This window comes from Myodes glareolus, chromosome 4, assembly GCF_982192425.1.
Source record: "Myodes glareolus chromosome 4, mMyoGla1.1, whole genome shotgun sequence".
Taxonomy (NCBI): domain Eukaryota; kingdom Metazoa; phylum Chordata; class Mammalia; order Rodentia; family Cricetidae; genus Myodes; species Myodes glareolus.
The window spans coordinates 22,468,940-22,610,947 of record NC_142029.1 but is presented as its reverse complement, the minus strand read 5'-3'; the positions used below and the strand labels follow the sequence as shown (position 1 = coordinate 22,610,947).

The 142,008-nt window shown below is 50.3% G+C and overlaps 1 protein-coding gene across 2 annotated transcripts; it reads left to right on the top strand.

Moving 5' to 3' along the window:
* Positions 1-28,997: 28,997 nt before the first annotated feature.
* Positions 28,998-141,094, top strand: Smad3 (SMAD family member 3). 2 transcript variants are annotated; one of them, XM_087905302.1, is made up of 10 exons: positions 28,998-29,240; positions 29,551-30,366; positions 118,973-119,166; positions 119,290-119,421; positions 120,684-120,758; positions 123,112-123,162; positions 132,174-132,386; positions 133,089-133,226; positions 135,128-135,272; positions 137,282-141,094. In XM_087905302.1, the coding sequence occupies exons 2-10, from the start codon at positions 30,191-30,193 to the stop codon at positions 137,403-137,405; spliced, it is 1,248 nt and encodes a 415-aa protein (XP_087761428.1). In that variant the 5' UTR covers positions 28,998-29,240; positions 29,551-30,190; the 3' UTR covers positions 137,406-141,094. The 2 variants fall into 2 exon arrangements, with proteins under 2 accessions (XP_087761428.1, XP_087761429.1); XM_087905303.1 differs by lacking the exons at positions 28,998-29,240; positions 29,551-30,366 and adding an exon at positions 31,602-32,305.
* Positions 141,095-142,008: the final 914 nt, after the last annotated feature.

Below are 142,008 nucleotides of genomic sequence, written 5' to 3'. Positions count from 1 at the left end.
TTGAAGGGTGGAGCGTCTCAGGTGAACCTGAAGGGCGAGAAAAGCCTTCCTAGTGAAGCAAGGTGAGAGAGCGTTGGGTGACTTTTCTCCGAGCTGTGATAGAATTACTGACCAAAACCGCTAAGAGAAGGGTTTGTTTGGGCTCCTAGTTCAAGTGGACAGTCCACTACAGACACGATGGCAGGCCATGAGGCAACTCATCACATCGCAGCCACAGTCGGGAAGCTGAGAGAGATGAACGCCACTGCTCACCTAGCCTTCTCTTTTGTATTAGGGACCATTGGGATGACACAGGCAACTTTTAGGATGTTCTTTCCCACCTCAGTGAGCCCAGTCTAGAAACTCCCTCACAGATGTGTCCAGAGGTGTGCCTCCTAGGTAATTCTAGACCCTGTCAAGTTGATAATCAATAAATTAATATCACAGGAAAGGAATTTAGCTGGGGGCCAGAGTCTGTGGACGGAGAGTGCCCAGATGTCTCCAAGACCTGTTAGTAATTTGTACACATGGCCCTTAGAATAGCCAGAGGTACCACAGAAGGAAGAGGTCAGCTCATCTCTATCTTTCTAAGGACCCTGATGCTGGTGATAGATGGCAAGGTGATAGACAGGGCAGCCCTGGGCTGAGGTCAGCCTCTGCTGAGTTGCTGTCTGGCTCAGCATAGGATCTCACCACCAAAGGCCGGCTGTGACCTCAAACAAGTCAGTCCTCTTGGGACTCAGTTTCCTCCTGTGCAGATGCTGAAGCAGGAGGCCAGATGGCCACCTGGACCCTTTCCAGCTCTCCTATCGGAAGAAAAAAAAAAAAGACCTCTCCAGAGGAAGCAATGAAAATTCCAGATCAGTTTCTGGCCTGGTTCCCCAGCAGACTCATCTACAGAGTTCATCTGTGGAAAAACCACACAAAAAAAAGAGTTTTAAAAATGCAAAAAATAAATCACGTTTTTAAGTATGTTTATAAGTGTGTGTGGATCACAAGCCCTGGATCAGATTTGCCTGCTAGAGGGTTCGATAGAATGAAAGATGCCCTTGGAGACGACAGGTTAGAGTTCAGGGCAAGGGTCAGAGGGAGAACAGGTCAATAGGCATCAAGGCCTCGGGTGTTTCATGCAGGATCAGCCTTAGGGCTCCTGCTCTCTCCGCTCAGATCTCTGCTCCAGATCCTCAGCCTCTCTTTCCAGATCCTGCTACACGTGCTAACCATGCCTCCTTGGGTGTCCAGAAGGCATTCAGCAGCCTGTATGAGGACACCTTGGCCTGACCTCCCGTCTTCCCACTCGGTGGCAATGTCATTCTTCAAGCCGTTCAGCTGAAGAGAGTGGCCTCACCCTTGACTCTTCTGTAATGCTCATGTCCTCTCCTCCCCAGGGAGGTGTGCTCTGCTTCTACCCTGTCAAGATCCTTGGGTCTTCACTATTAACTGCCTGCATGGGTGAGGTCATCCTTCATTGGCCTCCTGGACCTGCTCTGATCATCACCCTGTCGTTAGGGTTGAAGCCACATCATGTCACCCTCCTATTTGAAACTCTCCAGAAACTTCCCTTCCCACACTTACTCAGATTCAAAATCCTTCCTCTACACCACAGCCTTGTGTGATGGGTCCCGTTCATCTCCTATCTGCTGTCACCCACAGATGCCCCCTCCCTTCTGCCCTATCCAGGTCTTCAAACTCCCTCCTCAGGGCCTGGGGACTTCGTCTAGTATCTTTGCAATGTATCTTCGTGTTTCCCTTCCTCCCTCCCTTTGGGTCTTTGCCACAGTAGTGGGGTAGAGAGGCTGTCCCTGCACACACCGTTTCTTCAGTCAGCTACATCCTTCATCCTGCTGCTGCTTGGCGAGTGTGTTTATTATTTGTCTTTCCACCCATAGTGTCAGTTCATCCATCACCAAGGACTTGTCTTCTGTTGACTTCAGTAACTCCAAAATACCTAGAAGGTGCCTACATTTGAGAGAAAGTACCTGTCAAGGGTCCCTGGTCTAGAAGGCACAGTCAGAGATGTGTTTCCAGGCACTAGTCCCTCTTAGTGATGGGGCTGGCCCAGAAGCACACCGAGGTTCTCAAATCTTCAGTCCTATAGTAGGTGTCAAACGGGACTAGGAGATATAGGCAGGGAGACAAAAGTGAGGTTCTTCTTGCCCTCATAGTGGGGTGCTCTGTTTTAATGGAGTGGGGCACAGGGTAGGGAGGGAGTGGAAATAGGTGTAGATGAAGGGGTGTGGCCCCTCCCTCCAGGCTCTCTGTCTCTGGGTGGGAGTAGGGTAGGATGCCTCACGGCTATACAACCTCCCCGGATTTCTGTCCTGGGGAGAAACCAAGTAGGCCCTGGGACAGTGGATTTGGGGCTCTGGCCCAAGGAAGAGCAAAATAATCAGGAAAGAGGAACAAGATGAAGCCGGGCCAGCTTGGTTTCCCTGGAGAATTGGTGCTGCAGCAGAGGCTGTGTTCCCAGGGGAGCCTGCGGTGGTGACAGTGGCTGCATGCCTGCCCCCATTGCGTGTGTGCTGGCCACTTTCACTGCCCTATGTTCTTCCTGTCCCCGCCACCGCGGGAGGGGGTTCGCAACCTTTGGATACTTGTCTGGACAGCACATTCTCCATGTGCCTCTGGGATGCCTGGGACCCCTCACTCGTGGGTTCTGCGGTCATTGTGAGTCTGGGACCATGTCCCAGAAGAGCCTATGACTCTGAGGTTTCTTGGGCTGCAGTGACAGGTTCTGGTGGCCCAACTAGTCATTATTAAAGCCAACTGCTCCCTGTGGGCCTGGAATCCTCTGATCTTTTGGTGGGAGTGGCTTCCCTTCTGTGTCCCAGAGCCTCAGATGGGCAGGGGGATCTTTTTCCTTTGTCCTGTCATTTGGAGCTGGGAAAGCCTGGAGCTTAGAAGTTGGGCCACCAGGACTCTAGGCCTTTTGATTTCTCTCACATGCTGTGTGACCTTAAACAATTTGCTTACCATCTCTGATTTCTTACCTTTAGAAACAGAAGTCTGTGACTCCTACAAACAGGGCTTGTATGTTCTTGTATCCCAAGGTCCCTCAATGGAAAGGCTGAGTGTGCATTGTGGTTAAGTTGCTTATGTGTATTGTTACGTGTTCCTACTGGTGTGTGTGAGCATGTGTGTGTTATTTGAACCAGATGTTTTCCCTCCACTTTCAAAGTTATAAATGGCCCCCATTGTCCTGCAGCTGGAGACACAGCAGGGATTTCACACAAATGCCAAATTCACTTCAAGTTTCAGTTCAAGCGACCAGGACACAGTGCTGTCCTCTGACATCGTTAACTTGGTAGAAATTTCTCTGCACCTTTGAGGAGTTGTGGTTCCCCCACCCCTCTCATGGGAGCAGCGGAGCTTCAAGGTCCGAGGCTAAGGAGTATTGCCAGGCTGTGTGGGAGCCAGAGTAGATCTGAGAGAGGCCCCTCTCCTACAGCTAGGGTGTGCTGAACGCAGGTGTTCAGAGATTTTGACAAAAACACTTGGAAAAGAACATAATTTTAGCCCTATTTATGCTGCACTGTGAGAGCCTCTCTCTCGATAGGCATTGGACGTTGGAGGGAGGTGCCGGGGGGGGGGGGTCATGCTTGACTCAGCTACAACCCACAGGGAAGCATTTGATGGCCTCTCATGTTCATTGTGCTACTGAGTTCAAGGGCATTAAATAGCCTTCTCAGGGGCACGCAGCTGGGCCCATGGGGAAAAGAACTTTGAGTGGCAGAACTCTTGTTTGTCTCCCAGGACAAGAGAGCAGGGTGTAGCTCGGCTCTGGTGTGTTGAGGTGTTTTATCCTGGGGACCTGGGATAAAACATCACAAGACCAGGAAGTTAGATGGTAGTGTGGAGCATGGCAGGAGAAGGGCATGGCGGGATGTCTCCCTCTGAGTTTGGCGACTGGAGGAAATATGGGGCAATGTGCCCAGGTAGAGACTGGAAGGGCAGGTCGCCCAACTGACATTCCTCAGTCCCCAGTCTTGGGTCTTCTCCGGGTGGATCCTGGCCATTGGAAGCTGAGGGGGGGGCACCCCTCCAGGAAACTCGCTCTGGTTCTCAGCACCGCAGAGGAACAGAAGGGCCACACCATGATTGCCACGTTTCAGCTACATAACCTGCGGACTGTGGGCCACCCCTACCTGTAAAGACAGACAACAAGGCTCGGAGGGGTAATACCACCTGCTCAGTGGCACACAGGAGCGTCGGAGGACAAATGAACTCCTGCTGCTCACATTATGGAGTTTATACTAATAACACACAATTTGATTCAGGCTGCCCCAACCCCTGTGGCCTCCCTCTGGGAGCTGCCATTATAAGCAAGTTTTCTTCACCATGCCAAATGACACCTGCTTTTTCCTGGTGGAAGTTAGCTGAAGACACGACAAGGAAAGTGTGCCCTGAATCTGGCCAGCTTCCTTCACTTCTTGGTAAAGGCGGAGAGGGACCCACAGCTACACGCTCATCAAGGCCTGGACTTTGTCTTCTCCACCCTGGCCAGTGGTTATTGATGGCCAGGCTGTCCCTCTATAACCTGTAGAAAGCTACTTTGGCCGGGCTGTTCTATCACCATCAGCAGGAAGATAAAACAACTCAGACGCGTTTTAATAATCAGTTGCTACAAGAGGACAGAAACAAATGGAGCTTTAATTAATGGAGCCCTTCATCCCCCTGTCCACTTCATCACCTCATGTCCCTTGCTTCCAGAGCACTCTATTTCATGCCTTATCAACAGAAACATACATGTCCAATGCCTGGCCTCCACAGTAGGAGGGGAGCAGCCTGAAGAACCTGGAAAAACAAGGCAAGCACCCTATGACATTTTCTCCGCTCCAGTAGGTGTCCGGGGGGAGGGGTGAAGGGAAGCAGTCATTCAGGTGGTAGCAGTCTGAAGTTTGGCCCGAAAAAGAAGGTTGGTAGCTGGGTTATAAAAATGACAAGTGTTCCAGGTTTATTATGGAAAACCAGGGAGAATTTTACCAGTAACTCAAATGAGCGCCCCACTGGGTCCATGATTCATGCTGGTGCTGGCGTCGGCTGGGCCTCCTGGTTCCTCGCAGACAGAGCATAGCCTCACTTGCTCTTGTTGAGAATATACTTAACAGGAAGGGTAGGGCTACTGGGTAAGGTGCTTGCCGCACAAGCATGAAGATCTGAGTTCAGATCCCTGGCACCACATAAAAGTGGGCTGAGAGACATGCATCTATAATCGCAGCTCTGGCAAGGAGGAGACAGAAGGGACCCTGGGCCTCACTGGCCAGACAGTATAACTGAATTGGTGAGTCCAGGTTCAGTTAGTGAACCTGTCTAGGAAAAATTAGGGTAGACAGTGATTCGGGAAGACATCTGACATTGACCTCTAACTTTCACACAAGCACACTCACATAGGCACACATTCACACACGCACGCGCGCGCGCGCGCACACACACACACACACACACACACACACACACAGAATCTGGACTATCTTAACTCCTTCCTTCCTTTCCATCAACCCCAGACAAGGAGTCAGTTGCATACATGAACAGGACACGATAAATGGCTCTTCATATCAACACTCAGCAAGAACATTATTACTGTCCTTTGGGATAAATAGTCACCTGAGCTGAGTTTCCCCCAAGATGACCCTCAACATTCAATGACTCCCTCTAGGTACTTTTCTGTGAGAGCCCATAGTTTTGGATCCCTTCCATCTTGACTAAAGGTCAGAGAGTTCAAACCTATTCTTGCTCCTCAAGGACAAATAGCAGAATGTTTGACCAAAGGTGTGGCCACTGGATGCCTTACTCTTCAGAGGCCAGACAACAGGATATTTGACTTAGGGCGTGGTTACCAGGTGTTTGAGATATTAGGAAGTAATTACGCTTGCTTGTTCTTTGTATTGTGGGAGCCTTGGTCCTCCCCTTTTGACTGGTGTTTATGAGGGACTGTGAGTTAGGGGCTTTTGCTACAGTGGTCGCTGGAAGTCCTCCTGACTCTATCTTCTGTCTCTTTTCTTATTTCTTTTCTCAATCCACACTCCCCTTCTCAGGAACAGATGGACAAGTCGGGCTGGGACCCAAGTTGTCTTTCTGATTGAACCCCAACAACCCCATACTAGGCACCCAGGCAAATTGCTGAGCCCGTCCAACCCTGCTGTTTACTCACAGTCTCCCCCAAAGTGCTTGAATCAGGCAGATCTGTGAGCTCTTCCCATTCCTTTCACAGGCTACGGTGGTACCGCCCTGGCTTGCCTTGGTTGCTGGTACACTGGGTGAGCTCGCACCGCTGAGTGTGAACCGTTTACCACGTTCTATACATAGAGTGTTTCTAAAGCAAGGCAAGAAAACTGCTGAGCTTTCTGAATGAAATAAATGGATGAATAGATGAATGATCGAATCTGCAGTCAGCTCTTCACAAACACTCCAGAGGCAGGACAGGATCAGAATAATTAGTTGGTCAGTTCATGTCCCCGAGTGTCTTCATGAGGGGTGCATTGGCTACTGAACTTGGCAGAGAGCCAGGCTGTGCCTGGTCCCTCACATTTTTCCAGAGTCAGGTCACATAGCCTTTGAGAGAGAGAGAGAGAGAGAGAGAGAGAGAGAGAGAGAGAGAGAGAGAGAAGCTAGTTCTTTCTCTGAGCACACAATACCTTTGTTCTGTCCACTGACGAAGACGTCAAGCTGCCTTGGGTTATTTAAGGAGAGAGAACCAGCATTTTTGCCTCTGAGATCATACTCCCCACCTCCAAGGATAAGATTTACTTTGTTTTAAAAGGATGTGTTCCTTCCCTTCAAACATCACTTCTGGGTTGCTCTGTCTACATGGTACTCCTCTGGCCCCTTCAAGTCGCTTTAGTGGACCTGGCACTTCTGTGATGTTGACATGGAGTGACCCCTGAACTCCACGGCCCTTTCTCTGAGAGAAAAAAAAGACCCACTCTCCTCCTCTTTTAGAAGGGATAATAACTCCATTTGGCAAATATGTCATTTCAGCCCCAGCAACTGGACCCAAAGGCCACAGCTGTTTTGCTGACACCAGATAAATGGGCACTGCCCTGGTTACCATGGAGACAGGATAGTGAGAACTACACTGGGGCCCCAGCCTCTCTCTGCTCTCTGCTGGGGCCTCTTGTTTTCTGTTCAAACAGGGACGGGGACAATGATTTCTGCCCTGACAGACTTTGTGGCTGAGCTGAGACTCTGGGATGGGACTGGTCACCTGGGATCTCCGGGGACTTAGCCAGCTAGTTGGCGACTAAGAGCTGTCATCTTCTCTCTGGGCCTCCATCTCCCTAGCTGTATCATAAGGGAAGTCTATTCATTCTCTTAGCTTGGGTTTCCCAGAGGCGGACCCTGAGGCAAAGTGCAAGTTGAAGCAACTGCTTTAGGAGGAGATCCGTGGGAGCTGGGGTGGGAGGTGTGGGCAAGGGGCAGAAATGAAAAGGAAGTGTGAAGGTGTGGCCTTCACTGGGCCATCAGGGAGGAACCTGAGCCATCCTGATGGAGGGTCAGGGAGACAGAACCAAACACCCGCAATATCTCCCAGTACTCCGGATCCTCACTGCTTCTTGGTTAAGGGCGGATCTCTGGAACATTCGTGGGCACAGTGCGCTTGATCCTACATTGGTCAGTGTGCTGCAAAGTATGGGCTACGTGCTGAGCTGGGTAGGGTGTTGGCAGCATCTACCCCCATATGGTGAAATTTATTTACATCCTTGGTCATTGCCAGTAAACTTGGGGTCTTGGAATGATTGGAGGGCCATGGCCCCGCACCCTCTCAGATGGCCCTGAGCCATTCTCCCTCCAAGGACTCCAGACCTCTAGTCTTTCTAGCCAGCCTCCAACTTCTTAGAGTGGTGAACCCACCCCCTAGCCCCCAGAGAAGCTTCTGTGAGACCCTGTCCTCCTCTCCTGTGCCAATCTGGTTCTCAGCCCACCTGCCTCACCAGCCTCCAAAGCTCGTTTCTGAGATGTTGTGTGTTATTAGTGAACACTGTGGGAGATTTTGCTTCCCAACACAGATCCCTGCCCACTGCCAGGCTCTCTCCCTCCCCACTTCTGATACCCGCTTCAGAGCATCTTTTACCCAAATGACCTGCCGGAATTCTGAGTACCCTCAAGGCTTACCCAGTATTTCATCCCCTCCAGAACTCGCCTTGAGGATGTTCATGGTGGTTAGTGCTGGTCGCCAACTGGATGGGGTCCTAGAATCGCCTACGGAATCACCTGTGAGGGACTTTCCAGATGAGTTCATTGCTGTGGGAAGACCCACCCAAACTGTGGGTGCCACCCTCCCATGGGCTGGGGTCACAGACTGCATAGCAAGAAGAAAGGGAGCTGAGCACCAGCATCCATCTCTACTTCCTGACTGTGGATGCAATGTGACAAGGGGCCTCGAGCACCAGATGCCATGCCCTCCCAACCATGATAGACTGTAACCTCGGGCCATGAGCCACAATAAACTCTCCCTTCCTTGAGTTGCTTTACATGTATGTTGTCATAGCACTGGGAAAAGTAAGGAGATGCAGGGTCCCAGAGGCAGCAGGTGTTCTGTTCCTGAAGCAACTGTTGACAATGGAGGACACTGGCCTGACCACACAGGCTCAGTCCCTCTTCTGAAACTCACGCAGCCTCCTTCTACCACCCAGCTGTTCACCTCCCAGTGCCTGGCAACGTCCTGGGGATGAGAAACGCGTGACCAAGGCTGAGCCGGCTCACGTGGTAAAGAGTACTAAATGAATTCCTTTTAGCAAGTGCTTAATGACCACCTGTGTACACAGACCCTGGCTAAGGAACAATGGGGTTCCCCCCAAACACAAACAAGCCCCCCATGCTGGCTGGGAGGATCTCAGAGTCAAAGTTGTTCTGAGGAATGGAATCCCAGGAGGCTTTTGGCGATCACCAGGCCCAAAGCCCTTGATTCTCCTCTGAAAAGTGATCTTGCCTGAGGCAATGGAGTGGGAAGTTGGGCTTCTTTAGTGAGAGGCCTAGAGTTTCTTCCCCATGGCTTGTGCGAGTTCGGGGGGGGGGGGGCATCTTCTTTCTCTTCCTATTTCTCTCTCTTTCTGAAGGAAGATGGGACGGAGCAGCTTCTGATGATGAGAAATTACCAGTTACGTAACCTGCGTTTGTCTTAGTCATGCTGCCCAGCGTGCTGCTGGAACAGGAAGGAGATGAAGTTAAACAGTGCGGCTCTAGTCCCCTGCGGACACCCTAATTGCTGCTGCTGCTGCTGCTGCTGTAATTGATTCCACAGGTTATTTTTACTCTGAACCGGCCGGGTTCCTCCGTGTGCCTTGCGGATGTGATCGTTCTTGAAGTCCAGGCCAGCGGTTGTCCAGATGCCCAGTTGTGGGCTGGTCACCACAGGAGGATGGGGTTGGGGGAGGGTCCCCAGGCTCTCTTGGGGACCATGGGCCTCCAGTGTGAGTAAATACTACTGTGTAGTTAAGGGATGCTGCGGGGGGAGGGGGTGGGAGAGGCAAAAGGAAGGAAAAGCTCAACAGAGGCTTAAAGCGACCAAGAAAGGGGCTAGAACACTTCTCCTAGCATGGATGTGCACACAGGACTTTACTGAGGGCAGAGGGGGGACTCACCAGCTTAGAGCAGCGCAGCGAAGGCCACGTGGGAAGAACTTTTGCCTACGGAGCCTTCTGTACTTTTCTGTCTATTCCAAGCAGCCACCTCTTCCCACCCCTGCAAGCCGCTCCCAGAGCACAAAGCACATAGAATCAGCATTCCTGGCCGCCTGCCTGCAGCTCCAGCCACCTACACAGACAGCCTCGCCTTTGCACACAGCTCAGCCCGTGTGTGCACTGGGATGGGGGAGTGTGACAGGCACATGCTCAGACACTCAGTCCAGGGCTTCAGAAGTAGGCAGGGACTCTTTAGGGAGTTGGTATTCTACATAGCCACAGGCCAGGGGGCTGGAACAACCTTGGGGAACCTCGTGTGACTTTGGACATCATCTAACCTTGAATTTCAGGGTCCCTAATAACCTGTCCCCTGTGAGGTAACCATGGTTACCATCCTGTCCTCTCACTAGGTCATGATAAGTGTTATCAGAAATAAAGATTACTGAACACACATAACATGCTGACACCTGATCACACGTCATCTTCATGGCATAGTAGGGAAGGTGCCATTTTTCTTACAGGCGAGGAACCCAAGGGCAGAGAAGGAACTCCTTTAAGTGTACCTGGCTCCTGCGTGGTAGAAATGAGGCTGGTGGATCTGGCTCTCATCCCTCAGCAGTACCGTATGCTGCTAGTTAGCAGGGCTTGCTAGAGGACATGGTCTCTGAGGGGTGAGGGATGCACCTCAGCTTGTATAGAGTGCTTGCTTAGAACCCTGGGCTTGATCCCCAGCACCACACAAACAGGGCATGGCAGTGCACACTTGTAATTCCAGCACCTGAGAGAGAGACAGGAGGATCAGGACTCCCAAGTCAAGCTTGGCTACATAGAGAGTTCATGAACACCCTGGACTAGACTTCTTGGACATCTTTCTTCTCGCGTGTAAACTGGAAATGGCAATGTCTGCCCCACGTGATTGCTCTTGGAAATCTCGGTCAGTTCCCGCCAAGCCCTGGCCACAGGACCTGGGATATAGTAGATGCGCAATAATAGCAGCTCCTTTCTTCCTTCTTACTCATCCAAAGCTAAACCGAGGGAATAACCCCTTCCCCAAGCCTCTAACTTACAGCACTAGCCCTGCTGGCTCATCCCCAGCTGTTTGAAGCTGTTCCTAGCAATGTGTGCACTCTCGCCTCCGCCAAGCCCACACTGCGGCCTTTCTGTTTCTTAAGCATTCAGGATGGAGTAGAGGCCCACACTAGAGCAGGCAAGGCAGGGAAGTCATAGGCCCTGACGGCCCATCAGAAGCCAGGAGAGATCTGCCAGCCTCTGCCCAGCCCCGGGCTTCACAGAACAGCTGTTCCTGGAGGGCAGGCTGGAATGCCAAGCGGGAATGTTCAGCGGACTGAAGTGGGGCAGGTGCAGATTCTGGGAGCCGAAGCAACATTTTCAGAAACTCCGCGTTGGCCTCCAGCTTTGGTCAAAATCTTCCTGGGAGTGGAAGGTGCTTTGGTCCCAGAGCAGGCCCAGAACTGCCCAAGGATGTAGCGTATCCTGGGATATGGTGCACACTGGGAACATGGTACACACCTACTATGGAATGATCATTCCAGGCACAGGAAATGCAGAACAGTTCCAGCTGACTGAAGGCACACGGGAGTCCCCTGGGGTGCAGCTCCATCCTGAGTACCTGTCTCCTGTACCCCTGTAGCTGCCCTTTCCTTCCTGCCATAGCCTCCCTAGGCTTATGGCTATGCTACTTCCAGGGGTCACAAGCAATACAATTTAGCCTAGGATATCTCAGCAAGCCATCCCTCCATGGGATAGCAATAGGATCCTTTCTTCTGGGTAGTCCCAGATCTTTGCTCCAGCTGATCTAGACAGCTTCTTGCCTTTAGATTTTCTAGATATGAGCCAGACAGTCTTATGTCCCTCAGACTCTGAGATCACACACAACCTCTCTGAGGAGTCCACGAAGTGCCTTCTCCTGACTCTTGCATGTCCAGGAACCCTGCCACACATTTGGCAATTCTTTTCAAAGATTTTTCCATAGCGATCTTCTTTCTATTCCAGTCTTTGTTACCCTAAAGTACTGGTGGGATATGCTCACCCTGCTTGGATGGGTCAGCCCTTGCTTTACAACACGGAGGTTCCTAGTGCCCATTGTGTTGTTCTGGGCCCTTGTGGTGTCCGCTGGGAGGAAAGCAGTGACCACACATTGTGCCACTCTGACTAAGAGAGTTCCCTGTGCAGATCTTGTGTAAAGCACCACCAACCACACCAGGCAGCTGATGTGTGGCTCAGACCATTTCTCTATTCATAAAGAGAAGCTGAGACCAGAGAGGTTGAGTGACTATCCCCCAAGGCCTCCAGGCTAGCTAGTGGTAGAGTTAGAATGTGGATCTGGATTTCTAGACTGTCCAACCCTTTTCTACCAGGCTACCCGTATTCTTTTCCCTCTGTTCTGACCTGACTGGACCTTCCGCTCCAGTCCCACCCCTTCTCCATGTCCCATGAACACCTAGGTGTGCTCCCTCACTGTCTTTTGGGATGACCATTTGCTAGTCTGTATACATAAAAGTCAAGTTGAAAGTCTGCCTGCTGTACAGATCTCATTCTCTTTACCCACACAGCACACTCTCATGAAGGGGGTCTTTACATTATTTTCCTGTATGCATGTGCATGTGTATGCACACATGTGCATAGCATGAATGTGGAGGTCAGAGGGCAACTTGCAGGAGCTGGTTCTCTCCTTCCACCATGTTCCAGGGGTCAAACTCAGGTTTTCAGGTGTGGTAGCAAGCGCCTTTACCCTCTGAGACATATTGCCAGACTACTGGTGACATCCGAGAGCTTTGGTGAACCGCGTCCTTGGTGATACCAATGTTGTTACTGGCTTAAATTTCAGTCATGGTGATAGGTGTGTAGTAGTGTAGCTTTGGGCTTTGTTTTGTGCGTTCTGGCTGGTTAGTGATGTTGAACACTTTTTTTTTTTATGTGCTTGGCAAACCTTTCACAAGCATAGAAAAAGCTTCTTTTTTTTGTTTTGTTTTTTGTTTTTTGAGACAGGGTTTCTCTGTGTTGCTTTGCAGCCAGTCCTGGAACTAGCACTTGTAGTCCAAGCTGGCCTCGAACTCACAAAGATTCGCTTGCCTCTGCCTCCCAAGTGCTGGGATTAAAGGCGTGCACCACCACCGCCGGGCTGAAAAAGCTTCTTTTTAAAAGAATAATTCAGGGCTGGAGAGATGTCTCAGAGACTAAGAGTATTGACTGTTCTTCCAGAGGTCCTGAGTTCAGTTTCCAGAAACCACATGGTGGCTCACAACCACCTACGATGAGATCTGTTTCCCTCTTTTGTATAGTCAAACATGCATATAGAATACTGGACACATAAGTAAATAAATACATCTTAAAAAATAAAAATGCCATTCAAATTTGATTTTTAAAAAGTGAGTCTTTTTCTTATTAATTTGTAGGAATTTATTGTATAATCTGGGAAAAGTTCTTCTGTTTGTTTATTTGAGACAGGGTCTCACTGTGTAGCCTTGACTGGCCTAGAACTTGATATGTAGGCCAAGATTACCTTGAACGCACAGAGATCTGTCTGCCTTTGCCTCCCAACCCTCTGCTGGGATGACAACACACACCGCTATGTTAGCCTTGGATGAGATTTTTAGACACATACCTTGTAAATCTCTTTTCAATATTTCTTGCCAAGAGAACAGTTCTTAGTTCTAATGAAGACCACCTTACTGACTTTATTTTATAATTTGTGCTGTTTGTGCCTACTTAGGAAAATGTGGTCTACTCCAAAGATATAGAGATTCTCCTATGATTCCTTCTAGAGGCTTCCTTGTTGCCCATGCTCAACTTAATACTCACTATGTGTTACCCAGCAGGTGCAGTTACTTTGTGTATATGTAGACTTTACACAACCCCATCCTTCAGCTTGCTCTTTGTGCTCCATGGCACACTCACGTGGCCCCTATTTATGGCTCACAGTGGCTCTGACACATTTACTTTCACACTCACAACTGCACTGTGCACACACACCCTGTGACTCACACAGCATGCTCACGGATATTTGGGCAGTGACCAGTGTTCCGCAAAGCCACAGCTTCTCAGAAGATCCGTGTGTACTCTTCCTTGTAAGAACATGGTTGGGGGTTGGGAGCTAGAGAGATGGCTCAGTGATTAGGAGCACTGGCAAAGGTCCCGAGTTCGAGTCCCAGCAACCAGTTCACAACCATCTATAGGGCATCTATCTGATGTCTCTTTTGGAATAAAGGCATGCATGCAGATAGAGTACCATATACATAAAATAAATAAATAAATAATTACATCTTAAAAGCATAAAAAGAAAATGGTTGGAGTGTGTACCTCACAGATGGGGGTGCTTGGGAGCTGTGAATAGCTGTGTTTAGAGTAGGCACCATGGGGCTGCTGAAGGGTGGGATTAGGGAGCTAAGTGGGTGGGTGGGCAAACTGTGGGCCAGGTCGTCCTGGCTCTAGGCCAGAGCCGTTTCAGCCAGAGCAGACTTCATTTTGAGCTTTATAACCTCTCGGGTTGTGTTTTAACTCTTTGTTAGAAACATAGTTTCTGTTTAACAAAAAAGCAAAACTTTTCTTCTTCTGCATTTTCAGAGGTTTAGGTGTATGGCTCCTGTGTGTGCATAGTCTCACATGTGGACACATGTACTCGTGCTTGTGGAGACCTGGCATGTGTGTACATTCTCACATGTGGGCACATGTACCCACGCTCATGGAGACCAACATTTGGTCACCTTCTCATCCTAATGTACATTTTATGGTTCATGTCTGTGTTTTCCATCAACCCAGCTGGCTAAGAGCCTCTGGAGTTGGAGAAATGCCATTCCCCACCTCACAGAGCGGGGAAACTGAGGCTTGGAGACAAAGTGCAGTTTGAACATAGAGTTGGTAGGTGGGATGGGCACCCCGGCATGGCACCCACTCTGCTGCTATGCGGCTGAGAGCGCTGCCTTCCTCCAGATGGTGATTAATAACTAACTTGCGCCTTGCCCTCTGCGGTGGCCCTTCCCAGGAGGCTGGGGTTGCTTTCTTATCTAAATAAACTGCACAAACATGGCCCTATTCATTACTCATGGGTAAGTTATGTGAAAGGGCATTGCCCAGGGATGGGGAAGTGCTCACACTGTAACCCTGACTTAACCTGGGCAAGAGCAGCAAGCAACATAGTTTTATTTACTTTGTATTTATTTTATAGTGTTGACATCAAACCCAGGGGCTTCATACACGCATGTTGCATGCCAGCCCTGTGAAATGGAGTTTTAGATCCCGAGCAGCAAAACTCAAAGTCTCTTTTCCTTGGCACCCCAATCTACTTATTAAACCCCCCGGAGAAAAGGCAGATCCCAACCGAGCTTAGGGATATCTGGGGGCTCCAGAGAAGACAGATTGTCTTCCCATGATCCTCTTCGGGAGAGACAAAGACACACCTGTGGCACGAGAAGCCATACTTAGTTCTGTCTGTAACTAAATGCCTTCAACTCTGAAGCCCCATCTTGTACAGGAGGGCATTACAGGGCCACTGTGTAAATGAGGACATGGTTGGATGTTGTTACACTTGTGGAGGTGACGGAGTGTGTGGTGGGAAAGAGAAAGAGGGGTGGCGTTAAAGGAGGGTGTCAAGCGTGATGAGATGGCTCACTGGTTAAGAGTACCTGTTGCTCTTGCAGGGGCCCAGAGTTTGGTTCCCAGCACCCATGTCAGGTAGCTCACCACCACATATCACTCCATCTCCCCAGGAACCAAAGTCCTCTTCAGTGTCCTCTTATGGGCTCCATAGGCACTGCACTTATGTAAGCATACCTATGCACATACACAAAAACAAAAATAAATCTTAGAGGGAGAAGGGGTAGGGCGTCTCAGTCCCAAGGGTGCCTTCCCTTCATTACCTCAGACCGGAAGGTGAGGAGCCAATGGTGACGACTTCTGTGATGTGCTCAGGGACCAACAGGAAGCTGCCTGTCAGCCATGGAAACTGGAGTTTGTGTCTTCAAGGGCTCCAAAGGGGATTCCTTGCAAAGACAGCAAAGCAAGCATCGTCTCCTGACACCTACATCAGCAGATTCCGGGTCCCTAGAGAAGGCTGTTGCGACGGCTCGGTGACAAGGTGCTTGCCACATAAGCACAAGGATTTGAGTTCTCACTCCCAGCACCTATATAAAAGGGCAGATGTAGCCACATAGGCTTGTAACCCTGGTGCTGGGGATGGGCAGGACCAGGAATATCTCTAGGGATCACTGCCCAACCAGCCCAGCTGGATTGGGGAGCTCTAGGATCAATGAGAGACCCTGTCTCAAAAACTAAGGTGGACAGTGATTGGGGAAGACACCTGACATTGACTTTTAGCCTCCATGTGCACCCTATACACACAGGTGCACGCGCATATAGACACACACAAGCATGCGTGCATGAGTGTGCCTGTGTGTGCACACCTGTGTGTATGTATGTGTGTGGGGGCGCCTGTGTGTGCACACCTGTGTGTGTGTGTGTGTGTGTGAGCACCTGTGTGTGCGCTGATCCCCAGATGCCCTGATGTGAGTGCGGGTCCCAGGAACATGGCTTGACTCGCAGCATCTGTCCCAGGACTCTGGAACGGTGGCAGCCAAGCTGTGCAGAAACAAAGGCTGCTTTTCCTCTTCCTCAGCCCTGGGCTGAAAGCATGGAGCCTGGAGTGGCTGGGTTTGGGTGCCTGTGGTTGGGTCCTTGTCTGATTCATCTCTGTGCCCCTGTAGGCTCTGCCCAGAGGATGGGCTGGGTTAAGGAGACACCTCAGAAGATAAGGCCTCCCTTGAGGTTTAAACAGAACTGATTCTAGCTGAAAATGTGCCACCTGTCCACTGTGTACTGCGCTCAGCATGGCTTCCCTCTAGAAAGTCTGATTATAAAATCCAAGATTTATGCAAATTGAGTTCAACTTTTTTTTCTTGGGTTGGGGGTGGGGACGGGAGTGGGGACTTTAGCCCCTGGCCTAAATATCTCCTTGCTTTAGTTAGTCCTCTGTTAGCCAAGGATGGTTTTCTTGGAGTGGGTGCCCAGGTTAGACCACATCTTCTAAATGGAATAAGGTGTGTCTGCTCCCAGAAGGACACTTGATCCAAGCAGCACCATGCTGGAGTATGGGCAGAAAATCAATCTGCTCACAGACACAGACACATGGGAGGGGGGAGCACTCATGTGTGGGAGCGGCAAGTTTCCTTAGTCTTGTTTTGAAATAAAAACACGTTGTTCCTTGTCATAATTAATATATCTACTTAGAGTCTCCACACATGGTGAAACCCCTTCCTGGTGCTGACTTAAGAACAAAGTTCCCACTTTAGGATCGACCAACCCTGAGACACATAGCTGGAATACTGGGGTGCTAGGCTTGGAATCCCAACCTTCCCAGAAGATTTGAACCCAGGAGGAGATTTTTAGATTCCCTGATGCAGCCCCCAAAAGATAAATGCATTCCTGCCTCAACCTGGCTTAAATTTGCTTCCAAAACACACTCAATGGATGTGTCATGCACCACAAAACCACAGGGAATGGGGTCTGAGTTCGAGGCAGAGTTTAGAATTGTGTGTGTTCTGGGCATTAAGTTAGGGTAACAGGGCTTTGCTTGGAAAAATGTGGGGGTGTGGAGGGAGCCCCTGTGAAAACCTGAGCTGCTGACTGGCTGGGAGCTTAGGGGTAAGCAGCCGACTCGAAGGACGGAGTGTGTACCTCTGTTCATCCATTCAAACCCTTATGGACGGACTGCCTTGTGCCAGGTGCTACCCGCGGCTACAGTCTTTGCTTGCGTAGTCGAGTCCCTGCCCTGTCTGCTGGAGAGAGTGGGAACACGGCCCTCATTTTCTGGTTGTGGCATGAAGCTGCATGCCACCGCTCAAGGGCAGTAGGCCAGGCTCTTGTCATCTGGCATTTCCTCCATAAAATGCCCTGGATGTGCTCTCCCAAGATGGATGCTCAGGCCCAACATGAATGCGGATGCCCTCGTGGTACTAGGCTTCCTTCTATCGGATCCTCTCTTGCTCTTATCTCCAGGCCTCCTGGGTGGTCTTGGCAGGATCAGCCTGAAGAGTTCAACTGTTGATTAAAGCTGACAGGAACGTGAGGTGTGACTCTCCCACCATCATTTGGATCTGGAGGGGGATTCCCGCAGGCCGGAGGACTGTGTCTCCATTGGTGGAACATGGCCAGAGCCAGAGTCTCAAAGACAAACAGGTTTCAGCCAGCCACATGAGAGCTGGCAGAGTTTAAGAGGGATTCCAAGGAAGAGAAGAACTGGGTAATTGATCAGCAATGTCTGCTGTGGCTAACGCAGTGAAGGGCAATGGAGTCCCATGCTTACATGGCCCAAGATGGTTACAATCCTTGATCTTACAGACATGGACGCCAAGGGGAGGAGTGGAGGTGCAAGTTGAGAATGGGTTTGTTGAGAGAGCCCGGCCGGTCTCCTCCCCTGCCACTTCCCTGAAGGCCCTAAATTTCTTTTCTTTCCTTCTCTTTCTTTCTTCCTTCCTTCCTTCCTTCCTTCCTTCCTTCCTTCCTTCCTTCCTTCCTTCCTTTCTTTCTTTCTTTCTTTCTTTCTTTCTCAGACTGAGGTATTTCCTCGCTGGAGCTGTAGCCACCCTCGAGACCTGTGAGTGAATACCCCACTGATGGAGAGCTGTTGATCACCCTGCTATGTGCAGGGCTCTCTCATCCCCTACAAAGGGTCTAAGGGCAGTACGATATAGCACATAAAACTGAGATCATACCAGAATCAGGAGAATGGTGATTGCCTTGATCTCAGCAATGTGCATACACAAATGACCAGGCTTTCTGATACCACCCAACACAGACACTGCAGGTGCCCAGGGCTGAGAGAAGGCTTTCAGTGTAAGACAATATGCCTTATGTAAGCCATGGGACCTCAGTTTCCACACTCCAAACATTTACTTTTCCCATTTTAAAATACATACTAAGGCATAATTACACCCCTTTTCTTCTTCCCTTTCTTTCCAACCCTGCCCAAGTCCCCTTCCTCCAACTTCCATGTCCCAGCCTACCGCTCTCAATAGACAGCCGCTTCTCCTTTTCTCCTCCTCCTCTTCTTCCTCTTCTCTCTCTCTCTTTTGGTTTGTTTTATAAGTGTCAACTAAGCAGCTAAATTTTACACACTATTTACCTTTTAGATGATTTGGTTAAATGAAAATTCCACCATAATAAAAACCCAATAATTAGCATTTTAAAAATGTGTATGAATTTATAAAACTACAATTTTTCTTTGGGCTTTTTGTGATAGGGTCTCACTATGTAGCCCTAGCTGGCCTCAAACTCAGTATGTAGACCCAGCTGGCCTTGAACTTGTAGTAAACCTCTTGCCTATGCCTCCAAGTACTGAGATTGTAGGTGTAATTTTCTAGCATCTACCACACATTCTTATCTCCTTAAATAATGCATATACTTCATTCTGATGGCTTGGAATTATAATCACAAACAATTATAGCAAATGGTTTCGTTTTGAGACATGATTTCTCCATGTAGCCCTGGCTGTTTTGGAACTCACTCTGTAGACAAGGCTGGTCTAAACTCAAGAGATCTGTTGTCTTTGCCTCCCAAGTGTTGGGATTAAAGGTGTGCACCACCACACCCAACTCAACAACCTCTTTTTCTTTGATTACTATTGTTATATACGCAGATATAAATGTATATATATGTATATAAATATATACATGCAAAAATATGAATACTGGGTCCGTTTTGTTGTGTGTGTGTGTGTGTTTATGGTTTCAGAGCTGACTACTTCGTATTAGCTAACCAGTTAGGTGCTCAGTCCTAGTAGAGGCCAATTTGCCTGCTCTCAGCAGTCATTAGTTGCTTGTAGGTCTTTGTGTAGGGGTGGGACCCCATGAAACACCCCCCCTCCATCTTCTCCCTTAGCATGTCTATAGATGTTGCCATTGTTCAGGTCTTGTTTATACAGCCATTTGTAGGGGAGACTGTTTCACAGCAAATGTCTTGGCATTCTGACTTTTAAAATCTTTCTGCCTGCTCTTTAGTGATGTTCCCTGAGCCATAGATAAGGAGCTGTGATGCAGACTTTTCTATTGATCCTGGGCTCCCCATGATCCATTGATCTCTTCATTGTGTTCAGTTGTGGTTTCCTGTGATGGGTTATTCCGTGTTCTAAACTCATAGAAAGACTTGTAACAAGGAACCAGTGTGAGAGAGAATATACAGTATTTGTCTTTCTGGGCCTGAGTTACCTCACTTAATATAATCTATTCTAATTCTATCCATGTACCTGCAAATCCCATGATTTCATTTTTCTTTATTGGTGAATAGTATTCCATTGTGTATATGTATCACATTTTCATTACCTATTAATCTGCTGAAGGACATTAAGCTGTTTCCATTTCTTAAGTATTTAGAACAGGGCATCAACGAACCTTGCCTAGCTAATATCTGTGGAGTGGGATGTCTAAATTCTTGTTAAGCACATTTGATGAACTCAGGCACGGGCATGGTAGACAGAAAAGCAAGTCAAGTTCCTGGACACTAAGAGGATTAAATTTTATGTGTCAAGATCGGTGTAAGCAATAGGTATGCGCACCAATGAACTATGGATATTAATTGGCATGGAGCCCCAAATGGGGTAGAGTGGGGCTTAGTCCTACTCTGGAAATAAGAACAGCGGTGATTCTCAAACTTGGCCTCAGAAAAGGAGGTGTTGGTTGAGTTGAAGAGCTGGTTGGAGACTCAAAGGGTCTGAGAGTGGGGGTAGCTCAGTGGACAAGTACTTGCCTAGCATGTGAGGTCCAGGATTGAGGGGAGGGAGAGGGGCTCAGAAGGAAAGAAGGCACGAAGTGAGTCAAGGCACAGGGTGTGAAAGAGCCAGAAATGATGTGATTTGCCTGGAGAGAAGACGGGATGTGAGGCAGAGCATGACACACAAGGTGGGCCAGGTCTCGTCTCAAGTGCCTTCGCTTCTCTGCTCTCCCACAGGATGGCTGCTTGCATGTGTGGGTGCTGAGCAGTTGAAAAGTGTTCAGTCCTGATGAGAAGACATGTGACACATGAAGTAAATTAGGAAGACTGAACGTATACAAAGTCAGCAGTGTTGTATTGATGACGTGTTGAAATGACAATATACAGGGCATGCGCAGTTTAAAATAATACATTATTAAATTAATTAATGTATTAATACCACTCCAGGCTCGAGAGATGGCTCTGAAGTTAAGAGCACACAGTTATCTCAGGGACTTGAGTTTGGTTCCCAGAACTCACGTTAGGTAGTTTGCAACTCCAGCTCCAGGGGATCTGATGCCCTCTTCTGGCTTCCATGGGTACCTGCACTCACACACACACACAAAACTCCCCACAGATACACAAGCATGTGCATAATTAAAAATAATAACAACAGGGCCGGAGAGATGGCTCAGAGGTTAAGGGCACTGTTTGCCCTTACAAAGGTCCTGAGTTCAATTCCCAGCAACCACATGGTGGCTGACAACCATCTGTAATAAGATCTGGTGCCCTCTTCTGGCCTGCAGGGACCACTGTATACTTAATAAATAAATAAATCTTTAAAATAATAATAATAATGACAATAAATAATAAAATAAAACTAAAAAAAACAATACCACATTTCTTTTTTATTCTTAACGTAGTCTCCAACATTTCAAATCACACACTCATCATATGTCTATTGGACCATAGAGCCAGAAACAGTGACATCACTGACAAAGATTTTTTTTTTCAATGAGCAAAGGAGATGAAGATTAGGTCTGTGTCTGAGAACACTCACTCACTCTGACAGTGAGGAGCAGAGAGTGGAGACAATTAGGAAAACACTACAGCAATTGGTAGAGAGCATTACAGAGAGTTGAATGAGAAGGAAGCTGGGGTGGGAGAGGACCCTGGGTGTGGGAAGGGAGAAGCCTCAGGGCTGCTGGCTGGGTTGACTTTGGAACAAAGCTGTGGCCCTGGAGGACGGAGGACAAAAGAAAAGGCTCCTGGAGGAAGCTGATGGGTTCAGTAGCTAACAGTGATGCCGAGATGCCTGGGATCCCCCAGCGGGGAGGCTTGGGGGAAAGTCTAGAGCTCTGTTGAGATTAAAGGCCGCATATTCACATTTGAGTATTGGTTTCCAAGTGTTCCCCTGAGGGGCTGGTGAGATGGCTCAGTTGGTTAAGTGTTTGCCTGAGTTTGGATCCCAGCTCTTATGTAAAAGATCAGGTATGGTGGCAAACACCTGAAGGCCCAGCACCAAGGAGCAGAGCCAAGGGGATCCTCGGGTTTGTTAGATAGGCAGTCTCACTAAACCAGTGGACTCCAGGTGAGAGATCCTGTCTCAACAGCCAGTGTGGAAAGTGATAGAAGCCATCTCTGATCTCTACATGGACACATACATGGGTATACAAGTACAAACACACGTATATGCTTACACTAGGCACCCATACAAAACTTAAAAATATCCTGAGACTCAGGGTGAATGAAGTTACCCAGAGAGAGGATTTAGCTCTGGGGACACCAGTAGCTGTAGGAATGTAGGGAGGAGATCCCTACTAACAAACACTGACACCTTGTGATCCCTCACTGTGAGGCAGGTGGCTTTCGGCTCCATGTTGGCAAGTGTTTGGAAGAGACCCTTGTTCCCATTTGCAGGTTTTAGAGCAAACAAAAACAACCAAAGTGACAGCCAACACCAAAGCCTGCTGTCTTCATGAATAGACTTTGTCCCAGGCATCAGCTCTCTCATAAGGTGGTGTGGCAGGAATGGGCTGATTCCACAGCTTTTCTGAAGGCCATGTGGCCATGTCATGGAAAGTAGCAATTCTTCTAGGAGTTATCCAAAGTTCATCATCGGGAAAGTAAATAATATAAACTAATGTGCATGCTCAGACATGTTAGTAGGTCACTTTTGTGGCATCAAATAGAAGCGGAAGCCATTATGGGAAACGAGTTTAATAAATCATAGTAGACTCACATGACAGCCTGCCCTACAGATGTTCAGGATACTGTCAGACGCACATTTTTATGGACATAGCGAGACATTCACAGTGTGTTCAACGAGCAAGCAGGTGGCTGCAGTGAGGGTTTTGTTAGTGCTGACCACTGTCTGGTTAAGGACGAGGGCTACCCAGCAGAGTGTGGCCACTCACAGACACCATGCTGCTTGCCTCGCTGTCTTCTGCGAAGGGACTGATCATGCATGGGCCGTAGGTAGTTATAGAAACTCAACAGGTTCACCCAGCTGGTTGAAACAGGTCTTCCTGCTCCAAAAATCTCAGTGTGGGCCAGCTTGTGCTACTTCAAAAGAAATCAGGGAGATAAAGTCCTTTCGTACAAATCATCTAGTTTTCTTCAAAGATTCAATTAATTAGATTTCTGAAGACAAGATTTGTATAGATTTTTCCTGTAGATGTATTTACTTTATGCATGTGTGTGAGTGTTTTGCCTGCATGTGTATATTATATGTGTGCCATATCCACGCCTGGTGCCCTCTGAGGTCAGGAGAAGAAATCAGATCTAGAGCTAGAGTTATGGACGGTTGTGAGTCACCATGTAGGCTCTGGGGCTTGAACCTCAGTCCTCTGCAAGGGCAACAAGTGGCTCTTAACTAATTAGCCATTTTTTCAGGTCATACTTTATTTTAAATTATGCGTGTGTGCCTATGTATAAGTGTGTGAGGAGGTGAGAGGTGCTGGCGCTCCTGGAGCCAGAGTTACAAGCAGATATGAGCTGCCTGAGGCAGGTGCTGGGAACCAAACTTGGGTCCTCTGGAGGATCAGTCCTCACCCATTCTCTGCTATGGAGCCATCTTTCTAGCCCACATGTCACCCATTTCAAAAAGGGGCACTTCAGCTGTGCTTAGTATATTCTGAGTTAAGCGAGCACGCCAGCCGTTTTTTAAACTCTTACCTTTTATTTATTCTTTGACATTTTCACACATGTATACAATGTTTGTTTGCTTTTGAGATAAGGTTTCTCTGTGTAATAGCCCTGGCTTTCCTGGAACTTGCTTTGTAGACCAGGCTGGCCTGGAACTCACAGAGATTCTCCTGCCTCTGCCTCCCAAGCGCTGGCATTAAAGGCATGCGTCACCATGCCCCACTACAATATATTTTGATTGTCATCCCAAACTCTTCCCTTGTTCTCCTTAGGCACAATATGAATTTGTACCCTTTCTTTTCTTTTCTTTTCTTTTCTTTTCTTTTCTTTTCTTTTCTTTTCTTTTCTTTTCAACTCAGCATCCAATTAGTGCTGCCTCCTGGGACATTGACCGGCTTACCAATCTTGGTGGCTTCACTGTGTGCACTGCCATCTTATGTTCAGCAGACTGTACCTCATAGCACCTCTCTCCGTCCTGCAGCTCTTAAAGTTGCTGCAGCATCCATTCTGAGAGGTTTCCGAGCCACGAGGGCGTTACTAGGGATGCCCCGTCTAAGGTTGAGCTCTGAAAAGTTACTTATTCTCTTTCTCAATGGGTGGACCAAATCCGAGTCCATGTTAACTGCAGCTTGGTAGCCAGTTTCGGAACATTTTCATCATGGCACTTCCCCAGCCCTTGGCAGCTAGTCTTTCTGTCTCTAAGATGGGCTCCCCTGGACCTTTCTAGGGGCGGGATGGCTCAACCTGTGGTCTTCTACAACTCGTTTTTCTGATAAGAACAGCTTTCAAAGCCACAACCCAGCCAGTCATTTGGTTCCTTTTCATTTTTACAGCAGAAAAGTCTTCATGAGTGAACAAGTCGTTGTGAAACTTAAAAGCATCTCTCTGTGATGAAAATGGTCTGTTTTTACAATACCCAGCAGACTTTTATAACTTTAAGCTATCGTCCCTCTGCTTGTTAAGACTGAGCTGCTGGGGATGGGTAACTTTTCCATGTCTCTCTAACCTTACATCATCCTCCCAAATCAGAGGTAGGACTTCCCGCAGGCTGCTGGTGTTGGATGGTCAGTAAGGAGCAGAGCAGAAGATTGGAGAAGCACATGGGATCTTGAGAGGCCAGGATTACACCCATCCCCTGGTCACACCCCAGTACCTGACCAAACAGGAGGTCTGTGGCCCTCGGAGGCCTCGATGAAAGACAAACAGCCATCGCGTCCTCCTGGAGACACTAGGGTCTACTTCCTCAGTCAGGGGACACTCCCTCGGTTGTCACCTGCACACTGTTTGCCTTCTGTATTTAAAATGCATTTCTACTCAATGATTTTTTTTAAAAAAAAACAGCACTCTGTATTCAGTTTAGAATTTTCTCTTTCTTTTTCATCATGAAAAAGTTCAAGGTCAAGAAAGAACTTCCCACGGCCTGAAATACATTCACATTGCTTTGTTTTGCTTTCCTCCACCATCACTATCAATTCCTAATTACATCTATTTACTCTCTGTGTGTGCGTCACAGTGCATACACGGAGGTCAGAGGACAACTTTCGGGCGTTGATTCTCTCATCTCACCATGTGGGTCTTAAGGTGCTAACTCAGGTTGTCAAACTTGATGGCAAACACCTTGACTTACTGAGCCATCTTGTTGGTCCACTATCCATTTCTAAAACTTTCTTCATTCTGAAGAACTCTACACTCACTAAACACTGACCCCATTCCTGCCCCTCCCCCACCACGTCTACAAACCATGCTATTTTCCTTCTCTGTGACTTCATAACTCCACGTAGCCCATCTTAGCAGGATCAGGTATCTCCTCTCCTATGACTGACTGGCTTATTGGGCGTATGGAGTCCTCAGGATACACAGGGGCTATAGCATATTTTAGAATCTCCTTCCTTAAGGCTGAATAGTATTCTATTGGATGTCTGTGCACACTGCATTCTCCTTCTGTCCGTTGCTTGTGGCACTTGGTTGACTTATACCTTTTGGCTATTGTAGATGATGCGTCTGTGAACACGGGTGTGCAAGTATTTGTTCAAGACCCTGAATTCAGTTTCTTTGAGGGTATAGGTCTATTGATTTTAATGGAAGAATAACAAGACATTAGTAAGGTAATATAAAGACACACTGTCTTGTCACTTTTCTAGAAACTTTCATTGGCGTGCATCCCTCTGGGGGCTCTCCACATGTCTGTGTTTTTAAAAATAATGCAGTGATAACTAGACAGTGGTTTTCTAACTTTCACATTTTAGGTCTATGTGATAAGCCGGAACATGAGCCGAGGCCATGTTAGTCACTAACTGTCCCAGGAAAGAGGGAGGCAAAAACACAGTGACCATCGCAAAGGTATGTGCATTTGTACAAGATAAATACGAACATTAAGAACACATGAATACAGGGAGAAAACTCACACGCATGTATCCATGTCACTAGAACATGTGGGACTGGGTTCCAAAAACACATGAACAGGAAGATATCCCACGGACCTCAGAGTTGCAATTTCTTAAGCCAGAGGGAGCCCCTATTAAAAACAAACAAACAAACAAAAAACCAAACAAAAACAAACAAACAAAAAACAAAACTCAAAACAGTTCCACAAACCTGACCTGGACTCTAATCAGCTACCCACACACCTGTCTTGACTGTTGCAGCCTTGGCCTTCCTCCTGGGTCCCTCCGTACTTTCCCTGACAATGGAAACATTTTTTTTTTCTGTCAGAGCCTTGATCTTCCAGGAACACTCCATGATCAACATTAGAGAGCTCACTGAAGCCTCTGATGAGGAGGGGACCAGTTGGACTGGCAGTCATGAACCAGCAGCCCATATCCATTCTAGTTTGGACAACAGTGGCTCAGCTTCTAGGGTCTCTGGTCTGTCTTTCACAAAACAGTGGCAACAAGAGAGACTAGAGACGAGGAAGATCATTTGTTTGTTTGCTTGCTTGCTTGTTTATTTAGAGACAGGTTCTCGTGTAACCCAGGCTACCCTGGAACATTCCCTGTGGTAGCCAAGGATGATCTTGAACTTCTGCTCCTCCTTGTCCTCAACCATCTGAGTGCTGGAATTACAGGCAAGTGTGACTCTGTCCATTTATTAGGTGTTGGGTGTGGACCCAGGGTTTTGTGCATGCTAGATAAGCAAGCAATCTACCAACTGAGCCACAGCCTCAGCCCATGACTATGAGAACCTTAAATATGACCTCACCCTTGAAACCCGAAAGCCTCACATAGAGCAGACGCATAGAGGCCATAGTCCCTACCTCTGCTTCCTAAGATGTCGGATAGGAAAATACCTGGGCCTGTGCATCCCTAGGGAGGCATTTAGACAAGCCTTTAACATCATTTTTACTGAGTTCACTGTATGTGAGAGATCTTGATTCTAGAACTAGCAAGGACTGGAAGCCATAGCCACTGTCCTTTGAGTAAGCCATAAAAATGAGATTCTTACCAATGCTATATATTGAATATAGTGCTTAACCTTGCCAAGCTGAACCAAAGAATTTGGTTAACCATACTGTTCCTAACACAGGACACTGATCAGTACTGATCCCTGAATTTATTTTTCCTGTTTTGCCTTAATTTTCCTGACCATATATCCACCCTCAAACAGCTGTGTCCAATGTTTTTTTTTAAGATTTGATTTATGTTATTGGTGTTTTGCCTGTATATATGTCTATGTGAGGGCTCCAGGTCCTCTGGAACTGGAATTACAGACAGTGTGAGCTGCCATGTGGGAGCTGGGAATTGAGCCCAAGACCTCTGGAAGAGCAGCCAGCACGCTTAACCACTAAGCCATCTCCGAGCCCCGTCAATATGTTTTATTCTAAATATTAAGTCCTACCTATTTTTAGTTAGTAAAGAATACATTAAATATCTTATTCATTTAAATATTTTATTTTTATGTGTATGAGTGTTTTGCCTGCATCTAAATGTACCACATGCATGCAGTGCCCACAGAATCCAGAAGAGGGCACTAGATCTCCTGGCACTGGAGTTATAGACAGTTGTAAACTCATGTGGGTGCTGGGAATATAACTGTGTTCCCTGCAAGAGCAGCCAGTACTCTTAGCTGCTGAGCCATCTTGCCAGCCCTACTTTACCCAGTTCTGGGTGTTGTTCAGTTATACTGTTGAATGACCCTCACCACCAGTTCTGAGTGTTGTCCACAGTTATACTGGTGATAACCCTCACCACCAGTTCTGAGTGTTGTCCACAGTTATACTGGTGATGACCCTCACCACCAGTTCAGAATGTTGTCCACATTTATACTGTGACCCTCACCACCGGTTCTGAGTGTTGTCCACAGTTATACTGTTGATGACCCTCACCACCATCTACCTTCAGAAATCTTCCATCTTCCCCACTAGAAGTTCCCTGTCCATTAACTCAGAGTACCTCTGCTCCTTCCTCTTAGCTCCTGGCAAACACCACCTGCTTTCTATCTCTGCAAACGTGAATCACACCTTGTTAGTCATTTTGTGAGGAGCTTATTTCACTTGGCATAGAGTTTGCAAGGCTTATCTGCGTCACAACACAAGTCAGTGTTTCTTTTTAAAGCTGAATAATATCCCACTGTGTGTGTGTTCAGACTACACTTCGTCTGTCCACTCATAGACATTTATGGGCTTTCCAGCTTTGGGTATTGTGAAAAAACGTTGGTGTGAATATTGGTGTGCAGATGCTCTTTGGATCCCTGCTTTCAGTGTGTGTGTGTGTGTGTGTGTGTGTGTGTGCACGCGCGCGTGCATGCACCTATAAGTGAAATAGCCGGACATTATGGTAGTTATGTGTTGTTTTTTTTTTAATAATTATTGTGCTGTTCTCCACAAAGGTAACACCATTTCATATTCTTGGTGGCAATGCGCATATGGTCATTTTACAAAATAGCATCATACTATTAATTTATTGATTTCATTTGGAACAGTGTTTTTCTTTAAAATTAAAATTACATTTACTTATTTATGTATGTATATTCATTTATGGGGGTGGGGCATGTGCCATGGCCTGTGTACGGAGGTCAGCGTACAACTTTCAGGAGTTGGTTCTCAGCTGGACATCTTTGCTCCATGTTGAGCTGATTTTGAGGGGGGGTTTCTAAGAGGGTCACCTGTGGGAGGAGCTACAAAGAACTGCCACCTATAGACCGCTGATTGCCGGGTGAGGTCCTCTGATGACAATCCCAGCCCTGGTTTGTCCGCGTGCCTTCACCAGCTGTCACCTTTCTGTGTGAAATGGAGGCAGAACAGTCCTGCACTTTTTCTAGGTTCACCGCCTGTGGATTAATGGTCTGGCCCGCAATCGGGTGTTGTCTTCTTTGCACGATTCCCAGGAACCACACACTGCAGCATGTGGGTGTCCCTGGCTCTGACCTGAGTGTGCTGTCTATTTCTAGGGAGACATAGCTGCCTCCACCCCCTCTCCTGCCTCTGCTGAACTTTGCACTCACCATAATGAAAAATTAACTGGGCTAATGCTTCCCTCCCCAGGACAAGGACAAAGTCTGCGAGGCAGGCCTGGCTGGGTCCCAGGAGACTTAGGTGCCAGCTGAAGTTATAACCAGTCCTCAGCCATCACTTACTCAGTGCCCACAGCAGGAGAGTCTATTTCTTCCTCTTGTCCAGAGCTTTGTGGAACTGGCTTTGTGCTCCAAGCGTTCTCACAGGGAGATGTGAGGAAAAATATCCCAGTGCTCAGGAGGCAGAGGCAGGCAGATCTCTGAGTTCGAGACCACCTCATTTATTGAGTGAGTTCCAGGACACCTAGGAAAGAGAGAGAGAAAGGAAGGGCACTTTCAGATGTGCAGGTAGGTCCAGCAGTTTTCTTGCAACTCAGGGGGTCCTTGTCACAGGCAATTGTTCAGTCACACAGGTGTATCTGTCTACTTATTTTCTTCCCTCAGGGAAATGAATGGGTGGGTAATGGTCCCTTCTGGAGCCTCAGTGACATTAAGATTCTTCCACACAGCTGCCTCCTCTTCTCTCTTCAGCTTTTCTCTCTCCTCAGGCTCCCTCCTTTTCTCCAGGGTGCAAATAGCTTCGCTTAGACATGGCTTCCCCTGTGGGCGAGGGACTTGTCCTGGAGAACAATCCTAAGGCTTCTAACTTACTTTCTAGATTCACCATGTTGTACCAGTGAGAGATTGGAGGCTCAGCAAGATGAAGGGTCAAGAGCCAACATTCAAAACAGATCAGGGACGGAGCCTGAACACCTTGGACTTGACCTGGCTGCCTCACGAAGGCTAAACTGCCTCGGTTTGATGTCCAGGTTGAAATGAACTTGCCTGGAAGGTGATGATTGTGTTGGTCCCTTCTGTCCTACTAAGCACACCTTCATCCCTATCTCTTGGTGCTTCTCTGGTCTGTGAGTTGTCTTGTGCCCTGGGACCTTCCTCTTCCACTGTAATTTCCCAACAAGCAGCAGACTTACAACGTGGAAGTGAGACAGAAGCAGGATCCGACAGAACCCAGCTTCCCTGGCTGCCCTTCTTCATGCGTGGTATCAACACTGGCCTATGATGTGGGTCCACTCCTGTCTTGCACTGACTGTTCCACAGTCCCGACACCCAAGGAGGTGGAGAGGAATGGGCCTGGGAACATTTCTGGCAATCTCATAATTAGGCACCTGTGAGAAGAGCTTTTGTTTTGCAAATTGTGTCAAAGATGCCCTTTGCAACACCAGGCCCCAGAGCAAGACCTCAAAAACAAAACAAAACAAAAACCCGAGTTTAAATCTTGGCTCCAATTCCTCAGGGTCATGCCTTCCAGGCAAATATGGGCGTGGACTTTGAGGGCAGACATTGGACTGTCTGGGTACAAGACAGCAGTTAAGACAGCCTACCTTTCCAGTCTCTTGATAAGGACTGGGAAGTCGAGTGGAAGAGGAAGGCTACAGCCACAATCTAACAGGAAGGCAGGAACCGGCTTGTTAAGGTTCACTGGGTCTCAGGGATCCTCCGGGAGGTGGAAGGGGAGGCCTAGAAAACCACAGTCTCTGACGAGTGTGGTTGCTGGTGGGGCATCGTCGGTAACAGAGCTGGGGGCCCCTGCAGCTTCTAGGCTGACTTTGTGGGATTGGCCACACCTCACAGGGCTTTGTAACTCCCACCGGCTCTTGGTTTGCAAATAACTTCTTTCTCACCACGGGAGGTGGTGGCGGGGTTTCCCACTGTTTAAAACAAGCATATCCTTAGCTACTGGGCTAACCTAATGGGGAGGCGGCAACAGGGTAAATGACCTGAGGGCCTGCTGTAACGCCCCCAAACCGGTGGAGGAACCCATGGGCAGTCAGCCCTGAATTCCGCTAGTTGGGGGAAAAGCCCCAGGGCTACCCAAAGTCAGGTTCTACTGGCCTCTCACCTAGGCTGATTTTGAATAAACTTCTCGAATCTCCCCGGCTCGCTCCACTTTGTGCGAGTTTACTGCTTTGTTAACGAAGCTCTCTTGCATGTTTGGCGTCGAATTTCAGAAATACCCTGTAATGTTAATTCTCCCCCTCCCCCAAAGATAAATCCTAAAGCGCCCCCATTCATTCCTTCAGGAATGCAACAGATGTCTTTGAGGCCCGTTTTCTGCAAAGAGATTGGTTCACTAGGCCCAAGGGACCCCTGGCTTCAGCTATTGTTCAAGTTGTCACTGAAGTCTCTAACTCCACTTTTAAGTCTCCCTTTCCCCCTTCCCAACTCCCTCCTCCGCAGTCTCCGGGCAGTTCGCCGGTCTGATCTCACCCAGCAGGAAAACAAAAACAAAACAAAAAACACCAAACCAAAGCAAAACAACCCGGGCCACTGAGCGAGATCAGTGCGCCCCGGCTGGCTTCCTGGGCTAGGAACGGAACCCCTCATCGTGTCCGGGTCCTCTCCCGGGAGCAGCGAGCCCTAGGAGGCACACGCCTGTTCCCTGCCAGTCTAACCCTCTCTAGTCCCTGCAACTGCCTCTGAGCGTCTTGAGGGCGGCGAGTCCCCAGGAGTCCCGTCCCGCGGCACTTGGCAGAGGTGACGGCCGCCGTGCCCGGTGGCCCACGTGGGCGTGCTTGGCGGCGCGGGGCGGGGAAGGCCGTGGGTCCTCCCCGGAGCAGGGCGCGGGGGAGGAGCGGGGAGCCCCGGCGGCAAGGGGGCGGCGACAGCGCTGGGAAGGAGGCTGCACGCGGAGCTGCGTGAAACGTAGACTTGGGAGCGGGCGGGAGAGGAGCCGGGAGCGCGGCAGTACGGCCCTGGCCGGCCCTACGAGGAGTCGAACGCAGGAAAGGAGGAGGAACAGGAGGAGGAGGGCTGCAGAGGCGGAGGGATCTGCTCACCAGAACCATCCAGGCCAGCAAAGTTTGGCTGGGGGTTGGACTTTCCTTCCCGGAGGCGGCACCCAAACAGCTACCCCGTGCGGAAACCCAAACTTTCTACTGCCACTCCGAGTCTCGCGGCCGCCGCCTCCGCCCCGCGCCCGGGGCCTGCCCGTCAATCCGTCGGTCCTCGTGGAGCTGCTCGGGCGCCTTAGTGCTCCAGATCCCCGCAGCTGCAGCGCCGCGGCCCCGGCCCAGAAGCCGGGGCAAGTTCTCCAGAGTTAGACGCGAAGTTTCGGGCGCGGCGCGGGCCGAGCTGCCCCTGTGCGCCCCCGGCGTCCCCAGTGCGCCCAGTCCCGCCGGGGGCGCCGGTGACCCTCTCGTGCCAGCCATGTCGTCCATCCTGCCCTTCACCCCCCCGATCGTGAAGCGCCTGCTGGGCTGGAAGAAGGGCGAGCAGAATGGGCAGGAGGAGAAGTGGTGCGAGAAGGCGGTCAAGAGCTTGGTGAAGAAGCTCAAGAAGACCGGGCAGCTGGACGAGCTGGAGAAGGCCATCACCACGCAGAACGTGAACACCAAGTGCATTACCATCCCCAGGTGGGGGCCCGGAGCAGCGGGGGGCGCGCCGGCCCAGCCCCCTAGGGCGGCCTGGGTGGAGAGGGAGGGCGTGTGCGTGTGTGCGCGCGCGTTAGTGTAGGGGACAGGCAGCGGGTGGAGGGACCCCAAACAAAACCTTCTTCGGATTTGCCCAGGCTCAGAGCCCAGGCTTCCATGCGGCACTCTGGCTTCCAGACCTCAGAGATCGCTAGCCGCCTCCGGGCAGCAGGGGTGCTGCTGAGCTTGGCCCCCCACTCTCCGTGCTTTGGGCTCCAAGTAGAGGCCCCGCTTTGTTCGGCTCTGCCGGCCGAGCCCCTCCTCCGCCGCCGCCTCCCGCCCCGCGCTCGTGGAGGTGGTGGCGTGTGTCCCTTTCTTTTCTTCAGCTCTGTTCCCCCACTTCTCTCCTTCGTCTACAGGAATGCAGTCGGTACAGCTGTGGGTGAGGAGCGGGAGCCCGTTGATTGACAGATTCCTTCTTCGCTCTTTCTTTGCCTTGGGATTAGCATTTTTATCGAGTATTTTTAGATTTGGTTGTGCCAGCCTCCCACCCCCTGTGCACGCATGCACGCACGCACTTAGTTGCAGAGCAAAGCACCGACTTTGAAGCGGGGGAAACAAGTGGCAGAAAGTAGGGGCATTCCCTCTTTTCACCCCACCCCTGCCTTGTTTGCCATCGTTTTAATCGAGAGTTTGAGGGTGCCGAGAACCGAGCAGACAGCTCTAGACAGACAACAAAACACCCCAGAGCTGGCCTCCCATCGTCCCTGCATTCCTGTAGAGCCCTCTTTTCCCAAAACGCTTTGCCATCTGTCCTGACCTCCTTTATCCTTCCCATCGGGCTAGAGGAGTCCGGCGGGAGTTCACAGATGGCTGATGGAAGGGGTCAGTGACTTCACTCCCAGGGCCTCCCCAGAGCACAACCGCGCCTGGAAATTGGGGTGAGGGCACCTTAGCCTTCTGTCTCCACTTCTCAAGACACCTTTTAAGACTGATTCCAGAGGAGGGACAGGTGTGAATGTTTGGTGGTGGGGGTGGGGGTTGTCCTAGGCTGCAGAGAAATGGAGAGAGGGCTCCCGTGGCCTACTATAGCGAGGTCATCCTCCTTCTGGGCCAGGGTGGCCTCCATCCTTGGCCACCTGCTCAAGGCAGCTGTGTATGTGCTGCCAGCCCTGACAGTAAGGCACAAAGCAACATCTGTCCACAGGAACCCAGGGTCAGCCTTCCCTGAAAATAAACACCACATATGGTGGGAATGCCTGCTTAAAAAAATAGTTAAAAAAAAAAAACCAACCCCCAAACCTGGGTGGGTGGATCCTGTCAACAAAGGGGGAGGGAAGGCAGTATGTTGTCTGGGAAGAACACTTGGCCTGTGAGCCTCTGCCAGCTGGCTTTAGGGGAGGTGGTGGGGATGTGGTGGTCAGAGGCACCTGGGTTTTAGCTCAGCTCATTCTTCTTTAGCCTTTTGATGAAGTGGGATGGTTGCGTCTCAGGTCTCTGTCAGATCCTGAGAAATGGCCTTTTCCTAATATGCCTGGGTGCACACAGACCGATTGCTTTATGTTTTGAGCCCCCCCCCCCGTGATATCAATTATGAAACAGCTGTGCAGAGTGTTTCAGTTTACAAGGCACTGTCAAACGGCCCGGCGGAGGCCTGGGAGAAGGCAGAGCTGGGAAACAGGAATGGCAACAAGGTCTAAAATGATTTTGACTTTGAAGCAGATAGAACTTCACAGGAGAGAGGGAAAATGTAAGACTGGGTCTAGCATACTCTTTTCCCCAGACTGTTTTGTACCCTGGGAACCAAAAGCATCCTTATCCAGGGTGGGCGGTGGAGCTCCACCTGGAAGGTTCTCGGTTAATCTTTGGGCTGGGGGCATCTTAGAGGAGAGGCTGTGCCTCCTTCCTTGGCCTACATTTGCCTTCTGACCTTGCTTTCCCTTGCAGCCCTTCCCAGCCCGGGACAGTTGGAGGTTTGTATGCTTCTGAGAGTTCAGGCTAACCTCCCCCCACTGGGCCTTCTAGGACTAGGTAGGCACAGCGTGCACATAGAAGGTGGGGTGTGGAAGCAGGGTTTTGGTTGGTTGGTTCTTCGGTTGCACTGAGGATTGAACCCAAGGCTTCTGACATGTTAGGCAAGCCCTCTGCTCCTGAGCTACACACTCCCAGCTCTGGGATTGTTTTCTTTCCTCTCTTCTCAACTAGAGAGCCCCAGTTGCTTGGGTGGATCCAGACAAAGGTGGATTTCCATCCCTGGATTTTGTGCCCACGCCTCTGGGTCACGCTGTCTCCCTTGGCAACAACTGCTGCTGTTTTGGCCATGGGCAGAAAGCTAAAGGCCACGGCTTGGGGAGGCGACTTGCTGGCTTCATGCTAGCGCTATCCCGGTGGCTGCTAAGCCTCAGGGTTGTGTGTTGCTTGTCACATTGCTGTCTTTGAGAACTAGGGCTTTGGAAAGTAGACAAAGGAAAGTGTGTGACTTAGTCACCCACTTCGTGTGGGGCAGGAGGCGGGGACACTGGGTGCTTATGTCAAATCTGGAGCCCGGCTTTGAGGACTCTCCGTCTGAGATATGGAAAGGACATCTCGAGCAGCAGAGGCACCATTTGGCTGTGTCACTGTCTGCCACATGCCGGCTTGGTTCCCCCAGCTTTAGGCAATAGAGCTGGAGTGATACAAACTTGCCACCACAGAGATGAGATGTGGGAATTTGGTTTTACACCACAGAGTGGGGAGCAGGGCATCTTAGATCTGACAGGCGTGGGGCAGAGCTTGGGTGAGTTCCGTGCCAGCAGTCCACTGCTTGAAAGCCTGAGAGGAGCCACAGGTGTCCCCCCTTCTCCAGTTCCTAAAGGGGAAGGTGAAGCATCTGCTTCCGAGAGCACGCTCATCAGCGGGGCACCTTAGCCTCCTTTCCCCACAGGCAACCGCAGCTAACACTACCGTGTGTGGTCCATGGCTCAGCTGGTTGTTTCCAGCTGGACCATGCTAAAGGTATTGCTGGTTTAGAAAGTATCTTAGGCTCTCTTGCAACAGAGCACCAAGTCCAGAGAAAATTGGAGAAGTGCAGTAGGTCTCAGAGGGAGCATCTCCTACCTCTTTGTTCACCCCCTTTGTAGTGTGACCTCCTCCTGGGGCCTTCAGGAATGTTGCTCGGCTACCCTCAGCTGGTGGAGAGAGGAAAAATATCTCCACCTGTACCACAGCTTTCTCAGGCTTCTGGGGACAAACACCAAGGCTGTAGGTGATGCCTTGAGGCCTCCCACCTCTGTGTAAACCATAGGCAGGCAGCAAGCCTACTCCCGGCTGCCGTCCAGGCAGCCCATCCGATAGGGGCTGCAGGACACTGGGGAGCTAGCTGACTAGAGGGCTGACCCAAGTGTCACTTAGCACTCTCTGGTTGGGGGAACTTTGACCCTTGCAGCTTGGGGCTGGATGTTGGGACCCATACATGTTGCAGACAGCGTTTTACTCTGCATCTGTGATCAGGCCTTTGGGCTTGTTTTTGTGCGTGAGGTGATATTAACCAGACCCATGCCTCGTAGTCTCTGAGTCAGTGTTCTAAGTCCTCTCTGGGAAGGATGCAGAGATACATTTGAAAAGATAGAGGGACTTTTGGAGAATGGTGGGGTGGGGTGGGGAAGATGCTTATGATAAATATTTTAAATGTGAAGCCACAGCAGTAGAATATTAAACAGTGACAGCCACCTGTTTCTTCAGGGGAAAGATAAACCTCAGCTTCCCTGGAATTCAGGTTCTGGGTCTGCCATGTTAAAATCATTTTTCTTGTATTAATGTATTTGTGTGTGTGTGTGTGTGTGTGTGTGTGTGTGTGTGTGTGTGTGTTGTGCACCCTCGGGCACACACTGTGGTGCACACTTGGAATCCAGAGGATAGCTTGCAGGGGTTGGTTTTCTCCTTCCACTATGTGAGTTCTGGATATAGAACTCAGGTCGCCAGGCTTGGTGGCAGGCATCTTTACTGTCTGAGACATCTCGTCAGTCCGGAACCTGTCTTTTGCTACCTGGATAGGTTTGGGACCAGCAGGTTTCAGAGCCCTCCTGTCTGCACCTGTGAGATCGGGGTGAGAGGAGGGACCAGAGAGTTTGCAGACATGCTGGGAAGATGTGTGTGTTTTGTCTTCTGTCCTTAGCACCCATTGACGGGAACTTATTCAATCACTTTATCAAGGACCTTTCGAGATGGCAGTGACTGGCACCTGTACTCCTGGAGCTCAGCCTTCCTACCCCAAGATGCAGGGCTCCCAGGGCGGCTGAGGGCTCCACAGTGCTCTGTGTTGGGAGCAGGTGTGTGTGTGTGTGTGTGTGTGTGTGTGTGTGTGTGTGTGTGTGTGTGTTGGGACCCGAGGCCCTGTGTCTTGAATGACATCTTCATCTTCTGGTTTTTGCCAAGCAGACGGCTGTCGTGAATCTCTTACCTGTCACCTGCACAGCCGTGCTTGTGAGCTGAGTACTGCCTAGGACCCAAGTTTAAAGTGTTTTCTCTTTGAAGTAAAAGACAACTTAGTGTTGTAAACCTGAAATTCAGGTTTCCTTCCTGGGATCATGGACTCTAGCAGGTGACTGTGAGTGCTTAGCCTTTCCTTTTGGTGCAACTTAGCTTTTCGTGTCCCTAAAGGACACACTAGCCACAGGATGTGAACCCCAGTTTCTGAAAAGGCAATGGAACTTTTAGTAGGCTAGCTTTAAGAAGTCTTTGCAAGGATATAAACACTTTAAGCTCCTTTGTTTGTTTATGTGCATGTGTGTATATGCATGTCAGTGCAGTGTCCCCAGAGACCAGAAGGGAGCGTCACCCCTCGCCCCCAGATGGACTTGCAGGCAGTTGTGAGCCACCCAGCCTGCTGCTGGGAGCCTAACTCCCCTCTTCTGCCATAGCAGCCTGTTCTCGTAACCACCTAGCTATCTTTCCAGCCTCTGAAAATGTTTATTTTATCTTTGTGTGTGAGCGAGGATACCTGCATACCATAGTTCGTGTGTGAAGGTCAGAGGATAACTTCTGGGAGGTAGTTTTCTCCTCTTACCAGGGGTTCCACACCTTGAACTCAGGCCGTCAGGTGCAAGGCCAGAGAGTTTACCTGCGGAGCCATCTTGAAGGCCCTGGACATAAACATTTAAATGAACATTTTCATGATAGAAAAAAAAGATGAATGCAGCCATCATTTAGTTTTGATGAGAAATGCAAGAAGTTGATGAAAATGGAGAGAATTAGGTTTGAGCTTATCACATCAGGAATCTAATTAAAATGAGTTTTTGAAAAATAAATATTGGCTTAATAATGTAAATTTGTGATGGCTGCAGTATCACAATGGAAGTAAAATTAACACAATTTAATGGACTGAATGACATTAATTTCCACTCATTAATTTATTAGGAGATTTTTAATGCCATTTTGTGCTCTGTACAGCAATTATTCCTCTTGTGCCTCTTTGTAGAATAAATAGGACTGGGCAGGGCTTGCTCATTTGAAATGGGATTTTATTTTGTTATGGTATTCCCCCTAGATCTTCAGCTTCTACTAGCCCCCTCTTAGAGTCGGATTCCCAAGGTGGAAAGCAGCAGGGTCATGGGCAGCTAGCTAGTTAACTTCTGATCTTATCTCCTCGCTAGACTGACTGATGTATTAGCGGTCTTTCTTGTTACTTCACAAATACCCCCACAAAAGCAGCTTAAGGGAGGAGGGGCTTATTTTGGCTTTCAGTTTCAGGGGATAATTCATCATGGTGGGAAAGCCACCATGGAGTGGAAGCAGCAGCTTGGAGTGGCTGATCACATGGCATCCACAGTCAGGAAGCAGAGAGAGCTGAATGCAGGGGCCCTCTTCATTTCTCCTTTTTCTTTAGTCTAGGACACCTGATGCCTACAGTTAGAGTGTGTCCTCTCACCTCAGTGAACCCAACGGAGGAATTCCGTATAGACACATCCAGAGGTTTGTTTCCATAGTGATTCTAAATCTCATCAACTTGCCAATCAAGATTAACTATGACAGCTGGTTAAACACAAAAACAAGAAAATGGCCACACTTGTTATCCCTAGTCCGTGTCTAATAGTGTTGTTTTGCTGGCTAGAAGGTTGCTCCTGGAGTAGGACCTCGGGGGAGGGATCCTGCTGTGTATGTGGCCTAGGGAGGAACTTGAAGCTGGTGTGGGTTGGAGGGGACCAGCTTTTCCCCACAGTAGTTCCTAGAAACAGTAGTATGTTGCCATGGGGATCCTTTGTTTATGTATTTGTGCGTGAGGTGCCCATGTGCCATGGGCATGCATGGGTGTATCAGAGAACAGTTGGGAGAAAAAGTTGTTTTCCTTCTACCAAGTGGAGATCAAATTCGGGTTGTCAGGCTTGGTGACAAACGCCTTTGCTCCCTAAGATCTCTCCCCAGTCCAGGAATGTGGTTTCTAGAACAAAGAAGATTCTAGAAGACCTTGTCCAGTTTATTGTCCTGTTTTCTTTCAGTGCACCTGCCAGGTGCTCATTCCCCGCACTGGGTGACAGGTCCATGATAAGGAAGAAGGCCAGCTCCTTCCTTCCGCTCTGCAGCTTCCCATCTGCCAGGTGGTTAAATGTGGCTTCTTGGGAGTTGTAAGACTGTTGTGTGTGTTTATCTTTAGCTAATTTGTAAATAGCCTTTGCTTGGTGCTAAGAAACCAATCCCTTCAAGCCCAGAAATGTATTAACTCCTGAGAAAGCTGACTCTGTGTGTGTGTGTGTGTGTGTGTGTGTGTGTGTGTTTGTGGGGGGGGGGGAGGAGAGAGAGAAAGTGCACATTATTCTGTGTTGACTTAATTAACAGTGTGAGAAATAACGTATCTGCAGGACAAGCGCCTCTGTCCTCTGTGGTGGATCTGAGCCCCGCTGCCAACAGCTGCCCGCCACAGCAGTGCACCGCTACTCGATGTTTTGACAGAGAGACTCACTTTCAATAGAAAACACAGTAGAAGCCTATTAATTAACAAGTTTGTCTAATTCGGGACCAGGCTGAAAGTTTGTTTAGCAGGCTGCATAAATGCTATGGAAGAAAACTTAATGCACTTGGTCACAGGTTGTTTGGGAAGTGGGCGTGGCAGGCACAGGTGGTTCTGGACCTTTCCCTTGTTTCTGATTTGCTGTGTTACCTGGGGCAGGTCACATAATTTCTCGTTTCTTGTGTTCTCCGGCGGCAGCTTGTCTAGGCAGACAAGCTCTGGTGGAGGGATCTCAGGACTCTGATTTGATTTTTGTGTAAGCATCCTAGGAGTTTCTGAAGGCATTTTAGAATTGTGTTGTCTTTGTGTTGTGTGTGGAGGAGTCACACGTGCCGTAGGTGCCGAAGTGGAGGTCAGAGGACCACTTATCGGTTCTCTTCTCCCGTGTGGATTCCTGGAGGGTTGAACTAGGTCGTCGTGTTTGGTGGCCTGCACCAGTTACCCACCAAGCCATCTCACTATTACTAGCCCCATTTTGGAAGTTCTTTTTTTGGCACACAACTAGTTCATTAATTAAATCATGAATCTTCTTTAATTATTATTCCAAGATGCTATCGGTCTGGTTCCAATTAATTTATAAAAGTGAAAAAACAGCTCTATAATTCAATCTTTAATTTTGTTTGTCTTCTCTACTTGCCTTTCCTGGTTCCTTGCCACTTGGGTTTACATTGGTAAAATTGAACTACAAAGGCATGTAAAAATACCCAACCCTAGTGTGAAGCCGGGAGACTGTGCATCTTCAGATGCAGTGTGCAGTTTGCCTGCCTTTGTTGCTATTTTTGACTTTTCTTGGAGCAGGAAGTTGACTTAATCTAATGACCAGAGATGCCTAAAAATGGTTACCGACAAGAGGTGGGCATTCTAGAAGATACCTGTGGAAATGTTTGCTCATTCAGTGTTTACCCAGGAAGCATCCTTTATTTATTTTCCAATGTCTGTACAGAGACAGACACACCCCCCCCACTACCACCACCATTGTGTGAGCACGGAGAGAGCAGGGAGGGTACAAATTTGAACCCCATCTAGGAAATGGAAAACGAGTTTCTCTTAAGTTTGTTCCTTTTCTGTGTCCCAAGGCCTTCCCCACTCACATCTGGCAAGTTCTCCGGGCTCTGCTGGGCTCTGCTGGGCGTTTGTTTGGGGCGAGTACTGTTTAGAAAGCAGCACACAGGTTTGCCTTGGAAACGAGTTAGCCTCTGCTTGCTCTCTCTGCCACGCTTTGTGTTGCCCAGTGCGGAGCCGGAGCCGGTTTGTCGTGGCTCAGAGGGGCCTCTGTGTTGTTGTTGCTGTTGTTGTTGTTGTTGTTGTTGTGTGTGTGTGTTTTAAAGCTTTTGACAATAGTAATGCTTTTTGGGTGTGTGTTTTTTAAAGGTCTGTTTTGGTGCTGTCACAGCTCAAAAATGCCAAAAGGCATTTTTTCCTTAAAAAATCACCTCTGGGTTGAACCCAAATGTGGAGTAATGGATCCAGAAAGACTCCCTTTCCTTTCCTTTCCTTTCCTTTCCTTTCCTTTCCTTTCCTTTCCTTTCCTTTCCTTTCCTTTCCTTTCCTTTCCTTTCCTTTCCTTTCCTTTCCTGTTCTTTCCGTCTCCCCTGCCCCCACCCCCAGTTACAGAGTGCTGAGGATGAACCCTGGATCTCTCTCTGCTCCAAAGCCTCATTCTTAGGTTGCCTGGGCTCTGACTGTAGAGGCCCCGCATCTCTCAAAGTATGGTGGCCCTTTCTCTGTTTCCTAACGTTTGTCTTAAATCACCTGTGGAGCTGGAGAGGCAGCCAGAACGTTAAAACAAAGCAGAGAAAAGAAGAGCATAGAACCTAGTGGCTCTGGACATACCTGCTTTAACTTTCCCATTTGGCAAATGGGAAAAAAGGACCACCAACCTCACATGAAATAATGCTCTAAGATAAGGTGGGGCAAACACCCAGCCCATGTGTGTGGCTCACTGTGCCTCGTAGGTGCTCAGTAAACGCTCTCTTTCTTTTTCAAGAAGGAAATTTGGTGATGGCATCAGCAGGGGAGCCTGGAGATCCCTGGTCTCAGAGGTCACCCTCTGGAAGAAATGGCAGTTCATATACCCCTATGCCTGTACCCCTAGAGTGCCTAGCAGTGCCAGTTGTTGGCTTCGGCCTTGGTAGACTATTAGAAAAGTAGCTGATGTTCTTCGGCGACCCTCTCTTCCCCTCCCCTGTTCTCTACGGCGGTTTGAAGCATTGTTTGCCTGACTAAAAATAATAGCGTTGAAAACAAACTTCGATGAATCAGTGCTCCTGGGTGGGGGATGGGCGAGCTCCCCAAGCAGAGCCCTGTGACTCACAGGCTTGTCCCTGATAGCTGCCTGTAAGTGCGTGATGTTTATTGTTGCTAGTGTTTTCTTGGGGGCAGGGCTGGAAGGCCGGCCTCCTGAAGTTTCACCTCAGCAGCTGACTTGGCTGTTACCAGAAGTGGTGGCTCCAGAATGACCTGGACATGGACCATCAGGCCTATGACTGCATCTGGAGCAATGGAGAAGGAACTCAGGCTTTAGCGAACCAGGTTCAGCCCTCCTGTTCACTAGGCTTTTCCTCACGGGACAGGGGACAGAACAGCTACAGCCCCAAGGGCCAGGCCTGGCCTGTGTCGTGCCCGCAGCTGCCCTCCCAGGTCCATCGTCTAAGGGCAGGTCTACCACGGACAGCACGTGTTCTGAGAGGCACGGACATGGGAGACAAGGTGCCAGGGGACTAGGGAAAGAATTGTCTGGAATGTGAGATGTGGCGTGGAACATAGCCATGGTGGAACTGAGACTTCTCAAGTGTAGGATGTCTCTAGAGGGGACCCAGGGCTAGCTCTCCTGGGTCTCCACACTGTGAACTAAGGTGTCCGAGAATCTTAAATTCACACCTGGACCTCTGGGTTATGTTAAGGTGTTTCCCAAGGTTGGTTTGCCTGGACAGTCTGGTATAGTTTGTTCCTTGTGCTGTCTCTTGGAGGATGCTATACAGCACACAGGCCCACTGGTGTTAGTAGCAGGCCTATTAGCACCAGGTGCTCAGTAAAATGGCCTTGATTAGTTAGGCCCATCCCACTGTGACAGGGACTGTGGAGAAATCTCCAGGACTTGATTTTTCTCACCTGGAACCCAGGCTGAGGCGGTGAAATGCTGCCCATTGCTCTGGCTGGCTTGAAAGTGAACAGGGAGCCTGGCTCCTAAGTGTGCCTTTAATTTTAGAGAACTGACTTCGTGTTGGGCCTCACAGGTCACAGAAATGAAATCCTGTCTGGGAACTGTCCAGAGGCCAAAAGGGACATAAGGACCAGTAAAACTACCGAGGGCCCTTGAGGGAAACAGTCTGTTTAAGGCCACAGAGTGCCATTTAGGAGCCCAGAGGGAGAGAAGCCATCCTCTGAGTACCAGAAGGTTTCACAGAAGAGGTAAATGTTCTAGCTGGGCCTTCATGGATGTGTCCTGGGCATGGAGTTCAGGCCAGACAGCGTGGAGAGGACTAGTGTCTGGGAAAGGCAGGGCAGCTGAGGGTGGCTAGAGCAAGGAAGTGGGAGTGGCCAGAGGAGTTGGGAAGGCTGGTGCCAAGCGCTTGGTCAGCCAAGCTCGGCACACAACTGGGCCTTGCTCTGTAAAGTCCAGATTTCAGAGCGGAGGAATGGTGTGTTGTCTAAAGCCTCTGCCCGCCTGCTTTTCTTCCCAGGCCTCGAGGCCAGTAACAGCAGGTTTCCTGCTCTAGTTATCCAGGTCAGAGACATAATCCTTCTACCGCCATGTGGACAGCTCTAGGCTATGTCTGGAGCAGGTTGAAATAGTATTTTGCCCGTCAGTAGCAAAGACGCCTTGTTCAGCCAGGAGGCTCCAGAGTGAGCGCTCAGGTAATCAGCCATGACTCACGTCATGGGTTCCTTGGGAAATGAGGGGGAATGTTCCTGGGCTCTGGGGATGCCCAGGCTCCCTAAACAAAAGCTGTAAGACAGGAGCACGATCCCTCTGTGGCTCCCTAGGCCTGGTGCGTAGCCTTTATGCCGACTGCCTCTGGCCGGTGTACCACATTTTCATGGCTATCTAGTCCAGGTTTCCGATTCCAGAGCACACTGCCGCCAGCCAGCGTTGCTACACTCTCCAGTAGACTCAGAATGTTATCAGTGTATCAGAAACAGGCTCTGTCTCTTAATGAGTGTGTCTGATAGGCGAGGCGGGGTGGTGGTCATCTACAAGCCTGGTACCCAGGAGATCCAGGCCAACCTGGACTTCTTAGGAAGGCCCTGGTTAAAAAAAAAAAAAAAAAAAAAAAAAAAAAAAAAACATGAGCCGGGGCGGTGAGATAGTTCAGCTGGGGCGGGGGCGGGGGGGGATGTGCTTGCTGCTAAGACTCACACCTGAGTTCCACCTGAGTTCGATCCCTAGAACCTACTGCTGTCATCTGACCTCTACACCTGTGCCTGCACACACACCCAAACACAAAATAAATACATTAAGCAAACAAAAAACAAGAGACTAAAATACTTGTTTAAACAAGTGTTTCCCTTTATCACTAAGAAAAAACAGAAATCCCATCCGCTTATCTGGACAGTACCTACAATTCACCTTACCGGTTGCAAGTCCCTTGCTATTGTTGCTAATCTGAGTTGATTAGTTTTGTCTTTTTTAGATAAACTTTTGTGTCCACGGACTTTTTTTTTTATCCTTTTCTTTTTTTTGGTGAGTGTGTGACATTGCTAGAAATCCAGGTGAGGCGAGAGGCCACCCATGACTGTGAGGTGCCCTGTGTTCGAATCTCAGATTCTCCACATAAGGTATTGGTGACTGTGTGCCAGTGCCTCCCTGTCCTCTGAGCAGAGAGGGACAGGGCTTCTGCCGTTGGCTTATGGAAGATATTCATGTACTCTGTGTGGAGCTGTTTGCGAGAAGTAACATGTTAGGCCGCGTCGCCTCCCACGACTTTGTCATGCACAGTGCTTCAGGGTTCCAAGTTCACACCCAGATTCTCATGGGGACCGCAGGGAAGCATGAGCAGCGTGCAGCATGCACATTGAAGAGAGTCTAAATGCAGGGCCTGTGGGCACCCGTGCCTTGGTCTTAGAGAGCAGCTGAGCCGTTGCTCTTGTTCCTGTCAGAAGATGGTTGGCTTGTTAGTGCAGGCCTCTGGCGCATCCCGATCTCCCATGAGGTTATTCTGTTGTGTAGTGTACGGACAGAGTGCAGGCTACAGGCTGACTGATGGTGTGAGGACTGGGCCACCGGCTCTCTTTGTTTGACACAGCACTCTGGGTAAGTGAGTCCTGGTGTTCACATAGCGGTGACTGAGGCCTAGAAGGTCAGCGGCAGGGTTTGGAGTTTGGGTGGCTGAGACTCGCCCCCTTGCGACTGCCATTTTCTTGTTGCTGTGGTAGAAGCAGCATGAGGGAAGGCAGGTTCATTCTGGCCCCTAGTTTGTGTCGAGGGTGTGGTCCACTGTGACGGAGAAGATAGGTGGCGTGGGCAGCTTGGTCTGTGGTGGAGGAGCTTGCAGCTCAGCCTGTTGATGCCTTGGCGAACCAGGAAGCCTGGTGCACAGCAGAAGCTGGGCCAGGTTGTTGTCCGCAGAGGCCCACCCTGCAATGATCTCACCCACCAGCCAGGTCTACAACCTCCCCGCACTGCGCCCCAGCTGGGGAAAGGAGCGGGTGTCCAGACATAGGAGCCTGTGGGGACATGTCAGATCTAAGTAGTATCACTGCTGCTGTCTGCCCTCTGTCCCATGGTCACCAAGGAGGAACTTCATATGCATCCTGATGGGAAAAAAACCCACTAGATTAGCATTGTTCTCAAATGAGAAAATCAAGGCCAGAGTCCTTAAGTTTCTTAAGAAAGAAAAGGGATGGGCAGAAAATGGGTTTCTGCATCCTTCTAGAATTGAGGTGATAATACATTAAACCACTTTGGATATTTCTTCTTTTTTTTTTTTTGTAAAAAGTGGTTTAAAATTTTTTTATTGTATGTGTATGGGTGTTTTGCTTGCATGAATGTCTGTACATCAAATGCATTGCTGGTGCCTGCAGGTCAGAAGAGGGTATCAGATCCCCTGGAACTGGAGTTACGGATGGTGGCGGGCCCTCACTGTGAGCGCTGGGAACTGAACCTGTGTCCTCTGCAAGAGCAGCAAGTGCTCCCTAAGAGTTGAGTCATCTCTTTGGGCCCCTCTGGGTGTTTCTAAGAGCACACTGTGGTTATGCCATTAATAATTACAGCCAGATAGTAGTTATATCTGAGTGAGTGGCCGTCCTGAGTCACACACCTCTGCACCAGTGACTGTGGTCACTGGGAGAACCAGCCGGTTCCCATGCTATCGCTCAGAGTGACTCCTGAAGTAGTCGGGTGCTGCCTGGGGAAGGGACTGGTCTGAGGTCCTGAAGTGAGTAGGTGACTTTAGGCATTGTGAAGCCGGCCCAGACCCTAACCCGATGTGGTGAGGTCAGTGCTAGGGCAGGACTGGCTGAGTTAGGGTGATACTGACTGGATGGAGGCAAGAGGAGGAAGAAGTGGGATTTGGGGATTATAGAGAGGTCAGAAGTAGGGGTGTCTCTTACCAGGCCCTTTACAAACCCAGGGCTTCATGCCATGAGGCGTAGTGCCCCTGGATGGCGTTCAGTGGTCTGGAGCAGAGTTGTCTATGGGGACACAGGGCATCCCTGCTCCATTTTAGCTGAGCTTTAGAAGTACTGTTTATTGGCTGGGACTGGCGGAAGTTTAGTGGCTCATTCTTCTGCTACAGAATTTTGGAAGGTGCTGAGGAAGGAATTAAAATAACACCAAGCGTGCCTTTTCTTTCTCTTTGTGTTCAGCACATGCACTGTGCCAGGTTGTGGGTCAAGCACGTGCCCAGAGTCACGAAAGCCTGTGCGGGTGGAGCACTGTAGAGGAAAAGCAGTGGGAAAGCATGGCTTTCCCCCCACTCCTCTCCTCTCCTCTCCTCTCCTCTCCTCTCCTCTCCTCTCCTCTCCTCTCCTCTCCTCTCCTCCCCTCCCCTCCCCTCCCCTCCCCTCCCCTCCCCTCCCCTCCCCTCCCCTCCCCTCCCCTCCCCTCCCCTCCCCTCCCCTCCCCTCCCCTCCCCTCTTCCCCCCTCCCCTTCCACCTCAGCATTTGCCTTTGCCATCTTCCTGCTGGTGGACTATGGAGAGCCTAGGGAGTCTAGGCTAGAATCTAGGGAGAGTTCTCTCAACTCTTAAACCATTGCACAGGCAAGCCCCTGGCCCCCCACGTCTGAGCTCATAGGAATACAGCCCAGGGGACAGGGGGCAGTAATAGGATAGGAAAACCAATATGTCAGCACTTGATTGGAGAATGTCAGTGAGTTCAGAGGTGCCTATTGTCTCCCTCAGTGGCTCTGTGGCATCTCATAGATGTAACGATTTGGATTTTCCCCTTCAGTCACCTGCGGACACATGTATGGAGTGAGTGGAGGTACAGAATAGTGACTACTTATGCTTGTTGGAGAATTGGCACAGGGAAGAGCCCTTCTGATAAGGCTAAACTGATATGGGAATATTAAACTGAGGTCCCTGACGCTTGTTCTTAGAGCCTGCAGTTAGCCCAGGGCCCTACTCCCTCTGCTTGATCCCCCTCTCTGCCATGCAGCCAGGCCTGCTGTATAAGGATGCTTTTGGCTGAAGCTGTCCTGAACCCTGATGACAACTTCTGAGGTCTAGTGCCTCATCGAGGTTCGGTCCTCAGATGGAGACTTTGTCCTTCCACCCTGCCATCTTCTGCTCACTGGCCTTGAATCGCATCCTCTGTGGTTGGTTCACAGGTGGACACAGCTGTTGAGAACTTCATTTTCTTTAAACATGTACAGCCCCAGGAGCCTCTCCCCAGGGGCCTCTATCCTGGAAAGAATCCAGATGTGTCATTAAGCCTCTGTCGTGTTACATACAGTTAGTGGCAGCAGCAGTGGATTGTCAACAAGCTTCTTGGATACACTAGGGCACTAAGTGTGACATTAGGTACCTTTTTTTCTCTCTCTCTTTCTTTCTTTCTTTTTTTTTCTTTTCTTTTCTTTTTTTTTTGAGACAGGGTTTCTCTGTGTAATGGCCCTGGCTATCCTAGAACTCACTCTGTAGACCAGGCTGGACTTGAACTCATAGAGATCTACCTGCCTCTGCCTCGCGAGCATTGGGATCAAAGGCATGCACCACCACACCAGGCCCACTAAGTACTTCTTCTTCTCCTTTTTTTAAAATAATAATTTACTTATTTTTATTTTACATGCATTGGTGTTTTGCTTGCATGCATGTCTGTGTGAGGGTGTCAGATCTTTGAGTTGCATACATCTGAGAGCTGCCATGTGGGTGCTGGGAACCAAGCCTGGGCCCACTGGGAGAACAGGCAGTGCTCTCAAGTGCTGAGCCATCTCTCCAGCTCTCCACTAGGTACTTCTTAGTTAAAACTTGTTGACTCTTAGTCTCCTTGAGTGAACTCCCAGGCTCATCTGTGTGTGTCTGCTTCCTGTGGACAGCACCGGAGAGAACTTAGGTGCTTGGCCCCATCTCCTGTTGGGAGATGCAGTCAAGGGGGAGATGCACTCTGGTACCCAGAGCACCTAGCAGGCAGCTGACGGCATCCTGAACAGATCCACATCGACAGCTTTAGTTGGGTCTTAGGGAGACAGAAGGGAGGACCAGAGGGAGCTCTCAGAGCCTCTGAGAACTGTGCCCAAGAGCTATGCTTTTTTTTTTTTGTGACCTAAAGCCAGGTCCCCTAAGGCAGTTCAGATACCTGTCTTCACCTGTTGCTCAGTTTCTCATTTTCCTCTGAGGGAAGATAAAGCCTGCCTTTGCTTTTGCAGCAGGGGCAGGTACCGTGCCCAAAGCTCCTTTCCAGAGGAGGGAGTTGTCTAAATGTTCCTGAGGATTGGTTCCTGCTTCCGAGTCACTCCTGCTTGGGCTAGCCAGTCATGTTCTAAGCTAGCAATGTCCCACATGTCCCCAGGCTGCTCTGTGCCATCTCCTAAAAGCATACCCCTGACGACGGAAACCTGCAAGTGTTGCATTGGTCAAAGTAGAGTTCCTACCCATCACACATGGCAGAGCCCTCTATAGCAGAATGCCTCCAGTCTTTTCACAGTGGGGGTGTCTCGAGGTCAGCTGCAAGCAACCTGCCCCTGTCCCTAGCCTTCGCCTTTTATTTTCCTATTGATCTAGGAGTTGTGATAAGTTGGGACCCAAGGGAATATCTTAAAGCTATTTCAAGATGTTTCAAGGTTGCCTCTCTTTTTCTTGCTTGACTGAAATGCTGTTTGGGCGGTCTCTCTCTCCCCCCTTGTGTGTGTGTGTGTGTGTGTGTACACAACAGTGAGTGAGTACTGTACTCTTGCTATCATTTGTATGTGCCTGTGGAGGCTGGAGGTTGGTATCTTCCTCTATTGCTCTTTATTTTTTTGAAGACACGGCCTCTCCCTGGACCTGGACTCTGCCAGTTCCCTCGATTGACTGACCTACCCCACCCTCGAAGACCCACCCGTTTCTACCTCCCAGCACTAGAATTACAGGTGTGCCACTGGGCCTGCGTCTTCATGTGGATGGTGGGGATTTGAACTCAGGCCCTCCTGCTTGTGCAACATACATCCCATCCACGGAATCATTTACCCCAGTCCCTTTGATGGTTTAATAAGAGTTACCATTACTGACCCCACAAGTGGAGTTGCTAGGGTGGCGTGCAGAAGGTCAGTTGTCACGCTGCAGAGTCTGACATGGAGATGGTCCTTTGGTTGTGGGCCTGGGACCCAAAGAACGATTTCCCTTGAAAATTCTCAGGTTCCCAAGAGCAGTGACGTGGTGGTGAGTCCCAGTTAGGTGGTCCCAGTGCGAGCCCGCTTTTGTTTTGTAAGCTCTGGTACTGAAGTTACTGATGCAGGTTGACCACACACGGTGCAGTGGCATATGGGGAGCTGTGCCTGGAGCCCCCAACCTTTGATGTAACCACGCCGTGGACCATCAGCTTCAGATGCTTACCGTTGCCTGTTGATGAGCAGGAAGTGTAGTTGTAGTGGCACGTCCCTTGTGAGCTGCACGGTTGCCTGGCTGGGGTTTGTGTGGGAAGTGGCTGCAGCAGAGGGAAGATGGAATAGCGCTGTGCACAGAAGGGCTTTGCTCCAGAGATCTGTTTGAATGTCATCCTTTGCCCCTTCCCTCCTCCTCCTCCTCCTCCTCCTCCTCTTTCTCCTCTTCTTCCTCCTCCTCCTCCTTCTCTTCTGTAATTTCAGTGATGGGAAAAAAATGGAACCATCTGCCGGCATCATCCTGCCCAGCTAGGCTTAGTCAGAATCCTAAATCACACTTCTGTCTCTGGGGTTCACTCGCGACCACTGTGGGGATGGCTTCCAGGCCTGCAGTCCTTCAGAGCTCCAGGGCCTCAGCTCTGGCTCCTGCCTTGGCACCATCCTCCAAACAGCTGTGCCACACTTGAAGCTGAGTGGGTACTGTTCCTCTGTCCACCACCTGCTTGGGTGCATGGGAGCCCCCACGTTCAACCAAGTAAGCACGAAGAGAGTGGAACAGACAAGATGAAGCGCAAAGAACCTGTGATATCTGGAGGTAATGGCTCACACCTGTAATTCCAGCATTGGCGGTGGAGGCAGGAGGATCAGTCCCCCATAGTTCCATAGCAAGTGGGCGGTCCTGGAGACCGCAGGCCTCAGACAGAATGAAAACAGGACCTGCAATTCTCGTGTCACGCTTCTCTAGTGATGCTGATGGCCCTTGACCACTCCTACTGGTGGGCATGGGCTCTGTGACCCTGGAAAGGTCACCTTGGCATCCTGCATGCTGCCCTTCTCACTGCCGAATGACAAAGCTTGAGGGGAGACTCTCAGAAGGTCCACGGCAGTCCTGTTATTGTAAGCTCCTCTTTAAGTCCTCTCTGGCTTCTTGCCTTCCTCTGTAATGCATTTTCCTGGGAGATGAATGAATGTAGGTTTCATCAATTCCCTATTCCATAGTAGCCTTATTTGACTGACTGTACCACAGCCATTCTTTATTCTATTATTTACCAACCTGCTATCATCAGTGGTGTTGATGGGGGCTCTTGGGAGCTGCAGATGGATCTGTGAGTTGGAAAGCCATTGTCTTAGTTAGGATTTCTATTGCTGTGATAAAACACTGTAACCAAGAGCGAGGTGGGGAGGAAAGTGTTTATTCCGGCTTATCCTTGCATTTCACTTTCCGTCACGGAGGCACGCCAGAGCAGATCTCAAGGCAGGAACCTGGATGTAGGAGCTGATGCAGGGGCTTGTACAGTGCTGCCACTTACTGGCCTGCCGCTCTTGGCTTGCTCCACCTGCTTTCTTCTAGCACCAGAGACCACCAGCGGTCTGGGCCCTCCCACATCAATCATCAGTCAAGAAGATGCATCACAGGTTTGCCCACCAGCCTGGAGGGAGCGTTTTCTCAGTTGAGGTTCCCTCCTCCAAAATGAATCTAGCTCTTGTCAAATTGACATAGGAAGTAGCCCGCACATCCATAAACCTGGACACCTGTGCCAGGCTAGGAGAAACCGGGCCACAAGCTAAGAGGAATTCGCGTTGGGCTCCAGGCTCCGGTTTCCTGTGCTTCGAGGCACCAGCTGCACCGCAACTGCCCTGCTGTAGAAACACAGGAAGGGGACTGCGTTTGCAAGTTGGTTAGAGAATGTGAAACCGACAGTCAGCTTTCTCCCATCCCTGAGTCCACTGCTGGCTTTGGTCTCTTGGTGTGGCCGCGGCTTCAAAGAGCACTCTTTCAAAACTGGCTGAGACCCATTCTGCTAATGACTTTTCTCGGTCAGCCACAGGGCCACGTCTGAGGACTCCAGGTGGTGACAGCAGTTTCAAGAGTTTCACTACCTTTGCCTTCAGGCTTCTTAAGTGAGTGAGGTGAGGCCTTTTGAGTGGGCACCCGGAGGGTGACCTTGAAAGGCCTGCAGGAAGTACACAACCTACCTGTCCCTTCTTGTTCTGTCCCTTTGTGCTCTCCGGACAGGGACTTACAGACTTGGCTCTTGTGTAGCAGCTTTGTGGCCCTGGCTGAGTCACTTTGCTTCCCCAGCTGAAGGTGTGCAGGGCTTTCAAGTTTCCTCTGCCTTCAAGGTCAAATTCTTGTACTTGCATTCAAAGAAATGATAGTTACTCATTCTGGGAGTTTCAGAATCACACTGTAATCTCTCTGGGACTAGAAATTGGGGCCCATAGTTGAAGACAGGATGGAAAGAAGTTTGGGGTTCAAAGTACTGTGTGGTGTTGAGACTCTTGGTTCCTTGTGACTCACATTTGGTAGTTTGGACCACTGGAGGTTTTTGTATTTTTGCCTTGGCTGCTGTCTTAGTTACTGGCTCATTGCTGAGATGAAATGCTTGGCAAGAAGCAACATAAGGAAAGTCGGTTCTATTCTGCTTCATGGTTTGAGGGTTCAGTCTGTCGTGGCCAGGAAGGCCTGGTGGTAGAAGCATGAGGCATATGAGAGAGAGAGACAGAGACAGAGAGAGAGACAGAGAGAGAGACAGAGAGAGACAGAGAAAGATAGAGATATGAATGCTTGTGTTCACCTGGTTCTCACAGTCTGGGCTCCCAGCCCATGAGTTATCGTGGGTCTTCTGACTTCAGTTAACCGAATGTAGACACTCCCTCACAGATATGCCCAGTGGTCTGTCTCCTGGGTGATCCTAGATCCCGTGAAGTTGACAATCAGTGCTAACTGTCCCCGGCCGCCTACAAACCTGATCCTCAGACCACTCGGTTCCGAATTGCCGCAGGTCAGAACGGCAGCCCTGCCTTTGAATTTTCCCAGGTGACTGGTGTGTAGCCAGGACCGAGAGCCACAGCTGTAAGTGCTTATGTAAAACTGTGGTTTGGTGTGACGGGCATGTGTACTCTGGGTGGAAAGTGATAGTGGTTGGCTCCAAAAATAAAGCACGCGCACTAAGAGGAGAGGCATCCTGGGTCTGGAAGTGCAGATTTGGCCATCAGCTGGCAGCCCAGTTCTCTCAGTGTCTCCGGGGCCGGAGGTTTCTCGAGAACTTTGAAGTAGTGGAACCATCTGCAGCTGGTGATTTCTGCCCAGGAAACACAGAGGAGTTGGGGGTGGGGCTGGGGTGGAGAAGGAATGGATTAAACAGGCCGTGACACACACCCACACTTGGTTCATGAGACTGAGGCCTCTGCCAGTGCTGGCACCCCTCCTTGCCCGATCTGTGCCCCATCCTTGACTGTGCCCTGGTGGAATCTGGGGGGCTGTGAAAGGATGTCGGAGTGATAGGCGATGTTCCCTGGTTCTTGGGTTAAAGGGTTGCTGTCTTTGGTGGGGAGCAGTTCCTGCTAAAGCAGCCTGGGAAATCTGATAGGGCACAGAGGCGGGCATTAAAACACGCGTCGGGTAGAGGGCGGCTGGGTTGGAATCTCTGGTCCAGATAAAGGGGCAGGCTTGGTTGGTGGGAGGAAGGCAAAGATGAGTATTCAGTCGGTGCGGCATGAGTCACAGGAGGTAAGAAAACGTGTTGGTTTGTATTAGCCTCTAAGGTTCTCAGGAGCTGAGCAGGCAGACTAGGAGCTTGGCAGAAGAGAGTCTTTGAGACACAGGTGTTGGCAATTAGGGCAGGTTAGGCCGTCATTCATTCGGAGGACGGAGAAATCTGGCAAGGCGAGCGAGGTGCTTGGAGAAATGGAGAGTGTGGTCCTTGCCCTCGAAGAGCGTAGAGTGGCCCTGCAAGTTTTAGTGGCTGTCAACCAGCAATCACCAGGGCTTCCTGTGCCAGAGTCACACAGCGAATACCCTAGGGACTAGGAAACCATGGGTCCTGGGTGGGGACAGGGACATGGAGTGATGGTGCCTGAGCTAGAAGGGGACACACATGGCCCAACTTCTGCCTCCCGGTATGATGCTTTCTCTGTGTCTGGAAGCTGCCCTGGTGGGCACCTCGTTGGCCGTCAGCTTTAGCATGCGGTTTCTGTTTCCAAGCACTTTCCCTGGCTTCAGGAATTGTTTTCCTCGGGTGGGATTAATTCTCTGTGTGCTGGGAAGCTTCGGTTTGTTGTCTGAGCTAGCTGGCGGTGAGCTGCAAAGGCTGCTTGTGTTTTGTTCATCCCCGGTGTTGGCCAAGGTTGTCATTCTATATGGGTGACTATTTCAGGGTTCCCGGTCATGAGCTGAATGTAATGGGGGCAGATAAGGAAGCCACATATAGAACAAAGTACGTATTTCTAAAGGTGGGCAGCAGAGGCGTTTTATATATGTGTGTGTGTGTGTGTGTGTGTGTGTGTTTAAAAAAAGCCCATATTTTCTGGGCAGCAGAACTAAAGTTTCCAGTAAACATCTCCGCCCTTTTTACTTTACCTTTTAATTTTGTGTTTATGGTCCGTGCTTTGAGATTGCATGCTCTGAGGCCAGCTCTGCCTGAATCCGGTTGAGCAAGCCACCCTTTGCAGCCTGTAGTACAGAGCCCTTGGCATTGCTATAACCCAGCTGATTAACAGCTCCAGCCTTTTCTCAATTCATGGGGGAAGAATCAAAATCAAAACCTCAAGGCAGAGGGAGAGGCTGTACATTTGTTGGCTTAGCCCCAGTGATCACCTTTGCTGGCAGAACGAAAGCCTGCTATGTGTAGCTCTGACCCAGGCCTGGTTTTCTGGGTTCCCGTTTTGCTTCTGTCGGTTGTAGGAGCCCCAATCTGTGGTCCTGGGGCCTGTGTTTGAGGATGGGTGCGGTGTTGACCTGGGCTAAGTGGCTGTTGGTTGTTGTTCTTCAGTTCTGAGGCTTAGGTCAGGGGAAACAGGTGGGTGAGCAGGGGCTGGGGGTAGCCTGCCATGGACACAAACCAGTGAAGTGAGAGTTGGGCTGCGCTGGGGCCAGGTGTGCCACTGCAGGTGCGCAAACAGGAGGAAGAAGGAAGTGAGTAAGCAAGGCTGGGGAGAGAAACCCACAGAGGTAGCAGGACCATTCAGGGACCCTGTGTTGGGGCAGAGGGGTGGGGCAGAGATGAGAAGACACCAAAGGCTTGCTGCCTTCCAGGCCACTTTTAGTTTTGGCCTGCCAGGAAGACTTTTTTCAGATGTTGTCCCTGAATGAAGGGGGGCGAATGGGAGGGCACCCTTGCTCTTTGTCCCAGCTGGAGGGAGTGGCTGTGTTCTGCAAGAAAGGAACAGCTTCCTGGCAGAGATGGCGCTCACCTCTGACCTTTGTCAGGGTGACTTTTCTCTAACAGAGCTTGTTCAGTGAGCCCGGAAGGGAGGGCCCCAACACTTGAACCTGTGGAGTCCCTGGTGTGAATTGTGCTGCCGGTAGCTTTCTCCAGCAGGGTGAATCTTTTCAGAGCCTATGTGTGGGATGCGTTGCTGCTTTTGCGCTGTTCTAAAGACACAGGCTGGGCACCTAGACGTGGAGAGGAACGCTCTGGAAACCCAAAGCCTCACCCTTACCCAGGCTGCTCTCTTGGAGGCCACTGTATGCTTTGTAGTTTTCCAAAGGTGTGAGCCGATCCTTTTCTTCCTTTCTTTCTTTATGATCATCTGTGATTGGGAACTGGAGGAAATTGAGCTGGGCTCTTTTCTGACTGGGTGGGTCAGTTGCCCTCACCCTTGGAGGGGTGGGGCTGGACTAGGGCAGCAGTGAACCTACATTATGGCGTGCCTTACCCTGGCCTCTTGCGTCATGTCTTCATAATGGCCCTGATGGGAGTGGGGCAAGTGTCTTGTTCCTAACTTGTAAGTGACCAGGGACAGTTTGTTCTGTGTGGAGGAGCAGGTTCCATGACTACTCCCTTCAGGTCTACTTAATTCTTTGATGGCGCCCTTGCCTTAGAAATGTACCTGATGTGTGTATTCTGCCTTAGAGAATCACGGATTCTCCTTTTACAGCTGTCACTGGACTAGGGGAGTAGCACTAGACTAGGGGGAGCAGCGCCACTTTCTCCTCTCCATGATGGTCTCTGGCATTGCCTTCCACATGTAATTCCTTCTTGTTGTCTCAACAGTCTCTGGAAGTAGGTGCTAGATGAGAAAGTGGGGGGGGCAGGGTACACAGCTGTTCAGTGGTAGGTGTTTGTCCCTGTCTTGGGGGCTTTGGATAAAAGGGTTGTGGTGCAAGTCGCCGTCAGTGCTTGACTTTGCCTCTTTACTCCTCTGAAGTCACAGCCGTCTGTGTTGCTGAGGGCTGTCCTCTTCTGCATGGCTGGCTGTATGCACTCTGCCCCATGCAGGAGCCTGGGCAGGGGCAGAGGAGAACAAGTGTTGGTAAAGCATCACCCTGAAGAGGTGGCAACAAGCCCCACAGGGGCTGCTGGAGGGGGAACGTTCAGGACTTCAGGTCTCTCCCAGGGAGCAGGGAAGAAACCATGCCTGGTATGGGGTGGGGTGGGACACTCAGCTTTGCCGCTAGGTATCTGAGGGCCCTGGAGTTAGTCATGTGCCCCCCTCCCATACTCACCCTCCCTCAGAATCTATGAAGACATCTGTGCCATAAGATGGGCCTTACCCTGTTTGTTCCTTTGTTCAGAAATGACTCCAGTTGTGCAGTTAAACTCTGTTGGTGACAGATGGGGAAACTGAGTCTGGGGTGGGGTGGGTGTACAAGATCAGGCAGTGAATTAATAGGAAAGTTAAAGTTAGGGATAGGTCTTTGACTCCTATGCCTGGTTTTTCGTTGCTCAGGTTTTACATAAGGCCCAGTGTCAAAAGATATTTTTTTCTGGGGCATTTGCTCTCACTCTCTCCAGGTAGGGTGGGCACGGATACACCGAAGGTGAGTTTGTCCCGGTCCAGCTTGCTGATCCAGTGAGTTACCCGGATCACTGGCAGGAGTGTGGGCGGTCTAGGCAGCTGTGTCACCGACAAGAGCATCCTGGCATGAGTGACATCACCCAAAAGCTGCGTTCCTGGCGCTCCCTGCACAACCTGCAGCCCTCTCTCAGCAGTGATTTTTCTGCTTCTGGAAGCCGGAGAGGAGCCTTTGCTCATCTTCGTAAGAGCATTGTGGATGTTTTAAGCCTCCCTTGATCCTGGATGTTTCACTCTGGAAGACGTAGCTGTAGGATACTAACTATGTTTTCTTGGGAGTTAGCAGTCTAGCCAATGGTCAACTCCCAGAGCAGTCAGAGTCCTGCAGGGTAAAACCAGTTAGCAGCACGGGGTGGGTGTATGGGCTGGGAGAGCAGGTAAGGAACTAGCAGTACTGGGCAGTATTTTCTGCTGTTGCTGGCTTAGAGTCCGATGTGGGCTGGGTTTGTCGAGCCTGGTTTTCTTCTTGTGCTTAGTGTCGAGCATGACCCAGGAGCTGAGTGGCTCCACTCAGGACTTTGAAGAAAGATGTCCTTTTGCCTGGCAGCCCTCAAGGCTCTCTGCTGCAGGCCTTCTCCTTAAACCCTAGCCCCTAGGCTCCTTCGGCAAATCAGTTGGGACTGAGGGCGAAGGACCCTTTTTATAGCGGTAGGTCATGGTCCGACTGTACAGTGTCAGAGGAAGTGTCCTCCGCTCACCACTCCATTGGATCAAGTGTGTGCATGGGTGCACATGGATCAGAGGGCAGTTTTCCGGAGTCATTTTTCTCCTGCTGTTTCCTTCCTTCCTTCCTTCCTTCCTTCCTTCCTTCCTTCCTTCCTTCCTTCCTTTTTACTTTTTTTGAGACAGGTCACTCTGTAGTCCCGGCTAGCCTGCGTCAGTTTTCCACGTGTTGGGATTACAAATGTGCACTTCATGCCCAGTTCAGTCTAGCTCCTTCTGATGTTAATTTCTGCCTGTGGGAGAAGAGCTAGAAACCTCTCTCCCAGTTGCTCCCTGGTTCTCTGTACCCTGGCTCCTCACAGCCCTCTCGGTCTGTCGTTGCTGTTGTCCCCTGCTGGGAAATGAACCGGCTCCTTGCACACGTGTGTCACAGGTGCTCTGCCACCCAGCCCCTTCCGTTACCCTCGCATCCCAGCAGTCACGAGGCACCCTGTCTGCAGGGGCATCCAGACTGCCCTCCAGACCAGAACCTGACCCCCATCTCCAGCTAGAAGGGGTTTGGGGTCTCAGCTGGTCACCAGCCCTCCCCAGCAGCCAAGGACCTAGTGCGATACTTGTGTGACCTCTTCAGCAAGTGAGTCACTCACCTCTGGATAACCACCAGGTACTTTCAGGAGGAACCTCTGGTGTCATTGTGGCTGTGGCCATGGTTTTAACAAAATAAGGTGTTTTAAGAATTGAAAGTACAGACCTGGGCTGTCCTTTTTTTTTTGCTGTCATGGATTCTTACCTTCCCAGTGTTTTTCTTGTAGTCTCCTTTCACTTTGTCCTTGGCACCGGCTTCAGATATTAATAATATTTCGGGTGAGAATGCTTTTATCATTTTGCGTCTTTTAATTCTTGTTCACGGTCTTCCAGGCCCCTCCACTTGTATAAGCGTTTCTAGATTGCCGTAACTGGTAGTTAGATTGTGTTATTCGGAGTCTAACTAGGAAGTGGGAACTGCGTTGTGTACTACCACAAAGGGAATTTAATACGGGACTTTGGCTACACAGGCGAGAAAGGAGCTGAGAGCCAAACAGGGGAGGCAAGGTGACCCAGAGCTCAGTGGGAGGCCACTGCCACCATTAAGCTAGAAGGACAAAGCTAAGAGGTGTTCCCATTGCTCAGGGTCAGGGTCACCTGGGCCTTTCTGGAGATAATGCTAGAAAGGAAGGCCCGGGCCAGAGCATCTTGACTTCTTTACCCCTCCCCCTCCACACTTCCATGCAGGGTCCAGAAGGTCAGGGACCAGCCCTGGACAGACAAACACAGTATAAAGAAATCAGGGAGGGATCAGAGAACAAACAGAACTAAGGCCGGCTTAAGGTACAGGCCTGATGTTCTAGGCTCCCCCCCCCACCCCTCCCCTTGCTTTCCTGTGGTTTTTGAATTTCCATGCTGTTACATCAGATAGGTGTCCCACAGTTAATCCAACCAGTCCCTGCTGTTTGTGTGGGCAGTTTTCAAAGCATGGTCCCTGGCTAGCTTCAGCATCTTGGGGACACTTGCTGGAAAAGCAGCTTCTAGGGTGGAGCCCAGCCACCTGCATCTTCAGTCCCTCAGGGGATTGTTTGAGAAGCTCAGTTAGAGATGAGGCTGCAGGGTAGAAACCGAAGGTGCTGATGGTCAGGGGCTCTCCCCAGAGCAATGCACTGTGGCCGACAGAATGGTTGCAGAGCCGCACACCTCCCAGATCAAGACTGCCTTTTGAATAGCCTCTGATGGAGTTTATCTTTCCTCTTTTGTCAGCTAAACATGGCAAACCAGAGGCTGAGGAGGTGGTTCAGAAACGGAGAACACTGTAACCATGAGGACCGGGGTCGGATCCCATCATGGACCTCACAAACTGTGTGTCCTGTCTATATCCAAAACCCCAACTCCAAGGGGAGAGAGGCAAGAAAGTGGTTGGGGCTTGTTGGCTTCCAATCTAGTGCAAGAAAAGACCTGCCTTGGGTTCAGAGAGAGACCCTGCCTCAAAGGAGTAGATGGGGAGTGAGAAGAGGTTCGTCAATGTCTCTTTCTAGCCTCCATGCATGTGCACAGATGCACACCCCCACACACATACATGTGCACACACTCATACACACATGCACACATACATAATTTTTAAAAGAGAGCAAGAATCACACTTGGTGATAGACATGATGCTTCATCTATGCTGGGGTCTCCCAGTGCTGTGTCGAAGGAAGAAGTAAGTATGGCCATAGCAGCTGACCTCCATCCAGGCCGTGGGAAACTGAGCCCATGCCAGCACCTGGGGTGCTCACACATAATTAGACTGCCTCCCCCCTCCCCTCCCCCTGTCCTTTTTGTTGTTAATGTTGTTACTCTGATGCTAATTCCCAAAGTAGGGTTGCCAGGCTCCCTTCTCCCTAAGGCATGCTGATAGAGCCTCCAGAACTGCCCTGGCCTTCTCTGTCAGACTTCTGCTCAGTCCAGTCCTGGCCATGGTGTGGATCAGGAGGGACATTTGACAAGAAACTGCTGTCAGCCCCACCCACGACTGGTCCCCACATATAAAGCTGATAGGGTTCGCACATCCTCCTGAGTCTGTGACTAGCCTGGGCATCTCTGTGGACTTCCATCCTTGCCCAGTGTAGGTGCTCACCAGGGAAAGCCCTGAGCTGGCTTCCTCCTCCCCCTCCCCTCCCTCGCAGTCCTGCAGGCCTACCGCTCAAATCCTGTCAAGCAGGGTGTCTTTGACAAGAAACAGCAGAGGCTTCCATGGTGTAGGAGGAAGGATGTGAGCTAGCCTGGTCCCCAGAGGCAGACAAAGGCCACTGTGCTTCTGAGCCATGTGCTGTGTGGCTGCTGCTAAGAAGGGGAAGCGGAACTGTAGATACTCTGCTGACGCGTGCTATAATATGTTGGGACGGTGAGTTTGGCAAGGCCGGTTGGAGCTGGTTCCCCATAGAACATCAGGAAGCTACTTGTGGCTGTCTTCTTGACTCCCACAACTGCTGGGACCCATGGGAGGTCTGACTAGTATGCAGTATACACTTCAGTGAGGTTGGTCAGTGCCTTGCTTATCCGGGGCCTTTCTCAGATAGTGACTGAGGACACCATGGCTCAGAGATGGCAAGCAGTTCACCTGGGGTGAGTCAGGGAAAGAATCTGACCCCAGTCACGTTATTTCTGGTCCTCAGCTGTTCAAGCACCTCCCCTACAGTGTTCCAAGCTCTTGCCCATCCGTCCTTTGGCAAAGCTTTGGTCACCAGAACCTTCTGAGGCCGCCTGCACAGTGGCCTGTGGGGAATGGGCCTAGAAAATCCAGCCTGAGCCCTGGACAGGCTCGGACTTGCAGCTTCAGACCTTGGCACTTATCTGGGTTGCAGTCGGAGGTGACATTACGATTAGTGGTGAAGATGAGACTGACTGGTTCCCGCTCACCCTGCCCCTGGGGTCTGCAGGCCCTGTCCCCTCAGCTGCTGTTCTTGCACAAGGTACAGGTATTTACCTGGCTGCCTTCTAAGGCCGACTCAGCACAGAATCCTCATGCTTGGCTCAAAATTGCTGCCCTGCGGAGAGGGCTGTGGCGGGGTGCGGCAGTGCGATAGCGTGGAGTCAGGGGCCTGCTCCAGCAGGTCCTAATGACTCTAAATAACCATGTTAGAAGCAGGGCCTTGAACTTAATAAATACACGTTACTTCTCATGCAGCCGCGACCATCGGGAGCTCATAATTACCCGAGATCTGCCGCACAGGCTACACTAATGCAGGCGGGGAGGTGACTGCATCCCTTATTGCAATCTCAGGGACTCGTGCTTGAACAAACGTTTTATTTAAATCCCAGCAGGTTGTGGCTGCCTTGGTCGGCCACAGCATGAGGACTCAGAGTCACTGTCGTTTTCTCTGCAGTTAAGTACATGTGTGTTTTGATCATACCTGAGGTACCAGGTGTGTCTGGTAGCCCACACCTGAGGTACTGCACGCAGGAGAGACTTGGTGGCAGGGATGGGGGTGATAGTCACTCTGAAGCTAGCTCTCTGGGAAGGCCGTGGGCAAGTCATGTCGCTTCTCTGAGCCCATCTTCCCTCCACCAGGTGTGTTTTAGGGCCGTGATAAGGAAGTTAATGCACTCACATTTAGCTTGTATCTGTCCCCTTGCTTGCAAGCCAGGAAGTGACTGGTCCCATCCTTCCATCCTTTGGTGATGATTAGATGTGGGTGGACACTTGGCTCACGTGTCTATCTATATTTTAAAGGTATCTATTTTTATGAGTGTCTGCAGTGTGTGTGTGTGTGCGCGCACACACACACGCACCATGTATATGCCTGGTGCCTGCTGAGGCCAGAAGGGATGTCCTATCTCCTGGCATTGGAGTGCAGCTGGCTGTGAGCTGGGAACTAAACTGGGTCCTTACAGAGGTAAGAGCATCCAGTGCACCACTGAGCCAGCAGCTCCATGCTCCACGTGACTTACTTTAGCTGGGTAGGTGAGCAGGCTGGTACCTGACAGTGTGTCAGCCTCAGCCAGGGTACAGAAGACCCGTGAGGTCTCCCAGTCCCCAGGTACTGAAGTAGCCAAGCATTTTGTCCCTTCTCGTATGGCCAAGTCTTTTTGCCCCTTCAGTGTTTGAGACCTTAGCCAGCATTTCTCAGACTCAGACCTCTGAGGTGGTGTCTTTAGCTTCAATATTCTGAGTGTCCAAACTTCTGACATTATGACCCGACATTGTTGTTTGTAAGGCTTACACTGACACAGTTGAGTTACGCACAAAAGTCACACAAAGAACCTCGCGCAAAGGACTTCATGTTGTTCTAAGTGAATTCATGTAAGTTTTGGGTTAGGCTTCATAGCTATTACAGGGCATATGCAGGTGTGAGGTGGACACACCTACAAGCTAGACCAGTCCGTAAAGGACAGCTGTGGGACTTTTGTGTGTGTGCTGAGCGTGTGCATGTGTGTGGGTATGCCGAGGCCAGCATGTAGAGCTCAGAGAACAACTTGGTGGAATTGGTTCTGTCTGTCCACCTTGTGGGTCCCAGGGACCAAACTCAGGTTGTCAATGTCAGAGACAGGCTGCTTTGCTGGGGAGTGCAACTTTCGTGTGACCAGCCGTATGGGCATGCCATGGACAGACCTACTTGGTTCTGTGACCTGTGGTCACCATCTTGCACCTCTTCCTGGTGATTATTTTACTTGAATTAATGTTCTGTGAGGGGACGGTCAGTGAGACGAGGAGCCGGGAAGGGAAAGGAACACAGAGTTCTTTCTGCCCCATTCCCGGCTATGTTTGCCGTGTCCTGTGAGCACAGGATTCAGCCAGATGCACAGTGTGGGGGGCCTGGAGCGGAGTGCTAGGTAAAGTGTCACAACTGTGGCCTGGACATGTAGCGCTTAAAGCAGAATTTGTTCTGGAGCAGAAAGAAAAGACTTCGAGTCACCTCTGGGATATCTTGCTGACCCGGCAAGTCTGTCTCCTCCCTCGTGTTTCTTCCTACCATTACCCAACAACTTACTCTGAAAGTGAGAGTGAGGAGGAAGAGGAAGGACAGGGCTGCCCTAAGGGCCTTTCCTCACAAGAACTCCCTTCCTGTGGCTCTTCAGGGAAATGTGTTCACAGGCTGACGTGAAGGAGAAAATGGCAAAGTGAGGTTGATACTGGTCAAATGCAGGGGTAAAATGTAATTTCTGCATACAGTGACTCTATGGTTACACGCTCGTGTAAAATCAGCGTCACACAAGATCACACTTCCTGGTGAGTGGAAAAATGAAAAGGAGAAAAAACTTTATTTTAATGTCTTGGGTGGCAGTTTTTCCAGTTTTTAAATTTTTTTTTTAATTTTGTGTGTGTGCATGGCTTGGAATTCACTCTTTTTTTGCCCCAGTCTGACCTGGATCCTTCTGGTGGTTCTCCTGCATCAGCCTCTGAGTGCTGGGATGATGGGCAGGTGTCACCAGGCCCAGCCCATGGACTCTCTGCTAGGATACACACAGTGAGATTCCGGGCTGGTTTTGTGCACACAGGCCCTTGCTGGATCCTGAATCTGCTCACAGGTTAGCTGAACTGAAAGACAACCCGTTGGCAAATGAGCACTGTGCTTGCTCTGAAGAACTGCTGTCCCGTGGTGATGGTGTCATTACAGCTGAGGATTTCAGAGGTTACCCACATGTCCTTGGGGAAGGCATTGTGGGGGTATTGTACATTCACTTTCAGGAGCTTTTGCATGGTCTAGTGTGGAAGCCTGGGCAGAAGGAAGCTGAGAGCAGCTCTGGTTTGAGTCCCAGCTCCAGCTTGTCCTCCCAGGGTGGATCCCTTCATCAGGACAGGGCTGCTGTTCTGTGGCTTTTAGGACGGACGGCTCCTTGTCTTCACTAGCTGCCTGTTCTGGGACAGGTCATTGAATTCTCCTGGAGCCTCAGTTTCCCCATCTATAAAGCGAAGACAATGGTAACTGCTGCCTAGTGTGGTGTCGAGGATGAAGTAAGAGCAGGGAAGGGCACCGACACCAGGTCCCGGCTGTGGTATCACGGAAGTGCTCGCAGTGGTCATGGAGACGAAGGCTGGGAGGAAGAAGATGGGAGGACTGGAGACACAGATTACACTGGCGTCACCTCAGAGCCCCAGCTCTGAGCTTGAGCTTCAGAGACAGTATCTGTCCTGGGGGATGCAGCCCCAGCCCCCTCAATAGCTCAAGTTGTCTCTTTGCTGTAACAGTTGGGATCTGAAGATCTAGGTTCTCATTCTCTCAGCCTCTGTCCCCGCCAGTCATGTGCCCTTCGGCTGTCCCTTCCTCAGGAAAGCCCCTGTTTCTTTATCTGTGAAGTGAAGTGAGGATGGGGTAAGGCCTGTCTTATGGGATGAGGTTTTAGCTGAGATGCTGTGTCAAACTCTGTGAACATGAAAGCCTTTGGGGGAATTGGGATGGGGAGAGGGATGAAGAATGAGGTCTGTGGGCTGGAGGAATGGCTGGGTTTGCGAAGTGTTTGCCGCACGAGCGTGAGGACCTGAGTTTGGTCCCTAGTACTCACGGGAAAAGGCAGATGTGGGTGTATGCTCTTGGAATTCTGACGCTGGGTAGGTGAAGACCGGTAGATCTCTGGGACTTAATGGCTAGCTAGCCTAGCCAAATAGACCTAGCACCCGGTCAGTGAGACAGCCTGTCTTCGAAAACAAATGGATAGCTTCTGGGGAGCCACACCTGTTACTGACTCCTGGCATCGACATACATGCGCACACATGTGTACGTGGACACCCCCCCATATGTGTGCATGTTACATTGCACATTCAAATGTTAACATTCAAAATGTTAACACATGTTAATATTCAAAAGTAGTTTTAAAAACAAAGTATGTATGAAAATGTCACAATAAAGCCTACTGATTAAAAAAAATACCTTGAGTACCAATGCAGGGAACTGTGTGAGAAATCTTCAGTATTTCAAATTATTCGTAGCGTCTGTGAGGACTAGATCATGTACCATTCAACTTCCCCTCTCAGGTTAGGAAGGAAGGAAGAGAGGGAGGAAGGGAGGAAGGGAGAGAGAAAGCTGATGGGGTTTGGCTTTGTCCCCTGGCTGGAGCCACAATGGCAGGTTTTGGGGCCTCAGGAAGGGAGCAGCCCTGCGGTTGCATGGCCAGCGTCAGCTGTGGGAAGGGAGAGGCCAGAGTGAGTAGCGGGGGTTTCTTCCTGCTGGCCTCCCAAGCAGGCCTCTTTCTGCCTGGCTCAGGCCTGGCAGCCCAGAGGCAGACCACAGAGTACATTTGAGGCCTCAGTCTCTCATTTCGAGGGTGGGGCAGCGTTTTTTCTCCTGCCACAGTGAGCTAATTAAAGAAAACAATCTTTGGGAGTTGGGAGAGCCGGCCACAGAGTGCCGAGTGGGGAGGATGGCTGTGGCAGTGAGAGGCCTCGGGAGCCCCCACAGACCAGGTAGAAACCGGCACGGAGGGACCCATGTGTACCTAATGAGAAGGGAGGGCAGGGGGACTGTGGGTGTACAGTGGGATAGAGGTGTGCTTATCTCCGAGAAGACCAGTGTAGAGAGAGTTTAGGCTCTAGGAGGGCTAACATTTTGAAATATTGACAGATGTGGACTCTATGTTCCTGGAAAAGCTGGGTACCACTGCACATTCCCAGCTCTTCTGCTCCAAGGCCACGTCCTTTCCTTTCTCACTCTTGCCTGGAGAAAGTAGTGTGACTTCTGAAAACCTCAGAGTGAACTGGGACCACAAGCAGCAAGTGACTGGAAAGCAGGGGTGAGGACTTGGGGCATGGGCTGCTGCTAGATTAGGCACATTCATTTCTGGGAAGGGGAACCCACCATCAGTTCCTAATGTTTATCCCCACCTCCATTGCCCGGGATGAGCTCCTGGCTCATACAGCTGCCTAAGCTGCTGAAATACCAACTGTGAGAGGCAGTTGTTCTAGAAGGCCAGGAAACCCATTCAAAACAAAACAAAATCCTGTTGCCAGTCATTTTGAAATTAATCAGAGCTCCCCCCCCCTCATAGTTTTTTTATTTTGGTAAATTTCATGTGCAGTGATGGCTGGCAGAGGGGCCCTGCTCTGTGAAATGTTGTTTTCAGTTAAGAAGCAAAGAGTACATGCTGTATTGTGGTGTACCTTGAAAATGGGCCGAGAAAGAAGCAGGACTCCTCACAGCCATTATTAGGTGATTCTGTGCACACAGGGTATCCAGGTTGTCAGCCATAGGAGAGTTAGAAGCAGGTGGATGGTTACGGGGCCTGAGGTGGAGGCCTGTGGAGTTACTGCTCTGGGCAAGGGTAGTGTGCCTACCCTGCAAGTGCAAACAAGTTGTCATTATTGACAACATTGCAAATGAGCTAAACACCACTTAAACTGTGTTTGTTAAAGCTCCAGAAGCCGGGTGGTGGCGCACGCCTTTAATCCCAGCACTCAGGAGGCAGAGGCAGGCAGATATGAATCTGAGACCAGCCTGGCCCTCAGAGCAAGTTCCAGGGCACACAGAGAAACCCTGTCTCTCTACCCAGACCAAACACATTCCTCTCCTAGTGTCCTTCTGATGCCTTGGTTAGTGACAGGTGTGTTGCTAAAGGAAGAAGGGGTCATGTGTGTGCACTGAGGCTGGGAGGAACACAGGCCTGTTCTGTTCAGGCCTACCTGCATGAAGAACCAGAGGTCAGGGAGGGCTAGTGACTTGCCCAAGGCCACAGAGCAAGGTGCTGGAGTTGATCTTCGGGTTCTAGCTTCAGTCTGCACTGGGAATTCCACAATGGGCAAAGTGGAGGTTTCGTTTTTTACATTGCTGGGCCCATTTGTTATAATTAGTTTATGACTTCCTAGGATGCTGGGGATATTGCCTTTGCCAGTGGAGACTATGCCCTGGATTAGCTCTGGAGATCTTGTCCTGTGTCTGCATGAATGTTCTAGAATAAATCTAGCTGTACTCAGTTTGGGTGCTGAGCAAAGGAACTGATTATGTGTGAATGTGTGCATAGGCTATGATGGGGCATCTCTATGGCCTGCTATTGCTGCTGCTATGTGTGTGTGTGTGTGTGTGTGGGTGTGTGTATGTGTGCATGTGCGTTCATGCATGTAAAGGTGCCCGTGAAGGCCAGAGATCATCCTCAGATGTCTTCTTCAGTTCTCCACTTTGCTTTTCGGAGGAGACAGATACTTTTACTTGGAACATGCCGATTGCCTAGGCTGGCGCCTGCTGAGCTTCAGGGTTTCTCATGTCTTTTTCTTGGTATTGGGACCATGACTGCTTGCTACCACACCCACCTGTTTTCCATGGATCCTGGGGAACTGAACTCAGGTTCTTGTGCTTGCGTAGTAGACTCTTGACTCACTGAACCATTTCCTCAGCCCTGCTCTTTTCCTTTTAACTATGAACATGACAGGAAACAGGCCTTTCTAGGGCCTAGTTACTACTCACTTCTGTGAGACCCCTGTGACCCCGGTGCAGGGTGGATGAATCTGTTTACAGTAACATGCATGGGAGTCAGTGAACTCTGTTTATGCTGCTGTGTCAGGAGAGGACTTCAAACTGAACAGCCCCATGTGGCTCTGCCCTCTCAGGAGCAGCTTTGACATGCTGCCCCGGTTGGTGACAATGGCCATAGTTGTGATGATGCCATCCGAAGAGGCCAAGCTGGCACTGAACTGAATGTCTACCTAATCTTCAGAAGAATCAATAGGAGGTTCCAGGATCTTGGAATTTCATTATTCCAGGGAAGTATACTGAATATGATCCAGGGACAGGGAGTTACAAACCCCAAGCCTTCTTAGCCCTGGAACTTTGAGGAAGCTACCTCTCATGCCCAAGCCTAGCAGTCTCACTTTGAGGGTGAACAGCATGCCGGCCGCCACATCTGGAGCTGATGTGAGGTGATGGCTTTGGAAGGCTTTCTTACCTGTGGGATGGTGGGACCGAGGGGCAGGGGAGATTGTAAGAAGATCCCGAGTGCCCTGCTTTATGTCGGTCTTCCCAGGGGAAACTAGACTCAGAGTGCTTGGGATCCATTCTGCCCCTGAGTCTGCAGGGTCTGAGGCTCCTGCTCTGTTGAAGGTACTAGTGAAAGCTCCTCAGCTCCTTCTTTTCAAGGCTTCCAGATCAATCATATTCTCTCATCCAAGTACTAACCAGGCTCTCCCCTGCTTAGCCATAGCGGATAAACTTGAAATAAGGTGCACTCAGGGTGGTACGGCCAGAGACTGACTTAGTTGCATTCTCACTGGTCATCAGGGAGGTGATTGTATTGCAGGTGAGTAGCATTGGCCTTAGAGTCCTCTAGTCCTGCCATGCTAATCGGTGTGTGTGTGTGTGTGTGTGTGTGTGTGTGTGTGTTGTGTGTGTGTGTGCTGTGTGTGTGTTGTGTGTGTGCTGTGTGTGTGTGTTGTGTGTGTATGTATGGTGTGTGTGTATGTGTGTGTATGTGTGTGTATGTATGTGTGTTGTGTGTGTGTATGTATGTATTGTGTTGTGTGTGTGTGTATGTGTGTTGTGTGTGTGTATGTATTGTGTTGTGTGTGTGTGTGTGTGTGCTGTGTGTGTGTTGGAGACATGCATTGGAGCTTGTGCCACAAAGAGCCAGGAGAGTAGTGTGAGTCAGAAGGAACCACCGTTTTTTCCCTTTTGAAATGTGTTGTTCACACACTCAGCCACCACACCCTTGCTCAGAAATGTGTGAAAACCACTTACAATATCCAAAGACGGCTCTTTTCAAAGTGAGTCGGCCCAGTCACCCTCTCTAAACCAGTGGGATGTTTGTGGACATTCGGGGCCTTCCTCAGCTGCAGGAATTTGGGGTCTGCCTGGGGTGCTGGTGAAGGCTGGTGCTGGCTGGTGGTTGTGGACGGATGTGAGTGGAGAGAAAGCCCTGGAGTCTGTTAAACAAGTGTGATTCTGGGTTCCTCCGTGGCCTTGGTTGGTCCAGAGCAGGGACAGACGGAAGTGGACTGGGAGGACCTGGACTCAACCTGTTCCCAGCCTGGTACATGGGCCCCTAGCAGTGTCTAGGTCTGTCACTCCTTCCAGGACTCACCCTGGTCATCCTCCACCCCTGGCGCCTTGCCCCGGACACGTTCTGTGCACCTGCAGCCACATTCATCACCCCTCACGTTTCTCAGGATGCATCCCGGTCCTGTCTGCACCCTTCTTTACTGTCTTTCCTTCCCACAATGGTTCTCTCTCCTTTGCCTTGGTTACCCCCAGCTCTCTTGGGCCACCTTTCCTTTCTCAGAATGTCTGCTGAGTCACTTCCTGCCTGGGGCACAGAGCTCCGTAAATATTTTTGAATGTATTAATTTGGCCCTTCTCCACGAAGGTAACTTGCCCGTGTGTCATTCATCCGCTCAGTTCTGACGGCTGGCCTCCTCCGTTCAGGAGCCCTGTCTCGGCCTGTTCGGCTCTCCACTCCCTGCCTCCCTCCCACGACTCAGGGAAGTCCAGGTTGCTGTGGCTAGGAAAGAGGGCTGGGGATGGGAGGGAGTCTGAGGAAACAGCAGAGCCTTGTGCAGATGTGAGTTAGGGTTTGAGCTGTCTGTACCTGTGACCTGACCTGGGGTTGGTAATGGCTTAGGGTACCCAGAACAAGTGAAACAAGTGGGGGTCTGGGGGTGCTACTGACCCAGGAATAGGAACTCAGAAGTCCATTCCCTGCTGGGGGCTTCCAGCTCACCAGCTCACCTGGCCCTCTCACCTGGGATGCCGGTGGTCTTTGCGCTCTCTGTGCGTGGACGCCCAGTGTCTGTTCTTCAGTCCTGTGTGGTTTTCCTAGGCATCTTTTCAACATCGCTAGGCTTGAGCCAAGCTGACAATGAGGGCTTTCGTTACCTGATAATCCCTCTGGGGAGGCTGTGGCACTCTGTCTTTTCCAGTCATCAGTGTGAGGGGCTGCAGCATACCTACCCTTTCTTTGTGTCTAGCTTGTACCTGCTCAGTGTGGGCTGATCAGTGAGGCCTTGCGCTGTGTTTCAGGTGTGAGTAGCTTCACCTTTGCCAAGGTGTTGACATTCAGGCCGTTGGAGGTGACTGTACAGAAGGGAGACAGACCTGGAGGAAGGAAAGGGGGCCAGGGCCAGGGCTGAGCTGTGTGTAACAGGCTCTGCTTTTCAAAGAGCCTGGCCTGCCGGGTTTGTTGTGGCAATGTTCAAAGGCAGGAAAGGAGATAAGATCCGACTTCAGACTGCTCACCCCCACCCTCCCCCGCCTCTAACAGCCCACAGTGTCACCCAGGGCAGGCAGGCAGGGCAGGCGTGGGTATTTTTCAACTTTCGTAAATGTGCTGCTAGCGCAGTGCGTGGTACTTCCTTGTTCTGGGAGAGCTTGGTGAATGAATGAGTTCATGCTTTCCCATTCTCATGGGAGTGGGCAGGTGCCAGTGTGTACACTGAGTGACAGCACCCTTGAGGAGATGAGGCATGCTAACCAAAATGCCTCATCAGAGAAGAAGGAGACTTCTAGAAAGAAAGGGTCCTGTTGGGTGAGGCGGGGCATTCCTGTAATTCCAGGACTTGAGGATCCTGAATTCCAAGTCAGAGTAAGATCCTTGCCTCAAACCAGACCAAACTAAAACAAAACCAAATCAAGCATGGTGGTTCATGACTGTAATACCAGCACCTGGGAGACGGAGGCAGGAGGATTGCTTTGAGTTCATAGTTCAAAGCTAGCTTGAGATATATAATCTGGAAAGCCAACTAATGGGACAAAGAAAGGCTTGTCTTTTGATGTGTCTTCAGTGGGTCATACCACCCATTCTGGGTCCCAGTTCAGAAGCATATGGACCTCTTACCCTCTGTTTCTACGGAGGACACTTCTGTATTGCGCAGACACTGTAAGCATTCATTTGACACTGGGCAGTGTCCTCCTGCCAGCCAGTTTCCCATTAATCCCGTCCGTTGTGGCAGGTGGCGGAGGGCAAATGACTTTGGCAGGGGATTTGGCACAAGTGGCCAGGTTTATCCTGGATCACTGTACTCCCGCTATCTCGCTATCTCGTTTCCTCGATGGTCATTGTCACACCAGAAAGTACTTCCTCCATGGGCGTCGCCCACCCTCTTCCCTTCTAAGAGACCAGACGAACTTGTAACCCCTATCATGTGACAGAACCTGTTTCTGTCAAGAGCTGGGATTTGTTGAGCACTCCTGGGAGGAGCCTTGGGGACCAGCATTAGATACGAACCCCTACTTTCCAGGGGCAGGAAGGATAGACAGATGGCCAAATGAGAAACAAACTTTGCAGAACTTCTGGTCTTGCTTCAGGGCGATGTTGCTCTAGGGCTTCAGTGTGGAAACAGAGTTACCCACCTGCTCAGGGTGGTCTGTCAGGGGCCTCTGCAAACTTAGACCTCATCGCCAGGACTGCAAAAGAAGAGCCCCGGCCTGGATTTTTGCCTCCGTTTTGCTGAGTGACATTAAGAAAGACACTTGATTTCTCTGAGTCTCTGCTGCTTAGAAAACAAGAAGGTTGGCCGAGGTATTCTGCCGTTGCTGTGAGCTGCCTCTGTCCTGTGGAGAGGACTTCAGGTGGAGGGGTAATGAGATCATGGCATCCCCCTGCTGGGCCACTGCAGAGAGCCTCATAAGACCTGTGGACAGGGAGTCTGGGATGCTGAGAAGTGGCTGGTGTAGGCGGTGAGTGAAGCTCTTTGGTGACCAATGGGATTGCTGCCTTTATTGCATCCCAGAAGTGTTCTCATAGAGCTCATTCCTTTCCTTCAGGTCTTACTAAAGCTTGCAGTTGCAGACCTGAAGGGTTGTTTCCTGTCTTTCCTCCATTGGGAACAATCAGTATTTGTGGACACAGTTCATATGTGTAGGATGCTTACCCTGCTGTGACAGGTTCCTTGGGTCTTTGTCCCCTCCTCCCCAGTTTGCACTGAACAGATACTAAGCCTGCCTCTTTCTGGCTTCCTTCCCCGGGCATCAAAACTTTATCAGTCTCCATCTCAGTCTTTTGCAAGGTGACACTTCATCTCGTTACCTAATTCACACTGCAGTGTTAATGGTGCTAATGACATAGCGTTTATTACCCCAGGGGATGCATAATGATGGTATCAGAACAGATCGCTCCCCTGGGCTTTAAAACCCCTCAGGGGTTTCTCCCGTGGATCAAATCAGCCTAGTCTCCAGAAGCTTGGTTTCCATGGCCCCAGCTAGGGTTCTGTAAACCTTAGTCACCTCCTCCCCCTTGCTCAGTACCCAGTGCAGTGCCTGATGTGTTTACCATGTGGATTTAAGAGGCACAGGTTATGGTGACTCAGATTCTCACCAAGCACCCTCAGAGTAGCCAGGTGGCCTTTGCGCCAGATGCCAGATGAATGACAAAGCGGTGGGAAAGGTAGGCACAGTGGCTCTGATGGGCCAGGAGAGGGGTGTGCCATCTGGGTGGAGGGTGCTGGTCTTTTAGACTCTCAAATCCAGAGGCATGCTGGCCTACCAACCTAGTCACGTGGTCTATGTACTCTGTCCTTTCGCTGAAGGTGAGATAGGGGACCTCTGGTTTCCCAGGTGCCAGAGGAAGAGGCATGGTGTCACCTGCACACTTGCTTTCCCTGAAGCCCTTAGGTCATGGCCTCAGTGTCCCCGATGGTGAGCCACCTCTGAGCACTGCTCAGGGCGTGTCAGTGCCCGGTTCACACCGCTACCTGATGACTGTCCTTTCTACATGAGGAAGCTCTTCTATGCCTCCTCATCCTGGCCACCCCCCCCCCCCCCCCGCCATGCCCCAGTTGTTGTGAGACAGGGTTGTATACGGTTCAGGCTAGCCTTAAACCAAATATAAAATCGAGGTTAACTTTGAATTTCTGATTCTCCTGCCTCCACCTCTCAAGTGCTAGGATACAGGCATGCTCTGTTTTGTTCAGTTCATATGATGCTGGGGGACAAACCCAGGGGTTTGCACATGGTAAACAAACAACTGAGGCGTATCCCATCTCTTGGGGTGATCTCTGTAAAGGACTTGTTCAGCCCTTCCCAGCCCAGACCCTATCCCTTGGCTTCTGGTCTGCGTGCTGTATCTGATTCTGTGTCAACTGTCACTTGAGCTGACCCTTGCTGGCTCTGATGAGTGACTTTTCACACAGACTCAATTTCAGATTTTCTGTAAGTCTGAGGGGTGAATGATGTCAAGGACAGTCACTTTGTGAGAGAGGCCTGTAAAAACTGACGAAGTTCAAAATAGCCATTGTGTCCAAAGGGGCTAAGAACGCTTCTCTATGGATGCTGAACCCTGCTCCCCCGACACCCCTTCCATCCTGTTCTCACTTCTGCTTTGTGGTGAGAAGCCTGGAATACCACCAAGTACTCAACTAGCTGCTTCCAAATGTCCCTCCTTGGTTCCAGCAGGGCACCGGATGTCCTCCACTGCTGTCACCACTGAGCATCCTGCCTCTGCGTCCCCTCAGTCCACCAGCACGCCTGGATCTTGGCATGTACCACAGTGTATTAAAATAATGTGTGTGGTCTTTTTTCTTAGTCCCAGACAGGAAGTCCTTCACGGGCTGGACTTGGTAGACTGACCTCTGTGTGGGAGGCTGGCCCAGGTCGGCCATTCCTGTGTCTCATCTAGATCCCGGGAAGGTCCCTGCCCTCTTGCAAGCTCTTTCTCATGAGGCTCTGGTTCTAAAATCCAGTGTTTGAGCTCTTGTGTCCTGTTTTGTGGTTGGTGACTTCATAGGGTGACAAAGACAGGCTTCAGTTGGAGAAAGAAAACTGGAGTTATGGAGATGCAAGTGACCCTGAGGTTGAGAAAAACCCATGCTAAGGGGAAAAGAACTCAATACAATAAATACCACATAGACCAAGGCACTGCCTTCTGTCCAGTTACATGTGCATGCTTGCCAGAAGGCTCCAGTGGTCCCTGGTGTCTGTCTCCCTAGCGCTGGGTTTAAGGCTCAAATTGCCATACCTGGCTTTTTATGTAGTTGCTGGGGATTGAACTCAGGGCCTCATGATCGTGTGGCAGGCACCTTACCAGCAGAGCCATCTCCCCAGTCCACCACAGCACTCTGTAAACTGACTTCTCAGATCTGTGGGTTGGTTGGTCCTGTCCCCAGCATGGGGACTGATTTCTTGTTCACCTTCAAGGCCTCTGCTCAAGAATAATAACCGGGTGATTGTTTGTTGAAGGAAAGGCGGGTGCATGTCATTTGGGAGACTTGACTGCTTGGCTGTTAGAACTTTCCCGAGCCTTTTTTACGGGTAAGACACAATTTCCATTGTGAATTCTTTGCACGTGGGGACTGATTTTCCTGTTGGAGGCTTGCCTGGAGGGGGAAAAAAACTGTTTTGTGGTAGCAGTTTTGAAAAATGGAGTCATTTTAGTCCGATGGAAGCTGGGTGACCTAGGGCAAGTGCCTGGGACCCCTGACCCTTATCTGTAAAGTGGGTGGAGGCAGGATCAGCCCCCGGGACTTCTGGCAGCCTTGGGCTCTTGAGTACATGAAGTCTCCTCATCTTTTTCCTGGGACTCTGACCTCTGGTCAGAGTGGTGGTGGCGGGGAGGGGGCAGGTACACAGAGCTGGGATCCTCTGCAGTGGATAGAATACCTTTGCATCGGTGAGGAACGCTGATGTGGGGTTCAGAAATGAAGCCGGGAACTATGGGATAATTAAAACATGTACACAAAGAAGGACAGGGAAGAGGAGGAAAGAAAAAAACCATGCTTCATGGACAGGATGAGTAAAAGTCAATGGACTGAGAAAACCCAGCTCTGAACTTCGCATGACCCTGCGTGCTGCCTGCAGTTGCGACATCAAATGCCCCTTGAGTACTCTCAGCCGCTCAGTGATGTCAGCAGGCCATGGCCCCACAGGAAGCAGGGCTGCCATCAGCGTGGCTCAACACGGCCGGCTCCTCCTCCACACATGAAACCACAGCTCTGGCAGGGCAGTCAGAGGGGGACCCATCTCAGCTTCTTGGAAAACAAGGTCTCACTCATCCATTCATTCCTTATGGTGTTCATGCTCACAAGAGCAGCCCTAGAAGAACCGTTCCCTTATGGGGTTCCCTGTCATCTGGAGCCAACAGGCTTCTTCAGGGGTGTTGATATCATGGGCTTATGCTTTTCTGAGTCTAGGTCTTGCTATACAGTCCAGCCTGGCCTCAAACTCATGACCCGTATGTCACAGGTGTGGACCTGAGTTCAGATATGTCGAACTCATCCATACAGCCAGTTGCAATGTTCACATATAATCACAGTGAAGTTAGAGGCGGAGCCAGACAGAACAATCCCTGCAAACTCACAGGCCAGGTAGCCTGGCATAGGCAGCACCAAACAACAAAAGACCGTCTCAAATAAGGCAGAAAGGTAAGGACCTGCACTCGGTGCCCTCTGACCTCTGGACGATTACCTTGGCACACATGTGCCTGCATTCAAATGAACATGTACACACATGCACACAAGGTTTTAAAAAATGACAGCTTTACTGACATACCCCACTTCCCAGAAAACACTCTCAGAGCATGGCATTGATGTGCTAATGAGTCTGTACAACCACCAGCATGGATGATGCTAGAGTCTTTTATCACCACAGAAAGAATGCTTATCCCCACGTTGCTCCCACCCCTGTTCTTGGCTCTGGCAACTTCATCTTCTTTCTGTGGCTTTGCCATTTCTGGATGGTGTATATAGATGGACTTCAGCAATATGTGCTCTTTCTGGTGGGCTTCTTTGTTGTAGCAGGCCTCCGACCTTTTGTATTGCCTACATAGTGCTCCGGGACATAGAGAGAGCACCTTTGATTTGTCTGTTCTGCAGATGACAAGCAGTCTGAGTTGGTTTTTAGCTTTTGGCTTTTATGAATAAGGCTGTAATGGTCGTGTGTCTAGCTTTTTTTTTTTCTTTTTTAATGTGTTCTCATTTATCCTCAAAAGATACCTAGTAGTGGACTGACGGGGTCTTTTGTTACTCGGCATTTACGTTTTTGTACCATCAAGATAGCGTGAGAGTTTCAGACTCTCCAGACTCGCTGACACTTGCTGTTGCCTGTCTCTTATTTTTAGCCAGCCTAGTGTGTGTGTGAGGTCGAATCCTATAGCTGTTCTTATCTGCATTTCCCTGATGGCTGAAGGTGCTGGGCAATCCTCACTGCTGCCCACTTTAAATGGGTCTGTCTGTTGATCCTCCGGAACCCTGTGTATTAGGAACCCTGTGTCTATCCATCATTTCCCTTCATTTTGTGGATTTTCTCTTTCACTTCCCTGGTAAGCTTTGACACACAGAGATTTGGATAAAATGAAGATAAAATTGTTTTCACATTTCCAGCCATGCTCTTGGGAGCACAAGTTGCCAAGATTGGTTCCCCAGAGGTTTCTGATTCAGCTCTTACATCTTAGCCTTATCTCTGTGTAATGTGTCATGCCAGAACTCGACTTCTTTCCGAAAAGTGTCTGTTTAGTTACCCAGGTGCTTACGGAAGATGGTTCTTTGCCCACTCAATTATCTCGGCCCCTGGGTTGAAAGTCAGTTGACAGCAAATGCAGGAGTTGATTTCTGGACATTCAGGTACCTCAGTGATCCACAACCTCCACCAATCTCAATAGCTGTAGCTTTACAGTACTGACCAACTTTAAAATATATGTGTATGCGTGTATATGCATGTTTTACACACACACACACACACACACACACACCCCTCCTGTGTGGTGTCTGTCTGTCTATCTATCTATCTACTTTTTTATATATATATAACTTTTTTTTACTTTGGTGTATTTATGTTTGTGTAGCATTTTATTTTATTGTTTTGCCATTTGGTGTGTTTGTATGTGTGTATGTGTGTACATATGTGAGAGCACACACATGGAGGCTAGAGCAAGACATTGAGTCTCTCTCTCTTTTCCTCTCTTTAAACTGGGATCTCACTGTTTCTGCTCAGTTCCTGGCCAGCCAATGAACTCCTGAAATCCACCTGTCTCTGCCAGTGCTGGGGTTTCAGGTGGGCCCATGGCCATGCCTAGCTTTTGGATTTCTGGAGTACTGGGGATTCAAATTCAGGTCTTCGTAATTGAGCAACAAGTGCTCTCCCAGATCTCTAAGTATGTTTTCTTAACCTACCTATTCCAAATACACAAAAATTGCCAAAACTCTTAAAAATATAGTGTGTATATATGTGTGTGTTTATATAAATATATGTATACACGCATACACACATATGTAGTGTAGTCAAGGGAAGGAGAGGAGAAGCAGCTAGGGAGAAAAGGTGACACCTGAGAAGTTAGCACTCAGTGTTCCAGTAATATTTCATGGGATTATTGGAGATAGTCCTTACATTTGTCTTTGAGCTTCCTAGTAGCCAAAAGTAAAATGGAAACGTGACTTGTGATTAGTTATACATACTTGTTCAGAATTTTAGAAAAGGTTTCCCTCTAGGGAGAAATCAGATGATTCAAGAGTTCTTCTGTAGATCTAGACTCAGACCTTCTTAAACACCGATTGCTATGTTTTTCTTAGCTCCACCCCTCTAGATTGACAGCTCTGGGACCCTATCTTATTTCCCGCATGTGCCCCATATTGCTTAGGACAGGGCACAGAACAACCATACGAAATCCCCTCTTAGCGTAGGGAGGTGGCTCTAGGCGAAGGACTTGAGTCAGGTTCCCAGAACAACGTCCAGCTGAGACTGGGAAGCACACATCTGCCATCCCAGCATTCCTGTGCTGACAGTGAAGGCAGACTCCAGCATCCCTCGATGCTTGTAGGGCAGCTGCATGAGCAGTGGCCAACAGCACAAGACCCTGTCTCAAAGAAGGTGGAAGGTGAGCACCACACTCGAGGCTGTCCCCTGACCTGTACACACTCACACACACGCACAGTGGTATGTATATGCCCTCACTCACACAAACATGCATAAGTGCACATACATAAGCATACAAATACATGAACCCAAGTACACAAATATACACAAATGCTAAAAAGTATCTCACACAAACATACAATTCCACACAGACACGCATAATAAAAAAGTGTCTTCACGAAAGTCTGTCTGTTTCCATCTTCAGGTTGAGGCTAACTGAGACCAGTTGGGACCAGTTGGAGGTAGAAGTGGCAACCTTGCCTTTCCCTGCATTTAGCGACTTCTTGCCTTGAGCAGTGGGCACACTGTCAGCTGGGTGTGTGCGCCTTTGTCCTGGGACAGTGGTGACTGGCTCTGCCCATCCTTCCCCCTTCTCTGCACTGGAGGGTCTTCAGTGTGGCTCTCTGCCATGCTTTGCTCTTTCCCTACCTTATGGAAAAAGCCAGTGTGTGTGAAGGAGGTCCTGGCCCAAGCTGGCCAACTTCTCATGGATTTGGGGCTACTGCCACCTCTGGTTGTGCTTGGCACGGGCATGGCACTTGGCTGAGAGGCCACCCAGACAGGCCTCCAGGGGGCAGAGAACAAGCAGCCTTTAACTCACTACATCTGTCATCGTGGGTGGCCCAGTCCCCAGTAAACAGGGCTTCGCTGTTTCTCAGTAGCATCTTCTTTTCATCCTTAGTAGATACGAGATCTTTAGCGGGGCTTGGGGGCGTATCATTATTGCACCATTGTCAATTGAGGAAATGGATAGAATGTGGGTCTGTCACAGGGCTAGTGACGTGAAGAAAAGTATGACCTCAGTCAAGAATCTAACTTTGAGTCCTTGGCTAGAATCCATGGACTCCTTGGCTGGCCTCTTTTTTTTTTTTTTAAACAACAACAACAACAAAAAACCAAATAAACAAACAAGAGATCCTAGTCTGTCATGTAGCTCAGGCTAGCCAGGAACTTGAAATATAGCTGAGGATGACCTTGAACTCCTGATCCTCCTGCCTTTACCTCCCAAGTGCTAGGATGGCAGGCAGCGCACCATTGCCCCAGGCTTGTGTGTTACTGGGATGGATCCCAGGGCTTTGTGCCAACTGACTGAGCTGCGTCCTGTGAGGAGCCAGAATTTGTCCTTGCTGGGGACTTAAGATGTGTAGGTACAGTCTCTTCCATGTTTGAGGCTGTTGACCAAAGCTGCCCCCATGTGGGGCCTGATACATTCTGCTGGCAGAGTCTCATAATAACGCCACAGCTGGTGACTGCCCGCTCACACTCATTACCATGGAGCCTGGCCACAGCCCTGTGTAAAAGGCAGGGCAGGTGTCATTAACCCCTGTTCCCACAGGGAGTCTGTTGTCAAGGGCCTTACAGGTAGCTGTCCTGGGTCCAAGGCCTCCCTGGGCCTGTGCTCTTGTCTCGGTCCTTGACTGAGAGAAAGCATGGGTGTGAGGTAACAACGGCAAGTCTGGGCTTCCTGGAACCCTGACGAATGCCTGTAGGACACCTTAGCTCGGTGTCACTCAGAGGACGCAGCTGTAGGAAAGTCACCCATTCTCCCACGCAAGTCACATCTCGCCCACAGGTTTCTCTGTGTCTCTGCAGCACTGAGTGGCGTTCTCAGAACAGAGGTCCCAGAGGAAAGTCACACGGGACACACAGTCACGCTCCTTACAGAAATGTGCTGAACAAGCGAGCTGTCTGGCCTCCGTGCCCTCAGAGCACTGGGCAGACCTCTTGAGTTTTCCTCTGGTTGACACAGTCTAGCAAGGAATGAGTGTCCCTGGCCCCTGAGGGACACTTCTGTCATCATCTTGAAGGATGTCCCCCAGCCCAGGGAGGGACATGTGACCTTGAAACCACAGTTCCCTGGGGGGTGATGACATCTGGCTAGCCTCTGAGCTAGAGTGATGGGTGGCAGCCATCAGATCTGCTGTTCACTCACAGGCGTTGCTGTTTATTGACCGCTGAGTGGTGCTGGGCTGTTTACAGTGGTGAGCGAGGAGGAGGGTCTCTGGGAGTGGCATGGCGGACTGCAGGAACGGAGTGACAGCAAGACAGAGAGCCTGGTGGCTCAGACGGTGTCCTGAGGGAGAGACACTGGGCTGGAGCCATACCACGGGACGAGGAGTCACCAGAAAATAGGACTTCAGGATCTTGAGTATCTTTCTCTCTTGTTTCCTGTTCCATTTAGTCCGGTGGGTCTTTCTGTTTCATTTTTTTATCTTTTGAGACAGGCTCTCATATAGTCCATGCTGATCTGAAACTCATTATGTAGCCAGGGATGGCCTTTGAACTCCTGATCCTGAGTGCTGGGATTAGAGGAGTGCATCATGACATTCTGTTTTCTGTGTGGCTGGTGACCAACCCAAGGCTTTGTGCACACTGAGCAAGCTCTCTGCCAATCGAGTTATACCCCAGACGGCCTTTTCTGAGTCTCTCTTGGGTCCCAGAGCATCCTCAGGTAACCTGAGCATGGCAGGAATCACAGTCAACCTGGGCCCAGCAGGAGTGAAGCCACACAAGCACAGCATGGCTGTGTTGCTCTGTGCTCCCAGTGAGGGCACAGGCATCGCAGAGGGTGTTGCCTTAGAGTGCAGGTACTTTGACGTGTTCCGCTTCTATAAGGGTTATAGGTTGGCCATGTGGCCTCAGTCACAGGACTTGGGCTTTTCCATCCATTCTGGCTGCTGTCGGCTGGACAGTAAGCCCCATTGTTCTAGTTTGCTTTCTGTTGCTAACGATGAGACATGGGCTAAGTCAACTTGGGGCGAAGGGTTTATTACACCTTACAGATTGCAGGGAAGGGAAGTCAAGGTAGGAACTGAAGCAGAGACCACAGAGGAACGCTTTGACCTGGCTTGTTCTCCTAGCTTGTTCAGTTACCTTTTTTAGACAGCTGAAGACCATCTGCCTAGGGACTGCACTGCCCATAGTGGGCCTGGTCTTCCTCCATTAGTTAGCAGTTAAGGAAATGCCTTATAGAAGTGGCCCTATGTCAGGGTGATGGAGGCGATTCCTCAGTTAAGAGTCCCTCTTCCAAGGATACCTAGGTTGGGATCAAGTTAACAAAAAGTGGCCCAACACGTGCATCTTGTAGAGTATCATGGGCATTGCCATGGGCATGTCTGTGATGTGGCATACAGGTGCCGGGCTAGTGGAATGGTCACGGGTCTTCAGGACATTATTCATAGCTGGTAAATTTTGACAGTGAGTGCTGTGGTGAGCTCATAATAAAGCACCCACTACTGGGGAGTGTCTCCAGATCTGCCTGGTTCCAGTAGGCACGGCGTGAGATGGGGAAGCATTCTAGGGAGCAGCAGGAATTCTGGGCACCAGGAAACAATTACCTTTGGTGTTGGGTTGCCCATTAGGCAGGCAGGACGTGGACATGAGTTTAGGTAGCTAGGACCAGGTAGTTCTCAGCCACCAGAAAGCCAGCCAGCTCGCTACTTAATGGTTGTCGAACCTTGTGACAGGACACATGGCATGTCGCCTATGTCAAGGTTGTTTATCTTGATAAAGCTTGTGAGCTGCCTGGAAATCCCCAGGCTCACTTCCTCCAGGAAGCCATTCTGGACTACACCCAGTTTTGTCTGCTTGGGTTTTCCACCTCCCAGCACTCAGACGGGCATCAGTCTCCATGCATCTGCCCACCCTCTGAGAACTGGGACTATGAATGGACTGGTTAATGGGGTTCCAGGGGAAAATAATAGTCTCTTTGGAGGGCACAGTGTTTATAGAGAATCACAAGTCGAAAGGCCCAACTGCAGACTGATCTGGATCTTTTGACTTCAAGCCAGATATTCTTCCAAGATGATATTCTTCTCACTCAGGTGGTGATGACCCCAAGTTATCCTAACATAAGACTGGGAAGGTCAGAAAGAACTGGATGTTAGAACCAGCAGGATCCTAGCTCTCAAAAGTTCAACTCATTCATTAAAAAATATTTTTATTTGTGTATATATGTGTACCTATGTGTCTGTATATGTACCATGTCTGTTCAGTACCCACAGAGGCCAGAAGAGGGCATCATATCCCTTGAAGCTGGAGTTACAGGTGGTTATGAGTCATCCAACATGGGTGCTGGGAACCAAGTCTGTTCTTTGCAAGAGCAGCAAGTGCTCTTAACTGCTGAGCTGTCTTGTAAGCCCATCTCCTTCATTAAAACAAAAAACAAACAACAAAACCCCTCAACCTTTTTGTTTGTCTCTATGTGCGAATGTGTGCAGGTGTTTGTGTAGAAGTCAGAGGTCAGCCTGAAGAGGAATAGGTTTTTTCTGCCCTTCTTCCACATGGGTCCTGGGGATGGAACTCAGGCTTGATAGAAAGCACTTTTACTCACTGAGCTACCTTGCTGGCCCAGCGATAACACACCCCAAAGCAGCACCCTAAGCCTCACACTGCCATTCTCTCTGCACAGCCTCCAGGTCACTGATGGACTTTGAGCAGGTGAACCAGGTCACTTTGAGTAGGTGGACCAAGGAGAGAGACTGAGGTTCTATGCTCACACCCCGCCTCCTGCTAGGAAGCTCTCTCCAAGCCCTGGGGGAGAACTTTCTTTATGGAAATCTAGTATCAGCATCCATAGACCTGGGAATGTGCTGGACGCTGTCTTAGCGATACTATTGGCTGGGATGATACTGCCTAGCACACACAAAGCCCTGGGTCCATCTCTAGGGCCACAAAAATTGGGCAGGGTGACATACATCAGTAATCCCAGAACTCAGGAGGTGGAGGCAGGAAGATCAGAAGTTTATGTCTTCCTTGGCTTTATATGTACCCAAGTTTGAGGACAGCCTGGGACTCATGGAACCTTGTTTGAAAGAGCATTGTATGCAGCTGGGGGTTCATTTATGCTTGGGGTTCCCAAGGAAGTGTCTGGAACTCATTCTTTAGCATGCTTAGGTTGGGTGATGAGCACACACCTGCCAGGGGCCAGGCTACCTGCCTAGAGGGAGAGGAGATCCCATATACCAGTGGGTGTGGTCATGGTAGTGGGATGGAGCTCTTATAGAGACAATTCTCACCATTAGTGCACCTTACCACAGCCAGATAAGGGCTCTAAGGTGCCTTTTGGTGACAAATGGCCATTCTGGGTTTGATGTTTGCCAACAAAACGATATCCTATTGATGGATAATAACAGACTCAGGTCTGTACCTATGTCATGCTCAACTAAAATTTGGGTGGAAGAAAGGAATCAACTATGGTCACAAAAACACCAAACAGAGTTCTGGTCAGAAAAATTGCATTTTCCTGGGCATCTGTCACCTGGTGTGGGTTGGCATACAGCTGTGAAACAGCTGGCTGTCAGGTGTGGGACCAGACAAACAGCATGTAAGAGGTCACAAGTTCCAACATAGATAGATCTGTACAACAATGCTCCATCTCAAAACAAAACCAATAAGAGAGAGGTTTTTGTTCTTAGCATTGTATCTGTGGGTACCAGGTCATAATAAGCACCCCACTCCCTGGGCTAACAGTACTGCTGTCATGAGCTGGCCTTTGAGACTCAACCCTGTCGCCCTTGTTCCAGTACCTTAGGAGCTCCTGCCAGGTGAGGTCTGGCCTGCTTCTAATTCACCAGGACGTTCTCTGAGGTTAAAAAGGTGGGGGGCACATCTGGCTTTGGTTGGATACACATGGAGTTCCTGGGGAGGTCAGAAGTGAGGTAAGAGGTAACAATGCTGACAACCATAGGAGACCCAGCATGTTAAGACTTCAAGATAATACAGAGGCCACGAGGTGACAATAAGGGCAGCTGTCCTTACCCACCGAGCCATCTTGCCAGCCCAATGCTGAGTTTTTACTTTTATTTTTATAGATGTGATGGTACAAGACTTTTTCCCAGGTATTTAGGAGGCAGAGGCAGGTGGATCTCTGTGAGTTTGAGGCCATGCTGATGTACATAGTGAGTTCCAGGACAGCTAGGGCTACACAGTGGGGCCCTATCTCAACGAAAAATAAAAAAGGCAAAACAAGAGATTGGTACTGTCAGTCAGGAGTCCTTGTAGAATACTGGGCACTTTAGGGACCTGGAACTCTATAATGTGTCGGAGGAGGTTGGAGGTGGGGAAGAACTTCTGGTGGCGCAAGCCCCTGCCTTGTCATGCTGTCTCATAACACACATTTTGTTTCTGTTTTTGAGCCCCTTTGTTTCCTTTTTGGAAACGAAAGGTGTGGCCTCTGTGACACACAGCCATTTTGACTGAATGGGAAGCCTAGTAGAGCTCCCTGATTAGGATGGTAACTGTCATTGGACAGAGTCTCCTAGGAGATGCCCCGAGGATCTGGAAGCCAGCTAGCCCAGCCTAGGGGATAAGAGGGCTCTACTCTGGCGAATGGAATTGCCTGGTATCTGAGGAGAGGTCGGACTCATCCTTTTCATGTCCCTTGAGTCTCTGAAGAGCAGGCCTGAAAAGAGGGGTGGGTCCCTGCAGCTGCTGACACAGTGCTTCCTTTAGAACGGTGCATCTTGGGATTGCAACAAGACCAAGGATCCCCAGATTCATGCCCTTCATCTGTGCCCCGCATCTCAGTGTCTGTAACTTGGTGGATGCCAAGCCCCTGCATCTTGGTGTGTAGATGCAGTGACCTATTTCCTGCAGCCGCCTCTCCACCCTGCCTGGGGGGCTGGAGTGGGAGGGGAGCTCTTTGGCTGCCTAGGACTCTGAGTCACGGCCCGGCGTGGAGCCCAGTGGGGATTTCCACGCGGCTTCAGTGCTGTCTTCTCCTGTTTCCTGTCAGCCTGTGATGCAGGCTGGCTGCCAGCAAGGGCCCTAGGGCACTTCCGGCCCCAGTCACAAGCCTGCCTCTGAACTCTGAAGACTCTTTAGTTCCTTGCTCCCTCTGAGTGTATGTCTTCTGCCCCTGTGCCTTGACATAGGTGGGCAGGCAGCTCCTCCATAGATGGGAGGGTATGTGGAGGAGGAGAGCTGGGGCAGGAGACAGCTCTGCTCAGTCGGGGGCAGCTATACTCAAGTTCTTTTACTTGCTGATGAGAACATTCCTGAAGGAAGCAGGACAGGACCGCAGGCCTTGTCCACTCAGGTCCCAAGGATTCCAGCAGGGTGGCTGCTTTCAGACTGGGGTCTCTCTCATAATCGGAGGAAGGAAAACAGAGCTTTGGGGGTTATGCAGCTCACAGTCCAGACCCTGCTCTGTGAAGAGGAGGTCGCAAGACTGCTAGTGGTGACTTTGGTTTAGAAGACCTCTTTTTTTCATTTCTGAATGACACACCCTGTGCGTTGGTTTGGAGGACGAAATCCTCTGTGTTTCCGTGATCAGCCCAATTCCTGGCCTTTTGTAAGCGCTTGTTGCAGGGTAGCTGTGTGACCATGGTGACCATGTTGTTGTCACCTCCTCCCTCATTCAGCAGTCACTTCATGGCACCACCTCCGATGCAGAGTGCTGCACCCTAAAGTGGGGTGGTTAGGTTGAGCTTTCCTTTGGAGAGCCCTAAAGAATGGGGCCAGGCACGTTTCTGCTGTAATTCTTGGACTTCTTGGGGAGCAGACTCTTAGAGGGTCCCACTGCTCATGAGACAGTATGACAGCAATAGCATCCGTGGCGTCCAACAAGCCTGGAAAAAGGAGGAAAGAGTGCACCCCATTTTCCAGCTTGTAGGCACACTGTCGGTACAGCTGAAATGGTGGCTCGGCTCTTGTCTCTGTGTTTAGAGGTTGTGTCCTGCGACAGAAGCCAGGACCAGTGGCTGTCCAGGGTGCCGGATGACTCAAGGCTTGCCGTGAAAATACTCACTTCATCCTGGGCTCAAGGAGTGGAGGATTGATCATCTCTGGGGGGTGGGCGGGGGATACACTAATCTGTTATCCCCGGCAGGGTGATTGCTCCGCTGGCAAGGTGTTTCCTGCACAGGGGTGAGGACCTGAGTTCATGCTCCAGAGTGAGGTCTGGTAAAGGCTCTTACCTGCCGCTAAGAACATTAGGGAAGGAAAGGACACAAAAGGCTGTCGGCTCCTCAGCTGTCAGCTCCCCCACTGCCACAAAGGCAGGCGCCTCCAGCAGCTCTCGGGGTCTTCCTAAAGCGCCTGCGTGTCCCTATCAGCTTCTAGAGCCTCTATTCCAGTGGTTCTTAACCATGGACTCAACCATTTTGGGGGTCAAACGACCCTTTCACAGGGGTCATGTATCAGAGATCCTGCATATCAGATATTTATACTATGATTCATAACAGTAGCAAAATTGCAGTTATAAGGTAGCAATGAAAATAATTTTATGTTTGGGGGTCATCACAACATGAGGAACTATTTAAAGGGTCACAGCATTAGGAAGGTTTAGAATAATTGCTCTACTCCATAATGGGAATATGGAAGCTGGGTGTAGCAGAGGACACTTGTAATCTCAGTAATCTCAGTGCTGGGGGGCAGAGTCGGGTGCATTCCTGGGCTCCCACTAGTCAGTCTAGTCTTTCAAGCAAGCTCCGGGCCACTAAAAAAATCCTGTCCTGTTTTATTTTGTAAGGATTATTTTTTAATTATATGTATGGGTATTTTGCCTTCCTATTTGTAAGTCTACCACCTGTGTGCATGGCTGGTGCCCACAAAGCCAGAAGGGGCATCAGATCCTCTGGAACTGGAGTTGTGGACAGTAATGAGTCATCAAATGGCTGAGAATTGAACCTGGGTCCTCTGGAAAAGCACCCATTGCTCATAATTACTGAGCCACCCTCCAGCCCCAGAAACCCTGCTTAAAAAACAAGGTGGTTGGCTCCTGAGGAACAACACTTGAAGTTGGCCTCTGGCCTCCATACTCACATGCACATGTGTGCTAATATACACCCATGCACAAATAGTGCATGTGTGTGCACATACACATGCTTACATATACAGGCAGAAATGGAGGGAGGGAGAGAGAGAATCTAAGAATCTATTACCTTCAGAAAAAAAAAATGAACTTACTGAGAAAAAAATTAGACGGGTATATTCTAGAAATATTTTCACGGTGAATTCAGAAAAGGAAGGGCCTAGTTGTCGCTGGGACAGTGAGATACCTTTCTTTCTACCCAGTCATACTCTCGGGCTATGAGAGGCTAGGCTGCTCAGCCGGCAAGTCCCGTGGAGCCGCAGAGCCTGCAGCTGCTGGAGCAGAAAGTCCTGTGTACAGTTCTGCCTTCCGTGCGGCCTTGAAACCCTCACTGCTCGGTGCCCCTAAGTGAGGGCGTTTGACGAGCCTGGGAAAGAGTCAGTCAAGGACAGCCAGGGAGGCTGGTGGCCAGATGACCCTGACTTGGACAAATGTAGGAACCCGGGCCTGGTCTTTAAGATTCAGAAACTTCATTTTGGAAGACTTGGGATCAGGGTGATTGGTGCTCACTGACTAGCAAGGAGTTGAGGGACAAGTCAGACCATGATGTAGTCACTGAAAAGCGTTCCATCATGATGTTTGGTCAACAACAGGCTCTGGTGTGACAGCTGTCCCCGAAGATTATAGTGGAGCTGAAGGAATTGCTAGCACTGAGCGGTGATGTCATAGCTGTCATAGCACACCGTTGTGCGCTCACATATCAGGTGATATGGGCGTGAAAAAAACCCTACTCTCCAGTAGGATAAAGGTAGAGCCGTATAATCCTACACAGCACACACAACTTGAGAATAATAGTGGCTATTACCCATTTTCATATTTGTTATATATTTTTTATTATGGTAGAGAGTGCTCCCTGATGATCTGGAGCCTCATTGTGTGAGTTTTGGAAATGGGTTCTGGCTTCCACTGACCATCAAGTAGCTGGAGCACAAATGAGGCCACAAGCTTTTTCACTGAGGTTCATGGAGAGCAACCATTGCCTACAGATGACTCTACACTGTGCTGACAGAGTCAAAAACCCCGTGTTCATACATCTCTCGGCTATACTGTTTTCTCCTGGGTATGATGTAATCTCTGATTAATTTGCTCACTGTAGCCCGAGAAGCTAGAGACCATACCGTTTGTGTGCCTAGTTCCCACGTCACACATAGCCTGTCGGTATAGCGGAGAAGGCAGGCTGCCTAGATGTGCGGCCGTAACTCAGCCTAAGTCGCCTAGCCAAGCCTTTCCCAGAACGTGTGTCACCATGACTGTGTCACCACAGTGGGTTCTTGTGGGCACCCACCAGGGAAGCCAGAGGGCACAGGGGCGGAATGCAGGGAGGCAGAGTCATCAGAAGTCAACTTGGTGAGCGACTGTGGGTGGATAACTGGTCACACCTCTGTGCACAGTGTGGACCCAGGCCCTGTTGCTAGTCCTCCCCTCCTCCCCCAACTCGGCCCTTGTGTGTATCATTAAACCTCAGCCTGGAAGCCCCTATGCCATCCACCTACTTTGGCTGAGGCTTGTTGCTGTCAGTGTGAATGCAGGGGTCTTCTGGGAGCTGGCATTTCTAGTCTCTACCTAGATCTACAATGTCTTCTCATGGGGACAAGCCTAAAGGGCCCTTGTTTTCCTAACTCTGGTGCCAGTAAATGCATGTGCCCTGGCCTTTATTGTCACTGGTCATACCGGGCACTAGCCTGGGACCTGGGCTTCAAGCTCGCTCTTCCAGCCCATTGTAGGTGAAGGCCGTCAGCCCAGGGGAACATGACCCACCGCTTTCTCAGCCTCCTCGGGCCTTTCGCTTTTATAGTTCTGCAGACATCTGGGGTGGCTGGCTTCCAGAGTGCGTGGTATTTATTTTTGATTGGAAATATGAAAAGCATTTTTTTTTAAAGACAACTGACTCCTCTGAGTCATGCCCAGGGGAGCAAATGGCCTGAAACATGAGCCTTGTGCTCACCAAAGGAGGATGACAGAGAGGCTGCTGCAGAGCCCACTGAGCTGGCTTAGGTCACCGCTCGGCTCAAGTGCGCTGACCAGAAGAGCAACATGTGGGTAAGAGCTGCGGCCGTGGGGTGATTGATTCCAGCCGCTCACTTAAGCGGGAGCCCTACATTCTGGGTTCCCACAGGATGGGACCATGGCATGGGAACCCACACACAGGCCGAATTAAGCAACTTGCTTGAGTAAGAGTTATCTGTCTTGGCAGGGCCAGTGTGCGGGGGCGGTCGTCCCTGAGAAGAAACAACCTTTGATGGACAGCCGGAGTCTCTGGGCTGCTGTTTGGGTTTCATCTTTCCCATTCTAGCTCTGCTCTCGATGGTGATCTGGTGTCAGAATTTACGTGACTCACTTTTTAGTGAGTACAGGTCACCTTCATGGCCTTCTGGGGGCTTAGTTCCATCTTGTCAGGTGGGTGAGGCCAGGTGTTCTGACAGACTGAGGCACGGACTGTGATTCTTGCCTCCTGTTGCTCCTTGAGTCAGGTGGGGTATAACCGAAGCATGGTAGCCAGACCCCAGACTTCCAGGGCTCCGGAACCTTCTGCCTCCAGGCAGCTGCAGCAGGGATTTGATTTTATTTGTTTCTCCTTAGGCTTTGGGCAGAGTCTGGGAATATACATCTTAAATATAGATGCTAGTGATCATTAGGGCTCATATTCAAGTAGACCAGAGACTGATGCCCCACCCCTGGAGCTGAACCCTGCAGGCAGTCAATCTGTGGCAGCCATGAAATTACTGTAATTTGCCATTCTGTGTTGAACGGCCACTCCCTAAGGATGGCTCTTCCCTGTCTTATCCATGGCTGTCATTTAGAATGTTGGACAATATCTGGCTCACGGTAGGCCCTCGGGAACTGTCCGTTGGTGTGTTGGTGTCCTCCCTCAGTTTGTGGAGAGTGTGATAAGCGTCAGTGGTGGCGTGGTTTCATCGTGGCCTAGAGGCTACATACCTCCTATGCTGCTCCCTGGGGAAGAGGTGAGCACAGTCCTCATGGGCGGCCCCAATTGCCAGCATGGCCTGGTGCCTGTGTGTGAGCAATGGGGTCACTACGGTGGGTGTTCTCACTGCTGTCCAGTGGGATCTATTTAGCTCTCAGACAAAGCAGGAGACTGGACTCTGTGCCATGGGCTAAACACTGGCTGCCTTGGGCCTCAAATCAAGACCAGATGCCAGTGTGAACCCAGGCGGCCAAGCTGAGGATGCTCTCAGAGCCAAGTTCACAGTGGACGAGCAAATATTTACCCTGTCTGAGGTTGAATGGGAACCGTCTACTGGCGTTTTGTTTTTCTGCCTCCTCCCTCTCTGTCGGCCGGCTGGATACCTCCTTTAAAAAAAAAAAAAAATCATGTCTTTAATCCTCAGTCCTGGCCCTCCCCAGCAGGTCTTCTCCTTGAGGCAGGTGACTGGCCACCTGTTCCTGCTCTTCCTGCAGAGGGCAGCAGGCTGCTCAGTCTCAGCCTCCCCCTGGAGACACCTGCCATGTGACAGTAACTTCTATGCAGGGTTCTCATTGTTCTTTGTATGATATCCTTGGTCTTAGTCTCAGAAGCTGCGTCCTTTGTGCCTGCCTTGGGAGTTGATTGGGTCACGACTCATTGGCTGGTTGTATATCCACTCACACCTCACAGGTTTTCTGCCTTTGGGTTCTGGCCAGTATGCTGGCCAGGAAGTTCAAAGGCAATAAAATAAAATCTCCTTCCCCATCGCTTTGGAACAATGACAAGTTCTGGACTAGCCAAGGCCCAGCTGGACGTGGATATGGTTCTCCATGGACTCTGTTTTATGGTCTTTATTCCTGACCTGCTGGGAAATCTTTTGGTGGGGGTGGGTAGGTGTTGGACTTCTCTGGGTAGGAGTTTTACTAGGATGTGTGTAATTAGAGAATGGTGCACCGACTGCCTGCTTTGTTAAGTGGGCTGTGAGGAAGAACATGTGGGTAAGACTCAGAACTCTAGTCTTCTGCTCCTGATCTATTCTATAGCACTGGGCAAGTCATTAACCTGAGTCTTGACACACACACACTCTCTCTCTCTCTCTCTCTCTCTCTGTGTGTGTGTGTGTGTGTGTGTGTGTAGGTGTGTGCATATGGGAACTCATGGAGGGTTGAGATGAATGTCAGATGTCTTCCATTCTTACTCTCCACCATATTGTTTAAGACAGGGTTTCTTACTGAACCTAGAGCACATTAATTCAGCTAGGCTGACAAGCAGATGATCTCCAGGAACCCACTCATATCTGCCCCAGTGCTGTCCCTGGCCCTTATGTGGGAGCTGGGGAGGTTCTAACTCAGGCCCTTACACTGTGACAGGCACTTTACTGACTGGGTCATCTCTCTAGCCCCTTGGTTTCTTTCTTTTTCAGATATTATGTATATGAGTATTTTGCCTGTAGATGTGGATGTGATCCATATCTGTACCTGGTGCCTGCAGAGGTCAGAAAAAGGCATGTGATCCCGTGGAACTGGAGTTATGGATGGTTGTGAGCCACCATGTGGGTGCTGGGAACCAAACCTGGGTCCTCTGCAAGAACAAGTGCTTTTGGCTGCTGAGCCAGTGCTCCAGCCTTCCCACCCTGCTCACGTTCCTCATCTGTAGTCTTCAAGGGATAGGATTTCCTCGTGGGGGTTTTGGGGGAGATTGACAAGGCTGGTGTGCGTAAAGCCCTTGGACGTTCTTCCAGGTGTGTAATGACTGCTCGTCATTTCTAAAGTGTTTGGATTTTCTTGTAAGGTTTCTCTGAGTGCCTGGATGTGTACTCGGGCCAGGAGGAAAGTGAAATAGGAGCCAGCCGGAGTCCTCTCTCAAGAAGACATTGCAGTTTATCTGGGGAAAGAATTACCCAACATAACAATTATCCTTGTTATGTTTTTTAAGCGTTCTGGACCAGGGTTGTCTGTCTGTCTGTCTGTCTGTCTGCCTGTCTGTCATCTATCTGTCTGTCTGTCTGTCTGTCTATCTATCGTGAGTTGTAGAATCATTTTAAGTATTTTGACCTTAGCCAGAGAAACTGAGGCTCAGTAGCCACATGTGACTGGTGGTGGGGTGGGGTGGGGTCACTGTAGTCTGCAATAGTACATCCATAGCATCTATGGGGCCAGCTAGTGTCCTCTGCTATTTGGAGGGTAGCGATTAAGTTCCCAGAGGCTGTGGCTTGTTTGAGTTACACAGCCAGTGAGGAACATGGTGGAATTTGGAGCTTCTTATTTTCTCCAGGAAGGAAGAAAGGAAACTTACTTTTGCTGAGTGTCTCCTGTGTCCTAGAGGTTGACAACTCTGGTGATTCCCTTTAACCCTCACAGTCACCCAAGGCCACATAAGAGCTGGACCAGGACCTCCCGACTCCAAAGCCAGATATGTTTACCTGACCTCCATCCCCTACACAGAGGAGAATTTGCAGTTTCCCAGGCTAGGGACTTAGAAGTGGAGAGCCTGTGGCATCAGCAGTATTGTTTCCAAAGGTCCAAGCCTGAGTTGGTTGGCTGGGTCAGTGGGCAGGTCAAAGCATTCCATTTGATCAAGGCTCCTGACGCTTCAGCCTTGGGCTGGTTAGAGGTAACAGGTGGGGCGGGAGGCAGTAGTGAGGAGGGTGTAGAGGACAGGGACAGACGTCGGAGGGCTGGCTGTATTTCCCCTGCCACCTGAGAGTGTTGAGTGCTTCATGAGATGCCCGAACGGTGGGACTTTCTGCTTGGAGAACCTCCAAGAATGTGGGGAGGCGGGATTGAGCAAGCCCTTGAACGCATGTGTATTTGCACGGTCACTCAACCATCCACTCACTCAGCAAGAATTTAATGACTGTGTGCTTTGGGCAGGAATATCAGCCCATTAACGTGTCCTGCGCAGATATTGTCCCAGTGCGTTTCCGCCTCACAGCAGCCCATATCGACTCCGTTAATACCGTGCGGGAAGCTGAAGCTTAGAGTGGCCAACCCTTGCTGGACTGATGGTCACTGACTGGAAGAGGCGGGGCTTCAGGCTTTGACTCACTTGTCCTCTCTCTCTCTGTCTCTCTCTGTCTCTCTCTGTCTCTCTCTGTCTCTCTCTCTCTGCACAGCTATCTGCCAACAGGAAGTCTGGGCATTGAGCTACATTCTCAGGCTTCTGGGCTTTTCGCTGTGCCTGCTTGGTTTTTAAGAAGCCTCACAACAATTAGTCTGGATGTGTGGGGCCAGAGACAAGTTGAGGGGTTCCTCCCAGTTCTCTTGAATGTGAGGGTTAGGGTGTGTGGTGGGGGACTGACCGGTGCTCAGGGATGTGTGACTTTCTGAAGACTGCACAACTCACTGGCTGCCCCTCCAGAGCCTGGACTAAGTTGTTGTACCCCAGCTACACCTGCCATGGGTTGAATACTGGTCCTGACACAGTGTGCTGGACCACAGAGGTCTGGTCCTCAGTTTTGCCATGTGTGAAATGGGGCAGGGGTGGCCAAGCCACCTCCTCTTCAGGAGTCAGCCTACATGTTTTTCTCAGGGCCTGCCTAAGACCTTTGAATTAAGAGGACAGAGATGCGGTGAGAACCCCCCTCCTCCCACACACCCTTAAGGCAATTCTCTTCCTCTCCCCTCGCCTGCAGAGCAGGCTCAGGCTTTAGCCCTCCCCAGCTATTGGAGGACCTTGAATAGTCATCTCTCATGGAACTAACAGCCTATGCCAGCTGGCAGAGAACCTTCCTCAGACGGATGCCCACGAATGGCCCTGCACTTAGAGACAGCAACTGCCTGGCAGGAAGGCGTCTTAGTAGCCGAGCAAGCCTTTCTTTGGATCTGTGAGAAGGGTGTAGAGATGGCAAAGCTTACCTTATCTTCCTGTATGGTGCAGCATTCCTTGCTGGGAACAGGAAGTGGATGTTGAGAATTAAACACTCCCTGGGTGAATAACTCTGTCCTCACAGCCCTCACCAGCGTCTTTGGATAAAAACTTAATGCCCAGACACACTGTAGAGTGCCCTCACCCATCCTCAGACCCTCAGATCCTTCTCACGGACAAAACTGTAGGTAGAGCAGCTAATAGCAGTGGGGTCCCCTCCTCTCCCCCTCTCCTTTCCCTCTCCCCCTCTCCTTTCCCTCTCCTTTCCTTCTTTTTCATCCTCCCTCCTCCTCCTTCCCTTCCTCCCCCCCTCCTTCACCTCTTCATTCTCTTTCTCCCCTTCTGTCTCTCTTCTCCGTCTTCCTCCTTTTCTCCCTTCCTTCCTCATCCATCCACCTTCCCTCCCTTTCCTCTTCTTCCTCTCTTCCTCCTCCTTTCCCTCCTCCCTTTTCTTCCTCCTCCTCCTCTTTCTCTTTCCTTGTTCCTCCCTGTTCCCCCTCCCTTCCCTCCTTCCTGCCTCCTCCCTTCCCCTCTTCCTTTCTTCTCCCTTCTCCTCTTCCTTTTCTAGTCCCTCCTCTCTCCTTCCCCCTCTTCTTCTCTCCTTCCTTTCTCCCACCCCTTCCTCCTTTCCCTTCTCCCTCCACCCAGGTCCCCCACCAGGCAAGCACTCTACCACTGAGCTACACCCCCAGCCCCAGCTAGTGTTTGTTGCCGGGCCCCTGCAGGGCACTGGAAGACCTGCTTTTCACACTCTTTTCTGGTACAGGCTGTAAGGGTCAGGAGCAGAGGACACTGTGGGAAACACCTTGACTGGGCCTGTTGTTACCTGTTAGCTGTGTGGCTAGCATTGCTCCTGTGCCCATGTCCAGGAAGAGGACACACACATAGGGTTTGGGCTGTTGCCCTTGCCAACTCGCTACGTGGATCAGATGACGACATTCTGTACTTAACCTTCTGAGTGACCTGGAAGCATGGTTCACATGAAAGACCGGCTCTTTGTAAGCTGCCAGGACCCCTATTCAGCACTCCTGGCAACCTGCAGCGATTTCTCTTTGTTCTAGCACAGTCTTTCTGGGGCTGGACAGAGCCTGCCTCCCTGTGCGTACCTCCTCCACCCTTGGCCCAGCGCTTTCCTAAGCCTCTCCTCTCTGGGACGCCCTGTGCTGTCTGCTGGGGCGCCTCTCTTCTCCCTGGCAGCGCTGCAGCCCTTCCTCGCCCTTCTGCTCGCTCTCGCCTAAATCACTGTCCCGCTCACTTTCCGCCCATCCAGTTGATAGCCAGGGCTGGATGCCACAATCCCACCAGCAGTCTGGGGACCTTCGTCTCCTCTGTGGTTCCTTCCCCGCTAGCCAGTTTGGAAGCTGTCTGCGATAAGCTGTCTTTATGGGAGTATTGACCGAGCTGCCGTGAAAACGGGAAAAGCCCTTCTTCTAGATGTTTCTCTCCTCTTGCCAGAGGAAAGCCACATCCCATTTGGTCTATTTGGGCGGTTCCCAGCTTACAGCTGTGATGTTCCTCACGGTGATGCAAGTTTGCTCCAGATGTCAGTAAGATATTGTTGGTTTTCCAGAAAAACTTAATGGGAATTTTTTTAAAATGTATTTTTTAGGGGTGGGCTATGTTTCCATTTGCCTCTGAAAACAATGAGAGGGGAAAATAGAATATGATTTTATTGCCAGAAATGATGGGGGGAAATCTGAAATTAATTTACAAAGTCATTAGTGTTTTCCATTTGTGAACCCCCAAAAAAATGAATGTCAGTATGGTTCCTTGTAATTAACTACAAATTAGAAAAGGGCTGGGAGGACCTTTGGGGGAATTCACACACCAAACTCTAACAGAAGCAGATGAGAGGGGGCACAGGAGTGGCGTTGATTTCCCCCTAGCTGGTGGCTTTAGGGGTATGTCCGAGACAGACTAGGCACTCTCCAGAAGACAGCACTCTGCCAACAATGCTTGGAAAACCAACAGAGACCTCACAATGCTCTGTGACGCCTTCTCAGTTTCCTCTTTTTATATTGTGCGTATGTGTGTGTTTGTATGAGGAGGTACACGTGTGTGCGTTAACGTGGAGGTCAGAGGACAGCTTCACTGTGAATCATTGGGTACCATCTAGGGTTTTTCTTTTTCTTTTTAAAATATTTATATATTTAAAAAAAAGATTTACTTGTTTATTTTGTGTATATGAATGCTTTTCCTGCGTGTACATTTCTGTACTGTGTGTGTGCCTGATGCCTTCGGAGCCCAGGAGAGGGCATCGGAGCTCTGGCATTGGCCTTCACAGACAGCTGTAAGTCACTGTGAGGGTGCTGGGAACTAGACGTGAGTTCTCTGCACGATCAGCGGGTGCTCTTAACCACCGAGCCATCTCTCTAGGCCCCGACCTTGTATCTTTGAGTCGGTTCCCAGTTAGGATGGCAGGCCAGGGAGTCCTAAGGATCCCGCTGTCTCCTTCCTTTGCTGGGACCACAGGTGGACACACACTGCACCTGCTTTTGTCTTTTTTAAAAAACAGGCCCTGGGGATCAAACTCAGGTCTTGTGGTTGCATAGCAAGCACGCCACAGTCTAGCCCGTCCTCCTGACCCAATATTCTGATCTTCTGGATGAGGCAACTGAAAGATCCATGGATGGGACGCAGCTTGGTTTGAGTCACACAGCCAGCAAGGTCAGCGCTGGGGCGGGAGCCCATGGATTCCGAGACCGTGATCTCCAGCTGTCACCGCTCCACTGCCCACAAGCTGCCCCCCACCCAGGAACAAATGGTGGACTCTAGAGGAAGAGAGGGTTTTGCGTGGAATCCTGTTGTCCCGGGTAACGTCTCGTGTGCCCATCTCTGTGTGACTTGGTTCCTTTTGTCCATATCAGGCGGTAGCTCTCAGTGACTGCTGTTTTATTTTTATGTTGAGTTTTTTCCCCCTTGTGGAATTTATTTTTTTCTCTGGTCAATTTTTCAGTTTTTGATGTTGCCAAGAAATCTGCTACTTCAGTCTGTTTTTTATTTTCAACAAATGTTTAAGAAGTGTAATTTTAGCCATTACCAGTCTTGTTTGAGGTTGTTAATTTCTCTCATCTGATTTTTTTCCCCCTGGTAATATGGTCAGAATGTTCAAGAAGCCAGGATGGAACCAGATTATCATGCCCATGTACATGCTTGTGCGTGTGTGTACGTGTGTGTGTGTGTGTGTGTGTGTGTGTGTGTATGTGTGTGTATTACTGAGGATTGAACCTAGGAGCTCACACATACTAGGCAAGCGCCCTACCACTGAACTAATCCCTACCCGTCTTTTCACTTTTAAAGACAGTTTTGCCTAGGCTTGTCTTGAAGGTGCTCTCTAGCTCAAGTGACGCTTGACTTAGTGATCCTCCTGTCTCAGCCTTCAGAACTTCATGGCCTGAACCATCTGGCCCATCTGTCTTGCTTCTTCTTGGCGTGTAGAGAACTTGCCAAACTGTGTGTCCAGGGCTCCCGTGACGCAGCAGAGGAAACACAGAGGTTGTTAGGGTTCAGTGTGGTTCTAAGGAGTGCTATGCTGCCTTTTCATGGCGATCCCTCCTTTTGGCTCTTGACCTTTAGGTGTACAAACACCGAGGGGCTGAATTCCAGAAGGGCAGCTCCAGGCTCTCACAGCAAGAACTGTGGTGGATGGGGAGTCAGAAACCCCTCACAGGTACAACATCTTTTGGGGTTTGTTTACCCATCCATCCTTAGAGTTGCTGATCAGAGGGCTATTAAAATTTTTCCAGGTTTATCTTTTCATGGGTGGGGTGTGGACTCCTGGAGGCCAGGCAACCTTATTCCTGGAGGAAATCTCATACGTGGGCAGTGAAAGCCTTATTCCTGACCTGATATATCCTGCTGGCCCTTGGGACCCTGCTCCCTCACAGGACATTAGAGCTAAGCCTTCTGGTAATGCAGATTAGTTAACCAACACGGCACGGTCCTCAGGGGAATCCTCCCTGCTGCTGAGGGGTTCCTGGGGTGGCTGTGCCCAGGGGAACTGAACTCATCCATCTCCTCTGAAGGAGCATTCCTGCTCAGCAGCTGCAACTCCACTCCTCAGGGCCAAGCGTTCTGTTCTCCTTTGGTTTTTTTCCCTTTCTTTTCACCCTTGCATGTCCCGGGACTGTTTCCAGTGCATGTATCATATTTTCAGATGGATGTGTGCACACACAGGTCATGTCTCATACATCAGTGCTGGGATCTGCATATAGCACAGCAGCCTGGAGACAACCAGGCTGAAATTTTAAACTCCCCTCCTTCAAAGGGTGAGGAGTACCATGTGAGTGCCCCAGTCCAAGGCTGTTAGTTGACTTCATCTGGGAAGGTGTGAAATATTAGTTGTTGTTGGTTTTGCATTTTTTCTTTAATGTGTGTGTGTGTGTGTGTTGCACATGGATGCTAAAGTGCACTGGTGGAGGTCAGAGGACATCTAGTGGGGAGTCTGTTCTCTCCCTCAGTTGTGTGGGTCCCAGGAACTGAACCCAGGTCCCCAGGCTTGGTGGCAGTCATCTATCAGGCCTCAGCATTAGCTTTTCAGTGTTTTGTCTTGACATTTTTGTGAAATTTGGTAGTGTTGAAATAACTACAGCCCTCCCACCCCACCTCAAAAAGATCCTCTGCATTATTAGAGAATAATCTTTAGGAGCCTTGGGTTGAAAGAACAATTAACGTAGAGCTTGACTATGTGATGTCCCTGCTGCCCAGTAAAGCAGGCTTGGGGTACCCAGGGAGACCTGGACCCTCATACTGACTGAGATGCTCTCATCTTGGAAAAGAAGGAGATTAGGGGTTTAAGGTCACTTGAACCCTTAAGATTCTAAGAACCGGATGTCTTTCTGTCACATCTGGGAGGATATAAGCAGCAGATGCACTGTGCACTCCAGCGACGTCAGCCGTTCTAATAAAGTATCAGGACAGCAAAGGTGGTTTACCTGCCCTGCTTTACCCCTCTTGGCTTTTACCAGGACTTTCACTGAGGGCAGCAGAGTGTTTCCTTACGGTGCTCCCTCTTTCAGGGATTCAGTGTTAACAACAGGAGTCCTTATTGGTCCAGGCCAGAATAGAGGGCCCTGGAGCCAGGTGGCAGCTAGAATTTACATTCCGAAGGAGAGGCCCTTCCTGTTATTTGTGTCCTTCCATGAACCTTCTCAAGCATTCCCTCTGAAGCTGAGTACACCTGCAGCTGAGGCCGTGGACGTGATAACAGATCCAAAGTGTTGGGACCATTTGTTTTTCCTTTAACCCTGACTCACCAGGCGTGAGGTAGGCGTGGGTAGAAACTGCTCCCTAAGTGACAGCTGTTTGATAGAGGAGGGTGGGAGCGAGGGAGGCAGCGGGGACAGATTGGTGATGTGTCACCATGTCCCTCTGAGCAAGTGTGCTGTGTGGATGCGCACAGCTTTGTTTCCTGCTCCTTTTTCTCTGTCTCCCCTTTTACCTTCACTCATCTCGAATGTATGGGCCTGCTCTTGTCGCTGACGCTGCCACAGGCTCAGCATGGCTGTCTAGAGCTCTGCAGGGTATTTGGAGTGAACCCTGCCAGGTGACATCTGGAGATTGGCAGGTTGTGCAATCCCAGAGAGCAGCGCGGCCGCAGAGGGCTCTGACCACATAGTTCTTGGCATGAGCCACCTGTTGTAATCCTGGCAGAGCTCAGGCCCTGGAACTTACTATCCAGGGGGCCTTTGGGAGTCCTGTGCGCCATTTTCCTCATTTCCATGACAAAAGGCCCCGCAATGCATCTTAAGGAAGGAAGGCTAGATTTTGGCTCAAGGTTTAAGGGCACACAGTCCATTATGCTGGGGAAGGCATGGCAGCAGAAGCATGAGGCAGCCGGTCATCTTCCCTCTGTAGTTGTGAAGCAAAGAGATGGATGCTGGTGCTCAGCTCACTTTCTCCTTTTTATTCAGTCCAAGATGCTAGCCCATGGGGTGGTGTTGCCTACATTCAAGATGAACTTTCCAGTCTCAGCCCTCTCTCTATGGATATACCCTCATAGGCATGGTCAAAGATGTGTCTTGTATATGATGCTAAACATAGTTCTGTTGACAGGTTTAACTGTCACAAATACACCCCTTGTCAACTTCATGCCTAAAATATATCACTTTTAAATCATAACCTTTTACCTTGACCCCTAAAGTCTAATGTTCCTCCCAGAATTCAAGGTGTGTTTTGCTTATTTCTCAAAATCCCCCCAAATCTTAACAGTTGCAACGTTCACAAGTTCAAAGTCCAAACTCTTAAATATGAGCCCCTATAAAATAATAAAAGTTCTATATTTGCAATACACAATGGCCCAGAGTGAATTTTCTCATCCTTCAAAGGAATTGGGGGCAGGGCAGGAAAAGTCAGGGCAAATGCCAGATTCTGTAGTTCCATGTTCGACATGTGGGGCTCATGATGGAATCATCTGGGCTCTGCCTTTGGCCTTGGGCAACCGCACTCCTGTAGTTCTTTCACCAGAAGGAAACACAGCCTTTTTTAGGCTGCCTTTCTTTGTGAAGGCTTCTGCTTTCCTCAGCTATGTCCCCCGCTCTCAGCATCTTCAGTATCCTGGGGTCTCCACTGAAACTTAGGCCTTGCCGTCATCTCTCAGGGAATCTGACCCTGCCACGTATTGCCTGATTTCAGTGGTTTTCTGAAACTCCAGTACATGCGTTTATGACACTGTCGTGGGATGACACTAAGTTCTGCTGGCAACTCAAGATGGAGCCAGCACTGCTTGGATAGCAGTGATTTTTGGGAAGAATCTTGTAGGCTGCCAAGTTCAGCCACATTCTCAGCCCATGGTCTCTCCCCTCAAATATATTTGCATTGTCGTAAGTGGGAACTGTGATGGTTGGGGACTAGTCCTTGGGGTGGCTTTCTCATTGTCCCATTGCTGAGGGTTCTCTAATAGTGTCAGCCTTTTTAAGAGTTCCAGCCTCTCTCGCTGTGTTAAGTTTGATTCTGTTCCTTTCCTCACCAAACTCTTCCACATTGTTTTGGTTTTTTACTCATCCTAAGTGCGAGAAAGGGCTGCAGACAGTAGCCGTAGCACAGCCTGGATGTTATACTATCTTGAAATTTCCTCCAGCAGACAACTTAGCCGGTTACTTTTGAATTCAGCTTCATTTGAGTGAGGGAGCCACGGATGAAACACAGGAGGTTTTTCTTCAAATCCATTTGAATAGTCTCTAGTCCGGTTCCCTAGATCCTTGCTCCCTTCTGAAGCCCAGGAGGCTGCATTTTTATTGGCCTTCTGCTCTTTCAGCTCCCATCAGAATGGCCCCCTATGTTCACAGCATTTTAGGGCTTTTCTAGCATTGTCTTCCTACTTTTGCACATTTGCCTCACAGACCACACAGTCAGGTTTGTCACAGTGACAGCCCTACTCTTTGGTACCCTTCTCTCTCTCTCTCTCTCTCTCTCTCTCTCTCTCTCTCTCTCTCTCTCTCTCTGTTGTGACAAGCTGTATGACAAGAGCAAACTAAGGAAGGATTTATCTGAGGATGGCAGGAAAGTGTGGGGGCGGAAGTACGAGAGCATGAGATGGCTGGTCCTGCTGCATCAAGTCGGGATAAAGGGGGGCTTATTGCATTCACTTTCTTTTCCTTCACCTGGGGACCCCAGCCCCTGAGAGGTTACCACCCACTTTCAGGGCGGGGCTCGCTCTTGGGTTAAAGTTCTCTAGGAATGCACTTTACAGTTACCCCGGAGCGGTTCCTACTGAGCAGTTCTAAAAGTTCGGTGAAGCTGCCAGTCAAGATTAAAGTGACTGACAGGAGGGAAGAGGACACTACTGATGCTTACACAGGGCACGGCCACTCGGGGTTCTTTGGGTTCCATTTTGTTAATATGGAGTGGGGACTCCCCGTTTGGAAGCCAGCAAGCGCTGCAAGCCACCGTGCTTACAGGATGAGCAGAGTGTGGGAAGTGGGGCCTCCTGTCAGAAGTAGGTGTGCGGCTTGAGGTTCATTGTAAGTCCAGTGGGGAGCATTGGCAACCGGGGATCAGCCAGCGGGTGCAGCATCTTGCCAGATCTCCATTTTCTGAGACCAAAGCCTAGGTTTACATATGAAATCTTCCAGCTTTTAAAAGTTGGCAAATAATTTAAAATTAAAAAACAAAAACAAACAAAAAAAACAAAACACTCGCAGGCCAAACAAAACATCTGTGGGCTGCTGCCTATTTTTGACCTCCGGCCCAGACCAATTAATGGATAGCTGTCTTTTCTATGTGTCCCTTTCCGGCAGTGGGAAGCGTCCGGAAGTCTCTAGGACTGACCACTAGCAGGGCGGTGAGGTGAGGGAGAGAAAGGCCATTCTGGCTTGGCTTCGGCCTGTCAGCCATTTGTACAATAAATATTTATTGGATGGGCTGTATTCAAAGCCCTTCTGTTCCTCCGGCTTCCTGCCTGGTGCTTTAGGGGGAGTTCTGTCTTGTTCGTGCTGGCAGGCTCAAAGGTTCTATGTTTCTTTCTGGGTGTAGCTAGGATGGAGGCAGCAGGAAGAGACTCAGGAGGTCGGGTGAGGGGATAACCTGGGCCCACCAGGTCTCTGGCCCTCCAAGGCCCTTTGGGAGCCCACACGAGGAAGCAGAAACCCCAGGGTAGGGAGGCATTGTCTTCTGATCAGAAAAGGGCTGGAATGGAGCAGAGGGAACCTGCCAGGTAATCTTCCCTGCAGGTCATGGAGGTTCTGTCAGGAGCAGAGGGAGAGACGCGAACAACATTCAACACTGCATGGGGTGGGTTATACTTTGTGTGGTTGTGGTTTTTATTTCTTAATTACTTAAATTTATATTAATTTTTTCATATAATATTTTGAATATATTCTTTCTTCTCTCCCAACTCCTCCCAGATCCCCACCTCAACCCCTCTACCCACCTAACTTCATGTTTTCTCTCTCTTAAAAAAAAAAAAATGCAAACTTCCCTAAAAAACAAAAACTGAAAATCAAAACAAACTAAAGTGTGTGCACGCACACACAGACACACACACACTCACAGAACAACCATGCAGTTCCTTTCATACTGGCCAACTGCTCCTGGACCTGGGGCCTGCCCTGGTAGTTGGTATACTCAATGATACTCCACTGGAAAAAAATGGATTTTTCTTTTCCTAGCAGGTATCAATCGTAAATAGCCTCTTGGTTAGGGGTGGGACTTTGTGTCCACTCTCCCTTCCCAGGGCTGGGATTTGATTTGGTTTGAACCTGGGCAGGTCTTGTGTGTGTGGCCGCAGTCTCTGAGTTCATACGTGCGGTCAGTTCTTCTGTGTGTGGAAGATGCTATTTCCTTGGCATCCCCCATCACCTCTGGCTCTTAAAGTCTTTCTACCTCCTCTTCTGCATAGATCCCTGAGCCTTGAAGGGATGGGTTTGATGGAGATGTCCCCAAGTCTCTCAGTCTTGCACTTGGTCTCTCTGTCCATCTGTGCCCTGTGTCTTATGGTTGCTAGTTTGCTGATCTGTCAGCTTTCTTTCCTTTACCCAGAATGCTCTGTACTCAGACCTTCCTTAGATTTCTGGGCCTGCCTTTCTTCTTCTCATCTTTCACTTCTTTCTTTCCGTGTGTGTGTGTGTGTGTGTGTGTGTGTGTGTGTGTGTGTGTACGTACACATGTATGTGCACATGTGCCTGTGCCTTTTGTATGTGTGCACATTTTTGTGTAGAAGCCAGAGGTCAGCCTCCAGTGTCATTCCTTAGATGCCTTTAACATTTTGTTTGAGACAGGGTCTCCCCCCCCCCCCCCCAGCTTGGAACTTGCTGAGCAGGTCAGGCTGGATGTCTGGGGAGTCTCAGACATTTACCTGCCTTTGTCTCCCTGGAGCTTATATGCCAAGTGTGACTCATTGTTGGGCCTTTTTGTTTGGCTGTTTGGTTTTGCTGTTTTAAACAGGGCTCTGGGGATTGAACTCAGGTCCTCGCGCTTGGATGACAAGCACTTCCTCTACCGAACCCTCTCCCCAACCCCTCGTGTTTTATTTTTGACAGACCTCCAGCAGCTCCTGGGAGTTATTTGAACTCTCTAGCTGCTGAGCCTGGCTTCCTGATGGGCAGGAGAGCACTGTCTAGTTGGCTTAGAATGAGAGGCCAGGCTCGAGGTGCCAGTGGCCAGAGTGACTGCAGAAGCTCATGGCTTCTCACGACGTTTGAAATCTGCTGCACCAAATAACTCTTGTTCCATGTGGTTTTGAAAGCGCAGCCTTCAAACAACCAAAGATCTTGTGCAGTAGGACATGTGGCGTCCATGGAAGAAGCTCTGTGGGCCGGCAGGGGACACCTCATGTTGATGGACAGCACAGCATCCAGCCCCTGATCATCCCTCAGAGAAATCCTCAGAGCATATCCCCCCTCCACCATCACTATTTTTGGATACGCCTTTCCCTCCAGATCACTAGAGGGTCAGTTCTGGCTCTTTGAGGAGTTGGCTGTGCAGTGAGCAAGGGGGTGGGGGAAAACTGTGGCTTAATTCGTTGATTGCTCTGTGCCTTTTAAAATGTGGCTTCTCATTGGCCCCCAACAGAATTTTGGGGAGTCTTTCTTTTAGATGCCTAGATTGAGGTGTGATTGACATGCAGTCAATGGCGCACATTTAAAATGCACAGTGTGATGATTTTTATGTTCGTGTACACACCCGAAGCATCGCAACAATCAAGACACTGAACTGCTCGCAGTAACCTTCCACCTTTGGTGGTGTCACCCTTCTGTTGCCGTACTGCCTGCCAGGCAGCCCATGTCCTGTCAGTGTTACTAGCTGTGTCTTCTGAAACTTTGTAGGAGCTGAGCCATGTGACACATTCTCTTTTTGTCTGGTTTCTTTTGCCTAGCATACTTTTTAGATCTGGCCGTGTTTTGTGTGTTGAGTAGTGAATTCCGTTCTATGGCTGGGTGACATTTCATCACAGGGATACGAAGGGATGGTCTGGGGCTGGAGAGCAGGATCACTGGTTGAGAGCCCTTGCAGCTCTTTAGCAGGACAAGAGTTTGATTCCCAGCACACACAGGACAAGCTACAACCTCCTGTACCTCCAGCTTCAGGGAATCTGATGCCCAATCATGGTCTCTGTGGACACTGCACTCATGTACACACAGACACAGACATACACATAATTAAAAATAAAATCTCTTAAAAATGGATGTTGACACTTGGGGACTTTAAAATTTTTTATTTTATTTGAGTTTGGGGCTGTTTTGCTTCCATTTTAAAAGAATTTACTATAGGAGTGTTTTTTTTTTTTATTTTCTGAAAGTGTGTTTTGAAAAAAAAAGCCCAAATATTTGTTTAGCATTTATTTATCCCCATATTTTCACTTAGTCAAATCACTGAGGAAATGTGTTCCTTGCCTGCTGTGTCTGGTAAGTGCCAGGCTGGGTGGCACTCTCTGGGCCAGAGGAAGTTATGTCCCCGTTGTTGGTTGATTGGTTCATGAAACCCCATCATTGTGACACCTTGCCGTCCGTGTGGCGTAGCCTGAGAGCTCACATGTGATCTCTCTCATTGTCAGTCTGCTGAGATCTCGCTCCTGACCCCCTCGCCTGACTTTTTCTTGCCACCTTGTAGGACATAGACATGGCTTCCATGCGCTGGGTTCATGTAGGATGAGCCTGTGTTCTGCCGCTGACCTCCATCTCCCCAGCCCCTGCCTGTGCCTTTACTTTTTTAAACTTTTGAGACGGGGTCTCACTGAGTTGTCTGGGCTGGCTCTAGACTTTCAATCACCATGCCTCAGCCTCCCAAGAGGCTGTCTGGTATTACAAGCCTGTACCAACAGGCCTGGTAAAAGGTGAGAATTTCAAGAAAGTGTGGCAGAACTTGGCAAGCCTGTGAAGGACAGTGCGTCCCTTTCAGTCTGATCTCATAGCTGCTTGCACCATTAAAAAAAGAAAAAGAAGACTAAATTGACCCCAGATGCGGGTGTTTCTAGAATAGTCTCACGTCTCCTGATCTTGTTGGAGGAATAACTGACATTCAAGAGTGGCTGCTTATCCTCACCGTTGGGTGGTATTTTCTAGAATGCAAGGGAAACTAACCTGTGGCATTTTATGCCGGCACACACTGCTCAGGCGAGGAAGGGCCTGTGTGAGAGGTCTCTCGGACAGTCTCTCTTACCGACGGGGGGAAACTTCCTGAGAGAGATGGGAAACCTTGCTTAAAGTATTCGCCAAGTAGCAAGGAGAGAAACGAGATTTGGAACCCAGGTCCAGGCCTTAGCCCTGTGTTCTCACCATGTCTGCCTGCAGACCAACACTGGAAGCTGGGCTTCCTGTCTGCTGTCCTTCGCCACGCATCCTCTGGATGACACTGAGTCTCTCTCAACTTCATGATCTTCTTTTGGAAAACGCAGCCCTCGTCCCACCAAATTAATGTATTTAAGCTACTTTATTTATAAAATACCTGGCGTGGTGCTTGCTCTGTGAAGCGGCTGCTGCTCCAATTGTCTCTTTAAGGAGGTGAGGTAGAAAAAGCTAGATCCAAAAAGGCAGGAAACACAACAGGATTATTTGTTGTCCTTGATCTCAAACAAAGGAAGTTGGGAAGACACAGGCACTAACTAAGTGCTTTGCGCGTAGTAGGCACTTTAATGGAGACAGACCTGATAATCAAGCTCTCCTCCTAAACAGGTGATGAGGGCAGCCAGCTGGTCAGAGGTAGTGAGGTTGGAGGGCTCTTCACGACTCAGGCCCAGAGGGGTCAGTTCAGTCCAAGGAGAACTGGTATTTGGGGGCCCTTCTCATGCAGTCTGTGTTTTATGTGTACAGAGGGCACTTCCTTAAAGAAGCAGGTGCTTCCATGTTAGGGGGTGGGGAACAGGCACGGGCCTGTTCTCTCTTCAGGAAAAGCCAGTAGTCACCTCTTTAAGGGGTGTAGGGGTTAGAATTCGGTGACAAGCTCCCCCACGTCACCTCTCATTCAGCCCAGCTGACAGAACACTGGGTAATGTGGGGTACACTGGGGTGCTTCAAGGAGCCATGTCTGACCCGTAAAGCTGCCACCCCACTTGTCTCAGGAGGAGTTTGGAGGAAGGCCTTGGGTAGGAAGAAAGGAGGGTGTCTTTCTCATGCTCCCTCTTTCTTCCCACCTGTGAGGGTCTCTTAGCTGGTGTTTAACACTCCCATCCACCGTTACCCATCCTTGAGGTGCAGAGCTCCCAGAGGCTGTTCTCTGGGCCTCGGCCAAGCAGCTGGCATTCCTGAGAGACGGACTGCAGTGATAAAAGGCCTACGGCAGGGTCCATGGGGATGAGTGGTTGCAAGGGGCCCCTGCGTCTTTGTGGGCTCAGCCACTTGTGGTGTTGCTTCAATGTATGCGATTCTGGGACATTTGATGGTTTCGGGTCATAGCTTCCTGGAGTAAAGGAAAACATTAGACCTCCCTCTGAACTGTCTTTGGTAGACATCCACTCATGGGCTCACTTTCCTCATGGTGATGCTGAGATGCCCCCCGGCTCCAGAGTCCCATGGTTCCCAAGCTCTGAAACGTCCCACAGGGCCCCTTTCTGCTCAGTCTCACACCCAGAGCAGATCTCACCAAAGCGAGCCATGGTTGTGAACTTGTCTGACCCACCCCATCAATTGAAGAGCCTGGACTTGAGGCTAGCCACTAGGTAGCCCTGTTCACCCTCTGGTATGAGGTCAGCCTCAGCTCCGGGAAGTGGTTAATATTAGTTTGGCTTCTTATACACAGGCTGATGGACAGGTTTCGTTGCTGTTGCTGCACTTTGGAAATCTTTGGCTTTGGCTTTTGCCCTGTTGGAGCAGTGGAAGTCATGAAGCTTCCCTGTCAGTATGCTGCTCATGTCTAGTGGAGAGAAAGGCCTTTCTGTAGGTGTCCTCACTCTTTATCCTAATTTGCTCCGCTTTAGGGCTGATTCCTCTCTGTCTCAGGCTCTGAGTGGCAGACTCAGGGAGCTACAGTGTCTGTGCTTTCTAGGCTGCTGAATCCGATGCTTATGAATGTCCCATTGATAATGATGAGTGGATTGATGATTGCACGGTCCTCTGTAACCATTCTGGCAGGAATGGAGGTATCTAAAGAGACACTTCTGCCCCTTCCGTTGGCGATCATGCTATTGATACAACAGACCCCGAGGAACTGACAATTCCCAGAGGTCTCAGGCTGGTAGAAGGAAGAGGCTGAAGCCTGGTGTCAACCAGAGAAGGAAGAGTTGTCACGCTGTTGTGACAGCTTGCCCAACCACCTTGCTGGAGAACCCAAAGCTCATGATAGATCAGTGACAGGTGGGGCCACACCCTGAAGCAGGGCTGCCTAGCTGTGTACCTGTCTTGCCTGCTGTTTAAGTCTCTGAAGATGGACTGGGGATGGGAGGTCACTGGAAGACATCTTTATTTGTTCCTCTTCCCCATGTGGTCACATGGAAGAAATCTTTCTCTATGTTCGCTACTCATTTGATTGACTGTCATGACTGTGTACCTGAGTCTAGCTCATCAGGACTGCTAGGCCCAGGCATTGACCATATCACTAGTTTGTCTAATGTCTATCTGCACCTTAGCCATTGATGACTTTGTCTGCCTGGCATGGTAGGCAACGCAGGTCAGCTTCCCCAGTCAAGAGAGTTGCGGCCTCCAGTCCTTCCCTGCTGCCCTCTCCGACCCCTCTGCCCAGATGACCGGCACCCACGTCACTCCTCCGCTGTTTGAGACTAGCTGTTATTGAGGGATCATTTCTGGTGGCAGCCTGTGTTGTGTCTGTGGCTTCTATGGACTCGATTGGCTGCAGGGTGGCCTAAGATCTGTGTGTGTCTCCTGCGTGTTCTGAGATATGGAGCATAGCCTGCTGTTTATACACAAAGTTTAAGTACTATGTCTGTGGCATACTTCTGATGTAACCATTAGTCCACCTCTTCTAGGTACAGGGGAAGGTCACCTGGGTCTCCTTGCCTGCCAGGAGTTCCTGGCCTGGATAGGCAGGAAGTTGGATCACACAAGGCCATGAGGGCTAAGTTAAATAGTGGAGGTAGAAGAGATTTTAAGATGCAAGAGAAGAGGCTGGAGGGAGGCCACTGGGCAGGAAGAACCCCAGGAGAGGATGCTGTTGGGGCCTCAGTGTGGAATGGGCAGCTTTGGAAAGAATGGAGCGTTCTGGAACCAAGGGCGGGAGCCTTGCCTTGAAGTCATTCTGCCTTTGTAGTGGCTGCGTCAGGAGTTCGTGCTTTGACCAGGAAACTGTTTAGCCTAGGAGGCCAGCTTATATGAGGTGGCATTGTCATCTCTCTTTCTACAGGTTGTTCATCTGGCCGGTTGAAGGCCTCTGTGTTCAGAGCTCTTATTTTCCTGCCTGGAAGGGGTGTGCGTGTGTGTGTGTGTGTGTGTGTGTGTGTGTGTGTGTGTGTGTGTGCGCGCGCGCGCGCTGTCAGAGCGAACCAGAGCCTTTGGTTTAGGTACAGTTGGAAGTTCGGTCCCTTAGACAGTAAGGAGTGTCTGTTGTCTATGTAACTCTGCCTGGCCTGTGAAGCCTGGGCTGTACAGGACCTTGATTTTTACCTAGGATGGAAGCGCTCTGAAAAGGTTTTATTTAAAAAAAAAAAAAAGTGAGTGGCATGTAGGTGGATGCTGGCCATGAGGTCCCACAATCGCCACATTGCCTATAGGCAAAAAGTAGCCCCTTACTGAACTTTGGAGTGCTTAACTTCATGTAGAAATCAATCATTTCCAAGGCTGGAGTGATTCAAACTCACATCCCATTACCCATGTTAGGCAGTTTGCAATCTGTAATCCCAGTTCCAAGGGACTCGGTGCCCTCTTCGTGCAGCACACACATACATGTGGCACACATGTGGGACACATCGGCATTCGCACACACGTGGCCCACACCAGCACTCGCACATGTGGCCCACACCGGCACTCGCACACACGTGGCCCACAGCGGCACTTGCACACGTGGCACACACCAGCACACACCGGCACACACCGGCCCTCGCACACATGTGGCCCACACAGGCATTCACACAGGTGGCCCACACCGGCACTCACACATGTGGCCCACACCGGCAAAAGACAAATAAGAAATCTTAAAAGAAATCGATTATTTCTCTCTCCTTTTTTATTGCCAGCTCCCCAACTCTTGCCTGTTTCCCATTCTATAGCCAAACGGGAAGGTTTGAGCAACCTAAAGGTGGTCCTGTAGCTCAGTGGAATGCTTGCCTAGCGTGCACAAGGCTCAACGTCCTATTTCCAATGTTGACAAAAGATGACCCATGGGCTGGCTGTAGCTGACCACTGGGGCAAGGGGAAAGTGGGGAACAGGGCCTTGGGGGGTGTGGCTCAGGAGGCAGAGTGCTGGCTTAGCATGTGTGAAGCCGTGGAAGAAGGAATGGAGTGGAAATGGGGACGGTCCCTTTCCCAGCTGTATTGTTTGGATGTTGTTGAGAGTGTTGTAACACAGGAGCTGAGGGAACCCTTGTCCCTGGCCACATCTCTATGTTAGTGTCACCGAGTCACACAGCACACACTTAACTTGTTCTGCTGCACTCGGGGTCCCCGTGTTATCTCTCTGGCAGATGACTAAGGACCATGGAAGTGAGAACTGTACAATTCACACAACACCTCATTTGTCCTCCTCTCCTCTCCCTCCTGCCCTGTTCTCTAAGTCACGAATGCCCACCTTGTATTTTCTCTTTTTTCCTTGGGAACAATATGGGGTTGGCTTCGGTAGAACTAGGCTGACAGCTGGCTTCCATCTTCACTGGGTTCTGCTTGTCCTACTGAGGGCCTGTGAGACTTTTCTCAGAAGGAGGGGAGGAAGGAAGGATGGATGGAAGGAGGGGAGAAAGGAAGAGGGATGGATGAAAGGAAAAATGGGTAGATAGATGGATGGAAGGGTAGACAGAAGGAAGGAAAGGAAGGATGAAAGAAATCCAACCCCTGAGCATGTAGCCTGCCCACTCAGAAATGATTCCTGTCTTGACTCAGGTAAACCCCAGGGAGGTGGGAGGCTGGGGATCCAGGAAAGGAGGCGCATGAGAGGAGACTTAGCTGTTACCTCTTCCTGCTTCGTGGAAGAAAGTGGGTATGTGTTGGGGGAGGTGATGAAAAATGGATGACTAAGAATCCTTCCAGAAAAATTGCTTGTTTGGTGAATTGACGCTGAAGTTTACTGGCAGAGGAGGTCTGAGAAATGGCTCTTATCATGGGGAAGTGGCTTTCAGTGTCCACCCTTGTTTTGAAGATAACAAAGACAGGCCTCCATTTACAGGTCCTTAGGTGTAGGCAGATGTTTCTGTTCTGCCTGGTCCTGCAGCTGTTCAGTTCCAAAGAAACACACAGAGACTTCCAAAGAAACACACAGAGACTTACATTAATTATATAAACTAGGTAATAATAAGCCTATTCGCTCTGGCTTATTATTAACTAGCTCTTACAACTTAAGTTAACCCATAATTCTTATTTGTGTTTAGCCACGTGGCTTGGTACCTTACTCAGTACAGCATTTTCATCTTGCTTCCTCTGCATCTGGGTGGCGACTGCAGACTGAGCCTTTCCTCTCCCCAGAATTCTTCTGGTCTGGTCACCCCACCTATACTCCCTATCTGGCTACTGGCCAATCAGGCTTTTATTAAACCAGTGCAAGTGACAAACCTTTACCGTGTACAAACAGTTAGGAGTGGAAGGCCCACCAGGGTTTGAGAGCCTCTAGCAAGGGCTTGATTCCGCTGCTCTTCCGTTTCTCTCTTTTCTCGTAGAGTTCCACTTTTGAGACTGGCACGCATCTTTCTCTGAATGACCACTTTCATATCTATTTTGTCATGGTCATAAGGAGAAGTAATCCTTCTGTGGCATAAGCCTTAAGCTGGCACTTTATTTTCTTCTGCCAAACTGACAATGCCAAGTAACCCATTTCCCAGAGGGCATTTTGGAAGCTGTGTGTCCTGGGGTTGGTCTGAGCAGAGCTGAGCTGCCCAGAGGGAGGCCTGGGTCATGTAGGATGAGAAGTGTCCAACAAGTGATCAGGAACCTCCCCTTCTGACTCCCTCTGGCGCATGCGGGATACTTTGGGGTTTTTGCTACGGGGTGTGTGTGTGTGTGTGTGTGTGTGTGTGTGTGTGTGTGTGTGAAAAGCTAGTGTGGAGCGCTTGTTAGCCTGAGTCGGTCAGGTTGCCAAGGGCTGGAACATCTGGGTACTCTGTGAGTTATCTCCAAAAGACCAGTGAGCAATCTCAGTCCCAATTCTGGAATCAAGTGCAGGCAGCAGAGCTTTCCAACACAGTGAATGGCCATGCGGATGGTTCCCGGGGCCTGGCAGCATTCCTTTGGCTTGCAGGGAGCAGAATTAGTTTGGTTCTTAGCAGCATCCTCCATAGCTAGAAAGGTCTGCAGTCCCGGCAGCACGGAAGAGCTGCATACTTGTTGAGGTAGGGCTTGGAGGGAAAGCCGGTTTATAAAAAGCGGAACCATGAGCAGGTCTCATGAATCAGCCCCTCCACCTCCTTCCCTGTCCTCTTTCTTCCCCCTCCTCTTCTCCAAACTTTACCCTGCATCTTGTGGAGAAGAGAGAGAGGACAAGGACAGTTTTCTTGGAGTCAAAGGAGGTCATCTGCGATTCAAATACACTATTTAACAGTCATCGAAAGTGGGTTCTGCAGTGTAGCGCTGAGGTTAGCGGGCTCTGCTTTCCTCATATTCTTGGTGACTTTGGATGTCACCTCACACCATATATGGTTTTTACTTAAAAACAGGAATAAGGCCCCCATCCCAACACACCTAGGGCCCTTGAATTTCATAAGAACTGCTGGGACAGGTCTGCCCTGAGGTTTCCATTGCATCTGTTTCCCTCCACCTGTTCCCACCTGTAGGCTCGCCCTTAGCCCTGGGCTCTCCAGGGGAGTGGGGAAGCAGAGGCCTCTGATGCTACTCATGTCTAGGTTTTCCTGTGAGGCCTGGGTGCTGCTCAGTGCTGTGCAGGACACAGGAAGTGACGACACCCCCCTTCTCCTCATCCCACTGCCACACATGGGAAGCTGGGCTTGTTTCATTCACAGCCAGTACCAAAGTTCCCATTGAACACCCTCTTCCTGATCAGAAAGGCCATACCCTGAGCCTACCCCCAGGATACCCTAAGGGCCAGAGGATTGATCTGTGTGTGGGGTCCACTTCTCCCAAGAGAGCAAGGCTGGGTCCTGGATTTCTGGGGTGGTCCTTTGCATAGAAGGAAAATTTTGATATGAGTACTCCAAGAGCCACATATGGAGAGGTCCCACACTGATTGCCCACAGTCCCAAGGCCACACAAGACCAATGCAGGGAGCTGTTTAAGCCACCAGTATCTCACCCCCACCCCATCCCAACCCCTGTTATCTGATGAGAGCATCTAAGCAAAACCTGAAGTCACTTAGCTTTGCTCTTTGGACCAGAAGGCGGGACACACACACACACACACACACACACACACACACACACACACACTAAAACTCAAGAATACAAAACTCAAGAAAAAGAAAAATGTAAATCAGTGAAGCTCTGAGGTGTGCTGGGAATTACATTGTGCAGACAAATGGGTGTTCCCGCTGACACAGGCATGACCTGGGAGTTGGTAGATAGGTGTGCTTCTCACTGGCAAATCCAAAATTGAAAAGAGCCTTTCCCTTTTTTATACCAAAGCCTACCAGGTATTGGGGAAACTGTGAGGAGTAAACCAGAATGAGGTGGGTGGGGGTGGAGGTTTGGTTACAGGGTGAACACTCTACTCTTGACAAGTTCAAAAACTTCACAGGAACCTTTAGAGTCAGTCTGTGCTTCTTGTAGATAACCCAGAAGGCCCAGAGGAAAATCTTTCTCCATACACTAAAGATAAGTCCTTGTGGAATGGCTAAGGCTTGCTTGGATCACGCAGTTGGGATAGGGTATGGGGGTAAGTCCCACAGGCTGTATGTGAACTTGGGGGGAGGGGGATAGAGCATAGGAAAGTCTGTCAGCCTCTCAGAAGAGGAAGGAATTGGTACTTGCAAGTTGACTGAGAAGACCAGTGGCGGAGTCAATGTATTAGTCAGCTAGTGCTGTGTGATAATCCATGCCAGTCCCCCAGCAGGCCACGGGGCAGAGCCACCTGGTGCTTCATGGTGCTCGCAGAGGTACAGGGGAGTATGTGCCTCTGTGCCTCTGCTGATGTCTGAGAGAAGTCAAGGACAAGACAGTATTTATACCCATGGTGGGTATGGCAGAGCCACAGGGCAGGGTACTTGGGTCAGATGCTACAGTTGCCAGTGACCAGCATTGTCCGGTGACTGCATTTCAGCATTGCCTCTTGGTGATGCGTATACATGAGGCAGGACCCTGAGAAGGCTCAGAACGGCAAGCACTTGCCTGTGAGAGGCCAGAGTTCAGTAACAAGAGAGAACAGGAGAGAGGAAGGAGGCGAGCACTTCCTTCAGATCTTCTCACCTCAGGGCACTGGTTTCTGAGACGCGGCTGGAGTTTAGGAACGGTTTGAGATGAGTTTTTCTGAGAGTGATGGAGCAACCCTTATGCCTGTTTTCAGCACTGGTCTGGGCTTGAGTCTGCCTCTGCCTTCCACAAACTATGTGGCTTTAGGCGAGGCCCTGGAGGTCTGAGCTCGGCAGTAGCAGGGATTCACAACAGGTTGCCGTGTTGGCTTCTCACATGGTGGGTCTGGCACTCGTCCATGCTGAATAGGTATCAACATGTTTCTGGAATTTGCATGTTCTGCTCCTGACCTGTGACCCTTGCCATCCCGCACTTGGCTATTGGACCATAGATAGGAGTAGTATTGGCTTAAGGTGGACCCCAGCCCAGCCCTCTCACTGAGGCAGCACTCTGGCCAACATCCTCCTCACCATCGGCTCCTTGGCTGTCCACATCCTTGGCTGTGGCTCCCACCACCATTTTGGGACACTTTACGGGTCTCATTTGGAGCCAATGGGAGGAAGCTTCATTTCCTGCCACAGGAAATTGTTTGGCTGGGGAAGAATATGTTTAAAGATTAAAACCTTCTGTCCAGGGAGCTGGAGGGAGATGCTAAGAGATTTGGGGGTCAACCAGGAGGAAGACACTGGGTGTGGAAAGAGAACTCAGCCACAGTTGGGGAGCAGGTCTGCCCTCTCATCAATCAGTGGGCCACTGGGAGGAAGGAAGGCCTGCTTTAGAGAGAGAAGCTAGTCATGAATACAGCCTTTCCTGTAACTGAGCATGCTCGTGACAATATGAGCTCAGAATGAGGACTTAATTACTGGATTTACTTAATGGGCCCCAAGCCATGCCTGGGGAGGGCGTGTTCTGGACACATCAGCTGTGTTAAACCCAGCAGCTGGAACGCCCAGTTCCCTCACACTGTTTGGTAAGCGTTGGTGTGCATTTTGAGTGGGAAAGAGAAAGGGAGGGAGAAAGGACGGCTTAGACTTTGAATCAAGAGGAGCTGCCACAGTTGTCTCTGAAGAAGTGAATGAGATGCCGTTGTCATCTTGGGATATATATAGATTTTATGGCTTCGAAGCAGGGACGTGGACCAGATGACTTCTTGAAAATCCTGTCAGGTGGTCACATGCTCAAGAGCAGTAGAGTGACGGCCTTGCAGTTAGGAGAGCTGGCCTCTGGCTCCAGCCCTGGTACAGACTGTGTGGCTCTAGGGTCCAACCTTTGCTTCGGGCTGGTCTAAGGGGTTGGATTTAATGAGCCAGGAGCATTGGAGACTTGCCTTATGAACCATACAGCATGGCGCTGGTGGGGACCACCTAAGATGAACCGGGAACAGTTATATGAAAGGAACAGGCACCAGGGAAGCCAGGAAGGACTGACTTCTGAGCACCTAGGCGCCTTCCTTAGCCAAGCATCATGCATAGGAGTGAGGCAGTGTGGGGCCTCGGTGCTGATGTAGCTGCTGATGTCTGATGTGTTCTCATGGTGTGGGGGGCTGCACGGAGTGTCACCCAGGCCTCTCAAGAGTCTGGCAATGGTACTTCTAGTTCAGACAAAATACTAAGGCTGAGGTTCTAAGCAGTTTGCTTAAATTTATAGAGTTGCTGAACACAGAAATGGCAAATCCAGGCTTAGCCAAGTCCAAAGTCTTCTTCGTCCCCCTCCCCTTGGAATTGTTGTATAATTTACAAATAAACTTTGCATACCCAAAGTGTGCTGTTTGATAAATTTCAATGCATGTCTGTCCATAATACCACCACAGTCAAGATAACAAATAGAACCTGTATCCCGCCAAGGTCTCCCTTGCCCTTGCAAACTCCATCCCTCCCATCTCTGCATGCATGCCTCACCTTCCCAGGCATAGCTTGCTGGGTATGGTGGTGATGCATGGCTGTAGTTCAAGCACTTAGGAAGTTGAGGCAAGAGGATCATACAAGTTTGAACTGGCCCCGGGGACTATATTGTATCTGCCATCATCAAAGCTATAATGACAGCTATGTCAAAATAAAAACTAAGCAATAACAATTTTACATACAAAGAACGACCCAGTTCCTTTCACTCATGACATTGATCCGTCCATGCATTGCAGCAGAGGCCAATATTGTCAGTCATCCTCTGTGTGGACGTAGCAAAGTACTTAGGTGTTCGTACATTTGTGGACATGCTGCTTTGTTTCTCTTGGGGGGATGCTTAGAAGAAGAATAGGTAGATCCTATGGTGGGTATTGTGGATTGAATGTGAAATATACCCTGTAGGCTCACATGTCTGAACACTTGGTCCCAAGCCTTGATAGCACTGGAAGGATATGGAGGGAGAGTCCTCCTGGAGGAAGTAAGTCCCTAGAGGTAGGTTTTGAGGCTCTATAGCCTAGCCCCACTTTCTGGTCATTCTGCTTCCTGAGTACAGATGCAGTATGACCACCTGACCTCTGGCTTTGCCTTCTCTTCTGCAGTGAAGGGGTTGTAGGTCTCTGAAAGCCAAAAGAAGCTATTCGTTCCTTAGGTTGCTTTTGTCAAGGTACTTGATTACAGCCACTAATTAACTAAGACAAAAGCTGGTACCAGGAGTGGGGTACAGACCACCGTGGTTAGAAGTCAAGGATGCTGGGGCTTGAGGCACCTGGTCACAGTGCAGACATAGTCAGGAAGAAAACAGAGATAAAAATTGCTCCCCGCTCCTATTTTCCTTTTCAATAGTTCAGGATCTTATCCCAGGGAATGGTGCTACCCTTAGCGGGCTGGACTCCCATCTCAGTTAACCCAGTCAGGATAATCCCCCTGTGTCAGGCATACACAGAGACCCATCTCCCAGGGGACTCTATATTTGTCAAACTGACCGTTAGACAGACCATCACAATTTTTGTCAGATTATTTAATCACAGCAACTGAAAAAGAAACTAGTGTGGTAGGTTTCTACATTGGACTTTGAAGGAAACCCCCCGATGGTCTCTGTCAGAGCCACTGCGTCACTGCTTTCCGTTAGTGACATATAAAACTTCCAGTTGCTCCCCACCATTGCCACCATGTGGCACACACAGTCCTTTTAATTATAGCCGTTCCGATAGTTGTATGATGGCATCTCATCCATCATATGTAGTTACATTATATTTTACGTGTGTGGGTATTTTGCCTGCACACATGTCTGTGTATGATAGTGTGCTCGATGGCCCAAGAAAAAGGCATACCATCCTCGGGAACTAGAATTATGGGTGGTTGTGAACCTCTGCGTGAGTGCTGGGAATCAAACTCAGGACCTCTGCAAGAATTGTAAGTGCTCTTAACTGCTGAGCCAGCTGGAGAGTCCCTTGGTAGTTTTAATCCACTGTACAGATTTATAGTTTTAATCCCCTGCCCACTGTACTTTTCTAATTAGTAATGAAATAGAACATCTTGTCATCTTTAAATTCTTAGACTAGCATCTGTCTAGATGATTCACCTGTTAATTTCAGATTCGGTTGTTTTGGCATTCTTTACCCTAGAAACGGAACCTCTGTGAGATTTAGTCTTTGCCAATGTCACCTGTTATTTTTGTTTTAAGTCTCCTACAGATCAGGAGCCTCTACCCTGATTTCCTATGTATCGATATATTAACTTGGATTTTTAATGGATTGTGCTTTAGGTGTAGCAACAGCAAAGTCATTGTTCACGTCACAGAGATCCTACGAAGTTTTGTCTTGACATGTCCGTTGTTTGGTTTTTTTGTTTGTTTGTTTGAGACAGTTTCTCTGTGTAACAGCTCTGGCTGTCCTGGGACTCGCTCTATAGATCAGGTCTTGAACTCACAGAGATCACCTGTGTCTGCCTCCTGAGTGCTGGTATTAAAGGTGTATGTCACCACCATCTGGCTGTCTTGACTCGAGTTTTTGTTGTTTTGAGTTTTGCACTTTGACCTTCCATTCCTACAGACGTGTAAGGTGTAGGTTGAAGTTCACTCTTCTTGGTGTGGCTCTCCAGTAGGTCCAGTACCAACTACTGAAAGGTCAACCTTTCCCAGCTGATGTGTCTTTAGCTCTTCGATGAAAGTCAGCCTTCATGTATATGTGACTGTGTATGACCTTTCTTGGGTCCCATGGGTATGCTGGTCAGTTTTGAGTACATTGCCACATTGCTTTGAGGGTAGCATTCTTGCTCTTTGGAAATATATTGTTTGTTTTCTATGCATGTATGCATGTACTTGTATGGGTTTGTGTGTGTAGGTATGCTGATGTGTGCAGTACCTATGCACATGTTTGTGTATGTCTGTGGAGACCAGAAGACAACTCTGTCCACTGTCCACCTTGTGTTTATTTTTGAGACAGGGTCTGCTTGGCCTGGGTCTCCTCAGGAAGGTGAGGCAGGGTGGCCATCAGACTCTCTGGCTGTTCCTGCCTCCTCAGTGCGCGACCACAGCCAGCTGTTTTCCCTTGAGCTCTGAGGACTGAACTCAGGTTCTCATGCCTGTGACACAGGTACTTAGCTGGCTGGCCATCTCCCTAGCTCTCTTTGTTACTTTTAAAGCAAGAGGATACCCCTCCCACCGTCCAGGTGGGCCTGCCGGCCCCATTCTTCCTCATGGTCCTTCTCCTGCCATTTCTCTCCTGTCCTCGTCTGTCCCACCAGAGAGGTGACCTCAGCATCCAGCCAGTCTTGTGCTAGGGCCTTTGTCATACCCTGAAGAGTCAGTGAGGCCTCTTCCCTTATCTTTGGGGAATTCGGTAGCTTTGAGAGAAAGTGAGGAGAGCTGAAGGATTTTATGTCTCCACTTCCCCCTCACCCTTTCTCCCTTGGTCAACCCCATGGCTCAGCCGCTTTGCCTAGGGCTGGCTTAGAGAATGACCACAGTCACCAGAGACTGAGAGGAATGCTCACCATGGGTTGGAGCGTTGTAAAGTGGTTTCTAGTAGAGATCAGGCAAGGGGGATTCTGTCCCCATCGTAACAGATCAGCAGTCCTGGTACCCAGGGTTGCAGAGTCAGGAGCATGAGCCACATCTTCAGGTCTTCCGACTGCACATCCGGCTGAGTTCCTTCTGGGCCTCAAGGACTAGTCTTGGGCTGTCCTCTCTTGTTCGGCTCAGTAATTACTGTTTTCAGCTGTAGGGGCTATTTGGTCTGGGCCTCGGGGGGTGGGGGGGTGGGGAGGTAATTATATCCTTCCACAGGCCCTTAGTCAGCAGCTCTTGGTCGCTGGGACCAAGCCCAGCACTGACCTTTGTCCCTCCCCATTTCAGGCCAGTGGCTTGGAGATTGGTTGAACCCTATTTGGCTCTGGTTGGTACATCTAGCCAGCCCCTCTCTTATAAAGCATCATAAAATCTGTTGGATTCAGACCCATAGATGCTCTAGGGACAGAGGGTCAGTTTGCAGTGGCCCTCTGCTGGCTTGACTCAGCTACTAGGAGCATCATGCCTCTAACCTGGAGCTCCTAGGACAAGCCTTCTTATGGAAGAGGCAGTCCTACCTCCATTACTCTAGCCTCCCTGCCCCCCTGTAACCTGTGGGCCACACGCAGTCAGACCCTATCACAGTTTTTGCCTTTTTCACCCATGTGCATGAACACAGCCCATGTAAATATCTCAGAGGCTGTTTACGGCTTCTGGAGAACAGTCAGACTCGTTCCGCCCGCCACCTAACCTCCTCTATATGTAGCCTCTACCCTGTCCAGTGGTCGCCTCTACAAGGGCAAGATTGGTGGCATATGTACCTGCTTGAGTGTATCTCGGGCAGGTTCCCTTCCTTGAGAGCTGCTGCTGGGAGAATTCTGGGCTCTGTTGGATGCAAGGCCTTTCTTTTGGCCTGGGAAGCCTCGGCCTTCTTTGGTGGGCCTCCTTGCTACTTTTGGGAGCTGGGCACATGTCCAGTAAGAACAGTTAGCTGTGATGCTTTGATTTCCTGGTCCCCCTGTCTCTGGGGGAGGAAAGAACTTGAGAGTGTCTGCCAGCAAACTTGAACTCCCCAGGAGCTGCTGGGGGCTGGATATATGGGAGTCAGCAATCCAAGCCTACACCACTGACATCTTCTGTCCCTTCTTTGCCATGGCAGGTCACTGGATGGCCGGCTGCAGGTGTCCCATCGGAAGGGGCTCCCCCATGTTATCTACTGCCGCCTGTGGCGATGGCCTGACCTGCACAGTCACCATGAGCTACGGGCCATGGAGCTGTGTGAGTTCGCCTTCAACATGAAGAAGGACGAAGTGTGCGTAAATCCTTACCACTACCAGAGAGTAGAGACACCAGGTATGTGTGTGTGGCCTTGCCCTCCCTGTCCTACCAACTCTGGAGGGTCTAAGGTGTCCTTGGGGTCTGGGACTTAAGTGTCCTGGCACTGACCCACCTCTGTTGTGTTTTCCTTGGGGACAGTTCTACCTCCAGTGTTGGTACCACGCCACACCGAGATCCCGGCCGAGTTCCCCCCGCTGGATGACTACAGCCATTCCATCCCTGAGAACACTAACTTCCCCGCTGGCATTGAGCCCCAAAGCAATATTCCAGGTAGGCATGGGCGGCGGCACAGGCAGCCAGGAGGCAGGGATGGCGCCATTTCCCCATCCTCTCCACGTCATCGTGCGTACAGCAGGCTCGTGGGCCCTGATTATGAACCATATCCCAACCGGGAACCATCGGTGGCCCAAGCTCACCTAACGATGTTTTTCTTGGCACGGGAGACCCTGTGACCCTTCTGCAAGGCTTCAGTGCCGTCATTTATTTTGAAAGCGGAAATAGCAACACTGTGTCTCTGCTCTCCCTCCCAGCCCATAAGGCTGGCATACAGGCAGGGTCCCTGAGGGATACTGGCTGCAGAGTGTGGAATGAGGCGGCAGAGGGCCCTGTAAGTACCCTGAGCTTTGGACTGGGCAGAGTGGGAGTTGAGGCAGTAACTAGAATGTGCCTCATTGTCATGGTGCCAACATTTCTAGAAGCCCCTCATCTACATGCAAGTAATGTGTGAATCACTGCCAGGCACTCTGGGCATCCAGGAAAGCTGTGCTTGGCCATGCTAGGGCCAGTCAGAGCAACTTTTTGCTTTTGGGGCAATGATCCAGCTGTGTTCCTTTTAGAGTGTTCTAATTTGGATGTGGCTTTCGCTCTCTGGGTTGGCTTACTGGGCTGAGGTTAGCTGTGGCCCGTGTCTTGGGTCAGAATGCATGTACGCAGAGGCCAGCTGTCTGGCTTCTCAGATCCTTGCAGGTAGTGCTGGTCTCCGGGTGGGGGGGGGAGTAAGCTGTCCACTCCCTATCAGATGGCAGACCTTGGATGGCTAAGGCAGGGTGGGAAGGTGAGGTCGAGTTCCAAGAAATGGATCATTGAAGGCGCCACCGCTGAACGGCAGCCTCACTGGGGAGTTAAGCCACATCCCCTAGAGACAACAGAGGCAGGAGCAGCCAGCTTGCACAGGGACAGCCTCAAGGCCACAGCTCCCAGGGGACAGAGATGGTAAAGTAGGCATGTCCTAAAGCCTCCCTTCTTTACCTGACCTTGAAGGATGGGGACAAGCCAGCTAAACCGTGGTCCTAGAGTAAGGCATTTCAGATTTGGGAGTCCATGAGTTAGGATCCAGGTTGGGAGCCAGAGGGCAGCGCTGGAAAAGGCCTGAGCATGGCAGAGTGCAGGAACCGACATCTGCCCTTGAGGCCCAGCTTTCTTCTAGTCACTCGGTACTCAGCGGTGGAGTGAACACATGCTATATTGGCCAGCAAATGGAGCGCCAGGCCTTGCATTCCTTCTAATAGAACTGCCTGCCTTCTAATCCCCAGAAACCCCACCCCCTGGCTACCTGAGTGAAGATGGAGAAACCAGTGACCACCAGATGAACCACAGCATGGACGCAGGTCAGTAGTGGCGACTTGCCCCTCCCTTATGCGTCCCCCCCCCCTGCGCTTTCCTGCCTACCTGCTGTCTATAGAGCACACCTCGTGTGCCTCGTACGTCACTGGAGATACTCTGTGCCACAGTGTAGGCCATGTGGGTGAGGTGCTGGCAAGAGGGCGGGAGAAGGGCTCCCACACCCAGAGCAGTGCAGGTGAGCAGGGAGGAAAACGTGATAGAGTAACAGCCTTTTCTAATGGTCAGCAAAGACACCAGAAGCAACCAGGGTTTTTTTTTTGTTTTTTTTTTTTTGTTTCTTTTTTTCAAATGTAGTGGCCAAATGTGATCAGCGTGCCCCTGCTGGGAGGGACTGGGCCTAGTTTTCCCTTGCTACGGTCCCAGATGTTTCCTGTGTCATATGTTATGGGACCAAATTGCTTCCAAACGAGCAGCTTCTTGACCAGAGCCCCAGCTGCCACATGGGACCTGCTCTGCATTGTGTGGTGGGTGAGGAGGGAGAGAGCAGATGTTCCCGCGATGGCGGGCTGCCTCACGCACAGACCACAAGAGTTTACACAATCCACAGGAGGGTAGGAAAGGGTTACATATGTGGGAGAAGCGCAGTCACGGGGGTATTGTGCTTTTAGGTCAAGCATGCCCCCCAGACACACCCATCCAGGCCTGTGGCTGGCAGCATGGACCCAGCTGGAGTGCACAGGAGACCTTCCTGTACTCAGTGCCAAGTGACCACTGCAAACTCGCAGCTACGAAGTGCTGGCACAGGCAGTGAGCCAGCTAGGCAGCCTCCCTCCAGCTGCAGAGCTTCTCCTCAGCTTTCTCCCCCACCCCCGTGTGTAGAATGACCGTTATAAACAAACATAATCAGAGAGGTCTGTATGTGGGAAGGACTAGCCAGGCATGCTTTCACTGGCTCCAATCTGCTTGCGTCCTTCATTTTCTTTCTGTCCCATTATACTGTGTCCCCTCCCCCCTCTCTCCGTGCAAAGCTGGGGGGTGCAGGGTTTGTATACCCAGCTAACCTAGGCATAGATGGGCAAAGGTCTCTCTTTGTTCCTTGGCTTTCCTCAAAGTAGCCCGTTTGGCTCCTCGTCCAATTGCTAATGGGCTTGTCTTCCCTATCAGGTGAGGTGTAGAGGTGTCTCTGGTCTGAGGGTCACCAAAGTCACCCTCAGGTCTTGCCTGGCAGCATATGTGCCCTTTCAGAATAATCTTGACCTTCATGATTTGAGCTACTGCAAAATAGGAAACAACTATTGAAGGTTTCCTGTATGCCGATCCTGGCATTAATTTTTTTTTAATGTAACCATCTTACTTAATTTATATAGGCCAATATATGGTTATTCCCTACTTTATACCAGGGGAAAAATTAAGGCTCGGTAATGTAATATACTTTTACCAAAACCACAGCCAAAGTCATGGCCATTATGTAGCAAGCTTTTCAAGCACCGTTATGGCCTCCAGAATTGTTTCTTATCTCCACGGGGTCAGGTGCTGCCACAGGGGAGAAGAGAAAGCCTGCGGCCTGGTCTTTACCCTTAGAGTTCAGAGCTCTGTTGGGATGAAATAAAAGAGAGCCCCAGGGACTGCTCAAGGCAGCTTCAGGGCTCAGCCTCAAGGACTGGTGGATGTCAGGGGGTGGGGTCAGGCTGCAAGACCTTCATAAATAAATAACTGCACTCCAAAGCGCGCGGGAACAAAGGCGGGTAGGATGGGGCCCTGTGGAAAGGCCGCCACTGGCTTTCTTTGAAGACTGGTGTGTGTACGTGTGTGTGTGTGTGTGTGTGTGTGTGTGTGTGTGTGTATGCGTGATTTTTCTTGGTAGCCGGGGCAGAAAGAAGATCAGAGTGTGAATTAGGTAGAATTAGACTTCATGTGCCCTCTCCTGCCTTGCACAAAGTATCAAGTCAGTTGCTGAGTTTCAGGATTTCTGAGGCAGGTCTGTGAATTTCCTGAGGTGATCCCAGGTACCTTAGAGCTAGACTGTGGAGTTGGGCAGTGTGGGAGGGAGAGAGGGAGACTTCCCCTCCACAGTACCGGGCTGTGCAGCGCGGGAATGTGTATCTTTACCCTTGTATTTCCTCAGGATAGTCAGCCGTCCCTGAGGGCAGGTGTGTGCACTGGCCTAGCCAAGCCCACCACGGCCTGTGCTGGAGGGGCCCTTTAAGGCTGGTTACTCAATCCACCCGTTCCACAGCGAGGGCAACATGCCTAGATGTGTGGCAGGGAGTGTAAGAGGCCAGGCCAAGGCTGGGCTGCTTAAGGTTTGGTCCAGGGTTTCCTTATGGCATGGTGAGGGATCCTGTCTTGACTGTAGAGTACTCCAACAACATCTTACAACTGTGTATCACCTTGCAGGCTCTCCAAACCTATCCCCGAATCCGATGTCCCCAGCACACAATAACTTGGGTGAGTATTCATCAGTAAGGTGGGGGCCGTCCCACTCCTGGCTGTAGCTCAGCTGATTGCCTCAGTGGGAAGGGACAGTGAAGGTGAGCCCTGCCCCCTCTGTCACCACCAGCCCAGCTTAACCCACGGGGTTTCTGGTTACAGTGATCCTGGGGTCACCTCAGAACAGGGAAACCCGAGATCAGTGGTGTCAGGAAAGACAGCCTATGCTGGGGTTCATGTTTCCCCTGGGCGGCATTCAGTCGTGAGTGAACAAAATCTCCCAGACCTCAGGCCCAGGAGACAGGGGCCTCAGTCAGCCAAACGCATGTGTGTGGCTTGGGGCAAAGCCACAGGCAGCTGCCCAGACTCAGCCCCCAGCTCCCAGAAGCTTGTTTCAGACACATGGTGGGATTTCAGCTGAGTTTATCATCTCATAATAACTTGTTATTAAAGCAGCAACATATAAGGAATTTGGGAAGAACGCAATGTGCCCACGATCGCACTGCCTAGCACAACTGTTTTATCATGGTCTGTCTGGTGTTTGTGGGGCAGTGTATACGTGTGTGCAGTGCCATTGAAACCATGGCCCGTCTGGTCCTCTACAAATGTGTTTCTCCATTTGGATGTCTTGATTATCACTGTACTATCTCACGATGTTTCTATCAGCTGACCCCACTGTTCCCACAACAATCTTCAGCTGTTGGACGCAGGTCAGCGTTCTGAGGGTCACCCTGCCAGCCTGCCAGCATCCTACCAGCGTGGGGGAGGGAGACTCTTCAGGAGTCCTTGGGGCTAGAAATGGTAGAAGGGCTCAAAACAGATGAGATGTCTGAGTTTTTATCAAAGGTAGCTTTGGATATTCTGGTCTGTAGTTTGGGTTCATTGGGGCAGGGCTGGGGTTAAGGCTGGCACTTGCTTTGTGGCCCAGGAAAAGCAGTTGATCGTGGTGGAATACTTTGGAACAGAGCACACTGGACAGGCTGGTGTGTGCATTTATTTGTTTTGAGACCTTGGCCGATAGTGTTGGAGAAAACTCCTCATTCGGAATACTGGGAAACACGTAAAGAGCCTTTGAAAAGTGCCGACGGGTGGGCGGAGCAAAACATGACTTTGAGATACAGCTTAAATCTTTGGAGTATAATCTCAAGGGGCATGACTGAGGGAAGGTCACATTCCTGATAGTGGAGGCCTGAGTTATTGAAAACAAACAAAGACTAGATGCCACTAAAGGCCGATTAGGAGCGTCCAGCTTTGGGGATGAGCTGCTTTAGATTTATTTCTGGAGCCATTTCACCTTAAGAGTCCAGGCAGGTGCCACTGGGAAAACCATCAAGGTCACAGACCCGTCTGACAGTGGCAGCGGCTTCAGGCCAGAATTTTCTGACTTAGGATCCCTCATGTGCATTTAAATCAGTGACCTGGGGGTGCAGGCTGGAAGGAGGATGAGCAAGGGCAGAGTAATGACGGGGCGAGTGTTTCCTTGGGGGCCTTTCGGGGTACCCCGAGGGCTGGTCTTCATAACCATAAGCGGAAGCACGGTCACTTTTCATGTCACAGCTTGGGAGAGCCTGTGCTCTGCTGAGCCGTACAGCCATCAGACAGAGAAACTGACTTTGAATCTTGGTTTCCTTGATCCATACCCCGTGTAGATGCTAGGATCTGGGGCAGTCATTCTCAACACTTCTAATGCTGTGGCCCTATAATATCGTTCGCCATGTTGTAACCCCTAGCCATAAAATTATCTGTTTCTACTGTATAATTGTAATTTATACAATTATAAATCGTAATGTAAATATTGTTATGAATCGTAATGTAAATATTGGTGTTTCCTGATAGTCTCAGGTGACCCCCTGTGAAAGGGTTGTTTGACCCCTCCCCATCAAGGGGGTTGAGACCCATGGGTCTAGAGCCATGCTGGGAACATGGTCACAACATGACCACAACTGTATTTCCCTATGGAGCTGAGGGAGCAGGCATAGAGACGGGGACTATGCCCAAGAGGAAGCCATATGCAATGAGCTGGGCAGACTCAGCCCAGACTCACCTTGGGCCAGGTGGACATTGGAAAGTAGAACGCGATGAGGGACATTGCAGTTGGAGGAGCAGGTGTGCTCCAAGGAAGTCACCAATGTGGTCATCAGCTAGCAGGAAGGGCAGGGGCAAGGTACAGCTGAGTCTTGAATGCAACGTCACTCTACTCCCCCCACCCCCGCCCTCCCAGCAGGAGGTTGCGGGTATGCTGGAGGGGTTGTGGTGAGATCCTAATAACAGCATCATAGAGGAAATCTGACCTCTATATAGAGTATAAATTTGATGAGACATTCCGGGAGGAAAACCAGGAAGAAACCCAAGTAGTTGGTGGGCGTCCTAAGGGAAGCTAAGGTTCACACGCTAGAGAAATAGGAAAGACCGTTTCAAGAAGTGGCTGTGGGCCTGTGCGCACAGGACAGGGACCATAAGGAGGCCTGCCCTGAAGAGGTGTGGTGGGCCTGGAGAGAACTGGCAGAGGTCGCTATGCTCTGAAACCTCCCTGGGAAGTCAGGGAGGCGGGGGCCCAAGGCACGAAGTTGTAACCATTGCTTCGTGTTTGCTGTTAGTCCAAGGCATTGCTATAGAGCACATTGTACCTATGTGAAGCCCCACCCACCCCCAAGTTCTATGGTGAGTAGCGTAGCAAGACCTCCAAGAAGCCTATAGGAAGGAGTCTGGTCCATCTCCTGTTCTTCCCACAAAGATGGCTGGCTGCTGGCTTCTTCTTTCCCTTACCCAGCAAATCCATTCAGGAATGCCACTGAAGGCATGGCTGACATCATGGGAGTGGATAGACGGGGTAGAGAGAAGGCCCTGGCCAGGAGAGAGCCAGAGACACAGGCAGAAGGGGACACTGGGGACAGAAGACAAGAGCCTGAGGCCAGGAGGAGAATAGGGTTATGGGCACAGTGGCCAGGAGATAGAGGCCGTGAAGGCCAGGGACAGCAGAGGAGACTTCTCAGGAGGGCAAAATGAGATGTCAGAAGAGCTGAGGAGGGGCATCAGGAGTTTGGGAGCAACCTTCACCGAACAGTCGGAGGTGTGTGGTGCAGGAGAGCCGTAGGCTGAAGGGCACACGGAAGGGGGCTGTTGAGGTAGCAAATGCCGCACCCTTTGTGATTGGTGACTAGGTACCCCAAACTGCACGATGGAGATCAGAACACCGAGAGTGTTGTCTTAGTTAGGGTTATCATTTCTGCGATGAAACCATGACCAGAAGGCAGGTTGGGGAGAAGGGGTTTGTTTGGCTAATACGTCCACATCATAGTCCATCACTCAGGGAAGTTAGGACAGGAATTCAAACAGGGCAGGAGCCTGGAGACAGGAGCGGATGCAGAGGCCATGTAGGGGCACTAGCTTGGGTTATTCCTCATGGCTTGCTCAGCCTGCTTTCTTAGAGAACCCAGGACTACCAGCCCAATGATGGTCGCACCCACAATGGGCTGGGCCCTCTCACACCCATCGCTAAGAAAGAAAATGCTCTACAGGCTTGTCCACAGCCTGCTCTTCTGGAGACATTTTCTCAGCTGAGGTTCTCTTCTCTCAGACGACTATAGCTTATGTCTAGCTGATGTCATTCTAGCCAGCACAGTGCTTTCTAGAAAAAGATGGGGACATCTCAAGATTACAGGTATGTCTTTTAAAGAACTTGTTATGAAATTATTATGCAGAGAAAGTGTACAACATCTGGTTATGTCTTTCATTTTCTTCCCTACTCAGGCCCCAGCTCAGGTCTGGGGAAGGATGAGCTGTGCAGTGTCAGCAGTGCAGTGACCTGGGTGACAAGGCCCAAAGGCGTGACTGAGCCCCAGTGGGGCATGGTGCTCAGAGGCTAACCCTGGGGAACCCCTGGGCCCTTTGTTTGGCAGAGCAGGGCCTGTGAGCTGGGCATGTTTCTGTTCAGACACATCATGCTGGGTGGGTCACCTGAAATTTCCCAAGTGTCTATGTCAGGAAGATAGAGGAAAACAGGGGAAGGAAGCAGCAGGTTAGGGAAAGGTGACAGTTGAATCCCTCTGGTGAGTAAGCTGTTCCCTGTCACAGTGACACATGTAGGGTGTGCCTGGGCTGAAGAAACTGAGGTCCTTGTAAGAGCCCGGGGAAGCAGAGAGCTGAGCGTATTGTAATGGCTTCCTAGAGTGCCCTTGACAGGGTGAGCCTTCCTCTGCTGGGATAGGCCTGGGCTGGGTGGCAGGATCCGAAGCCCACCCTCACCCCTCACCTCCTTGCCCCCTGGAATGACGAGAAGCCAGCAGGATCCATGCTGCCAGACATGGTACTTTTTAAAGGCCAGCTGCAGCCTTCAGTGGCTTATGGAAACACAGGCAGGGGCTTGGGTAAGGGACTTGCTAGGTGCAGCTGTGCACGCATGAGGACCTGAGTTCAGACGCCGAGAACCCATGTAATGCTGGATGTGGGAGCGTGTGTCTGCGCTCCCAGCGCTCCTACAGCAAGACAGGAGGCAGGAACAAGAGACTCCTGGAAGCTCATGAGCCAGCTGAGCAGGAGAGGGGTGGGGACTGGCATCTGAGACACACACACCAAACAGGATGGTAGGAAATCAGCTGCCACAGGGGGTCTAGATTTCAGCCCCTGCTGTTTGTCTGATTTAGCAAACTTGTCTGAGGTCAGAGCAGCTTCTGTTCCTTCTACGTACATCCTAGTTCAACCTGGGAGGCAGGGTGGAGTGAGGATCCAGGTGCTGGGGCCACCGAGGGCCAACGGCCCTAGCCCAGGAGAAGGTGCCCTAGTAGCTGGGAATGAATTACTTTGCATGAGGGGAATGTCTCATGTCATCGGTACCGGCCCTTACAGGTCAAGGTCATACAGATGGGGAAGATGGGAACAGACTCTCCAGTGGAAGCAAACAGCTAAGGAAGAGACAGCCAGAAGAGCTATGGGGTCGGATGGTGGAATCTTCAGGGCCGAGGCAGAGTCACCCTTCGTGGGTTAGGAGGGCCCAGACTAGCTGGGCCATCTCTGCTCTGACCTCAAGTCCTGTGGTACCCACCATACAGACCTTTACCCATTGCCTGCCTAAGGTTCAGAGAAAGCTGGCGTGCCCCTCTCCTCCCCTCTGCTTCTGCCGACTGGAATCTTTTGCACATGTTTTTAATAGGCACCCCTTAATCCAAGTGTCGCCTTCTGGGTTTTATTCTGTTTTCTTTTCCTTAAACAAAACACAGAGTCTGTGCCAGCTTGGAATGGGGCTCAGAACTGAAGCCAGCCAATGCGTTAGGCTGGCCAAGAGCCAGCGGAGAATTGAGTGCCCCATGCCAGTTGAGAAGCCTGGCTGACACCATGCTGGTCGAGGTGGCGGCCCTGATGGCTAGTGCGGAGGTTTCGTGTCTTCAACACCTCTGCTCTGGGAAGAGGTTAGCAGGGACTGGGCTGAATGGAGTCAAGGTCTTCTCTCACATCCCAGGTGTGTGGAAGCCTTGCTCTGGCAGAGCAAACCCGTATTCCTTGGGGCATCATCCACGGGGCCCCCAATCTCCTGCAGTCTTGCTGCCAGGGGGGCCTTTAAACAGCAGCTCTTTGGGGCCTCTGTAAACCACTTCTGCACTTGTTGGGGGACTTTGGAACCTGGGGTGTTCTCACTCGGGGAGAATTGCATGGTGGCTGGAGCAGCTAAGCCCATGTTGGCTAGATCGTGAAGCACAGTTTGTCCAAACCTTGGTAGATCAGGAAGCAGAGCATGGAACCAGAACTCAGGGCAGGCTGTAACCCTCCCGGCCTGCATCCAGGGACCTACATCTGCCAGCTTGGCCCTGTATCCCAGAGGTTTCATAACCTCCTTAGACAGCAGCACCAGCTAGGGACCAAGTATTCAACTGGAGGAGCCTAGGGGGCACATTTTAGGCCCAAACCTTAACAACTCTGTTACCTTTTTGTTTGTTTGTCTAGGAAGGTCATAGTCTCAAGCTGAGCTATCAGTGGCTGCTATCACATACTTCCACCAGCCATGGCTCTTGTCTCTCCAGAGTCCTGACTTTTGCTAGAAAAGATTTGTGTGTGTGTGGGGGGGGGGCTACCATTGCAGGGGGAAATAGTAACTATACTTTTTGCTTTGTACCCGCTGTAGCAAAAGTGCCTGAAGGAAAAAGCCAGGGCTGATAGGTGGGGAGCGAGGGAGAGAGGGAACCAAAGGCACAGCCTTGCAGAGAATTAAAAGGGGGGGATACCCTAGTCAGCCCCGTTTTTGAGCCAGAGAAGACAGGCACCCTTTGAAGTAGCAACCTCTGAGCTGTGCCCTGATGCCATGACACAGCTGCTGTGAGTCCCGATGGCTGGCGTGTCCATCTGAGTCCCAGACTCCCTACTGGAATACTCAGGGTGCCTGGAGGGAGGTATTTAAGGGAGGGAGGGTATAGATCTGCCTGGAAGGGCCGCCTTCCACCCTTCCCAAGGAAGCTTACCCTTCCCCAGAACACTGCTCCCCCAGGTATGACAGACACTCTGGGTGGTGTGCCAGCTTTTGTTTGGATTGGTGGTGTCAGTGTTCCTGGGAACCTTAACACCAACTCTCTTGTGCCTGGACTAAGCCCACGAAATCCTGGGCAGGACTTTGGAATTTGGGGGTGAGGACTTTGTTATACACATTACTAAGGAAGCCAGGGCTGACCTGAACCAGCCAAAACTGCTGCCTCTTTAGGTTGAAACGTGGCAGAAACACAGGGACTAAGATGGCCAGCTTTAGCTATCTTCTAGAACCAGCTTTGATACAGATAAAGAAACAGACCAGAGTGGAAGGTCATGTCCCCAGGGACACACTTCAAGGTAGGTGACCCTGTACCTGGGCAGTAGCAGCTAGCAGCACCAACAGGTCACCTGCCCATTTTAAACTTTGGCTAGCACTGGGCCTTTTTTTTTTTTTTTTAAACAAATTGTCCAAAGCAGCATAGCTCACATTCTAGTGGCTAAATTGTTTAGAATCTAGCTTATCTCATTGGAATGTGGAAGCGTGGAGCAAGGCCAGGACCGGACGTGGCTGATGTGGCTCAGTCCAGCCTCAGGAGCCAGGGGCACAGGCCACAGCTGCTCCTGTCTCATGGCTCCCCTTCTCTGCACAGTAGCTTTGATCTTCTGCTTCCTTCCCCTCGGTCTCTTGCTCAGCCGTGAGAATAGAAGGAGGGGAGGAAGCTTTGCCCTTCTGCATCTGGAAGGTCAAGACAGGACCAGAGTGTTCCCAGGTTCACAGGCAAGGTTATTATCGCTGTTGGTACCATATACTGCTTGCTGCATGCCCACATCTTGAGTTAGCTCAGAGAATCCACCGATAGCTTCAGTGGCTCAGAGGATGCGACCATGGTCAGGGGCGATGTAGAGGCTGACACAGGGAGCATGAGTGAATTATTCTGAGATCTGGTTCAACATAAAGGGCAATGGCTCTCAGTGGGGAGTGCTTCCAACCCCTGGAACACATCTGACAGTGTCTAGGAATGGTTTTTATTGCCAGCACTTGGGAGGATGAGGTAAATATATGCTATTAGTATCCAGTGGCTTGGAGGCTGAGGATGCATTTGACCATCCCATATCTGGACCGCCTTTCTCCCAAGCAGTCATCTGCCCTAGCTTAGGGTATGCTGACCCTGGAGCTGGCTCTGGCAGTGTGCACTATGTGAAGATGGGGGCTGTGTCACCGCCTCACTCTCACAAGAACCATTTGCTTTGCACTGCAGGAGATTGGGGCCACTGTACCACCAGGGGCCACCCAGGCCCTCCCCTGTGGGCGACACAGCATCTGCTGTTCTCTTTGACTTGGGCACTTAGGAGAGACTGAGCACCGATCCCAACAGCTCTCTACGTTAAGAAACTGCCTGGCAGGCAGCAGACAGGATCCTCAGGCCAGTGCTGAGCCATCCCTATTCCCTTCTTACTAGAGCCCCATGCACGGGAGGAGAGGGGACTCTAGGACCTCACAGTCAAGTGAGACAGTCACTTATGGATATTAGCCTGCACGAAGGCCCACAAAATCACCAGGTGGCTGCAGGAACACTTGAGAGTGTTCCAGAGTGGGAGTGTAGGTCTGAGAAGGGTGAGCGGGACTTGAGGCTCCTCCCCAGGGCCAGCAGGGCAGCTACAGTGGGAGGAGCATCTGGAGGTGGTGCCCAGCACATGAAGTCCTGCAGGAGGCTGTAGGCTTCTGAGGGAAGAGCTGACAAAAGCCAGCCTGCTGAGGGGATGCTGTAGAGGTGTATGGGTTGAGGCAGGGCTGTTTTAACTCTACATGGGTCCCAGGACATGGAAGTGGTAAGCTGGGCTACGTGAGAGGACTTGATTCCTTTTGAAGCAGTCCCCAGGAGAGTGTCCTCAGGAGAGAGTCGGCCCTCATGTGGCCAGTCTGCCTTGAGGAGCTCCTAGTCGAGGCTGTCCAACCACAAAAACCCTCAGAGCTACTTTGTGTCCCGTCATCCCAACAGCTGGCAGCTACGTAAGATGGGCCGTGGTTTCTGTTGTGATCCTGATCCTGGTCTGCATGTTCACACACGTGGTGCTGCTGAACTCGTGAGGCCACTGTGGCTGTGCCATTACAGATGACAGATGAACAAATTGCTGCCCCTCAGGCCAAGTGGCACCAAAGCAAAAGCCCCATGGGAGGCAGAGATTGACGTGCTCCTTTGAGGATCTCAGGAGACTGGGAGGTGACTTTTGTAGGTGACATGGCCCCATACCACATCCAAAGCATACTTAGGGTTGCTCATAGTGCTGGGCATGGTGCTGGCTGGTCCTGACCTCTTTTGTGTCTGGGCTAGCCTGTCTCCAAAGGCTGCTTTTGTTCACTGGAAGGCTAGACCCTATGGAGTAGGGTGTGTGTGGGCCCAAAAGAAAAGGACCCAGTATCGCTTCCCTTAGAGTCTGGCAGGGTCTCCCTCAGACCCTGAGGACCTTAGTCCCTGGTATGGCAATGGAAATTGGGATGACGGGGTAGTGGAGGAGAAAATCTTTCAGAGCTTCTGCAGGTACCCACTGACTCGACACACTCCATGTCTCTGCAGACCTACAGCCAGTGACCTACTGTGAGCCGGCCTTCTGGTGCTCCATCTCCTACTATGAGCTGAACCAGCGAGTTGGGGAGACATTCCACGCCTCACAGCCGTCCATGACAGTGGATGGCTTCACTGATCCCTCCAACTCCGAGCGCTTCTGCCTGGGCCTGCTGTCCAATGTCAACCGGAACGCAGCTGTGGAGCTCACGAGGCGGCACATTGGTAATGGGCCCCCCACGCCCACTGCTGCCTCCTGGGGACACTGAGATCCCCCAGCACCAGGTGCTATGGGACCCAGATGAGAGGAGGTGGGAGTGTGGAGTAGGCAGTGTGTAGTCACCTGAGTATACACACGACGCTGGTCTTCAGGTCCAGCTGTTTTCTTGCACTCTGGGCCTCTCCTAAGCATAAGGGGACATCCCCCACTTGGCAGAGCTCAATGTTTACATAACCGCTGGAGTGCTGAGCCAATTGAAAATTCATTTCTGTCCTTCTGGATTGGATTTAGGTGATGAAGGGAAAGCAACCATGTGAAGCGAGGTCCCTATGGCAAGGGGCCAGAGAGGGCTGATGCCTCAGTAGCACCCTGGCTTCACCAAGGCACTTCTGTGCCCGCTGTGGGGGGAGGGGACTAGAGCAGTGGGGTGGCAGCAGCTGTCCTCACCAGGCACTGTGGCAGTCGCCACTGAGGTAGGTGATTACCGCTCTCCTCTAGACAGGGGCTCAGGCCTGGGACTGGGTACAGGCTCCTTCCCAGGCCACCTATTTCAGCTGCTTTAGGAACCCCGAGCTGCCCGTCACATTCTCCCACTTGGTTTTGGGCTGGGCTCTGGGCTCCTCTTATCGGGAGCATACCCCCTCCCCAGCTAGCCTTGTCGCCCTGTGGGTCGGCCTCTCTGACCCAGTGTGTCTTGCCTTCCCTAGGGAGAGGCGTGCGGCTCTACTACATTGGAGGGGAGGTCTTTGCGGAGTGCCTCAGCGACAGCGCTATTTTTGTTCAGTCGCCCAACTGCAACCAGCGCTATGGCTGGCACCCTGCCACCGTCTGCAAGATCCCCCCAGGTAAGCCCTGGTTCATGCCTGGGAAGGCTTTTTTTTTTTTTTCCTTTCCTCCACATTGGTGTTTGCATTGTTGACACTCTGTACCAGTCTGTCCTCTTGTACCACGGAAGCTCTCTAACCCAGGGCACCCTCCAACACCCACGGGTGTGCACTGGTGTCTGTCAGGGTCTGTGGCAGGAACAAGAGCAGGGTAAAGAGTGGACGGGGATGCTCCTGCACATTCAAGATGAAGACGGGGAGTGTGACACCGAGGATGCTAAGTCCCAGGCCAGCCGCTGATAGCGAGAAATCGGGGAGGGCATCCTGGAGGAGACATTAGGTGCCAGGAGTGGTGGGGTAAAGTTTGTGAGGGCATGTGGCAGGAAGGACACCGCAACAAGGGCATAGAAACGGAGGGCGGGACACTGGCTGGAGGTGCCGTGGAAGGCAGATGTTTAAAAGGCTTTCTGAGCCTTGGGTGAAGGGAGAAAGTTTGGGGTTTATTCTGGGGAGTTGACAGTTTTCTGAGGATGTCTCCTGGACCCCATGAATGTCCAGGCTTGGACTCCACAACAGCAGAAAGCCAAAGCACTCCTCATACATATAGCACGTGGCCTATGTCAGGCCATTGCTTGAGACAAGTGTAGTTAGCTCCTTTTCCCGTTTGTGCTTAGTATGTGACCGTGGAGTGGTGGGTTGTGGCCGGGTAAACCAAAGAACGCCGAGAATTTCATCCAGGAATGGAGCTCTGCGTTGGCAGCTTTTGTGGTTTCATTCACAAAACACACTCACTTCTCTGAACTCACGTTTTCTCTCCAGCAGCCCCCGTGGCTTGAAGAAAGGCTAGGGAGAAAATTCAGAGCGAGCCGGGCATCTAAGTCTCAGAGCTGGGAAGAAGCCACGGCAGGCCTGAACCACGGCAGGCCGACTAGTCGGGTGTTCAGTCTGCTGGCTCGGCTGGGGTGCAGCCCTGAGAGGGGGTGTGGACTGTGCCTTGTTCTACCCACCTCCCCTGGGAGCATGCAGGGGTGGAGGTGGAAGCTGGGTGGTATTCCCAGACTCTTGCCTACCCTGCTCCACCTCCATCCCTGAAGGCTGAGGGGTCTCTGGTAGTGTCCTGTCAGCTTAGGAACTGTCAGGATGACCAACCACCCCGCTACCCACGCCAGACACACCAGGTCACAAGGAGAGGCAGAGCAGAGTCACACAGCAGACAGGGTCTCTGCTGGTTTTCTGGTTCCTGGGCATGGACCTTGGTGTTTATTTTCTAGGTCATGCACCCTTGGCACTTGGGTAGTAGGATTTCAAACAAGGTTTATTTTCAGTATATCTGTGTCTCTAGCTGTATCTTGGAGAATTAGGTACATTGTTGTTGTCGCGTTGGCCCAAGCTTGAATGGAGAGGTCACCATGTGACTCAGCTCTCTTCCTCCACCCCAGCATGAGGCAGGGCCATCAGAGGAGCCTGGAGGAGGGTACTTTTCGACTGGAAAGAGTATCCATCTTTGTGTCAGTAGGCCCCACACCCACCTTGCTGCCCATGCCCTGCTGCTATACCAATGAAGGAGCACATGTGCCCAGGTGGCTACACCACAAGGCATTGGCCACCAGGCTCAGGTTCCTTGCCTCTCTGAACCAGAGAGTCCTGCCTCGGCCTCTCCAGACGATCCCTGTGTCACCCAAGCCCAATTCCAGGCTTCCTTTTTAGCATTTGCATCCCCAGAACTGATGAAGGTGCCCCTTGCATGTGCATCTCCCTGCTAGGGGTATGCAGATCAAGTGTAGGAATGGAGAAGGCCCATCCTTCCATGAGCACAGAGCAGGTGGCCACTGAGTGGAGCGACCGTTCGTCACTTGAGGCGAGTGAATCGAGTCACTTGGGCGGGCCCAGGATTGCTTTCTCTGACCATCTGTGCTTGGCAGGCTGCAACCTGAAGATCTTCAATAACCAGGAATTCGCTGCCCTCCTGGCTCAGTCTGTCAACCAGGGCTTTGAGGCCGTCTACCAGTTGACTCGCATGTGCACCATCAGAATGAGCTTCGTCAAAGGCTGGGGAGCCGAGTACAGGTCAGTGATTGAGCTGCTTTTAGCAGGTGTTGGGGAGGATTCAATTCCAAGCCATTGGTCTAGGTCCTCAGGGATCAGGGAGGCCAGGCGTGGTGGTCAGGTACGGTGGCATAGCCTTTGCCTGGCCCAACACTTCTCAAGCTTGGTCAGCATTTCCAGGCTCAGTGTGGGGACACTGGAATTATAGAGATGTAGGAACTAAAGCCTATGGAGAGAAAAGAACATGCATTAAGTGGAAAAGACAAAGGCATGTTCCATCCTGGCCTCTCCTGTGTTTTCAGTCTCTCTGGGGACAGACTCTCAGGGCGACTGTCTCCCTGACCACTATTAAACTCAACAAATGAGGAGATTTGAGTGTTTATAAAGAACAGCTTATTAAAAAAAAAATTACAGTTAGCACTTAAAACATGGCACCAGTAATAGCCAGGCCTACCTGGTCTACTCACGAGGCCCTCAGACCGTCTAGACTTGGGTTAATGAGAATCTAGTCTCCTTTCCCCATAGCGGACAGGAACATTCTCGGAGGCAGGGCCACATGCCCTTCTGTTCCATGCCTCCTCCCCAGCCCCCAAAGCAGACAGACACAGAGGTACCCACATATTAGCTGCAGCCAGCGCCTTGCGAGTTCCTCACCCCTTCTCTTCATTTTTCCAGATGTTTGGAATCAGTTTTGTTTTGCAATCATTCTGCACCCTAGCCAAACCCATTTCAATATTGGCTCCAGGCCACCATGCGTAATGAAATCCCGATGAGCATGACTTATGGAAAGTCGGACTCTCGGCAGAGGATGGAGGTCAAATCCACCTTCTCTGTTTAGCTTCAGAGCTGCTGTTCTTCCGGGGATGCCTCATGGTGCCAGTGAGCCAAGCACTCTGGGCCTTTAATCTGGAACCCAGGGAGGGTGCGGAAGAACTTCCAGCCATGTTCTGATGACCCAGCCCAAAGGTCTGGCTGGAGAACTGCCTGAGCCAACCTTTCAGTCCAGGATTTAGATCATTTAGGGAATGCGAGTGAAAGGTTAGAAAACTAATTCTTTAGTGCAAAATCCCCAAGGCAAAGAACTGGGAGGCCCACGGTCTTCAGGCAGACACCCCACGCTGAGTGTGACTCTCCTTAACTATTCAGGCAAAGCACTTGAGGATCAAAGAGGGGGATTCTCAGGATAGTGGCCCTGGATGTGCTGGCAGAAGCCCCTCTCTAGGGCACTGTATCACTATGCAGGGTACCATGCCAGCACACCCCGTCCTACACAGCTCGCTGCGTCACTGCCGCCTGGCAGCATGGCATAGCAGCCTAGTGGCGGGTGCGGCCCCTTCCCAGAACAGACATGCCCTCCTGCATTGTGGGCCAAACAGAGTAAGGTTTCAGCCGGTTTTCTAAAGCAGCTGTAAGTGGGCCCGCATCCCAGTCCTCACCTCCAGCTGGCACCCGCATGTGGCCACAGCAGATAGCCTTTGCTCACTGGAGGCTTCTGGGAGCTTGCCTGCAAGCTGCGTCACCAAGTAGTCTGAATTTAGACAAAGTAAGTGCTCTGGAGGAAAAGAAATGTGTGGTGTGCCTTGGTTTTTCCAGTAATTGTTCCCCGGCTAGCTCTGCTGGTAAGATTTTCCAAAATAAGCTGTAGATGGGATTATAGCAGCACACTGGGGCCTGAAGCATGTGGGCTGTCAGTGCTTTGTAAAAACACCCTCCTTCAGACAGACTGGCCCAGATTTGGGGAGGGGCTGCAGGGGCAGAGCTGGGAGCCAGGGAGACCTTCATTCAGGCAGGCCATACATGGGGGCCTGCCATAGTCCTCCTTTAACTCTGAGACCCTCTCCCTCCAGCAGAACCTGACTTACTGAAAGCTCTCCTTGGTTGGAGGAGTTGGCCGCATTATTATTGGTACACCTCTTGGCAGTATCTAGCATGAAGAGATCTCTGGTTTGAGGTGGCAAAAAGCAGTGTCCTGACTTACATGTGTCCTTCTGGACATTTTAAAATCTCTCATCTCTCCCCTCTTTCTGCAGAAGACAGACAGTGACCAGTACCCCCTGTTGGATCGAGCTGCACCTGAATGGGCCCTTGCAGTGGCTGGACAAGGTCCTCACCCAGATGGGCTCCCCCAGTATCCGCTGTTCCAGTGTGTCTTAGAGATACTGGGAGTGGAGGGAGTGGGCAGGGGAGGGTGGGCTTGGGGAAAATGGTCTTGGAAGAGAACTCCATCCAACTTGTTCTTGTGAAAGAAGACAACAAATTTCTCTCAACTAAGGCACCAACCTGTTTCTGAAACCACAAAAAAAAAAAAGAAAAAGAAAAATCCCAGGGATGACTTTATGAACAGCTGTCTGCTGCACACGTGTGCCCCAGTTTGAAGCCCAAATCATGGCTCCTAATCTGGTGGCTTGAGCTAACAGGTGGCGTGTCACCACCTGACTCCTTGTTTAATGTCAGAGAGCTGGGATGTGCCTGGGATGTGTCAAAGAGGGAAGTGCCTTTCTCAAGGGCTGGAGTGTACCTTTGGAAGAGCAGCCTGGCTTTCAGAATCATGAATAAAAACTTCAGTGGAGCATGCCCTGTGCACCACTTCCACACAGAGGGTGTACCTGGTGAACCGGAGGACCTACAGTGGCACTTTCCCAGAATGCAGATGGGAACATGCCAGTGGGTAAAGCTGGGGAGAGCCATTTCTTCATTGTCCCTTCTCCCTTGGAAGGACCTGCTGAAGCTCTGCGTGTATTGGGATGTATAGTTGTTATCAGTGCTCTCACAGAGACACAGATGTCGTCCAAGTGTTCTCAGAAAGCAGAGAGGGCAGCGGTGGAGCGCATGTGTCTCTCTGAAAGCTGGCACTGTATTCTGATGCATATGGTGTGCTGGTTTATGGAGCCAGTCGCATTAATGAAGTCACCTAGCAGAGGCTCTTTGTCTTCTGTCTTATAAAACAATGCTGGGTGTGATTGACTGGAAGACCAGAGTGGACCCACCAACTGCTGCTTGCCCTGAGGTTTGGAAGCCAATTCACCAGAAGGTAAGACATCCCCAGGCAATCCGACAGGGGCAAATGAAAAGGGCGATCACAATTATTTTACACCTTGGGGAATTGCAGGCTTAGCGCAGAGAGGCCTGTCATCTTCACTCTGGGATGTAAGACTCCCCAGCTTTGGGAAAGGACTGTCACCAAAAACTGCTGCAGTGATATTGTGCAGTGAGCACTGTTCCTGGTGGCCATGACAGAGAAAACGAGTATAAATTACTTCAACTGGAAAAAAGAAAGAGTCCCTTTCCTTGCTTTTTTAGAACACAGCACACAGGATCGCCACCTGCAATTGGTACTTTCTTCCTGGCTGCTGTTTCTGTTGTGAAATGACGATCCACATTTTTGTATGGATTTCCTGTGGAAGTCCTGTCTTGTTCCAGAAGGGAAGGAAGTGCACCCTCCGATATGACCAATCTTCTGATGCCCCAGAGTCTCTGGGGCACATTCTGCTGTCTCTCCTGCAGGCTCCTATGGCCCCTGAAGCTCTGGGCAAGATGTTTCCCAAGCCTTCTTCAGACACAAGAAGCCCATGAGCATCTTCTCCGCAGGCTGCTGCTACAGAACCCAAAGGCAGTCCTGAATGCCTCCTATCCTGAGGGCACAGACAGTGGGTGTGAACACTGTGCCAGACTTGAGACGGTCTGTGGACTGCTGCTTCAGACACAGGAAGTCCTTGGAACTGCCTGCATGTCACCCAAGTTCTGAGTCTGGCCTAGCACAAGGATGTTCTGATGTGGCGTCTACTGAAGCCATAGGCGGTGGTTTGTAGGGACCTGCCTTGTCTACTTGCTGCCCAGTCCCTAGGGGCTTTCTGTGGCCCATCGTCATCCCCTAGGTGCCTGGCTGGAGAAGAGCTCCACACAGCACGAATGGAGTCATCCCACAGCCTGTTCTGTGTTTGGAAAATGCACGAGAGCCTGCAGTGCTCAGCTGATGGCTACTCTGATTGCTGCTCCTGGGAGGCACAAAGTTGAGAGTATCTTTTTTTTTTTCTCTTCTTGCCGAAGGTTACTTCCTTGGCCCCCTTGCTTTACTGGCCAGTCGCTAGAGAAGGATATACAAGAAAATTCTAGGCAAGTTCTCTCTGCATCCTGGAAAATAAAAGGCTTTGGAATCTAGAAAATGCCACTCCATCATCGAGAACACAGGTCCTTTGGGTACGAGTAATCTAAGTGTCCTCCCAAGTTAGTTTTCCATCTTGTCTTGTAAGAACAGCATTTCTACTTCTAGAGGACAGCGGGAAGTCGGGAGGAAAGCAGTGTAGCTGGCGTGGTGGCCTTTGAAGTGTGGCTCCTTCAGGTGACCTGACTGCATGTGCTGTGCCAGCCTTGGGTTTCTGCTGACACTGACCACATGGCTGGCACTAGGCAGAGATCCTCCTCTTCAGCACCCCAGAGAGCTAACTTTGTAACCTGCTCCTCCAACTTCACTCAGTGCGTGTGCAGGTAGCCCAGCCGTGTGGATTACAGGCGTGTGCTGGCATGTCATCGCAGCTGGCCACCTGCCAGGCCTGTAGAAGACCTGGCATTTTGAGAAAAGCCTGGAGTGGACAGCAGGGACTGAGGAAGAACATAGGGAGGGCAAGGCTGCTGGCAGACTTCTCCACTGTCCTGAGAGTGTGCTGTATTATTTTTATTGTCAGTGATTCTTTGCCTACCCATTAATGTATTGAAATGAGCCGCGGTGCTTCCGGGTGCTGTGGTCTTGCTCTTCTCCCACTTGCTTCTCAGAGATGGGATATATTCCAGGGCTTGATGTCTTCACTCAGACCACAAAAAGGTTTTAAGTAGTGTGTGTAGTCACACATGAGTCAAGCCTGAGTTGTCTGAGGCAAAGGCAAATATCCGACTTCATTCTTAAGCCCCAAGCCGCCATTTCTGATTTTTTTCTTTTTTAAGTCCCTGAGAGGCTGGAAAGGTGCCTGCACCAGAAGGGACACAGCCACAGCACTGCACTGTATTTCTGTGTGACCAAGTGGCTAGATGTATGTGCCTTTACATTAGCCGGAGCCTGGTCGGAGCTCACTTGTATTTCCTATGAGTGGCATCAGTGTTCCGGTCACTTGGCCTCTTTAAGTAGTGGTCTTTACTTAAAGTTCAGCAACTTTCCAGGATGTGGGTCAAGCATGAAGATGTGCACTGCTCACAGGGGTACTGGACTGAGAGGAACATGTTGATGCATGGCTATCACCTTCGAAACAGCCCCTGCAGCTGGCTCATGTTAAGACAAAAGTGATGTTTAGCATTCTGCTGTTTGCATATTTATGTAACAATTCCTTAAAGCCATTCAGATGGATAGGTATTTAATTTTTTAAAGACCGTTGTGAAGGTCTCTCCCCCAGGACAGTGACTGGCAGAGCTGGAACACGGATGGAGGCTGAAGTGGCTTTTTTGGCTCCCGATCCACAAACGTCAGACCAGACTGGGTCAACAAGTGGTGGCACGCGAGAACAGGCCCTCAAGAGCATTCTTCTGCACTGAGGCGCCTCCCTTCTGGGAGTGAAAACTTCACACAGAAATTGGAGCCATCTTTATCCCAGAAGCCTTTGCTGTTGCCAGGGCAGGTGAGCTGCTGTGGACTCTCGTGTGGGGATGCCTGGAGGCTGAGGTTACTGTCACTATTCAGCCATCCAGGCCTTTAGTATCTTTGTAAAAAGCATGTATTTATAGTGTTTTAGATTTTTCTAACTTTTGTATCTTACAGCATTGTACCCCAATGTTAAAGAGCCGTGTCCCCTCTTCTTATAAGCGCCCTTCTAATAAACTTTTCACTGTAAAGCTCCTGGGGCAGGAGCGTAGTCTCATTCCTGCTGCTGTCTCTGGATAGAGGGACTTAAAAGGGAGCCCTGGTGAGGTCTTGGGGGCTTCAGAACTCAGCAAACACAAATACTACAACTCTGTGCCTGACCCCACTGCCATGGTCTTCCAGGAATACCTGCCCTCGCTTCCTCATCAAAGGACCACACAGGACCAGCAGGAGTCCCTAGGTCCCCCAGATATGACACAAGTTTCACAGATACATACCCCTCCATCCCCCCTCTGCACCAAGGCCTTTGGCAAGTGACTGCAGGCCACTACCCCAGTCTCCAGCCAGACCTCCCCAAGCTGTCCTCTGCCATAGTGTCACTGTGTCCCCCATGCCACTATATCTTCACAGACACACACAAGAATTACAAGAGGCAGGCGGATCTCTTGTGAGTTCAAGGCCAGCTTGACCTACAAGAGCTAGTTCCAGAACAGACTCCAAAGCTACAGAGACCCCCCCCTCCCAAAAAAGAAAGACAAGGAACCCTGTAAACTCCTGAGATGTCACTGAATCCTAAATTCAAAACGAATGGGACATCAGCTTCAGGAGATGTACCAAAATACCAAAGACTAAAGCACAACCAGGACAGAGGTGGCCCTGCACCCTTCAGGGAGCCCCTTCCATCTGCCCTAAGGACCTCCTGAATCCAAGGAGCCGCTTTAGGCAGACCTCCACGAGCCACCTCAAATCCCCACCTTAAGGGTAACTCCTTGGCCCATTCCCCCACCATGCCCCCACCCCAGCTCCCGCCAGACTTGGTTGGAGATTGTTTTTCAATACTTAGCTGGATGGGCCTGTACCCCAGTCTGCTCCTTGGGCTAGAACTTAGTTACAGCGATTCTTGAGAAATGACACATGGATCCACCTTCCCCATCCTTCAGCCCCTCAGCAGCTCCTTGTGTTTCTTTGCCC

Excerpts from the sequence above, each read along its gene's own strand:
- Smad3 (XM_087905303.1), top strand. The coding sequence starts at position 32,100 with ATGTCGTCCATCCTGCCCTTCACCCCCCCGATCGTGAAGCGCCTGCTG. Across the intron at positions 119,167-119,289 it reads CCAGAGAGTAGAGACACCAG|TTCTACCTCCAGTGTTGGTA; the intron begins GTATGTGTGTGT and ends CCTTGGGGACAG. Across the intron at positions 123,163-132,173 it reads CCCAGCACACAATAACTTGG|ACCTACAGCCAGTGACCTAC; the intron begins GTGAGTATTCAT and ends ATGTCTCTGCAG.